General features: G+C 41.8%; 4 protein-coding genes and 2 long non-coding RNA genes across 16 annotated transcripts; 4 read left to right on the top strand and 2 right to left on the bottom strand.

Moving 5' to 3' along the window:
* The first annotated feature begins 15,268 nt into the window (after positions 1-15,268).
* On the top strand, positions 15,269-16,139 carry LOC129659327 (histone H2A.Z-like). Its single transcript, XM_055590554.1, has one exon. It carries the CDS (start codon positions 15,376-15,378, stop codon positions 15,760-15,762), a length of 387 nt encoding a protein of 128 aa, XP_055446529.1. The 5' UTR covers positions 15,269-15,375; the 3' UTR covers positions 15,763-16,139.
* Positions 16,140-52,968: 36,829 nt separating this feature from the next.
* On the top strand, positions 52,969-76,661 carry LOC129659325 (uncharacterized). 3 transcript variants are annotated; one of them, XR_008717979.1, is made up of 5 exons: positions 52,969-53,567; positions 66,921-66,958; positions 70,246-70,325; positions 75,907-76,042; positions 76,225-76,661. It is a non-coding gene; the product is annotated as an uncharacterized LOC129659325 (long non-coding RNA). The 3 variants fall into 3 exon arrangements; XR_008717980.1 differs by lacking the exon at positions 70,246-70,325; XR_008717978.1 differs by lacking the exons at positions 66,921-66,958; positions 70,246-70,325 and having other exon boundaries at positions 52,970-53,567.
* Positions 59,496-62,691, bottom strand: LOC129659326 (uncharacterized). The gene is made up of 2 exons (XR_008717982.1): positions 61,838-62,691; positions 59,496-60,540 (listed from the first exon to the last, which is right to left on the bottom strand). It is a non-coding gene; the product is annotated as an uncharacterized LOC129659326 (long non-coding RNA).
* Positions 76,662-79,858: 3,197 nt separating the features above from the next.
* NFE2L3 (NFE2 like bZIP transcription factor 3) lies at positions 79,859-113,294 on the top strand. Its single transcript, XM_055590549.1, has 4 exons — positions 79,859-80,726; positions 102,057-102,224; positions 110,929-111,012; positions 111,632-113,294. The coding sequence occupies exons 1-4, from the start codon at positions 80,142-80,144 to the stop codon at positions 112,877-112,879; spliced, it is 2,085 nt and encodes a 694-aa protein (XP_055446524.1). The 5' UTR covers positions 79,859-80,141; the 3' UTR covers positions 112,880-113,294.
* Positions 113,295-116,457: 3,163 nt separating this feature from the next.
* HNRNPA2B1 (heterogeneous nuclear ribonucleoprotein A2/B1) lies at positions 116,458-126,428 on the bottom strand. Of its 7 annotated transcripts, XR_008717971.1 has the most exons (14): positions 126,033-126,426; positions 123,280-123,315; positions 123,072-123,182; positions 122,759-122,905; positions 122,334-122,544; positions 122,107-122,208; positions 121,951-122,031; positions 121,400-121,462; positions 120,119-120,238; positions 119,754-119,876; positions 119,076-119,158; positions 117,997-118,918; positions 117,555-117,690; positions 116,458-117,008 (listed from the first exon to the last, which is right to left on the bottom strand). XR_008717971.1 is itself a non-coding variant. In XM_055590550.1 (12 exons), exons 1-11 carry the CDS (start codon positions 126,036-126,038, stop codon positions 119,097-119,099), a joined length of 1,062 nt encoding a protein of 353 aa, XP_055446525.1. In that variant the 5' UTR covers positions 126,039-126,427; the 3' UTR covers positions 116,458-117,008; positions 119,076-119,096. The 7 variants fall into 7 exon arrangements, 1 of the variants encoding a protein (XP_055446525.1); XR_008717973.1 differs by lacking the exon at positions 117,997-118,918 and having other exon boundaries at positions 117,618-117,690; positions 126,033-126,428; XR_008717972.1 differs by lacking the exon at positions 117,997-118,918 and having other exon boundaries at positions 126,033-126,427.
* On the top strand, positions 126,389-138,292 carry CBX3 (chromobox 3). 3 transcript variants are annotated; one of them, XM_055590552.1, is made up of 6 exons: positions 126,389-126,473; positions 128,474-128,525; positions 131,339-131,481; positions 134,081-134,243; positions 136,308-136,402; positions 136,992-138,292. In XM_055590552.1, exons 2-6 carry the CDS (start codon positions 128,502-128,504, stop codon positions 137,116-137,118), a joined length of 552 nt encoding a protein of 183 aa, XP_055446527.1. In that variant the 5' UTR covers positions 126,389-126,473; positions 128,474-128,501; the 3' UTR covers positions 137,119-138,292. The 3 variants fall into 3 exon arrangements, with proteins under 3 accessions (XP_055446527.1, XP_055446526.1, XP_055446528.1); XM_055590551.1 differs by lacking the exon at positions 126,389-126,473 and adding an exon at positions 127,182-127,325; XM_055590553.1 differs by lacking the exons at positions 126,389-126,473; positions 128,474-128,525 and adding an exon at positions 127,186-127,325.
* The last annotated feature ends 5,887 nt before the right edge of the window (positions 138,293-144,179 follow it).

Raw genomic sequence — 144,179 nt, 5'->3', positions numbered from 1 at the left:
TATAGTCAATAAAGCAGAAATAGATGTTTTTCTGGAACTCTCTTGCTTTTTCCATGATCCAGCGGATGTTGGCAATTTGATCTCTGTTCCTCTGCCTTTCCTAAAACCAGCTTGAACATCTGGAAGTTCATGGTTCACATACTGTTGAAGCCTGGCTTGGAGAATTTTGAGCATTACTTTACTAGCGTGTGAGATGAGTGCAATTGTGTGGTAGTTTGAGCATTCTTTGGCATTGCCTTTCTTAGGGATTGGAATGAAAACTGACCTTTTCCAGTCCTGTGGCCACTGCTGAGTTTTCCAAATTTGCTGGCATATTGAGTGCAGCACTTTCACAGCATCATCGTTCAGGATTTGAAATAGCTCAACCGGAATTCCATCACCTCCACTAGCTTTGTTCGTAGTGATGCTTCCTAAGGCCCACTTGACTTCACATTCCAGGATGTCTGGCTCTAGGTGAGTGATCACACCATTGTAATTATCTATTTTAAGTGTATTTTACCACAATTAAAAATCTTAAATTTTTTTTTCAGTGCACTGAAATTGTACAAATGTGTTATTGCCACTATCGACTATAGAATCTACATTTTTTAAAACAGTCACATTAACCACATGGCTTTCCAAAGAACATGTTCCCTGGTGTGTCACAAAGTGTGAAAATAAATATGGCATAGAAAGGCTCCCGTGAAGACAGTTGTTGTTGTTGTTCAGTTGCAAAGTGAAAGTGAAAGTGAAGTCTCTCAGTCATGTCCAACTTTTTGCGACCCCATGGACAGTAGCCTGCATCAGGCTCCTCCGTCCATGTTTAGTTGCAAAGTCATGTTCAAATCTTTGCGACCCCGTGGACTGCAACATGCCAGGCTTCTCTGTCATCCACTGTCGCCCAGAGTTTGCTCAAATTCACGTCCATTGAGTTGGTGATGCTAACCATCTCACCCTCTGCTGCCCCTTAGGTATCTCTAATTAGAATTGCTACTTTTAAAAGTATTTCCATATTCTGAGAATATCAACAAACTGATTACAAACTTTATATGAAGAAGGAAAAACTCCAAAATAGCTACCATGATATTGACAGTGAAGAACACGATATCAAAGGACTGACAGCACCCGACCTCAAGACTTACTATGCACTCTGGTTGCTTAGTCGCTCAGTCATGTCCGACTTTTTGTGACGCCCGTGGACTGTAGCCCACCAGGCTTCTCTGTCCAATAAAAATTAATTATTTTTTAAAATTACATATTGCATGATTCCAGCTATATCATATACTGTAAAGGCAAAACTCTAGAGACAGAATAAAGAGATTAGTAATTGTCAGGTGTTCCAAAGGGATGGGAAGGGATGAACAGCTGGAGTACAGAAGATTTTGGGGGTGTGATTCTATTCTGTATGATACTGTAACGGTGGGTACAAAACATCATGCTTTTGTGAGAATCCATAGAGCTGTGCCACACAGAGTGAACCTTTAGGTGAACTATCCACTTTAGTTAATAGTAATATATCAATATTGATTCATTAGTTGTATGCACCACACTAATGCATGATGTTAATAAGAGGGGAAACTAGTGGGGGGTACTATATGGGGTCTTTCTGTACTATCTCCTCCTATCTTTTCCTTGTAACTTACACTGTTCTGAAAAATAAAGTCTAGGGAATTCCCTGGAGGTCCAGTGGTTAGGATTTGGTGCTTTTGCTCTCAGGACTTGGGTTCAGTCCCTCATTGGAGAACTAAGATCCCACAAGGCACATGGCATGGCAAAAAAAATAAATAAACTCTATTAACAAAAACTATTTCTATCTTGAAAGTATTCCAGCATAAGCCTACAGCTGCTAACCTGCTGCCAGCACTCTAAGTCCTTCCTAAGAGTGGGGAAGGACAAAGGCTGCTCCTTCTAATCAGGAACAGGGAAACAGGATTATCTCTTTCCAAGAAGTAATGGACAGCTGCCTTCCCTTTGGGGAACTATCCTCTCCCCCATCCCATGTGGCCTTGGTGGGATGACCAATCATGGTGCCTCTTTTCACCCAAAGGGTGAGCATTTGACCCAGAGAGGCCAAGCACTCACCCTCCCAGACATAAAGGAGCACAGAGGTGGAAGTGAAGGGAGTGAGTTACTCTAATGAAGGTGCTGCAGAGAAAATGCCCATTCATTCCTGCTCCCTAGTTCTTCCCTTGTTCTGATTATTGAGCTATATGTACAAGGTTCACCAATATCTTTGGGCTTCCCAGGTGGCGCTAGTGGTGAAGAGTTCAGTTCAGTTCAGTCGCTCAGTCGTGTCCGACTCTTTGCGACCCCATGAATCGCAGCACGCCAGGCCTCCCTGTCCATCACCAACTCCTGGAGTTCACCCAGACTCACATCCATCGAGTCAGTGATGCCATCCAGCCATCTCATCCTCTGTTGTCCCCTTCTCCTCCTGCCCCCAATCCCTCCCAGCATCAGAGTCTTTTCCAATAAGTCAACTCTTCGCATGAGGTGGCCAAAGTACTGGAGTTTCAGCTTTAGCATCATTCCTTCCAAAGAAATCCCAGGGCTGATCTCCTTCAGAATGGACTGGTTGGATCTCCTTGCAGTCCAAGGGACTCTCAAGAGTCTTCTCCAACACCACAGTTCAAAAGTATCAATTCTTCAGCGCTCAGCCTTCTTCACAGTCCAACTCTCACATCCATACATGACCACAGGAAAATCCATAGCCTTGACTAGCTGGACCTTTGTTGGCAAAGTAATGTCTCTGCTTTTGAATATGCTATCTAGGTTGGTCATAACTTTCCTTCCAAGGGTAAGCGTCTTTTAATTTCATGGCTGCAGTCACCATCTGCAGTGATTCTGGAGCCCAGAAAAATAAAGTGGTGAAGAACCTGCCTGCAAATGCAGGAGACATAAGAGATGTTGGTTCGGTCACTGGGTCAGGAAGATCTCCTGGAGGAGGGCATGGCAACCCACTCCAGTACCCTTCCCTGGAGAATCCCATGGACAGAGGAGCCTGGCAGGCCACAGTTCATAGGGTCACACGGAGTCAGACGTGACTGAGATGACTTAGCAAGCACACGTGCACTCAGTGTCTTTCCCAAAAAAAGGTCTGTTTTCTTGTGACAGCCAGATGAATAGCTTAAACCAGAATTCTAGTCACTACATCTGTGCCTCATTTGTCCGATTTCTAACCAGGTGAAATGGTTAGAATTAGCTAGAAGAAAGAAAGAGGGATAAGGAAGCAGCACATTACTAATATTTAAGAAATGCTTACAATGTGCCAGACTCTAGGCTGAGCATGAAGGTGCAGAGATGAATACAATATAGGTTGTACTTCTGTTAGAATGTATAGAATATGGGGTTGGGACAGATCCGGATTCACCTCCCCATCCTGCCCTTACATCTATGGACTCTTGCTCAAGTCAGCTATCCCCAGTGTGGTTTAGTTTTATCACCTGAAAGGAATTTTTAAAAATACTTTCATTTCATTCTTATTGCCAAAATTAAAAATAATATCCACAGCTCCTACCATGGTATTTGGCACAAAACAGATGATAAACAGGTGATAGTAAGAGATGGATAACAATTTTTTTATTCTTTAAAAAAATCTCTTTATAAACAATATCAAGCATACACAAAACAATCTAAAGGTAAGTAGATGATAAATAGATATACATACATACACAAACATAAACAGCATACGTATAAACTCTGATGGCCCTGTGCCTGTTTTTGTATGACTCACAGGCTAATGGCTTTACATTTTTTAATGGTTGAAAAAAAATCTAAAGAACGATATTTCATAACATGTAAAAATTATAATTCAAGTTTATGTCCTTAAAGTTTTATTGGAACACAGTCATGCTCATTCTTTATCCATTATCTATGGCTACAGTGGTAATTGTGATAGGGATTGATTATACAGCCCTCAAAGTCTAAAATAGCTGCTCTGTGGCCATGGAAAATTGGAAGTTTGTACCTCTGACTTAAGAAATGGAAAGATACTGTTAAATTTGAAGGTTTGGGGTATCCAACCCTCCTGATTGCTTCTCCTTCCCTCCTTCCTTCCCCACAAAGAGGTCACCTTTATCCTGAATCATGTCTTAATGTTTTATTTTCATTTTCAGCTTTAATGTGTTTGCTAAACAAAATACACTCGATTTTGCCTGTTTTTGACCTTTTCATGAAAGAATTCATGCTTGCTTTTCTTCTCTCTTGCTGTGACTTTCCTTTTCGCACTCAGTACTATGTTTCTGAGATGCATCCATGTTAGCTGCAGTCCAGTCATTCTCTATTGTATAAGTATACCACAGTTGAGGTATTTATCCATTCTCTTATTGGTGGTCATTTGAATTGTTTCCAGATCTTTGCTGTGAACATTCCTTTGCATGGCTTCTGGTGCACACGTGCAAGAGTTTCTCAGGATTTATCTGAGAGTAGAATTCCTGGGTATGCACACTCAGGTAATGGAAATGTGTTTTCCGAAGTGGTTGTATCAATCTGTGCTCCCATCCTTATATCAGAATTCCCATTGTGCTACCATGCTAAACATTATGAGACTTTCAGATTTTTGCTAACTTGGTGGATGTAAATAGTATCTCACTGTGGCTGTAATTTCCATCTCACTGATTATTAAGAAGGTTAAACATTGGTTTATACTTCTTTTGGAGAATTCCTGTTGGTGTCCTGTACCTATTTTTCTACTGAAATTTATCTTTTTCTGTTCTTCCTCTAAAGCAAACAATGTATATTCTAAATGCTAACCTTTTGTCAGTAGTATGTGTACAAATATCTTCTCCTGAGTTGTATTTCTAATCTTTTTATAGAATTTTTGATGAATATCAGTTCTTAATTTCACTGGAGTAAAATAAATTCATCTTTTCCATTTAGGGATGCTTTTTTAGCTTAAGCTCCTGATGCATCTTTCTTAATGGGTAAGCCATTTCTTTTCCTGCAGCCTGCGTACCATCAAGGCTAAGGCATGAGGCTTAGCCTGTCCCTAGTGTCCCTGCTGCTAGTGTCCCAGGGAAGAAAAAGTCAACTCTCACTTAGTAAAGAAGGAAAGCAGAAGGAAATTGTATGAGGGAGCATTCCCACCAGGCAGAATGAGGAGCCTGAAGTTCTTCCAGAAGTGATTATCATAGAGAGGGATTTGGAAAGAAGCAGGTAAAAAGACAACTACTTGAATCGCGTAGAAACTCAGCACTGCCTCTTCCTTGGACCTCACACGGGCCATAATATTATTGTACAGAGTAAGAGGGAAACTGAAAGTAGGCAGGGCTTATGCCACTCCTTCTATAGAACTTTGGGAGAAAGTCACTTCATAGGGTATCCCTTTGCCAAGATGAGGCAGAGAACATCCTAAGCCTCTCCGTGCTCCCTTGCAGCGTAAAAGGAATTCACATGATACAGTGGGCTCTCTAAGGACTGACACAGATGTTAGCTGACCACTGAGAGGCAACCGGACTACCACAGTGCTGGCACGCCCGATGTCAAAGCGATCCACAGTGGAGACCACAGAATAAACACTCCAGGCCAGTACTGGATGGAGAACAAAGAAGAGAACCAGAGTACCTGCAGAGCCAGCTAGGGTTGATGTGAAGCTTGGTCAACAAACACGTCTACCAGCCTGTGATCAAACTGAGATTGGCCATGACTCTTGTTAGCCGCAGACTTCAGCATCCTGAAGATGCCAGCAAGGTGTCTGGTGACAAGGTGGACAATGCACGATTCTGAGGAGCCCAGTGCAGGTGCAGGCAGCATATAGGACCATCATGTGAAATAGCCGTTTTCCCTAAAGGGCACTAAGAACACAGACACCTTCCCTATACTTCACAGTCTGGGAGAGGGAAGGAAGGAAAGCTTCGAAAGGAGAGAAACAGCCCTCATAAGGGAATCAGTTCCTGAATTTTACTGACTAAAGACCAAGCCAACATAAAGAGTTATGTTTCATTAGCAGGTTTAAGGAACTCCTCCTCCCCTGTATACACAGCCATCAACAGCATAGGGCCTTGAGACTGAAATGAGAGCAGTTAGAGAAAACAATAGAAAGTTGCTTTTTCTTTTCTACCCATTTGAGAGCTACAGTGTTCAATTCTACTCTGCTTCAGTGATTATTATTGTGGTCCCTATTGTATATGGGGAAGCCAGATATGGAAAAAAAGATTACAGTGCAATCTAAATATAGTAAGCTATGTACCATATACACAGAGTCCAAAGAGGAGGGGGAAATTAGCTACATATATTACTTTTCTATTGTCCTGCAATGATATTACCACAAACTAAGCAGGTTAAAACGCACATTTATTATCTTACAGGTTCTGTAGGTCAGGAGTCAGGGCATGGCTTAATTGGGTCTTCTATAAGGCTTCACGGCTTCCCTGGTGGCTCAGTGGTAAAGAATCTGCCTGCCAATGCAGGAAACACATGTTCGATCACTGGGTCAGGAAGATTGCCTGGAGAAGGAAATGGCTTCACTGGATGTATTGGTCAGGGATGAATCCTCATTCAAATGCTCGACTGGGGAAGGATCTGTGTCTAAGCTGATGTGGTCTCTGACAGCATCTCAAAACCTGAGATGTCTATAGGAAGTCTCTCAGGGAAGCTGACACCCATGCTGGGATGCTTAGTGGTTCAACACCTTGTTGGGTATTGGACTGAGGGCTTCAAATCCTTTTTGATTGTCATGCAGAGGCCACCCTCAGTTCCACCACACATAACTCCCCAACATAGCTGCTTTCTTCCTCAATGCCAGCAAAGGGAAAGACCTCCCAGGAGGACAGATATCACAGTCTTACAGAATGTCAGGCAAATGACTCCCCATCACCTTTGCTGTATCTTATTTGGTTAATCAAGTCATAGGGTCTTCCTACACTCAAGGAGAAGGAATTCCAGAAGGGTATAAATACCAGAAGACAGGATCATGGGCACTATCTTAGAGTCTGTCTGCCATACTACAAGGTGAATGGGTAGGAGAGACATGCCAGATGTAATCTCTCAGAGGACACGCAATCTGACGTGGCTTTTGAAGAAGGTGAAGGGCCCAGAATTCGCTTGACAGCCCTACAACCTAGCAGTATCTAGCACCAGAGGAGGAAACAGTAAATGCTTGTGAATGAATTTTGACATCAGGAGAAAAGTTTGATCACCCTGTTAAGAAAGAATATAGTGTTCTGCATAGGAGAAAAGCAAGAAAAATACTTATCAATTCTCATCTCTGTAACAATAAGTAACATAAAGACTTTCCATAGGTACTAAAACAGGAGAGGCCACTGCATTAATGTCTCAGCAAGCCTCACCAGGAAAGTGCAATGAACATCAAGGGCACTATAAGGACGGGAGATGATCTAATGCAGGAAGCTCCCCCAAATACTGTATTTATAGAAATGAAAAATAGGTTTCAAGAAAGAAGAAACCAACTAATGTTGATGACTAGAGAAATAAATAATATTAGAACTTCCCACTGCAGTAGCATCTTTCATCTGGGATCCTAAAAAGCTTTAACAATAAATTTGGGTGCTGCATAAAAGTAGATCCATTTTTAAAACAAAAATACGGATTTTATGCCCTTAATCAGAATTAGCACATAATGCTCTCATAGATAACAAAGTTCAGTCTGGATGGCAATTTATTTTAAAGAATGTTTTGTAATTGTTTCCAAGTTTCTAAATTCGTAATTAGCTGACTCTAAAGAAATACAGGGTGTAACCACATTTTTTGCTACACATCCACAAAGAGGCAGTCAGTTTTAGCTCAGGCAGAGGGTGGAAGAATTGATGGTTAGAAATAATCCTGATGGAAAACTGCCATGGGTGACAGCAAGCAGCCTGCTGGTGGAGAGGAGGCAGAGAAAGAATTTCAGCAAAGCCACAAAGAAGTAGCAGTTACAGGTTTACCAAGGGGTGAACCCAAGTTGGTCTGTAACTCTACACCTAGGAAGCACGTTTTAGAAGAATTCAGGTGTGATAGTGAGTCATGGCATCACAGCTGATGGATAATGAAAGTGAGTGGGTATTCTCATAAATGTAGAAATAATCATAGAATTATGCAGTAGTCAGGTTGTTTGGTGGTATCTGAAATCTACTGGCAGTCAGAAGAGCTGGCTGTCTCTGTTTTCCATCAAATAGCTTAGAAAGATTCTGCAGGGATTCCAAATACATTAAATGGGTACAAAACCATATGGCTTTGGGAACAGCTGAGTTAGTGTTCTTTTGAAGTGTGTGGTCACAGCTGGATTTATTTGAAAATGCCAGTCATTGAAGGGCATCTGTCAGTAGGTAGACAGTAGCCTCAAGCTCATTCTAAAGTCGTGCTTTCCATTGGAAGATGACACTAAAGGCATTTGTAAAGTATCTGGTATGTGTCTAGCTCTTCTTGGCTTTGAAGTATTACTATTTGAGTGCTTCTGCAACTTAAAAGCTCTATGTTTATCATGTCATTTCTATATCCAGGACATGTAATTCCATTTTTAGTTGTGTTGAAGCAAGCCCTATTCCTGGTTGGTGATCTCAGTGTGCTTCAGTATTTTGCCAACTTGCCATTTTATATAAAATGAGGTTCCCATGGCAATGTTGAATCCACTCAAAATCTGAAGTGTCTGTGGGAGGTCTCTCAGGGAAGCTGACACCTGCGCTCGGTGCTTAGTGGTTCAGCAGAAGTTTCATTCCCCCAAATCCCAGTATCATTCATTCCCTTCCATTTTCTACTTTTCTTTCAAGAATCGGTTTTACTATTTAGGCAACAGAAGGTGGGGGCAGCTTTCAGTCCCCAGTTTTCTACATGAGAGCGCAGGACCATCATGTATACAAGTGGTACAAAAGAGAGCAGCTTGACAATCATTCTGTCCAGAGCAAGGCTGTACTATATCTACCAAAAAGCCCATCATCTTACGAGCTTAAGGGACAACTGTCTTTGTATATGAAGAGGAAATGAAAGGATCAGGAAGATAAACACCATTTATTTGTTCATTCCTACTGGAAGAAATGTCTTCTTAGAGTGACTAAAATAATCTGAAGAAATACTATTGAAGATTAGCAAGGAAAAGATTATGACTGGGGGAAGACACTGAGTGAAGTGTCAGTCATGTCCCAGGTTTGATTGATCAGTGTGGAGTTCTGGATGGGCATCTGATACAGAAGGACAGAGAACCAAAGCTTCAGAACCTGTTACCAGTCCAGACTTAGCCCTTGGGCCGGCCAGTCTCCAAAGTGTTCAAGTCCTATTTGTTATGTAATCCACCTGCCATTGACACCTTCATCAGGTTTCTCATCTATGAGTAGTCACCTTCCTCTGAACTCCCTCAGTACTTTGTATGTACCTCCCTTGAGACACTCATCTCTATGTTCATTTTAACAATTTATACACAAGTCATATCTTCTTTCCAATCATAAATAACTTGAGGTCCCAAGCACTGTGCCTTACACACAGTAGGTGCTCATTAAATACCTTGGAATGAATAAACTTTTAAATACTGATTAAAATACACTGAACTTTCACCCCAACCACCTCCAGATCTGACTTAAGAGGTGATGCTTTTGTGCTCGGGAGAGCTGCCACACTGCTAAAATACTTTACGGATATATTGTGATGTGTTTTCCAGAGACCAGATATACTCAGACTTCAGCCCAATTTCAGTTTTTTTAAAATGGGATGAAGACGACACTTTCTGGAAAAAGATGAGTCTGGGTCACAGCCATTAATACCCTGCTTCATAATGTCTTGATCCTCTTCCGGGTGTGTCTTTTCTATATGTACAGTTTCATAAACTCTAAGGGTATGACTGTATCTATTTCGTTGGTATAATTGTTGCTCACACATACGACCTGCCTGGTAAGGATCTCTGCCCACACTGGGCAAATACTATCGATTGACAAAGCATATGATTTTAACATACATATGAAGCACTTCATTCCAAGAAATCTCTTTAAACAATAGCTGCTGAGTTAGGTCATCATACTCAACACACACACACACATCTTTACCTGCTACCTCAGTCCATACGAGTCTTGGTGTTCATTTCCCCCTGCCTAGAGTCAACAGTTTCAATCATTTTTTGCCAGAAAGAAAAAAAATGATACACACACACACACACACACACACCCCTAAATTGGTTTGCCTTTTGGAAGCTGATACAGTGAGGGGATTTCTTTGTTAAAAATAACCTAATCGGCAGCTTTCTCCATTGAGGTAAGCTGTCCATTGCCATGAGTTCTTCTTTACTCCTTCCTCTACAAGAACCCATTTATTCTGGTTCATTTATAGAAGGTTGCTGTGGTTTTTCCAAGAAACTACTGCCTCGCAAGAGAGGTGAATTTTCTTGTGTACAAAATTTAGGACAGTTTTTACAGAAACAGACATGAGTAAGAGTCTGTTAGCCATATTAATATCTTTATGATTCCTGGGCTTGCCCAACAACAGTTAAGTGTTGCCAAACTAGCTTTACTTTGTGTTGGCAGAGCATACACCATAATATATAGTTCTTCTTGTCTTGGCAATGAAGCGGGCGCTCTCCTGCCAGAATCGACTCTAAAGGAAATGGGCAAGAGACAATAAGCCCATTCAAGTGCATTAGCAGTGTTGTCCAGTGGGGATTTTTCAATTTTTAAATTGACACAAACTTAAAAACCACCCTATTTTAAGTAGGGGAAGATTTATTTTCCCAAAGAAGATGTTATATTTACCGATATATTTCTGACATCTGTTCTCAACAAGATGTATTGTCAGGTTATTGGAGAGAAGGTGGTTAAAGAAGACAGAGAGAGGCATCTCCCTTTCAAAAGGATATAAATGCACATCATAATTGATTGGCTCCGTTCAGTCAGCAGTTTAACCTGTGGGGCTTAAGCACTTACATAAACTCACATCACTGCTGCACCGTTGTCCCCTTGGTTGCACACATTTTGTTTATAACAACAACGTGTCTTTGTGAGTGAATTTTAAAAGTGGAATTTCTAGCAGCAAACCTAACACCCTTCAAACACCAAAACCAAAAAATCCTTGAAAAACCACCTATAAAAAACAAAATTCTGTTTGCTAACGCAAAGTTCAATATTTGCCTGGGTTGGAAAAATCCTAGTTGGCGGGGTCGGGGGGAGGGGCAGGGACAGAAAGGAGGAGGTTAGTATTTCTGGTTTCAGGAAGCTGTAGAATTTCAGGTACTCTCACAAGGTACTTGTAGAGGATACTGAATTCTAAAGAAGTAGAAGAGCCCCCTGCTGGCTGAAATAAGAAGAGCCAAAATGGGCACGTTTTTGAGAATAGGCAGTCATTTTGCGATAGCCAGTATTACTATTTCATTCATGTAGCAAAATATGTGTTGAGGCTTGCTATGTGCCAGACACTGTTCTAGGCTGTCGGCACAGACATTAAACAAGACAGACAAAGTCTTTGCCTTCTTGGAGCTCTGACAATATAAAAGAAGAAATAAAACATACATATACATATATATGTTTTATTTATAATATATAATATAATGTCAAGTAGGGATCGATACTATCAGAAGTGCTATGAATTACAACAGAGCAGCAGGAGGAAGCTGAGAGTGATGGGAGGAGGATGCTATTTTAGACAGAAGACTAAACATTTGAACTGAATGAAGCTAAGGGGGAAGTGGGAGGGACATATATGGGAGGAGCATTCCAGGCCAGGCACAGAGGGAGGTGCTCAGAGGGAGGTGGGCTGCATAGGATCTGTTAGCAGTCCAGCCAGAAGGCCACGTGGCTAGAGAGAGGGAGGCAGCAAAGGTTTGGAGATGAGCCCAATGATACAGAACCTTGCATAGCAGGAAATTTAGATATCACAGGACTTCACTGCAGTGTTGAACAGAGAATTAAGTAATTCTACTTCTCACTTTAAATAGGTCATTCTGTGTGCAACAAGGAGAATTAACTTGAGAGGCCCATTATGATGCTACTAACATAGTATTTCAAACAATTCAACTGGGGAATTCTACCAGATTCCTGCTATTTACAGTGATGTTCAAAGAATCAGATATGACCTCTGCTCTCAGATTTCAGCCAACTCAGAGAAATAAGACATACATTAAATTTATAAGGGCTAGGAGTGATTGCTCCATGGTGAGTGATTGCTAAGCAGTGTAGGCAAGAATGATGATGACGAAGATGATGAAGCTGATACTGTCAGTGGCCAAGCAAGAGCTTGAGGTGATTTCGCCTAATGGTTAAGAGCACAAGCCCTGGAGGGAGTTCTTAATTCTGACATTCCCACTTCCTAGCTGTGTGACCTCACGCATGTTACTAACCTCTCTGTTCTTCAGTTTTCTTATCTGTAGAATGGGTCTAATAATAGCTTATTAGGATTGTTATGAGAAATAAATATCTTAATGTTATGTACAAAGTGCTTAGATCAATGCTAGACACTTTATAAATACTGCATAGATGGAAGAAATGTCTCTAAAATCACTCTTTTATTGTCTTTATTGATGCAGTAGTCCAGCTGTGATATGATGACTTGAACAAATAGCAGCTGTGCCACTGGAATAAACCGGGTAGCTAGTATGATCACAATAGGATGGTAAACGAGCCGGATGAAGGGGTTCAAAACGAGTGAAGATATCAAGCATAATGGTTATGAAAACTGTAACATGGGAAGAAAATGAGAAGTCAGGAAGGGGAATTGGTTTGAGAGACAGGCACACTTGATTTGAGGCATGCTATGTTTGAAGTGGGGGCAATTAGGGGCTGCCAGATTGGTGCTTAGGAGAGAGAGAGAGAAGATGGGTTTGGAAGCCCCTCCTACGAGGACTGTCCTTGAAGCCATGACTGACATAACCTAGAGGAGGAACTGAAAGAAGAGCTCTAAGAAGGAATCTCAGGAGACATGAACATAGTTATGGATTAGGAAAGAGGCCAGTGAAAGAGATGGAGGAATTATAAGGTTAGCAAGAGAAGCAAATTATTGAGAAAGATGGAGCAGCTACTGCCAAATGCTACTACAAGATAAAGAATGACGAAAATGCCTTTGGATGCAGTAACAATGAGGTGACTGATGGCGTCAGGGAAGTTTCCAAGTCACAGGTCATCCTGAAGGCATCCATTAAGTGTCAGTCAAGAACGCTGTGCCATGCAGTTTCAGGTCCTTCAGGACCCAAGGTTTTACTCCCCAGGGAAAGTTGTTGGCTGACAGCTCCCAGCTGCTTCCCTGAGGAAAGCCATCTTGGCTCAGCCATGCCCCTTCCTGGGACAGCTGGCATCAGTGACGGGTTGACCTGGGGCTATGAAGACACAGTTCTTTCCCAGAAATACCCACAACTCAGAAGAGTCATCCCAGCTTCAGAGCTTGCTGTGAAATCAACTGACGCCCAGCCTTGTGACTGCCTTGTGGCCCAACCTCCACCCCATCCTTCCCCACACAGATGCTGTTGCTGGGAGCGCCCCCTAGTAAACCTCCCACAAGCTGATCTCCATCTCACAGTCTGCTTCCCTGGGAACCCAGTAAAAATGAAAAAGAGAAGAGTTGGACACAAGGAGATTGATATATAAATAAAATTTAACAGATGAATGAAGATGAATAGAAATTTATATTTCTTATACATAGAAATTCTGAACTTTAGAGCAAAAGCTAAGGAAAGTTAGTAGGAATGGGCTTTTCTCCAGAACCCCAGACCCATCCAACTTCCAAAAGTGAGAAGGTGAGAACAAAGTGCTGGGTGTCATAACCCGATTGATGGTTTTGTCAGCTGTCCAACGTCACAATCTCTTTTAATCTCTACACCCTTGTCACTTTGCTGCCATCTGGAGAGAGGATTAATTTCATTTGTCCCCCTGGGAGATTAATGCATCACATTGGATTCCAGCACACAGATGGATGCCACTCTCCAACCCAACAGCACTAATCTGGCTTTGGAAGCTGCAGAGAGATTTCCCTGCCCTCATCCACCAGCAGGAATGCAGTGGTCTTCAAAAGTCACCCTCATTCTCTTCATAGCTGGGGAACACAGATGGGGTACAAGAGCCCTTCCTGCTGCTCCCAAGAAGGAAGAACTTCTAAGGATCCTGAGACACTGTCAATGACATGCCTGGCAGAGTTCCATCTCATATCAGGCTGTCTCACTAGACTTCCCAGGGCTGAGCGATCTCTCTATAAGCCCAGTAGGCCTTCCCATAAAACAATTGGAATTACTTTCTATATTTATGGGAATTGTTTCCCATAAAACAATTGGGAGGTGTGGGGGGCAGTGAATTACTCTTCTTACCTAGGAGAATGTGCTTTCACATAACTCGTTACAGTATCTGACCTATCTGACACTGAGCAAGGTTGGGATCAAGCCTGTTTGCTCCCCACTGTACCCCCAAGAACCCAGTGAGAGGCCGAGACACATAGTATGTTTTGATTGAATGAATGAAAAACTGATACAAGGAGGGTTACAAATGAAGTAAACAAAATAACCAGCAAGTATGATTATTAAGATGGCTAAACACAGTTTGAGGGCCTATAAAGCCCGACTAAACTGGACCACCCAACCCCATCCCCTCAATGTGTGCTAGTCCCTATAGCTCTCTCAGTGATCCAGTTGCCCTTGGTAGGTAAATACTTAATAAAAGTCCTTTGGATTGAGTTCAGTTACAATGAAGCCTTATTAGTGGGGTCCCAAATGCATAGGCTCTTATAAAAAAGCATTTATACATCAGAAGAAGGAAAATTACTTGGCGCAGAGGATATGAGAATTACAGGAAAAGGGACATTTTCTTATAATGAGAAGCAGGAATCCGAAGGGTAAGATTTTAAGAAACACAAGCAGTGTTCAACGTTAATGGAACTAGTCTGTTTAACGCTTTAAGACATGACCTGAGGGACCTCCATGAAATTTTGCTAACCCAGTTAATTTCATGAAGTGAAATGTTACCAGTTCTCACCATTCTGAGAACTTTACATGTATTATCATTTAATCTTCTTGATAGCCCCATGGATTAGGTTTACTAAGTATTACTATTTCCATTTTTCAGGTGACGAAACTACGTTGGAGAAGTTAAGTAATTTGCCCAAGGTGATACAGCTGGTAAGTCGTATCTCAGATATTTGGACCTAGACAGTTCAACTCTGGGGTCCATGCTCTTAACGTCTGCACAGTACTGCATCCTGGAAGGACAGGTGTTCCACTTTCTTCCCATTTTACACACAGGTATTCCAGTGTTATCTGTTTTTTATAGTCTTTAGAGAGAACGCTCTTGGAAAAAACGATAAGACACATTTTTAAGTGATATTGGTGTCTAGGACTGCACCTCAGCATTGAGGTTCTAAGGAACAGTGTTGTTAACATGGTGGGTATTTAAAACCAAAAATCCGGCAGTTTGAATCGCGGTGCGACGAAGGAGTAGGCGGCGGGTTCTCGCTGGGTGTCTGACTAGTCCTTTCTCTGCCTTGCTTGTTTGAGCTTCAGCAGAATTCGAAATGGCTGGCGGTAAGGCTGGGAAGGACTCCGGAAAGGCCAAGACAAAGGCGGTTTCCCGCTCGCAGAGAGCCGGTTTGCAGTTCCCGGTGGGCCGTGTTCATCGACACCTGAAATCGAGGACGACTAGCCATGGACGTGTGGGCGCGACTGCCGCTGTGTACAGCGCAGCCATCCTGGAGTACCTCACCGCAGAGGTACTTGAATTGGCAGGAAATGCATCGAAAGACTTGAAGGTAAAGCGTATTACCCCTCGTCACTTGCAACTTGCTATTCGTGGAGATGAAGAATTGGACTCTCTCATCAAGGCTACAATTGCTGGTGGTGGTGTCATTCCACACATCCACAAATCTCTGATTGGAAAGAAAGGACAACAGAAGACTGTCTAAAGGATGCCTGGATTCCTTATTATCTCAGGACTCTAAATACTCTAACAGCTGTCCAGTGTTGGTGATTCCAGTGGACTGTATCTCTGTGAAAAACACAATTTTGCCTTTTTGTAATTCTATTTGAGAAAGTTGGAAGTTTAATTAGCTTTCCAACCAACCAAATTTCTGCATTTGAGTCTTAACCATATTTAAGTGTTACTGTGGCTTCAAAGAAGCTATTGATTCTGAAGTAGTGGGTTTTGATTGAGTTGACTGTTTTTAAAAAACTGTTTGGATTTTAATTGTGATGCAGAAGTTATAGTAACAAACATTTGGTTTTGTACAGACATTATTTCCACTCTGGTGGATAAGCTCAATAAAGGTCATATCCCAAACTAGTTGTGTATAAAATTTGCTTGATTATAGTAGGAACAGCTTTGTTTTGAATAGGTATCTTACCTAGCAATAACTTAAGCACATTTCTTCCCTTGAAATTACTGTTAATTCTGTCTGTAGATCAACAAAGTTAAAAGGCCCAAGTATTTTTTTTTAAATACTGTGTAATGAACTATTAAAAGATTTTAAAACTTCAAAAAAAAAAAACAAAAAACCAAAAATCCCATTGACAAACAGGGCAGCAGTTTTTGTCAGTTTAGTTCACAGCTAAACTGCAAGAGCCTAGAACAGCGCCTGGCACATGGCAAGCACTCAGAAATAATGTGTTGAACTTGTGGTTGAATTGAGATATGTAGCATCTTCTATACAGATGCCACAGAAATGTTTTGACATGGTTAAGATCCAGCTAGGGGGATATAGTTTCTTGGAAGAATTCAAATTGCTAAGTCCAACTTCCTATTTGTCTTATATTTTATATTAGAATCAGTCTGTAAGATGATCAAGGCAGTTTTATGATGTTAAGGAATGTCTCCAAAATCATACAATTTGCTAGAGGAGGAATAAGTAGCACTGGAACCGAGGTCTTCTCAGTTGACCTGATGCGGGTGTAATTGATGTCTGCTTAGCCCCATGAGCCCAAGTTCTAGTTGTTATGTTAATCACTTGATGACTTTTCATTTGTACATTGAGGCAGGACTTTCTCTCGGTTAAGTCACATGGACTGAATGACCAGACTTAGGTACTGATATGTCTCTTTTTTTTTTTTTTTTTTATTTTATTTTTAAACTTTACATAACTGTATTAGTTTTGCCAAATATCAAAATGAATCCGCCACAGGTATACATGTGTTCCCCATCCTGAACCCTCCTCCCTCCTCCCTCCCCATTCCATCCCTCTGGGTCGTCCCAGTGCACCAGCCCCAAGCATCCAGTATCGTGCTTCGAACCTGGACTGGCAACTCGTTTCATACATGATATTTTACATGTTTCAATGCCATTCTCCCAAATCTTCCCACCCTCTCCCTCTCCCACAGAGTCCATAAGACTGTTCTATACATCAGTGTCTCTTTTGCTGTCTCGTACACAGGGTTATTGTTACCATCTTTCTAAATTCCATATATATGCGTTAGTATACTGTATTGGTGTTTTTCTTTCTGGCTTACTTCACTCTGTATAATAGGCTCCAGTTTCATCCACCTCATTAGAACTGATTCAAATGTATTCTTTTTAATGGCTGAATAATACTCCATTGTGTCTCTTAATGCCTCTGAGTCTTAGTTTCCTCATATGGAGAAAGTGGGTAGTATGGTACTTGCCTCTGTCAGTCAGGTCCCGGTCAGGAGAGAAAATCACTCCAGACACTTATAAGAGAGGGCACTTTATATGGAGAATTGATTACCTGGGTGATGGAAAGGCTGTCAAGCCAAATAGGAGGGGGAGGCAAACCAGAAATTAGCTGCATTGGGAAGCCACTACCACCCCTTGTAGATGTCGGAGCAGGTAGAGGTACCAGCTCAGAAGCCAGGGTTGGTGGGAGCTGGACCCATGGAGAAGACCCAACTGCTCCTGGAGCCACTAATGCGTCAGAGCAAGAAAGGAGAAATTCCCCTTGATTCAACCCACTTCCTGCCCATCAGCCTTTACCACTGTCTCTTACTGGCTAAACCCAACTAGAAGCCCAGGAGTCTAAGAAACATGGCACAGAGCAGAGCAGGAAAAGGGTAGAGACTGGATCTGGAAGAGCAAACAGACTAGCAATCAGCTCAGGACCTCACGGAGCTGCTGTGAGATTTAAACGAGAGGTACGTAAAGTGTGTAGCACCGTGCCTGGCATGGAGCAGCACCTAATGGAAGTTATCAATGTCATTATATATAATAATATATATTACAGGCTTGAACTAGGCATGAATAAAAAAAAAAAGACGTGGATTCTGCCACCAGCAGCAAGCAGTCTAGCAAGTAGCCCATTTTATAAGCCATGACAAATTCTCTGGGCCTCCAGAGTAAAATTTTGTATAGAGCATTATCCCACCATGATGGTTCAAGTGTCAACATCAGAGCCTGAATATTATCACCTCATGCACCAAGAATTATGGAGAAAAACAGGCTGATTCAGGCCTATAAATGTTTCCTTTCTTAGAATGCAAAGGCTTATTAAAATGCAAAATATTCTTATTGAGACACAAAATGATCTGTCAATAAAATAGGCATTGGCTCAGTAATCTTCGCTGATTAGAGAGTAAGTCAGTGAATGGACTGTTTACACAGCTGGCTGCTTGTCTGATTTAAAAGTATTTGATACTTTCCTAAAAAGGCAACGATGTTACTGTTAGAAGTTTATTTGAAAGAAGAGTTTTCTCAAATAGCACATGCTCCCCATACCGCTGACATGGAACCTTGAATGAAGGGGTTCATGTCCTTGGTGATGAGCAGAGCCCATGGATGGTGCAATTTAGAGGCCAAGGAATCTTGTCTGTCCATCTCTTCCTCTTTATTCCAGGCCTTGGAGTCACAGAGTATCAGTGTTGGAACTCAGAAAACACATTAGCATGTTTCACAAAGGTGTAGAAAGCACTCTAAGAGCCTCAGTGCCAAGTACTGCCAATATTCATTGCTAGTAGAAAGATAAAGCAGAGGTTGAGATAGTGACGACCATTGCAAGGGGGCCCAACGCCACCAAGAAAGCATCTGATACTCCCTGCCTTCTCGTCCTGACTGCGTCTACTGGCAGACACGTAGAAAATAGGCTACGGGGAGATTTATACTCTGTGTTTGAAGTAATAATGCCACCTTAAATATAAGGCATCCTGGGGCATTTTCATTAGGGGGGAAGGCACCAGAACGCATGATCTGGGTCTTCCATACAATGACTAAATGAAATAACTGAGAGCTTTAAATTCATTTCTCAGTTCAGTTCAGTTCAGTCACTTAGTCGTGTCCGACTCTTTGTGACCCCATGAATTGCAGCACGCCAGGCCTCCCTGTCCATCACCAACTCCCGGAGTTCACTCAAACTAATGTCCATCGAGTCGGTGATGCCATCGAGCCATCTCATCCTCTGTCGTCCCCTTCTCCTCCTGCCCCCAATCCTTCCCAGCATCAGAGTCTTTTCCAATGAGCCAACTCTTCGCATGAGGTGGCCAAAGTACTGGAGTTTCAGCTTTACCATCAATCCTTCCAAAGAACACCCAGGACTGATCTCCTTTAGAATGGACTGGTTTCATTTCTAAAAGAGCACAAATGAAAATACTGTTTTATACAGAGAAACAAAAGGAAAGCTGTAGTGATGTTCCCAAAATTACAGGTAAAATTGAGCTAGATTAATCACCTCTTTCCTGTACAGAGTGAATCGGCTCGACAACTAATGACCCAGAAGTCACCACAGGTTTAAGACAATGGAATGGCTTTACCATTCTCAGTGCTAATCAAAAACCTTTCAAAAAGGAGAGTTCCTGAACACAACAGATTTCATTCTGATATTGTTTCCTGGTTCTGTCTTTTTGGTCCCCAGTATAAATGATATCACCATTCCCATTAGTTAGGCATGAGGTACTGCCAATCCATAATTACAAATCCCCACCACCACTGCCAAGCCCCTCAGCCAGCACTCTGTTACACTGAGCTGTCAGGGAGTTTCATCTTCAAATTGTAATGGCATTATTTGCTTTATTTAGGCTTGGGTGATACAGGATGGATGCCCTTCTAGAAAAGTGTGTGCATTTAAGGTGGCAGAGCAAGAATGATTTATATGGGGAATAAGTCCTTAGTCTGTCAAAGACTTGGCAGAATCTTTCTGGGAAAACTAATTGCAGCCAGTTCCTTCCAGTGCTTGGAGATGAACTATCGGCAGTTCTGCCAGCCATCATAAGATAAAATCTGCCAGCCATAAGAGGAGAGGAAGCCAGATTCCTCACCCTCAGCATTTGTACATGCGTGATAATCCTAAGTTTCTCATGAACCAATTATTCAAATTTGAAAGTCCCCTTGACAAACATTCACCATTTTCCTTTGATCGCTATGAAATCACATGACCTTTCTGAACCATGTAAGTTGCATACAAAAATCATTTGTACCCCACAGCCATGCTGAGAGAGCTGCTGTGAGTGTCAGGGCTGTGATGCCCTTGAGTTCTCATAAAGGGTGGAGATGCAGGCTGCTAATTCAATGGGAAAGGTGAGGAAAGGTCTGCCCCTAACATGAGAGATGTTGTGCCTGAGTTCAGAGAGTTGACCTGTTCAGTGAATGTTCTCCCTGCTCTCCTTGTGGTTCCTTCTCCCCTGCCCCTCTCCCTGTTACCACCTCCATAATCAGAGAATTGTAGTGGACTCACTGCTCACCCAAAAGTGAGCAGCACTGATGTTACAGAAAGTGGTGCCATGTGGAGCACATCTGTCTATGAAACCCAGAGTCATCAGAACATCCTGGGTTCTCCCTGCAAGAGGCCCCAGTTCAATCCTGTTGGATCATTGAGGCCAGTAGTTTTCAATAGGGATAATTTTTCCTGCAAGGGAGATTTGACAATGGAGAAATTTTTGATCATCACAACTTGGGGTAGGGGACAGGGACCAGGGATGCCCTTAAACATCCTACTATTCATAGGACAGGCTCCCACAAGACACACTTTCCTGACACAAAGTGTCAGTAGTGTCAGGGTTGAAAAATTCTGATCTAGATCTTAATTGAGGTGTGTAGATGAGAGTTCAGGCAAGTGTCCCTCTCTTCCAATTGGCACAAGCCCCGCACAGGAGCTACACACTATTCAGGAGCTCTGTTTAGGCCCTGCATTTGCCTGATTCAGCAGATCACACTTTAATAATGTAATTCAATTCTTCCTCATTTTTTTAATGTTATTTGGGCCCTTTAATATAATTTGGCAAGCTATTATAGTTGTTACAGCTGCTAGTTTTGCCCTCAATACTGATTTCACTTATGACCTCAGCTGGAATAAGATTTAAAGTTTGAGATGATGTAAGTGAATAAGGATTATTAGATTTATTCGTACGGCAATTTAAATAAGAAACTGCCTGGCTTAGAATAAGTGGTAAATGAAAAATGCTAGTGATTTATAGACCTGTCCATTTTAAAGATTTATATGATGTGTGGGATGATTAAGTAAGAGACAGGCCTGATTATATGAAATATGTAATTTTTGTAAATGCAATATTGGAAGCAAGCTGCTAAACAGTGCTGCATAGCAACTCTCAGCTAAGCAATTTTTATGACACATTTATTGTAAACTGGGATGCAGAGTCATGTGCAATTTATCCACAGAGTCCTTGGTCTAACTCTTTTTAGCTAGATAGAATTGTGTTCATAGGGAATGCATCTAACTTCAACCCTGAAACACCAGTCACATCAGTTCAGTTCAGTTCAGTCACTCAGTCATGTCTGACTCTTTGTGACCCCATAGGTACCCCCAAATGGCAAGGCAGGCTAGCGAATTCAGACCTGACTCAGTGACTGCCTGGCCTGGGTGATTCTCTCTTTTGTAAGGAACTCGGCTACTCTGTTCCAGTAGAAGAAGTCAAACTTATGAAATGGAGTTTGTCACATTTTAGTGACACACTTCAGTGGAAATACTCATGACTCCAAAGTACTACAATCAGAAAGAGAAATGCAAGAGACTGTGGTATAGTTTCCTTTCGCCACTGTGACTCCTACTCTTAAACACAGTAACACCCAGAACTCAGAGGTGATTCACCCACATCTCAGGTCACTTCCCCTTCCAGGAGCCCCGGGAGTCCATGGAGAGAGTTGAGGCCCAGTGCTTTGTACACAGCTTCAAAGTCAGCCACAGGGTTGATGTGGAGCAATCAACAATGGATCGAGTCTTATCTCTCAGAAGTGGGGAATATGTAAGAAATATTACTAATATTTAAATTATTTTTACTGCTGCTTGGTACAAACAAAAAGCAAAATAAAGTCATCCACCTAGCCTAGGAGAACATAGGGTTCTGAGTAGCAGTCATATTTCTCCCACAGATTGACACTGGACCTTGGGTAAACTGTCTGCCTCTGTACACTCAGGGCTACAGCTTCTGTATCCACCACTCAGGGTGGGTATGAGGTGCTAAAGGGTTAATTGAAAGGAAACCACCACCACCACCCCACCCCCACCCCCGAGAAGCAAAGGGCACCCTACAAATGCAAATAGAGAAGGCGCTCAGAAGACAAAATGGAGGCCTAAGGGAAACAGGAAACACCTTCATTCAATAAACATCCATGGGGGCCCTTTGAGTAACCAAGAGCAACCCGGTGAGACCTGGGGGGAGTTCAGACCTGAGTTTGCCGGTTATCTAAACTCTGCAGTGTTTACACAGCAGATTAAGTCCTGAGGAGGAGTATAAATCATCTGGGGAGGTGGGAGGTGTGTGGTAGCAAAGTAGAAAACTTCACAGAAGAAGTAACATTGAAACTGGCTCTTGCGGAATCTAAAGGAATTAGATAAACAGAGAAGGGAGACTCCTGGTCCACACAGATGTGTGACCACGCTGGCTCTGAGACCACTGTAAGGAGGCGGAGAAAACGACCAACAGGCATTTGATTTGCTATCAGGAACTAGGAGCACATGGGTAATCAAGATTTGAAAAGGAGAGTGAAACAGTGTTCTACAGAAACTTCTAAAGCTGTCAGGGATCAGAAACTCTTCAATTCCAACCTCATACTGAAATTTAACATCCTTCATTAAATATGTGGAATTTAAAATAAATGTTAACTATATTCACACCATTCTTTCTCTGATATAATGTTTGTATCATTTACTTATCCTTTCAACTTTAAATGCAGCCACGGATTTTTTAAAGCTAATCAGAATTCCCTAATATGGTGATTTTAATAAGTATTTTTCTTTCATTTAAACACTAAATGTTTTGGTCCAGAATTCTGATAAACTGCTTATTATTTCTGAAAAACTTATGTTGCCCGTCTTGATAAAATGTGATGGCATAAAGAAAGACAGGATCTTATTTACGCCAAATGAATTGATAATTAAAAAAAAATTTTTTTTAATGTATCTAATCTTTTAGCTCTGGATTTCTCCAAGATAGGAAAATAACAACAAAAGGAACCCAGGCTATCAAATTATGGCTATCTTCACTCAGATAAGAGAAGTGTTCTTAGTTGCTATCTGGAGAGACTGTCACAGAGGAAAAAGTATAGGTCAAGAGAAAGAAAAGCAAATTAAATAGTAAGATGCATTTGTTTGTTGGAACTTTATCACCACCCCTTTTTCAAAGCCTATTTATTCAACAAAGGTAGGTTTTAGATTTATTTCCTAATTACCACATTAACAGATTCCTGCACATTTTCCTGATCAGTTTTATGAGTTGATGAATAAGGCAATCATGGTTTGGGAAAGCTTTCTTATACCACTTGATATTGATGTCGTCTATAAAAAGACGGCCAACTGAGCACCTGATATCCAGTAAAGTCAGATTCAAAAATTGCAGTCTTGGGAAGATAATGGAATGACCGTGACCTTAAGTACTAGAGCCAAATAGCAACTGTCAACTCCTGATAGCAGTATTTGACCTCAGAGGCAGGTGACAGAAACTAACCTGAAACAGCCATTTTCTCAAATTCTGTTAAGGGTAATAAACCATGTTGGGGGGAAAATCACCCACCTGAGTAGTGAAGCCTCTTATAATCAATGACTTAGAAACAGGTACCATGATGTGGATGGAAAATATCAGGTGCTAAGGCATTCTGGGAGTTTGCTGCTTCAGATCAAGTGCTTACTAAATTTTGGCAGAGTTTTTGCCTTTGGTGGTTAAGAATGTTTTGCATTCTTTTGTTTTAGTTTTTCTCAAGGAAAATGTCAGCATGCATTAAAGTAAAGAAGACAGGATTAAATATCCCTCCCTCCCCATCATGGAGCTTCAGTAATTACTAACTCAGAGCTATTTTATTTCATCTATAGTCAGACATCATATCATTTCATCAACAAATTTTAAATAAATATTATACTTATGTGCATATCTCTAAAATATTTAAGTACACATTTCTAAAAATAAACTTAAAAAAACCCACAAATCCAAAACCATTATCACCACTAAAACATTAACAGTAGTTATTTAATTTCATCAAATATCCACTCAGTGTTCATTTTTCCCAGTTGTCTCCTAAATGCTTTTTACAGTTTGTTTGAATTGTCCAAATAAGGTCCATATGTTGCAGTTGGTTGTCATGACTCGTATCTTCTTTAGTCTATAAGTCCTTGTCTCCCCACTTTAATTTTCCTGGCCATTCACTTCTTGAAGACACAGAGTCATCTGTCCTAGAGTTTCCCACATTCTGGTTTTGCCCTCTGTACCCTATTATTTTCTGAGCAGTGGTGGTAGATTGAGCCTGATTAGATTCAGGTTTGATTTTTTGACAAGACCACTTTATTAGAGGTGTCATGCACTTCCATCAGAATCGTCATGGTATCTGGTTGTCTTTTTCTGTGATATTAGTGGCCACTGATGATCGATGGTCTCTGTTAATATAGTGTGTTTAGAGCAGGGGTCCCCAACCTCTGAGATCTAATGCCTGATGATCTGAGGTGGAGCTGATGTAATACTAATAGAAATAAAGTGCACAATAAATGTAATACATTTGAATCATCTGGAAACCATCCCCACCCCCCAACCCCAGCCTGTGGAAAATTTGTCTTCCATGAAACTGGTCCCTGGTGGCAAAAAGGTTGGGGACCACTGGTCTAGAGAAAAGTACTGAACCAAAATACTCAGAAAGTTTTGTTTAAAAAATAATAATAATAATTGTACTCTGTGCCAGACACTGTGTTTTGCAGCAGGTGCTGGGGGAGAATTTGAACCTCATCAGTCTTCCTCCAAAGCCCATTCTCTTAGCTACCACAGAAACAAATCACATGAGCTACAAAAGGAGAAGCCCTTGCACCTTAGGTGGTATAAATAATTGAAAGAAATGGAGGTGAAACTGCAGCCAAAAATTGGTTGAATCTTTAAAAATGCAGTATACATTTATTCCTTTAAAAACAGATCAAAGTACCAAGTAACTTTATTAACTGGCAAGCACAATCATTGAAAGGGTATATCATCAGATAGTGGATGAGAGTTCAGCTACAGTCACAGTGTCATCTTGGTACCACCACAAAAGAGGCAGAGAGGTTTTGGGCAGCCTGCCTTGAATAGGGCTGAAATAGCAGTTTGAATGTCACCAAGATGACTAGATACTATGATACGCTTTTTAAAGTCAGCTCCACCCTTTACACAAATCAACTTAGAGTTATGTTACCCACTCTCAGTGTGCAAGGATTGCCAAAATTAGAGTCATTTCATTAATCTCCCATGCCAGGGAGAGGTGGCTATATATCACTCCAGGTTACACTGACAGGAAGACAATAACATTACATTTCCATGGTGCATCAAATAGCATTTCTCTCAATTCATTTGCTATCCCAGTCTCTATAAAAAAGCCTTATAACTAAGATCTGTCTCTGTCTTAGTCTTCAACAAGACTGGCTTCAGGATAAACATTTTATTTTTTAATATAAAGGAAGAAAAGTATGGAAGCTAAACTTCAAATAACATCTATAAACAAATAAATATATTAATATATATTTCAAGTTCTTGTCTCATTCCCACTAGGGAGAAAGAAGGGGGTGGGGGGAAGGAAGGAAGAGGAGGTGAGGGAGGGAGGAAGGCTTAAACTTACAATAACTAGGATTCTGGCTTTTTTTTTTTTTTTTGCAGTATTTAGGAAATGTAAATAAGTAAAAGCAAAGCTAGGTAACACGATACAAAGCCTTGCTTTATCATTTCAATGCATTTTTGAAAATAAAATGACCAAGCAAATTCAAAATTCCTTCCTATGTTTTCATTTCTTACAGCTTACATGAAGTCAGCAGTACTCTTGTTAACGATTCTAATTCTAGACCTGGTAATTTACAAACTATAATGGAGTGCCCCCAAATTCCCCAATATATTAACAAGAAACTATCATGGTAGAGATTTCTGTAAACTGTTCCCTGAAACAGTATTCCTAAAAACAGTTATTCTTAAAAGCAATTTTAAATCAATCATATTTGATAGAAGGATCGTTTTTTAATAGAGTAAGGCATGATTACAAATAGGAACGGTATCTCAAAGAATGCATCCTAAAAAAAAAAAAAATCAGAACAAGAGATCAATGTCACGGGCTTGTGCTATCCCCATTTTACTGTTGTTTCTACAGCCCAGAAGTCCACATATTTGGTTCTCTCATCTCACGTAACTCATTATGCTACCAGGTGTTTCTGTAACAACCTGTTAAATGTTACTCCTTGCCAACAGTTCTGCTGCTCTGTTAGCCGACTTTTGTGTCTGAACCCCAAGAATCATTTTATCTCACAAGATTGTGAACATACATTTCGGTAACATTAAATATCTCTTAATTGTGCGCTGAAGAAACCATTCAGGGAGTAAAGGGCTTGCAAACAACACAACACACAAGAAAACAAAGCCCAGCTGCTTCAGGACCTGGAGCCGACACCAGCCCGGGCAGACAAAGGAAGAAAGAAGCTCCCCAGGCGCAGGGCGGGCCTAGCGCATGCGCTGTGCTAGCGGGATCAGGCGGCGCCCGGCAACGAAGCTGAAACAGCACCGCCCGGACGCAGTCAGCCCGACCGGGGTATGAGTGCTGTCCTGCTACTCACTAACCGTAATTTGGAGCAAGTGCCATAATTTCTCTTAGTCTCAGAATCCACCGGTAGAGTTATTGTGAGACTAAAGAGAAACACGTGCATAGCTTCTTGGTATGTGGTAGATGCTCAATAAATGGTATTCGTTATTACCACACACCTTCATAGCTCTAATCATCATTCCAAATATGTAAGGGACATCACCGTGCAACATCGTGTCCCTAGACTGATCATGTAGAAACGTAAATTGAAAGACAAGTTTAAATAATACCCATCCCTCTTTTAGAATTTAGGACGTCTGAAAATGAACTTGTCTGAGTGGGTTGCCTCCTCTTGTGCTTTATCTTGCCTGTGTTCACTGCTCCTCTCTTCTGTTCAAACAGGAACAGAAATTCAAACCTGTGGGTGTGCTAAAAGAGCATAGGTCTTTAAAAAGCAGCATGAAGTGAATGGAATCACCAAACTGTTTAGCAGCCAAAAAAAAGTCTATATATAGAGCCCGGAACTCAGAGCTTCCCAGTATTTCATTCTAGCCTTAACATTCTGAATTAATCAAATCATCTTCAATCCACACTTCAGAGGCAGACACAGAAGCCAAAGATAATGCTTCCCACATATCATCCACTTTGCAATGTTGTTCAAATATTGATGAGTGTCCAACTCACTGTGTCAATATAACGATATTTATTATAGGCCACCTCTGAAAGCTAAATTTGACCCCAGGGTGAGGGGTGGGGAGAGGAAGGGTCAAAGACAGATATTTTCTGTACACATTTCCTTTCTGAAGCTATATGGGACAATCAAATAATAACACAGATTATTCATTTTACTTTTTTTCCTCCCCAGAAAAGGAAATGTCTGGGCTTATAGAAGCCTATCTACAAATTGACCTAACCCGAAGACAGAAAAAAAAACCAAAACCTAAGAAAATTAAAATACAACAGTACATTCCATTGCTTCTCCAGATCCAAAAATACACACACACATTTAGCTAGCCCCCAAAAAAAGAAAGGAAAAAAAAAAAAAAACTTAACCTATAGCAAAGAAAGGTATTTTGCTGGGAAAATTCTACCTCAATGAGGATAATGGTCAGGCATTTTCTCTATCTTGCTATTCCTTAAATATGAGCCTGCCAAATTCTATCCTTACCCAGTTGCAGTTACTCCAAGAATACCACACTCACACACACACACACACACACACACACACACACACCTCCCTGGACAGGTCTAGTCTTAGCTGGATCCTTAATAGAAGGAGTCATGTATCCTACAACCTTCACAGGAAGACTGACAACAAGGACCTGTATTTATGCTTGGTGAGGCTGGCATGGGATAAAAGAGGAAACAGCTAGGTGCAGATGATCTGGTAGGCTCAGAAACATATTTGTAATTAACACAAGATTAAGTGTTAGTAGTTTACATTTGGAGAGGAGGTGGGTAGCGGGGTGAAAGTGATCACAAGACATCGGAAAGTTCAGGAAACGTAAAACAGACCGGGAAGCACAGGCCCCTTTCAAAATACTAGCATTCTCCTCCTCTGCTCTGTCCAGGGGTTCAACCAGCCTCCACCGCATACAGTACTTAAGAACCACCGGATGTAGCTAAAAGAACCACAGGGATGTTGCAGCATCTTCCCATGGGCTCTTCGGTTGCTGAGGTAAGTGCCTGGAGTGGTTGTTACCTCAGGGAAATCTACCTAAGTGGGCCTAGGAGGTAAGTCACCACCTCCTGCACCCAGCCCTAAGCTCATCGATCCTTTAGCTGTTAGTTCTGAACCAAGTTGGCCTCTTCAGCCTTTCTGTAAAGAGCCCCTGAAGGTTCTCACAGCACATCCCCAATAGCCCATCACTTGCCACATCCAAGCTTAGTCCAGGGGCCTTAGGAAGCCCTGGGTCCTCTGGTCAGGACCAGCCTCACTAGACATCTGTCCAAGTATGATTTTAAGACAGTGTGAGTAGTTTCTTCCCCAACCTTCAGTGCACCTCACTCATCTTCCCAGGCTAAATGCTTCAGAAAGTCTTACCTTTGAATTGCTCTGTCCAAAAGCTTCCTTTAAAAATGCAAATACATTAAGGCAAATTTTTATAAAGCACTTTAGCTAAGTTGGTTCTCTGAAGGAATGGGAAGATGGGGGAGAAGGAAGAAGAAAAACTACTTAGAGAAGGGTGATCTAAGTGGGGCACCCAAAAGAGGCTCCAGGCAACCCAGGAGCACAGGGAGCTTTGGGAGCTCAAAGAGTGAATTCAGGTGAAAAGTGATAAATAGGAAATGCAAGTGTCAGAATCAGGGCAGACAGGGACGGTCACATTTCTCCTCATCTCTTTGTTTTGTTGTTGTTTAGTCGCTGAGTCGTGTAAACTTAGTGACTAAAGACTGTAGCCTGCCAAGCTCCTCTATCCATGGGATTTCCCGGGCAAGAATACTGGAATACCGGAATACTGCAGTGGGTTGCTATTTCCTTCTCCAGGAGATCTTCCCGACCCAGGGATAGAACCCACATCAACTGCATTGGCAGGTGGATTCTTTACCGCTGAGTCACCAGGGAAGCCTGTCTTCCTTTTGCTACTGCTACTGCTAAGTCGCTTCAGTCGTGTCCGACTCTGTGCGAACCCATAGACGGCAGCCCACCAGGCTCCCCCGTCCCTGGGATTCTCCAGGCAAGAACACTGGAGTGGGTTGCCATTTCCTTCTCCAATGCATGAAAGGGAAAAGTGAAAGGGAAGTCGCTCAGTCGTGTCTGACTCTTTGCGACCCCATGGTCTGCAGCCTACCAGGCTCCTCCGTCCATGGGATTTTCCAGGCAAGAGTACTGGAGTAGGGTGCCATTGCCTTCTCCATTGGGGTGCCATTGTCTTCCTTTTAGGCCTTAGCTAAAGTCCAGAAGGTTCTGGGATAGGCTGAGCAAACCTCTAATAGAAAGTCTCCTTTTCCCCACAAACTGGTCTGTTTGTGGGAAAACTTTCACTATTCATAAATTAAGTTTTATTGGAATATAGTCTAATTTTTTTTACATATTGTCTATGGTGATTTTCTGTTCTCAAAACCTAAAATATTTACTGTCTAGCCCTTTAAAGGGTTTTGGATCCCTGATCTATTTCGTGTTGATCTATGTCGTGCTTCAGGGCATGAGCTCTGAGGCCAAGTGGTCCAGGTGGATGCACTGGCACTGATTAATTTCTCAGGTGAGTCATTTACTTTCCATAGCTGAAAAATGGGGACCAGTTCTTCTAGAGTGAGGGTAAGAACTAAACTAAGTGCTTAGCTCAGGGTCTGGTGTATAGTAAAAAATTCAATAAATGTTAGCTATTTTTGTTTTAATGTGATTCGACAGTGGCACATTATAGTATTCTTCCCTGACCTCCATTTCAGGTTAGAATATATATCTTGTTCTGGAAAAATACTGTGGAAAGTCATCCAACTCGATATAGCACCACTACCAAAAGATTTCAGGAAAAGCAATCGAATAGCAGGAGTTAACAATCGCTTTGCACCAACAACTAGCCCCTGGAAATTCAACCTTCTACTTATTTCCCATGACTTAAGTAAAAGCAAGTAAATCATCCTGTAACCACTTTAACAGATAAAGTTAATGCAGAGAAGTAATATGACTCACGATAATTCTAACAAAGTTACACCAACTCAGGCAACATGAGCTGAAGTGAATCATTGCTTAAAGAGCTCTCTCCTTTTGGCAAAAGCAACCAGCTGGAAGTTAAGGACCTCAGGGTAGAAGCTCATTGCTTCAATTCAAGAATTTCCAGTTTTTTAAGATGCTCATTAGTGTCATCTGAGCCATATATGAAGGATTAAATGAAAAAACAAACATTGGAAGGAACATAGTTGAGAGTTCTTGCAGGTAACAAGGAAGCAGGAGAATTGTTGAGGGGGTGAAACCAAGAGTCAGACCCTGGTGCGGGCGGCTGGGTTACACTGCCCTTGCCAGACACTGACCTTGTTCAGTTCAGTTCAGTCGCTCAGTCGTGTCCGACTCTTTGCGACCCCATGAATCGCAGCACGCCAGGCCTCCCTGTCCATCACCAACTTCCAGAGTTCACTCAGACTCACATCCATCGAGTCAGTGATGCCATCCAGCCATCTCACCCTCTGTCGTCCCCTTCTCCTCCTGCCCCCAATCCCTCCCAGCATCAGAGTCTTCTCCAATGAGTCAGCTCTTCGCATGAGGTGGCCAAAGTACTGGAGTTTCAGCTTTAGCATCATTCCTTCCAAAGAAATCCCAGGGCTGATCTCACTGACCTTGTTAAGAACCGCTGAACACAGCAATGGAAATGAAATGGCCTTAAGTTTCTAGGATTCTAAGCTTTGGGTTAAAACAGGAGAGCATGGGACAGAATTCCAAGGACTTGGGTCAGTTAACCATTTTGTGAATTCTTCCAAGAAATGTGTTTAGCCTTCTGCTAAGTATTTTGTATATATTATTATATTTAACCCATGCAGTCCACGCAGGTGGGCTTCTCAGGTGGCGCTAGTGGTAAAGAACCCACCTACCACTGAAGGTAGACGTTTGATCCCTGGGTCAGGAATATTCCCCTAAAGGAGGGCATGGCAACCCGCTCCAGTATTCTTGCCTGGAGAATCCCATGGACAGAGGAGCCTGGCGGGCCGCAGTCCATAGAGTCTCGCAGAGTCAGACATGACTGAAACAACTTTAGCATGTATCCATTCAGGTAGGCTTTCTTAGCTACATTTTACAGATGAAGAAACTGAAGATCAGGAAAATCAAACAATTTTCTAAAAATCACACCCCTAGGAAGCAACAAAACTGGAAATTTTTTAATTTAAACTTTTCAACTTAACAATACATGCATGGGTAACTATAAGCTTTACAGTGAAAAATAATCAAATCTCCTGCCCTTTCCTCCCCCAGTGGAGGAAAGTGCTACTGCTTAATTTCTTTTGGATTCATCCAAAGAAATTTCAAACATTAACAAACATGTGAGCACAGGATCTCTCACTCATACATGGTAGCAGAGTAAACTCACTGCCCTATACCTTGCTTCTCCCATGTTTTTTAGAGAATTTTCTATGTCCAGCTGAAACTGGAACCAGGCTACCCATAACCCAAATCTGTTCCGATGACCATTTCGCCACATTGCCTCTGGGCACCAATTAGGAGGGTAAGCTAAGGCCTGTGTGCCAGCCTCAGTGTCTGGACTTGTAGAAGGAAATGCTCATTGAGCATTTGCTTTTCTAGGGCATGGTGGTAATTAAAAAAAAAAAAAAAAAGAGCAAGACCTATTCCTTTCATCCATTCATTTGAAGTTAAGAAGTATATATCTGCTATCAATCACATAAGCAGGGAGTTACCCAGCACAGACAGAAAGTGTCATTGAGGTTCAAACAGAGAAATCTTGGAAGGTAAGAACCATTCAGAAAGACAGGGAGGAAGCACTGTAGGAGAAGGAATGGCATGTGGAAAGGGGAGGCCAGTGTCTGGAAGGCCCCCGGGGAAGGTATAGTCAGGTCAAGCAGAACCGGCTTTTCGGCCATGGTGTGACCACGCACTATTGGTTGTGGGATATACTGCAAGTACTTTGTTATTAATAGTGGAAAGATTCCCAGCTTTGTCTCCGCTTTGAAAATACTAAACTGGCTTCCAACTGCAGTGAATTTTCAAAGGGCTGATGTCCTGCCCCCAGGACGGTTGAGGAGAGTAGAAATCATCTGAGAAGATTTTCAACTATTTTTCCCAAGATGGAGAGCCCCTGCCTTGCCATGGATATTCTGAAAGTGCATTGCAGGAGCGGCATACTTTAAAATGAATTCTGCATCTAGCTCAGAGAAGCCTAACCCAGTGTTACCCTGCTTCATAAGCAGTGTGGCATGCTTCCTTAAATGCAAGCAAGAAACTGCATCGCCTAAAATCTGTAGATGATTTGGGGAGATTGTGGACCCCAATATCATTTACAAATAATGAAGGTTAGAGTTGCAGCTTCCATCAGATTTTCAACACAGATTCTAGATCTGCCTGGATTTTGCTCCTAATGACCATCTACTTGATGAAATAGAATAGAAAATGTCACAGGGCTCTCTGCTCAATGCTATGTGGCAGCCTGGATCAGAGGAGAGTTTGGGGGAGAATGCATACATGTATATGTATGTCTGAGTCTCTTTGCTGTCCACCTGAAACTATCACAACATTGTTAATCAGCTATACTCCAATAAAAAATAAACAGTTTTTTAAAAAGATAGACACTGGGAAAAAAAAGAAAATATCAAAGGGCAAAGATATGATGGATGTATTTATCTGTTCACTGGGCATATTTATACAGGTGTATGTTTGTATGGGGGCTTCCCAGGTAGCACTAGTGTTAAAGAATGTGCCTGTCAATGCATGAGACATGAGACACGGGTTCAATTGCTGGGTCAAGAAGATCCCCTGGAGGAGTAAATGGCTACCCACTCCAGTATTCTTGCCTAGAGAATACCATGAACAGAAGAGCCTGGTGGGCTCCACTGGGTTGCAGAGTCAGATTCGACTAAAGAGACTTAGCATGCATGCATGTTTGTATGAACCCTGAGTTTCCATATAAAATGGGTTTCTCATATTGAGTCATGGTCCAAAATCTAGAATCTGCTCTAGAAACTGCTACTTTCCAGAATGCAGCAACCTATTCCTGAGAAATCCAAGCACCCAAATCATGCCCAGGTTGCAGATCTCACCTTCAAAGGAGTTTAACCTCCTTAAGGGAGCCATGCATCATGAAGGCCAAGCATAGAAGAAAAAGCCCCATTGGTGACTAAGACCACTGAGAGAGTGCATGGGGACACCGTACTTGAGGATTGGGTGACAGGGAGATGGCATGTAACAAGGCAGCATTGGTAATCCAGGCCATCCGACAACCAGAACTGAATGGGGCCCTCATCCACATCTAGCTTCTGTGCAGCTATAGTTGGTTTGAACTGGATATGTGTGGACCAGACTCCATGAACTGTCAACTTTAATGTGCAGGGGAGTCACCTGGGTGCTTGTCAAATGCACGGGTTCCTGAGCCCTATCTCCAGAAACTCTGACTCAGACAGGGAAGGGAGAGAGGGAAGTGGTGGAGTTCATGGCTCACCCATACCTGCAAGCCACTGGAAAACAAAAGCATTCCTTTTCCAAGATGGCAGTTAGAGCAATTGCCCTTTGTTGGTAAGTATGCATTAAACAATGGTAAGGAAGTAGGAGGGTGCTGGCACTGAGAGTTTTTTAAAAATATACCATAGGGCCTTGTGTTAAAGAGCTGTAAATGAACTCTGTGTGTGTGTGTGTGTGTGTGTGAGAGAGAGAGAGAGAGAGAGAGGGGCACTATCTGCCTGAAAACATCTGACTTAAACCATAGTTGGTTCTTTTGACAGATCATGATTAGAAAGACTTTAGAATTCATTTTACATAGAGGAACTAAAGATCAGGGTCAGATGTAGTAAATTATTTGTTCATGGCCACATACTTTTCACTTTCATGCATCGGAGAAGAAAATGGCAACCCACTCCAGTGTTCTTGCCTGGAGAATCCCAGGGACGGGGGAGCCTGGTGGGCTGCCGTCTATGGGGTCGCACGGAGTCGAACACGACTGAAGCGACTTAGCAGCAGTAGCAGCCCATGGGTGGAGGAGCCTAGACTTGAACTCAAATCCTCTATGATGAATATATTTGATCTATACTGTTCATTCCAGGTGTGAATAGCTGGCTGGCCACATATGTAAAAATAAACAAAGACTGGCACTGACAACAGTACAGTGTGTACCTGGAGCGTGGTAGGTGCTCCATAAATATTTGTCAAGTGCATTACTGTCTTCTTTAAAAGATACGCAATGTTGGATCAGATAGACATTGAAGGGCCCAAGTCTAGCACCTGATGGCTTCTTGGTAATACACAGCTGGCAATCAAATAAGCAGTATTGATCCCTTATTCATGTGTCCAGAAAAATAATAACTAACACTTATCGAACACTTTCTAGGTGCTGAGCACTGGCTTTGCATACATTAATTTAATCATTGCAACAGTCCTGTGAGGCGGGAACTGTCATTATCACCATTTTACAGAGGAGGAAAACTGAGGCACAGAGAGGTGAATTAACACAGGCCCTTCACTGAACTTGTAATAAAACTTTGAGAATAAGTAACTTCTAATTTATGGCTATTGGGTAGGATTTTTTAGTGCAATAGGAATTTAGGATTATTAGGGTAATAGGCAATGGCACCCCACTCCAGTACTCTTGCCTGGAAAATCCCATGGACGGAGGAGCCTGGTGGGCTGCAGTCCATGGGGTCGCTAAGAGTTGGACATGACTGAGCGACTTCACTTTCACTTTTCACTTTCATGCATTTGAGAAGGAAATGGCAACCCACTCAAGTGTTCTTGCCTGGAGAATCCCAGGGATGGGGGAGCCTGGTGGGCTGCCGTCTATGGGGTCGGACACGACTGAAGCGACTTAGCAGCAGCAGCAGCAGGGTAATAGGAGTTAGTCCTTAGGCAAAATCATTATAAGCTGCAGAGCTGGAGGAAAACTCACTGTGGAGGTGAGATTTGAGCTGCATCTTAAAATTCAGGCAAGGTTAAAAGATGGGAGAAGGGAGCATAAAGAGCAAAGGAAACAGCATAAAAGAAGGGACCAGGATACAGAGGGAATGGTCAAGGTGTGTTACTGCCTGGGGTGGAGTCTGTACATCAGGATTAGTGAGAAGCTTGGATAATAGAAGGTGGAGCCAGGTTTAAAGGACTTACATCAGGAGAGGGAGTTTGGCTGATTACTTAAGAAGTCTGTCTGTTTTCCTGAGTAGGAACTAGCCCTGCAAGGGCTATAAAGGACATTAGCTTGGTGACAGTCTATAAGAAGAGAGTAGCAGCTTGAATGCTGGGAGGTCAAGATGGCAAAGGCTGCATTAAGCCGGGCCTGGAGGCAATAGAAATGGGGAAAAGAGGAAGCATCTGTGAGACCATGTTATTAAAAAGTGAGTAACCGTGCTGAGTCTTCCCGTCGGCCAGACTCTGTGCTAAGAAACCGTGAGTCCATCTTGTGGCACCATCTCAGCAGCCCTGGCAGGGGGTGTTATTGTCCCCATCAAAGGAAGAGAAAACCAAGGTCATGACTCCAGAGCTTGTGCTCATAGTGACACGAACAGGCTCTGGCAACAAACAGATGCCTCAACTTCTTAGCACGGATGATGGCTTTAACGGCTTCAAAGCCTGGAGAGGGCAGGGAGGCTCTTGGAGGTAATGCATTCTGTTTGGGGTTAGTTGGGTCTGAGCTTACACTGCTTTTGTGCAGGGAGTTTAAAACACCAGGTGAAGAACAGAGCTCATCTCTGAGCTTGGAGGCCAGTTGAAAGACGGTGACTGTGCCTAGGAGGGCCCCTGAGAGCCTTTCTAGACCATGCTTAACCTTTGCATCCAAAAAGCTCATCTAATCTATATGACAGTCCTAGAAGTGAGTGTTGCTTAGTCCCCCCAGAAATCCACCCTGAGACTTAAGAAGCCTCCCGCCCGGCAGAGATGCTGGCTTAGACCCAGGTCAAGCACTTCCTGTTCCAGAAGCTGCTGGCTCAACTAGAAATGAGCAACCCCTTCTCATGGAGCTGCTTCCTTCTGGGGATTTTCACTGCAGGCTGCTGATTAAAAGGAGGCAAAAAACAAGAGTAGACAAAAGCACACCTTTTCTATCCTGATATAGTCAAGAGAAAGTCTTACGAAAGCAACATAGCTCGGTACACTGTATGTGTAAATTTTATTGAACATTCTGATTCCATGATGACACAACAGCTCTTTAAAAACAGAGACAGCATAAACAGTGACAGATCTGTTGCCAGCTCGCAAGTATTACCCGTACCCAGCCTTTGGATCATCTGGAAAAGTAAGTCTGCCAATCTACCAGCAGATGGCTCTGTTTTTCCTGAAAGACTAGCTGTCCCTTCTCAGCCACTGCATCTCAGAAGCAATGAAATAAAAACCAGTTCTCAGTTTGTCCCCATAGATCCCAACACACTTTTGTCTAAAAGCAGAGAACTTCCCTTCCTCTTTAATTTTTAAATAAGAAATACAGTGAGTTAGGGTCTATGTGTCCTAAAAATCAGCATTCAAGTCTCATATACCCATTTCTAGTAAATCTTATGAAACCAAGCCTATACTAGGATATGCTATCCTCAACTTTAGTCCTTACCATAAATCCTACTCATTGGCAAATTTTGCTACAACTGGCAGAAGTAGCTTAAGGAATGTAGAGTCATCCCAAGGATAAAAGTTGAAATTCTAGGCGCTCAAAGCAAAAGTTTCTGAATGGACCACCTTTTGTTAATACTTTAAAAAGCCCAGCTTGAGTAGAGATGGAAGAGCTGCCAGAAAAGAACTGAACCTTATGATGGAAGTAATTTTTCATTTAAAATATTCCCAAAGTGCAGTTCAGAGGTTCTATTACTTCCTTCCTGCTATGCCTTCCCCCCCCTTAAGAAATCTGAATTTTAAAATTAAGTAAAAATAATAATATTTGCTGAGGTTTTTCTCTCTATAGGGGCCCCAAGTTTAATACATCCATGAGAAACGGCTTCCCCTGTATCAAAGCAGGCCAGTCCTGCTGGAACTCTTCAGTAAACAGAACCCTCGTGAGATAGGAAAACTTCATCCAGAACCTCCGAATGTCAAGTGCCAAATACTCAAAACATGCCCCAGGCAAACTGTTCCCTTCAAGATTCAGGTTTCTATGGTGACACCTTCTTACATCCTGACCACTAAGCCAAACTCATCAATTCCTATTTCATCACTTAAAAACACACATCTACATAAAAAGGAGCACATTAGGGTCAGTACGAATGGAAATACAGCCTCAAGGACTTTCAATAATTATTCAGAAGATCTCAAAATTCCACTTAAAATTCTAATTTAATTCAATGAGTCAACTTAAATTGAAAAACACATTTTTAAAATGAAAGGCACATCAGCCCACACACAGCTATCTTTTTGCAGCAGGATCTTGGCCCAGCCTCTCAGTACTTACCTCTCCAGGATGTAGAAGGGAGAGTCATCCTTGGATGCAGCATTGATCCAATTAGCCTATGCTAAGCAGTCTAAATTTCACTTTTTCACAATGTACCATTCTCCTTTGTATAAACGAGATGCAGAACACCCTCTTTCTGGCTCAAACTGTACTAATGAGTGACCAGAATTTACAGCCATGTTGGATGACAGGGCCAACTGTGCGTTAGGTATTTCCTTTCACTTGAAATAACAATGAGAATATGTCAATCAGCTGGTAATATGCCACCAATGGCATCTCACTATCACCTCCCCTTTTTTTATTTTTAGCTTTTATGTGACAGGTGAATACCATCCGTCTGTTTCAAATGCTGCTCCCCTTATTGAATCTTTTAGGGGAATTGAGAGCTGGTAAAAGGTGCTAGCAATAGAGAGGGCCACACTCACACCACGGAGCTGGTCACAATGTCAGGACAGGCCTCAGAAGACTAGGCCCCACAGAGCCTCCTGGACTCTTGGAGGAAGTGGGCTGGAAAGCCTTCTAGCTCTATAGCTGTTGTACAAAAGGAACAATTTTCTCCATAGAAATCTTCACTCATGGCCAAAGTGGGAGGGGGGCTGAAAACTTGGCAGGGAGGAACCGGGGGAAAGGCTGTGCAGTTGTGGTCCTGGGGGCCAGGCAGGTCCCCTTAAAGCCTGACTCTGTAACTTGTAACTGTGTGGCCTTCAACAAGGCACTTAAACCCTTCAAGCTGTTTCTTCAATTGTAAAATGAGAATAAATCTATCTTGCAAATATAACAGGAACACTGTTCTGCAGATAGTAAATGGATGCATTTTTTAGTAAACATTTTAATGAAGTCTAGTGTACATAGAAAAGTTGCACAGGTTATAAATGCAGTGAATTTTTTCAAATCACCACCTTTTTATAAAGAAATTTATTTTTTATGCAATTTTTTTTAAAACTCATTCACCACTTCGTCTGAATTCTTTTTTTGTTAATATTTATTTATTTAGCTGCACCAAGTCAGTTACAGCATGCAGGATCTTCTGATCTTTGTTGTGACACACATGTTCTGTTTTAGTTGAGGTGTGTGGGATCTAGTTCCCTGAATAGGAAACGAACCTGAGCCCCCCTGCATTGGGAACTCAGAGTCTTAGCCACTGGGCCACCAAGGAAGTCCCTTAATACAATTTTAAAGGTTGCTTTCCATTTATAGTTATTACAAAATAGTAGCTCTGTTCCCCTTGTAGTACAATACATCCTTGAGCCTGTCTTAACACTCAGTGTTTTGTACTCTCCACTCCCGCATTGCCCCCACACACACTGGTAAACACTGGTTTGTTCTCTATATCCGTGAGTCTGCCTCTTTTTTTGTTTTTTTCACTAGTTTTGTATTTTTTTAGATTCTACATATAAGCGATATCATACTGTATTTGTCTTTCTCTGACTTATTTCACTAAGCATAATGCCTTCCAAGTCCATCTATGTCGCTTCAGGTGGCAGAATTTCATTCTTCTTTATGGCTAAGCAGTATCCCATTGCATATACATATACCGCATCTTCATTCATTCATCTGTTGATAGACACTTAGGTTGTTTCCATATTTTGGCTATTATAAATAATGCTGCTGTGAACTTTGGGGTACATGCATCTTTAAGAATTAGTGTTTTTGTTTTGTTCAGATATACACCCTCAAGTTTGATTGCTGGGTCATATGGTAGTTCTACATTTAGTTTCTTGAGAAACCTGCATACTGTTTTTCCCAGTGACTGTGCCAATTAACAGTCCTCCCAGTCATGGATAAGGGGAATAACCACTATCTTGACAAATAACCCCCTAGATTAACTTTGCCTGATATAAATGGAATCATACAGTACTAGCCCACTTTGTGAACCCAGCTAGTCAGAAAAGCAAACCAAGAAACCAAAGCATTTAATTTGCTGAGCCGTGTACTGTGCTTTTTGGTTACCCGAAGACAGAGCCGGACTCAGCAAACAAGGCATCATGCCTCACTAGAGACTCCTCTGTAAGCAATGGAATCTTGCACCACCTCACTTTTCTTCTCCATCAAATGGAGCCAACAAGGGTGTTATAAGACATAATTGCTGTTTATAGAAAACCTCAGTGTGTTAGATGAAAGGTACCAGAGGTGGGTAAAGCTTGTTCAAGACAAGCTAACACTTTGATTAGTGGAGCCCAAGGAAAAAAAATATACCCCGTGTCATCTGAGAATTATCCTGCCTGCCAGGAGAAGCAAAGTTTCACTTTACAGAGGACTTTGGGGTGGGGGTGGCTGTTTTTGTTCTCATTTGAATAGCATTTTTAATCCTTGAATTTCACTCCAGGTCTGGGGTTAGAGGAAGTCCTCAAACACAAAGGGAAATTCAACTCATTAGAAGCATAAGGCATTCAAATCATTCCTTCTGTGTAGCCAAGCGCAAAGTAAGTGCTCAGTAAATATTTACTATATGGCCCAATAAATTACTTTATTTACTCAAATCTGTCCTGATGTCCACGAAACAGGTCCCAAGGACCAGGTTGGCATAACAGTTTCAAATCACAAAAAGATGAAGAATCCTATGAAATTATGATTATTTTGAGTTATAGAAAATGTTCATGCTCCATTAGGAATAATTTAGAAAGCCATACTCATATTCCTTCAGGCTGAAGACAGCATGTAAGCAACAGCAAGCTGTTGCATGGTTCAGATGTCATTTGCATCTAGAGAGACACTAAGTACTGTGACAGATGTTTAAACAAATGCATCCAAACTCACACAGCTTCATGAGTGCAAACCTGAGAAGTCTGCCCTCTAAGGTTCCTGTTTAGGACTTTATACAGAGCTTGAGGCCTAGTCTTTTTAATATGTTACTGTGGCAAATCTTCATATTTGGAAGGTAAATTTGATTCTTTTAGAGAGGTCAAAAACATTAGGAACAGATAGGTGATTGAGTATTCTAGGTTAAAGCCAAAGGTGGGTTGTGATGGTGATGTAGTAAGACTTAGAATTTTCTAACATAGCTGATAAACTGGCCCTGAAGCAAATCCCAAGAAGCTGGTCCAGAAATGGTCTTTGAGAGGTTGATTTGGTCAGTCTCCTCACTCCCAGACTGGGGACAAAGCCAGAACAAAGAACACATCATAAGCATCATTACTCTGGGAATATATGCCCAGGAGTGAGTGCTGGATCATTTGGCAACTCTTTTTTTAGATTTTTGAGGAACCTCCATACTGTTTTCCATAGTAGCTGTACCAATTTATAATCCCACTAACGTTATAAGATGGTTCCCTTTTCTCCACTCCTTCTCCAGCATTTGTTATTTGCAGATTTTTTAATGATGGCCATCTGACTGGTATGAGTTAGTACCTTACTGTAATTTCAATTTGCATTTTTCTAATAATTAGTGTTTTGAACACCTTTTTGTGTGCCTATTGCCCACCTGTATGTCTTCTTTGGAGAAATGTCTATTTAGGTCTTTTGCTCATTTTTCAATTGGGTTGTTTGCTTTTTTGTGTTGAGGTGTATGAGCTATTTGCGTATTTTGGAAATTAAGCCTTTGTTGGCCGCATCATTTGCAAATATTTTCTCCCATTCTGAGGGTTGACTTTTCATTTTGTTTATGATTTCCTTTGCTGTGCAAAAGCTTGTAAGTTTGTAGGTTCCATTTGTTAATTTTTGTTTTTATTTCTATTGTCTTGGGAGACTGACCTAAGAACACATTAGCTTGTGTCAGAGAATGTTTTACTATGATCTCTTCTAGGAGTTTTATTACAAACAGGATTTTTAATTAATGAAATAAAATAGATCAAAACAAGCAGAAAATATTAGAGGACATTGCACGCGACAAGGAAGTGTGTGTAAAGCGTGTTGCAATTACATATGTATGTCCTTGTGTCCGTGTGCCTGCATGCTAAGTCTCTGCAGTCGTGTCCACCTCCGTGCGACCCAATGGACTGCAACCCACCAGGCTTCTCTCTCCATGGGATTTTCCAGGCAAGAATACCTGAATGGGCTGCCATGCCATCCTCTAGGGGATCTTCCCAATCCAGAGATAGAACCCACACCTCTTAAGTCTCCTGCATTGGCAGGCAGGTTCTTTACCACTAGCACCACCTGGGAAGCCCATGTCCATGTGTACTGGGTCTCAATGTTAAATTTATTGCTTGGTGTGGGTTTAAGGCAAACATTTAAACCAACAGATTAGATCATCTCCTAGTTTCCTGCTGGCTCTAGAATTTTGCAGTCCTAAAGAAGTCATTTTTGTAAACCATTTTTCTCTTTTATTATTGTAGAAGATCCTAGAATAAAAGTTACTGTTGCCCTACTTATAGCCCCCAGCATGGGGCCTTACAGTTAGTTCAGCCCCACTAAGTATTTCTTACATTCCAACACACCCTCAAGAACACACTCCAACATTGGTGCCATCATTGGTGCCAGCTTTCAGCACCAACAAAAGCGGAAGTCCCAGGTCTGAGTGATGGTCCCAACCAGCAGGAAAACATCTTCCTGAATATCATTGCTTTTCAGCTTGAGAGAATTCCAAGAGCTCAGTAAATGCCACAACCATGCTGACTGCAGCCTCTCAGATATAAACTTTGACAGTGAGATACAGTCCTGATTTTAGGAACAATCTGATTCAGTTTCTAGAGAGATGAGCACTCTAGTGCTAAAGAGAAAAGAACAGGAGAGGAGAAAGGGAACAGATATATTCCAGAATTAAAAACAGGCACACACTAACTACACATCAGCAATGACTTCTAGGAGCATGAAACATCACAGGTCCTGGGAAACTGCTAAGGAAAAACAGGAATAATCTTATGGATTGTTGCTTTGTGAAAGCAGGATATAGAAAGCATGAAAGTTAGCAACTTTTACATCAGAAATCACAACTAGGGAACCCTTTTGCCACAATTGTGGAACTCTAAAGCCCCCTCTACCAAAAAAAAAGAAGAAGAAGAAGAAAGCTGTGCCAGAATTTTTATATAATCAAGGATTCAAGTAAAAATTTCAGCATCCTGCAAAATAAATGTTGCTGCTGCTGCTAAGTCACTTCAGTCGTGTCCGACTCTGTGCAACCCCATAGACGGCAGCCCACCAGGCTCCCCCATCCCTGGGATTCTCCAGGCAAGAATACTGGAGTGGGTTGCCATTTCCTTCTCCAATGCATGAAAGTGAAAAGTGAAAGTGAAGTCGCTCAGTTGTGCCCGGCTCATAGCGACCCCATGGACTGCAGCCTACCAGGCTCCTCCATCCATGGGATTTTCCAGGCAAGAGTACTGGAGTGGGGTGCCATTGCCTTCCTTCCTAAATCACACTTCTTTCCTCAGATAATTCTGATATTAGCTGAAAAGATGGAAATAGAGAAGGCCCAATCTTTCAAAAATCAGGAAGTGGTATTTCTTTTCCAAAATATAAGAGTGGATCAGAAATGAAAACAGCATTTACTCTGAAGTCTAAATGTGGGCTACGACTGGTCACAGGATAGGCTCGTCCCCAAATGAGGCACCTGAGACCCTGGGGCCACACCCCACACGGGGATGAGCAGTAAGAGTAGTAAAGTAAGACTGTGCTGACTGGGGTTGGGGGTTGTCTGGGCATGTAGGGAGGGACATGGAGAGCAGACACAGGCTCAGGGCAGCAGGCAGATGGACTGTACTAGTCAGGGCTTGCCCTGTCCGCAGCAGAGTATACAGACAGGACTTGCATGCCCAGGGTGGGTTAGGCAGCCAGGTCTCTCAGGAAGGCTGGGATTGCCACAGCTAACTGGCCACACTTCTTTCTACTGTCTGTTGTTTTTATTATGTTCCTCAACTCTAGGTATAAATTAAACAACTTCAAAATTAATCCAAAAAATTTACAAAACTGGCACCTAATTTCCTCATAGTCTGTGATGACACTAGACTCCAAATTCCCAAGGAAAGAACCAGCTTGTCTAGCAAAATATACCTCCAGCCCGACCCGGATGGCTGTCCTTGATTCTCTTATCCCATGGGCCATGGCTGATGAGGGAGCAGCGCCCTGGGACTGGCGTGGCTCCTTAGCTGATGGGACTCAGGGCAGGCAAGCTCCACAAACCTGGTGACTCCAGCAGCTTCAGGAAGTTGGATCCCAGGGGAACAAAGAGGCAAATGCCAGCATGGATTCTGACTCAGGGGAACAATACAGGTAGCCAGTGAATAAAACCAGGGCACCAGAGGGAGGCTTAATTACAGGAAAAAGATAGCAGTCGCCCAGTGTGGGGCATACAGTGAGGAGAGGACAGGGGACACAGTTGTACAATCGCCTCTTGCAGAGAGATCCAGCCCCAGAGCCCTATGCAGTGTAGCAAATCAATACTGACTGACTCAGCAGCGTATTTAGCTAAAACAGATCTGCTGTGCCTTCAAGGAAACGGCCCTCGCACATCTGAATCACGTGGGAGCATGTTTCAAATGCAGATATACCAGGCTCCAAAGAACCCAGAAGGAATCCTGAGCTCCAGGGCTGGACCCAGGAATCTGTACCCTGCTGTGGGCTGCGGTGCTACAGATGTGGGCCATCTGGATCCACTCAAGAAACTGCTGCATCCTGAATCCTATTTACTGGGAACTTCAGGTTAAAAGTAATTCTTCTAGGGTTGAACAAAATAGAAGCACTGATGGGCTTCATATAGAGGCATCTGATGTGACTGGTCCACTGTTCAGGGGGATGTGGTCCAAGGTGGAGGTTCTCTCACTCAACCTGCACCCTGGACCGGTTTTCCCAGACTCTGTCTTACACACAGGCCCCAGCTGCAGGGCGGGCAGTCCTAGTTTCTGCCCTAATCCCAAGAGCAGGATCTCAGCCCCACCCTCTACCCACGGCCGCTGATAATTAGGTCATCCTTTCAAGACCTGATGTCGTGGGCCCAGTTAGCCCAGCTCCTAATTGTTCCCAACCCAGAGGGCCAGAAGTGAGCCCTGTGGGTCCACAGACCTCTACATCCCAGTATCTTACCCGCCTCTCCATAATGCCCAGACCACAGAAATGGCTATTGCCTTCTTTTCCCTTACTAGTTTCTTTTCCTCTTGGAGACCCAAATATTTATTGAGCACCCACTGTATATCAGGCACTGAGTAACCAAAGGGAAAGAGTTCTAAATTCCCTAGAGTCTTCAATTCTCCAAAAGAGTATAGGTTGTGATTTGTTCTTTTTTTCCCTCCAATTTTCTATCTTCATTTTGATGATAATCTTTTTTAAATTGATATTCTCCCATATAATTCAGAGCTCATATTTATATTTGTAAACATAATCTTATCAAGTGAATGCCCAATGATGCCATCTTATGATGAACAATGAAGATCCAAAATAAATTAAATAATCTAAGTAGTTGGAAGACTCTGATGCTGGGAGGGATTGGGGGCAGGAGGAGAAGGGGACGACAGAGGATGAGATGGCTGGATGGCATCAGTGACTCGATGGACGTGAGTCTGGGTGAACTCCGGGAGTTGGTGATGGACAGGGAGGCCTGGCGTGCTGCGATTCATGGGGTCACAAAGAGTCAGACACGACTGAGCGACTGAACTGAACTGAAGTAGTTGGAATGCCAAGTGTTTTGGTGTCCAAACTGAAGGAAACCTTGTAGTAAGCAGAACTACTTTCTCATTCTGTTTGCAGAGTCTGTGTTGCACCTGGCAGCTTATAAAAGTTCATTTATTGTGAACATAGCAGTAAATAAACAATGAGGAGCTTTTCTGTTCCTCACTTTTGCACTCATGCTACTAGACGCTCACTTAATGCAGACTTCCAGGATATGTCAGGGCTAACCTTACTTACGAATGAACAAGACAGTTCCACAGAGTTATCAAGTGGCATTTCATTAGAACTGGCATTTCAGAAATGCTCAAGGGTAGACTTTTAATTAACTATGAAGTCTAATTATTCTGCACTAGCAAACAAGACCAGGTTAACTGGTATTCTCTCCTTTAGCATTGAACCCCAGGGCCAAAATAAATACAGAACTGAACCTCAGACCACATCTTCCTACTGTTAAACCCAACATGACCAATTAGTTTCAGAACAATAGCATCATCTGTTATATTAAATGACTGTGACCTACTTGAATAATATTGGTTTTGCAGATGTGTTTGTGCTTCACTCATACATGGTTTGTGCTTCACTCTGTTTTAAAGATAACGTAATAGCTAGTACTTACGGAGAGCTTCCTGCAGCCCAGGCACTGTGCTGCATACTTTACATGGTTTAGCTCATTTAATTCTCATAACAACTCTGAGAGAGGTCCTATTACCCTCATGTTACCAGTGAGCTAACTGAGGCACAGAGAGATCAACTTGCCTAAGATTACATACCAAGTAAATGGTGACTCTAGAATTTGAATCCAAGTGGGTGTGGCTCCAGAGCCTGTGTTCTTAACCACAGCACTGTACTGTTTTATAATTGTATCACAGTGGGACTGGCATGGCATGGAATATACAGCTGCCCCTTGAAGGCATCAACCCCCTACAGAGTCAAAAACCCACTTATAATTTTACAGTCAACCCTCTGCAGATTCAACCAACCAATGATTATGTACTGAGGAATACTAGGGTAGATAATTATTGAAAAATATCTTCATAGTGGACTTGCGCGGTTCAAACTCATGTTGTTCAAGGATCATCCACATATATTTCTTACATAAATATAAATATGGAATTATGTAAACACTATGGACAAAAATTTACATAGCTTTGTATTTTTACATACTTAAGTAGTTACAGTAAAAACCATTTGATCCAATACCCAACTGAGAAGTTCTTTTTTCCTTGAGGAATAATTGACATGTAACATTATACTGTTTTCAGGTGTACAACATAATAATTCCTTATTTATATATATTGTGACAACCACAATAAGTCTAGCTAACACAAAATTTTTCTTGATTAAAAAAAAAAAGTCTATAGTCTATCCAAGTGAAAGAAATTCCGATCTCGCGGTTTCTGCTCAGGGTAACTAGCACCCAGCCTAAATCTCAATGATGACTTTGCAAGAGGAAGGGGCTCTGATACCCAGCTTAGCTCTGCAAGTCCCCTGTTCCCACCTCTCCCTCTCCTCATACTCCAGCCCTTGCTCCCCCACCCCCAGGGAGGTCCTGCTATGTAAAGACCCCTGAACTCAGCTACTTCACCAAATTTCTGAACATTGCAGTGTCTAGACGTGAAGGATTCTGCTGTTAGGTCAGACTTCCTGGTGTAAATGGATACTGGAATCACAGCTGAATTTAGAGCCTTTGAACCCAAGGTGTTGCTCAGCCCAGCCCACCACCACCTCCAGCCCCTTCTACAGGGCAGGTGGGTTCCCCCACTCTCCCCAACAGTTGACGCCTGTGAGTTTTCTATCACAATCAGCTTCCCCACCCTTTTTCTCTCCTCCTTCCTGCCAGACTCACAATGCTGCAGTCCAGGTGCTTCTCTGACTCAGTCAAAGCTCCAACCACATGTTACCGCACTACTGAAGTCTCCAGTTCACCAGGCTGCTCTATAAAAAGTGAATTATGCTGCTAAAACTGCATTTCAAGGGAGTCAGAAAGATGCAAGAAATAAATGCTTCCATTCTGCTGGAGGGATTGTGAATTACCGTCCTTCTTCTTTGCAATACAGAAGATATGACACATAATTATAAGTTAATGAAACTGATTTTTACATGTGACTAGAGAATTATGAAATTATAGAGCTGAAAGAGTCCTCAAAGTTAGATCATTCAGCTGTAAGTTACTGCTTGTTTACAAATGCAAACACTTTTACTAGCAGCCATGGCTTCAAACTTAAAAACGGAAACTCAGTGATCCTGATGCCCTTGGATAGAGTCCTGTCCATTGTCTGATCCTCAGCTTCCTGAATGATGAGAAGTGGGCACAGTAACAGCCAAGTGGCTCCCTGGTCCCTGGGTCACAGCTATGGCGCTGTGTTCCTGAAGTCAGGCGTTCCTGTCACAGTCCAGTGTCACCTTCCTGATGGGGGCACACAAGGCAACTCTCCAGCAGGCCGGTTTGGAACTGTGTTCCCTAAACCATTCCTGCAGCCAGGAGCCTACTGCTCTAGCCTTTCATTGATTTCCATGTTCCTGATTTCATGCATCAAATTCCTTTTCTGCTTCAGATACTCAGAGTGGTTCTTATTTCCTGACAAGAGCTCTGCCTGATACACTTGCACTGATTCATGTAACAACCCTACTGTTAGAGGGGGCAGAATTATTATTCCCTGCTTACAATCTGAGGAAACTGAGGCATAGAAAGCTCATTATGTTTGAAAGCAGCAGAACTGGGTTTCCAACTCAGTCTAGCTCCAAAAACGCTGCTCTGAAGGGAACACTGCCTCCTCCATCTGCTGGTTTAAGTAGCAGGACTTAATGGTGCCTCACTGGACTTGAATCAATCTCCTAAGCTGATGCTATTTCACTTGTGATTCAAATTTGCAGAAGAGTCTGATTGGCCCACTTGGGTCTCAGATCCTGCCTCCCCTATCATCCGTGATTGACAGTTCCACCAAGACTGTGCATTTCCAGCGAGAGGGAGTCTGGTGGTGAGACAGATCACTTGAAGTGATGAATGAGCAGCAGGACCAGTCACTCTGGGGTGAACTATAACCATGGGGGCAACCACTCATTAGGAAGCACCAAAGAGGAATCCAGCCTTGCCATGGCAGAAGCTCAATTCATTTGTTTGAAAGTACCAAAGGAAGGCCTGCCTGACTTGCTGTCTAAAATTTCTTAGCTATGTGTGACCTTGAGCCTGGGCACTTCCCTTCTCCGTATTGGGCCATAAAGGGAAACAAGAAAATATATTTCCTCTTTTCATATCAAGATTTCAAGAACAATTTATTTTGTTACCTCTTTTTAATTTTTAAATAAAATATTCTAATGTAATGTGAATACTAAAAAGATACTTGGGGAAAACCCATCACTGTATCAAATTGCTCTACGCAAGCTACCTTATCCCTCCTTTAGTTTTGCCCAAGTTAAAACCATAGTGGCTATGTGCACTGTTTGTCTGCTCTCTTTACTTATCATTTGTTGTGGTTGTCTAGTCACTCAGTCATGTCCAGCTCTTTTGCAACCCCATGGACTGTAGCCCACCAGGCTCCTCTGTTTCCCAGGCAAAAATACTGGAGTGGGTTGCCATTTCCTTCTCCAGGGGATCTTCCCAACCCAGGGATTGAACCCATGTCTCCTGCTTGGCAGTCAGATTCTTTACCACTGAGCTACCTGGGAAGCCCTTACGTATCATTATGGCAGGCATTTTCCCCTGTTTCAAGTGTCATAATCATTATTTTTACAAAAGCATACATCACCATATTGTTGACCCTAACTTAGTAATTCATTTTCCTATTACTAATTCATGTTGAAAGAGTCCGTATTAGTACAAAGCCAAAGGAGCTTCCGTTTGCTGTTAAGAATGGAATTGGGAATTCTATTTGGAGAACATTAACTATATAAGCTCTACGTGACTCCTCGAGAGTAAGGCCAACTCAGTCGGAACAAGTGCCCATTGCAGAAGGCTTAAGGGCTTGTGGAAAATTCCAGAAGCTGAGGCTCCATACTAGAATTGGGACTAGGGTAACAGGAGAGAGGTGCCCACCTCATGTGCAAAAAGAACAACAAAAAACACAAAACCAAAAACCTCTACGTGACAAATTTGACCCATAATGAGTTGTATTTAATATTTCTTATCTTTCACCTCTAGTTACTAGCATTTAAACCTTTAACATGAATTAAAGGAAAATTTTTTGTGTGTGGCCACACTACATGACTAGCTCCCCGAGCTGGGATTGAACCCAAGCCACTGCAGTGAAAGCTCTGATTCCTAACCACTAGACTACCAAGGAACTCGCTTTTTTTCTTTTGAAATAACTTTAATCATGACTTTTTTGTTAGTTTTTTATTTCATTGAAAAAGGAATAATGCATGTGGCTTTCTTTTCACTGAAGCACAGAGTAGATTATCTCTTATCTCCAGACAAGTATCCTTTATCAAGAAGCAGACATTTCTAATAGCTCCTCTGCATCCTTCCAGAAATTTCCTTTATATATACATGCACACTGATATATGCATGTCCCTTTTTATAAGGACACACGCTGTATTGTGTGTACTGTTTTGACTTGACTTCAGATGGCAGACTGATCCATCTTGGCATATCTAATCTACTTCATTATTTTTTAAAGTGCTGAATCGTTTTCCACTATATGAAAGTGTTATAATTTATTTAACCATTTCCCCATTGAGAGGCATTTTCACAGTTTCTAGATTTTTGTTTTTGTTTTGTATGACAAGTAATGTTGTCACCATAATGTTTTTTGATAGATTCAGGGCAACCAGAAGTCTTAGACCTCCTGGGCAATTTCAATTTAATATAAACAATTATTACTTATTTATTTATTTGTCTGCACCAGGTCTTAGTTTTGCATGTGGGATCTAGTTTCCTGACCAGGGATTGAACTCAAGAACCCTGCATTGGGAGTGCAGAGTGCCAGCCACTGGACTACCAGGAAAGTCCCTAAAAAATTATTTTCAATAAAATTATATAGATTCCAGAAAGGCATTTGATAAAACCTAAAATTTTATCTCCAATTTAAAAATTCTCAGTAAAGCAAATAAAGTTTTTACAATTTCACATTTAATAAGGAAATAATAGAAATTTTCCTATTAGAGTTACAAAACAAAGATACCCACTCTCCCCACTATGGTTTAGTATTGCTCTAGAATTACTAGTCACTGCAAAAGTAAGAAATAGAGGTTTTAAAACTGGAAATAAGGAGGTAAAATTATCCTTATCTATGATGATGAATTATATAACTGGAAAAACACAGAAACAGAAAATTAACAGAAAAACTCTTAGAGCATTCTATAAGAGGACTCTCGTATGTTCTCAGTGACTGGTAAACTGGCACAACCCTTGGTGGGGACTGAGGGTGAAATTTGGATCGTTTCTAATGGATACATTTCTTTTCACGAAATCCTTGATCAGATGGACAACCTTTGTTCAATAAAGAAAAACCTATTGATTGACAAGAGAGGGAAAGAAACAACACTTTAGGTTTTTTAGTGTTTCAGGTCATTGTTGTGCTTGCTCTTGTTGTGTTTTATTTTTTTTGATTGAAACATAATTGAGGCTTTTAAGTCTTGAGAGTTTTGAAATGTTCTGACTGTGTCTTTACTCACCAAGTGACTTTACAGGTCAATATTCTTCACCCTTATGGCAGAAAGTGAAGAGGAACTCAAAAGCCTCTTGGTGAAAGTGAAAGTGGAGAGTGAAAAAGTTGGCTTAAAGCTCAACATTCAGAAAACGAAGATCATGGTGTCTGGTCCCACCACTTCATGGGAAATAGATGGGGAAACAGTGGAAACAGTGTCAGACTTTAGTTTTCTGGGCTCCAAAATCACTACAGATGGTGACTGCAGCCATGAAATTAAAAGACGCTTACTCCTTGGAAGGAAAGTTATGACCAACCTAGATAGCATATTCAAAAGCAGAGACATTACTTTGCCAACAAAGGTTCGTCTAGTCGAGGCTATGGTTTTTCCTGTGATCATGTATGGATGTGAGAGTTGGACTGTGAAGAAGGCTGAGCACTGAAGAATTGATGCTTTTGAACTGTGGTGTTGGAGAAGACTCTTGAGAGTCCCTTGGACTGCAAGGAGATCCAACCAGTCCATTCTGAGGGAGATCAGCCCTGGGATTTCTTTGGAAGGAATGATGCTAAAGCTGAAACTCCAGTACTTTGGCCACCTCATGCGAAGAGTTGACTCATTGGAAAAGACTCTGATGCTGGGAGGGATTGGGGACAGGAGGAGAAGGAGATGACAGAGGATGAGATGGCTGGATGGCATCACTGACTCGATGGACGTGAGTCTGAGTGAACTCCGGGAGTTGGTGATGGACAGGGAGGCCTGGTGTGCTGCAATTCATGGGGTCGCAAAGAGTCGGACACGACTGAGCGACTGATCTGATCTGATCTGATTCTTCAAGTGCTACATCCAGGTACCAATTCATATCACTGAACATGGTGAACTCCTCTGGCTGCTGCTGCTTCTAAGTTACGTCAGTCGTGTCCGACTCTGTGCAACCCCATAGACGGCAGCCCAACAGGCTCCTCTGTCCCTGAGATTCTCCAGGCAGGAACACTGGAGTGGGTTGCCATTTCCTTCTCCAGTGCATGAAAGTGAAAACTGAAAGTGAAGTCGCTCAGTCGTGTCCGACTCTTAGTGACCCCATGGACTATAGCCTACCAGGCTCCTCTGTCCAGATAGTCCAAAACTGACATAGCTTTCCCAGGGATCTTTAGGGGTTCAGTCAAGTGGAGTGACACTGACCCAAAGAGTCTAGTCTAGCAGGAGAGAGAGAGAAAAGCCATCATGTGGCTGTTCCGCTTGCTCAGGCTGCCTCCTCCACCCACAGTGACCACTCCCAGTGACAACACAGTTGTACTCTGAACCCATTCACCTCCTCTGAAGTTCACTGCTAATACATGAGGGGTGCTTTGGTAATTTGAGTAAATGGTATGACACAAAGAAATAAGGACATATGGTGTTACCAGCAGAAAATTCTACATTTAACATCAATAATATTTTAGCCTTAAAATTACCCAAGACTAAACTATATTGGGAGAAGGCAATGGCACCCCACTCCAGTACTCCTGCCTGGAAAATCCCATGGACGGAGCGGCCTGGTGGGCTGCAGTCCATGGGGTCGCTAAGAGTCGGACACAACTGAGCGACTTCACTTTCACTTTTCACTTTCATGCATTGGAGAAGGAAATGGCAACCCACTCCAGTGTTCTTGCCTGGAGAATCCCAGGTTCGGGGGAGCCTGGTGGGCTGCCGTCTATGGGGTCGCACAGAGTCGGACACGACTGAAGCGACTTAGCAGCAGCAAACTATATTGATTAGTTTCCAAACCCTAGACCATCAAGAGGGGCCTGGCTACTGCCCCAAAATCACTGAGGAACACCTTTAAATGGAAGAATGTCCCAGCTGCACCTCCAGAGATTTTGCTTCATTGGGTCTAGGGTGAGATCTGGGAATCTGTATTTTTAAGATTTTCCCCAAGATAATTCTAATGATCAGCCAGACTTAGCAAACACAGGCGTAAATTATTCAGTTATACCCAGATTATTGTGAACCATGTAGCAGTCTAATAAATTTGGATGTGACCCTTTGGGGGAAAAAAGTCCCAGGAAAAATTGCTATCATAAAAGAATTAAATTCATCCTCAAGAGTGAGTAAATTAATCCCAGTAAACACATTATAGTCACTGCATTAAGTAAAAATTTTGTCTGCCTAATCAATAATGAAATAAGCAGAGAGAGGACATTTTAAAGCCTGCAGGAGACATTATAATTCAAATACTAGCCTAGATGTGCTAAATATTTTATTGACAATCAATTTTATTTCACTCTACTTGAGAAATGAATAAGGGCGAATGTTGCTATTTGGCAGCATCAGGTTTTTGACTTGAACTGGAAGCATACAAGGTTGGTTAAACTAATGTGAATTTCTCCCTCAAGGTGAGTATTAGCAACCTCTTAACTAAGAACACCTGGGCACGTTTTTTCCCCAGGGTAGGCCACTTCATGTGGTCTTCAGACGCTGGCTCCCAAGCGCAGTGCGTATGTGCAAGCCTCTTACAGAGTCATGGGCCTGTGAAATGTCCGGCTCCTCCAAGAAGGCCACTCCTGTGGACCACAGATGCAGATAGGGCAGGATTCTGGTCCTTCTCAATGTCCTCCTGAAGAGGACCTTGCAGAACCTCCAGTTCTTTTTCATTCATCAACTTATCAAGACCACAGCAACTAACTGCAGGCAGTAGGTAGGTTTATGGGAACGTATCCACACAGGGCGGATGTTTTTCCATGGTTTTTTTTTTTTTCCTCTCTCTCATCTTTTTTTCTCTCATCTTAAATTAAGCTGTTTCATAAAGGGTAAAATTAAGTCGACCTCGAAAACCTGGGTTTGACAAACTTACGAAGAGACTCCCTCATACAAACAAGGAATCTAGACTGAAAATTAGGCATTCGGGGGTCTCAGATACCGCCAAAAAATTTGGGACAGGGTAGACCAGCTTCACATGAAAATGTACTAAAGAAACTGGAGTTGTCCAGAGAAAGTGACCGTCAGACTTTAGGCTAAGATTATTTTTCTAAGAGAAACAGCGACTTTAAAACGTTTCCCTGCCACTTCACTGCGGGTTGCTTAGGTTATTTCATTTGTTGTCAAGGCGGAAGAGAACCTCCGCGGGATTTAACTGGCATGGCTCAGCCGGCCTCTAGAGGGCGCATTGCATTAATGACCTTGGGCTTCCCGGGAGAAAAGGGAAGGGAGTTGTAAATCAAACATCAAGCCCCCAGGCTCCAAGTTCCGCCTTTAAAGCTGCTCTTTTGGAGACAGTGACTCCAGAAGACAGAAAACTAAGGTACAGGAAATCGGAAAGCTGTATGCTGTATTTCAAGACAAAAGAGAAAGACACATGCGTGGAATCAGATTTAGTGCCAACTCTCTGCTGCTGTCTGAGAGAACTGTTGCTTGAAGAGAATGTAGCTCCGTTTTGCGGTGGAAAGAGAGGGGTCTCTGAGCAGGCTCTGTCTGTCTAGCAGAGGAGCCGCAGGGCGGCAGTGACACGGAGATGCCACCTGACCTACCCAGGAAACTGTGCTTGAGACCCTCAGCTGCTGGGGGTGGGGGGAGCGAGAATGGAAAAGAAAGAGCAATTCTTGAGACTTTTCTGAAGAAGAATTTGCAGTCAGAGACGAAAAAAGATCGGGGGACAGTTGAAAATGCTTAATCTACAAGGTTCTTTCAAAGAGTGTTCTGGAACATCAGAGTCTTCTCTGGAGGTTGTTAAAAATACGGAGCCCAGGACCCTGAGAACACCTACCTAGGCCTTGGGAACAGCCAGGGTGTCAAAATTATTTTTTACAGCCCCCAAAAGTTTATTAGAAGTGTTTTTATTCAGTTATTGTTTATAGATTGTGTCACAAATGGAGCTAACACCTGCTGATCCTTTCTCCTCACAATATTATTGTTGATTTATAATATTGTGTTAGCTTCAGGTGTACAGCAAAATAATTCAGTAATAACCTATAATGATGATATTCCATTATAGGTTATTACACAATATCGAATATTTCCCGTGCTATAAAGTAAATGCTTGTTGCTTATCTATTTTATATATGGTAGTGTGTATCTGTTAATCCCATACTTCTAATTTGTCTTTCTGCCCCTTCCCTCTCCAAAGGGGTGATCATGTTTGTTTTCTATACCTGTGAGTCTTTCTGTTTTGTATATAGATTCATTTGTATTTTTTTTTAGATTCCATATATAAGTGATATATCATTTGTCCTTCTTTTTCTGACCTACTTCATTAAGTACGGTATTCTCTAGTTCTATCTGTGTTGCTCAGTTCAGTACAGTCACATCCAACTCTTTGTGACGCCATGGACTGCAGCACACCAGGCCTCCCTGTCCGTCACCAACTCCCGGAGCTTGCTCAAACTCATCTCTACCGAGTCGGTGATGCCATCCAACCATCTCATCCTTTATCGTCCCCTTCTTCTCCCACCTTCAATCTTTCCCTGCATCAGGGTCTTTTCAAATGAATCAATTCTTCCCATCAGGTGGCCAAACTATTGGAGCTTCAGCATCAGTCCTTCCAATAAATATTCAGGACTGATCTTTAGGATGGACTGGTTGGATCTCCTTGCAGTCCAAGGGACTCAAGAGTCTTCTGCAACACCACAGTTCAAAAGCATCAATTCTTCGGCGCTCAGCTTTCTTTATAGTCCAACTCTCACATCCATACATGACTACTGGAAAAACCATAGCTTTGACTAGATGGACCTTTGTTGGCAAAGTAATGTCTCTGCTTTTTAATATGCTGTGTAGGTTGGTCATAGCTTTTCTTCCAAGGAGTAAGTGTCTTTTAATTTCATGGCTGCAGTCACCATCTGCAGTGATTTTGGAGCCCAAGAAAATAAAGTCTCACTGTTTCCATTGTTTCCCCATTTATTTGCCATGAAGTGATGGGACCAGATGCCTCTATCTTCATTTTTTGAACGTTGAGTTTTAAACCAGCTTTTTCAATCTCCTCTTTCACTTTCATCAAGAGGCTCTTTAGTTCCTCTTTGCTTTCTGCCATAAGGGTGGTGTCATCTTCATATCTGAGGTTATTGATATTTCTCCCAGCCATCTGGATTCACTTCTCCAGGGGATCTTCCAGGGGATTGAATCCAGGTCTCCTGCATTGCAGGCAGCTTCTTTACTGTCTGAGCCACCAGAGAAGCCCATGTATATGTATATATGTGGGCTTCTATATATATAACACATTTTCTTAAGGCAGTCATCTGTTGATAGATCCTGGGTTGTTTTCATGTCTTGTCTATTATAAATAGTGCTACATCGGGGTGCATTATGTTTTCAAATTAGAGTTTTTACTCTTTCCAGATATATACTTAGGAGTCGGATTACTGGATCATATGGTAGGTCTATTTTTAGGTTTCTTAAGGAACCTCAATACTGCTTTTCATAGTGGCTGCATCAATTTATATTCCCACCAATGGTGTATGAGAATTCCCTTTTCTCCACATCCTCTCCAGTATTTATCTTCTGTAGACTTTTTGATGATAGCCTTTCCGACTGGTGTGAATTAACAGCTCATTGTAGTTTTGATGTATATTTCTCTGATGATTATCAATGTTGAGCATCTTTTCATGTGCCTATTCACCATTGTATATCTTCTTTGGAAAAATGTCTATTTAAGTTTTCTACCCATTTTTCAATTTTTTTTTAATTGAGTTGTATGAGCTATTTGTATATTTTAGACATTAACCCCTTGTTGGTCATATCATTTGCAAATATTTTCTCCCATTCTGTAGGTTGTTGTTTTATTTGGAGTTGATTTCCTTTGCTGTGCAAAAGTTTTTAACTTTGATAAGGGGTCATTTGTTTATTTTTGCTTTTATTTCTTTTGCCTTGGGAGACTGATCTAAGAAAATTTTGCTATGGTTTATATCATAGAGTGTCTTGCCTATGTTCTCTTCCTGGAGTTTTATAGTGTCATGTCCTATATTTAGGTTTTTAAGCCATTCTGAATTTAGTCTTGAATTTAGTGTGAGGGAATATTCTAATTACGTTGATTTACATGCAGCTTTCCCTATACCACTTGCTGAAGAGATCATCTTTCATACTGTATGTTCTTGCCTCCTTCATCATAGATTAATCAATCCTAGGTATATGGGGTTTATTTATAATAAACAAGGTTTATTTTGGGGTCTCTGTTCTGTTCCATTGATGCATGTCTGTTTTTGTGCCAATACCATGCTGTTTTCAGTACTGTATTTTGTAGTATTGTCTGAAGTCTGGAAGATTTGTACTTTCAGCTTTGTTCTTTTTCCTCAGGATTGCTTTGGCAATTCTGGGTCTTTTGTAGTCTTCTGTGATTTTTCTTGTTTCCTTAGGAAGGTATATATCACTGTGAACTTCCATCTTAGAATTCCTTTTGCTGCAACTCATAGATTTTGTAAGGTGGTGTTTTCATTTTCATTTGTCTTGGGATATTTTCTCACTTCTTTGATTTCCTTGTTGACCCATTGGTTTCCTTAGTAGCATGTTGTTTAATCTTCATATGGTCATTCATTTCCTGTTTTTCTTTCTGTGGTTGACTTCTGGTTTCATTCCATTGTGGTCAGAAAAGATGTTTGAAATAATTTCTATCTTGTTGAGGCTTATTTCATGACCTAGCATGTGGTCTAACCTAGAGAATGTGTATTCTGGGTTTTTTGGGTGTAGTGTTTTGTAGCTATCAATTAACTCCAATTGGACTGTTATTTAGGACCTCTGTTGCCTTGTTGATTTTCTGTATGTTAATCTGTCTATTGATGTCAGTGGGGTGTCATAGTCTCCTACTGTTATTGTACGATTGTCAGTTTCTCCCTTTATGTCTGTCAGTATTTGTTTCATATATTTAGGTGCCCTTATATTGGGTGCATTCTCTTCTAATATTGATCTCTTTATCATTATATAGTGCCTTCTTTGTCTTTCTTCATGGCCTTCATTTTAAATTTTATTTTAAAACCTCTATTTTGTATGATATGAGTTTTGCTACCCTCGCTTTCTTGCCATTTCTACTTGCATGAAGTATATTTTTATCCCCTTATTTTCAGTCTGTTTGTATCTTTTGCCCTGAAGTGAGTCTCTTCTGGGGAACATATTGTAGGTGCTTAGTTGTTTTTTTATCTAGTCTGCCACTCTATGTCTTCTGATCAGAGCATTTAGTCCATTGACATTTAAAATAATAGATAGGTATATACCTATTGCCATTTTAATCCTTGTTTTCCAATTGTTTTTGTATTTCTTCTTTGTTCATTTCTTTTTCCTTTGTTTTTCTTTTTTGGGTTTAATTTTCCCAACAAATTTCTGAGGTATTATTATCTCTGTTGAATAGATAAGATAATTTCTGAGGTATTATTATCTCTGTTGAATAGATAAGATAATTTCTGAGGTATTATTATCTCTGTTGAATAGATAAGGAAGTTGAGGTTCAACCCTGAGAATTGTCAGAGTCACACAGCTAATAAGTGTGGACACTTGGATTCAATATTAAATTTGTCTAACCCTAGACCTCAGCTCTCAACTATGACACCATACACTTGCTATTTGGAATGCTATTTGCTTCTGTTACCCTCTTGGATACCCAAATACTGGAATTAGTTGTTTCCTTCATTGTGATTCCTCATATCACTTCAGCTATTCCTGTATTACCACACTTACCACATTGCATCATCAGGACTTAAATATGTGTGTTCATATTTAAATATATGAGCTCTATGAGTGCATGCACTTTAATCAACCAGTAGGCCAATTCCAACCACTTCGTCCATACCCAGCTGCAGTTACAACACCGGACAATAAAGTACCCAAGTGTTCGGCATCGGTCTCTCTCAATACCTCATTGTTATCTCCTAATAAATAAAACAGATGCCAATAATGAAGGTGGACAAATTAACCAAGTGAACAAAAAGCTCAGAGGCAGATCAACTATATATGGGAACTTGATATATGAGATAATGGTAATGGGAAGAGGATGGAGTCAGGATATTTGGTTATCATGTTAAAAGGAACAAAATTAGACCTCTATCATACATCATACAAAAATTAATTCTTAATGGATTAAAGACTTCCATGTGAAAACAAAACTTTCACATATATAAAATGAGTAACTGCAATGGTAATTATGGAAATAAAAATTAAGTCCATGATAAAATGATAATTTTAAGAATACTAAATTGGCCAAAGTTAAGAAATCTGGTAATGGTGTTGGAAAGGTTTGGGTCACCAGAAACTCTAAATACACTTCAGATATGGAAATAGATATAGAGATATTTCTATAGATATACATAGAGATACCTCTATAAAAATGTAGATATAATACATGTAGATATATCTATATAAATAAAATCTTAGGAAAAAGTTTGGCAATATCTAATAAGTAGTTATACTATAATATATGCAGTTAAAAAAAAAAAAAGAGTGATCAGGTGTAGTTCCGGTGGAAAACAGCATAACAATTCCTCAAAACATGGAATTGGCTTTCAGCAATTTGACTTTCAGGTATATACTGCATGGAAATGAAAACAGGGACTTGAGCAAATATTTGTAGAGCCATGTTCATAGCAGCATTATTCACAAGAGCCAAAGCTGGGAGCAATCCAAGCATCTGTCTATGGATGAATGGATAACAAAATGTGCTATGTATAAATATACAGTGGAATATTACTAAGCTTTAAAAAGGAGTAAAACTCCAATACATGATAACAACATGGATTAACTTTGAAAACATTATTCTAAGTAAAATAAATCAGTAACACAAGACAAACACTGTACAATTCCACTTACATGAGGTACTTAGAACAGTCAAATTCATAGAGACAGGAAGCAGAATAGTTTGCCAGAGGCTGAGGGAAATGGGACATGGGGAGCTAATGTTTAATGGATACTGAGTTTCAGTTTGGGAAGATGAAAATTTCTGCTGATGGTGGTGGTGATGGTTGCATAACAATGTGAATGTACTTAATTCCACAAAACTTTGCACTTTAACATAGTTAAAATGGTACATTATATGTTATGTACATTTTACCACAATAATAAAAAGAATGTACAATGTATCTACTCATCCAACGGGCAGTGGACATTTGACATATTTCCAGTTTTGTTTGTTCGTTTGTTTTTGTTGCTTTCGTAGACAGTGTTACTATGTACATTCTTTTACATGTGTATTTGCAAGAGATTCTATAGAGAATATACCTGAAAATGGAATTGCTGGGTCAACTTTACTACACCAAATTGTTTTCCAAAGTGGTTGTACTATTTTACATAATTTACATCATGAAAATAATAATGTGCAAAAGATGTTCAGGAAATGTTAAAGTATAGTTAGGAGATAGGTGAGTGTCTCGACATCCAACCATCCAGAAGTACACTGCCCAGAAAAGGGCACCCTACCAGACCATACCTCCCATATTCCTTTCTTTGCTAGGCATCCCTTTTAAGACCATTGGCTAATGCTGGACCTCAGGATGGTAAAACATCTGGAAACTCTGAGAGGGAGGAAAGGCTGAATGAGATGGGATGCTGGTCTAGAAAATGTTCATGGGCTCTTTGGAGAGTCTAGTTTAGAAGCACAGCTACTGTTCTTTGCTTGGCTGCAGCACTGTCCTCTTGTCTCTGGCAAGTTCATTCTCTTTGATTAACTAAGCCACCTCAGAAGGATCTGGATCTACAGAATCATCCTCAAAAAGGAAAAGGCAAGTTAGAGGACACATACAACCTAACTTCAGATGTTAGAAAACCTGTCTTATAAAATTGCATTCATTCTGGGACATTCAGAGAGCAGGCTGGGTGGTTAAAGGCCACAGGGAAACTGTATAAGCTTAGATCTGGGCAGGCACCCATGAAGTAGGCTGCCTGTGAAGTCCTGGGCAAGGTCAACCATCTAGCTTGTCACAGATTCCAGGACTGGAGGCTGGGGAAGCTGGAGACAATAATGGCCAAGGTCCTCTCCCAATCTGTGACGATAGTTCAAATCCACCAAATGGTTGACACCCCACCTGCCAGTAACAATGCTTTAGTCCTAGAACCACTGCGTTGACATTTGAGTTGGGTTTTCTCTCATAACCCATTCTGATCTTACCACGAACCACATAAGCCATTTGAACGGAATCTGTGCTCCCCAGAGAGTTAAAACTGCTGCCAGGCCTTAGGTTTTACTATCTATTAAGCAGGCCATGCACTCCACTAATAAAAAGCCACTTAAAGCAGATGCATACACTTTTTTATGTTTCAGAAAAGTCATAATTTGCTAGCTCTTCTATAAACGAGTCTACCATCTTTTCAAGATTTTTCTCCCACTTGCATTTTAAAACACTTCCATAGTCTGCCAACAAAGGTTCTGGAAGCTCACAAGGTACTGAACTTAAAGATTTAGTAAATGGCCCCAGACAGGTCTCTTTTGATACTGTTCAAGGCACAGCCATGAAGAAGGGGCCACAAATAAGCCAACTAATTACATGTCACTTTAAAACCACTGGGTGGAAACTACAGGCCACTGAAAGGTTTTGATCAATACTGACTCTGACTCGAACACCAGGAAGAATGTGAGGCATGATGCCGATGTCTTTTCCATCTGGCAATTTCTTTTCTAAGCAGTAATTAAATCAGTGAAAACTGAATATAGTCATGCGAGTTGCTCACATTTATTTTAGCAGCAACCATGAAACCCAAACCCCATTGACACTCTAAAAATCTACAACTGGTAAAATTTTAAATGTCAGGTCCTGCTAATTTATTTGTAAGCTACTCCAGGGAAGCCAAGCAGCAGCCCAAGTCCTCCCTGTGGGTGGGAGGAAGGCTTCTCCACACAGCTGAAGGCAGACTCCATGGGCTCTGTGTCCCTTCCCTGGCACCAGGTGGGTGGTATCACTGTGAAATTTTCCGCATCCACTACCAGCACTGGCAACCTGTCAAAATCCTAGTTCAGCACTTCTACTTGGTGCTAAGTCAGAACAGGTGTAGGAATTAAGCAACTACCTTGTGCCTTCATTTGCATACTGCAGCTCGAGAGCAAGCTGGCTCAGGTGTGCTTCCTTCTTTCTTTGGTCATTGGTTTCCACAGCCCGCGACAGGTTGGCTGCTGGCATGACCTGGAGGGTTGCTTCATGGCTGATGTTTGATGCGTTTCTGCCAGCATGTTTGAAGTTGTCCTTTCATTCTTGTGAGGCAACTTCTTTCTGTTGTGGAATCAGTTCTCCCCTCAGAACACACCAGCAGTTTGGGGCACTGCCTAGACGTGCCCTGAGCCCAGGGCTGGAGACCCTCAGGAAAGGGAAGCAGTCATGACTTTCATCTTAGGAGCATCTCACTACCTTTCTCCTCACCCAGAGTGTGAATCTGGGAAAAGAACCACAGGCCACCTTTAGAGACAGGGTAGTGACGGCTTCCCTGGTGGCTCAGCTGGTAAAGAATCCACCTACAGTGCGGGAGACCTGGGTTTGATCCCTGGGGTGGGAAGATCCTCTAGAGAAGGGAACAGCTACCCACCCCAGTATTCTGGCCTGGAGAATCCCTTGGACTGTATAGTCCGTGCGGTCGCAAAGAGTCAGACATAACTGAGCAACTTTCTCAGGGACAGGGAAAAGACCCTGATGCTGGGAAAGACTGAAGGCAAAAGGAGGAGAGGGTGGCAGAGGATGAGATGTTTGGATAGCATCACCGACTCAATGGACATGAACCTGAGCAAACTCTGAGAGATAGTGAAGGACAGGGAGGTCTGGCATGCTGCAGTCCAAGGGGTTGCAAAGAATCAGATACAACAGGTGAAAGAAAGTTACAGGGCTCAAAATAGCCTGGAGTTAAAACTCCCCTCCAGGTCCTCCCCACCATTCTATGCAAAACAAAGAACTCTCTCACCCAAAGAAAAAAAAGCGGACATTAAGGTTGATTACGCCCAGCTCCCAGCTGGTCCAGCTTCTCCAGAATTCCTTGCCCCAGCCATTTAAGAGAAAACAACTCCGAACAATCTTGGAGAAGAACAGGCCCCCTTAAGACAGTAGATTTCCACATATATGCCTATATATACTTACTCTTTTCTTGGGTTAGTGCAGCAGCTCACTAATCTGACTGCTGCCCCTTCTCTACTCATTAAAGGTGTTACAGATGTTCCTGTAAAGTGCCAGTCCTATTCTTTTTCCGAACCTCGCCTTCTCTGACTCCCTTACCCTACAACAGGGACAATAAGGAGCTGACTCAGATTCACAAAGAGCTTAGCCTTGAATAGTTTAGACTTAGCATCTCATGCTTTCTGAATGAGCAATGTCAATTACGGACCTAACGTTTTTGGGGTTTTTTTTTAACATGTATTTGGCTGCTCTGGGTCATAGTTGTGGAGTGCAGGATCTTTAGCTGCAGCATCTGGGATCTAGTTCCCTGAACTAGGGATCCAACCTGGGCCCCCTGCATTGACAGCAGCGGGTCTTAATCACTGGACCACCAGGAAAGTCCCTCGACTTACTTTTTAAGGTTAATGGTGATTATGAATTGGGGGTTGGCTCTCACTCTGACCCAGGGACTGAGGCTGCTGCTGGTGTGGGAACAGGAAAGTAGTGGATGGGAAACCATCAAAGCTTCCTATATGCCAGTGAAGTTTGTCCTAAATATACCAAGCTGCTGTATGATCCCACAACAGTAAAGTGTGAACCCAGGGCTGGGATCCGCCAAATTGGTCCAGAGGTGGTGCTGATAGAGGGCAGAGGGACACAGAACAGGCAAGAGGCGGGAAGACATAGATGCCCAATATCCAGGATGCTTTCCTACCCAAGCACAGGGCTGAGGACACAGCCTAGAGAGGACATGGCAAATATGAGAAAAAGAGGCAGGAAGGTGCCGGCAGAGTGGAGAGGAAGGCAGTTAGTTGCATTGACATCCTTAAACAATTTTTAAACATAAACCAAATATATATTTTTTCAGCCCAAAGTGGAAAGGACTAGATTTTTCCAAAATCAAATGGGAGTAGGTAGGCTTAGGACACAAAAGGCCTGGTAAAAGCAGTGACTTGGTCTAGTTTTAGCTAATTATGTAATGAGATGAAACAGGTCCCATGCCACCATGGAGGGATGGAGCTGGAGTACCCCACCGGGCTGGCTGGTGAGAGGCTGGTTGTGAAAACTGGGCCACTGAGCACGCAGAGCCCCCAAGCTGACAGGCCAGGCAGCAGGGGCAAGGGGACACAGAAGCCTCTGGACACTGTGATGGGCGGACACTGGATTCTACTCACCTGGCAGTTTCCAGGCAGTTCCCCCACCCCACCTTCACCAGGCTCTTGCCAAGAGAAAGGAAAGCTGTGGTTAATGATCCCAGGGAAGGTTTTCTCTCCTCTCGTGTGTGCTTAGTCACTTAGTCATGTCCGACTCTTCGCGACCCCATTAGCTGTAGCCCACCAGATTCCTCTGTCCATGGGTTTTTCCAGGCAAAAATACTGAAGTGGGTTGCCATTTCCTTCTCCATTTCTCATGTAGAAAATAAAGAGGAAAACAAGCTGAGTCATCATGAAAAAATTGTAACCTGATAGTAGAGAGAAGAGACGAGAGATATATGGGAACCACTGGAGAGAAGGCCAGGAGGAGAGCCCTAGGCAACCTAGGGACATGGATGTGAGCGTGGCCATGACCCCCCTTTTTCAGGAAAAAGGAGCAAACTGTGGTCTGGGCCCACTGGAGTGGAGGGGGCACTGAAGCCTTCCTTGTTCCAACACCAGGGATGTCTGCTGAGTCCAGGATCCAGCTCTCCCTTCACCAACTCGCCCATGTGCAAAGTCTTTCCCCTCCCTCCTTTGCTCACCTGCCCTGGAGCGACCCTGCCCTGCCTCCTTACCCAGCACCCCAGCAGCTCTCAGAGCCAGCAGCCTGAAATCACTGATCTGTCCTCTAGGCCCACAATTTAATCATAACAGGTAACTCTCAGCACCTTCCTGTGGCCAGGCACTGGTGCTTTTGCATATCTTAACTCCTTTAATCCTTGTAAAAGACCCTATGAGATAGGTGTTGCTTTTATCCCCTCCATGGAGAGAGAGATCAAGGCACAGAGAGGTGGAGCAACTTGCCCAAGGTCACACAGCTATTGAGCAGCAGAGATAGGATTTGAGCCATAGAAATCTAGCACTGACATCTGTGCTCTCAACCACTCCATTATCCTGCCTCTCAATGCCACCTGTCTGAGGATGCTTGATGCTAGGTCACGTGAGTTTTCAGGCCCTACTGGTTTAGCAAAACAGGATTTTTGACTGCACAACTTCCTGGGAGCTTACCACATGAGCGGACAGTGCAGTCTGCAGCAAGAGCATCTATCATATCAGCTTTTCCCACACTTTTCGGTCACTACCCCTTTTCTTCCCCTTGGAGGAATGCATGAGCTTCGTTGCCCAGAACAGTGCTGCTTTAATGTTAACTGAGGTTTCCATGTAAAGTAAAGTGGTTAGGCCACCTTGACCTTTATGCTTGCCTCTATGAGAATTGTGCTGTTGGATCCCTACTGGAATAGGCAGTGGTTATCAGTGGTGGCTGAAATCAATAGATGAAAGGCCCACAGGGAACATTATCTTATATGAATCAAGCTGAAGCCAACTGAACCCACTCATGAGTCCTAGCACCACAAAAAGAGAGGCATTTCTAGGGACTAAAACAGGCATGCCAGCAAAACAGTACACAATTGTTCACAGCATCATTATTCACAGAAGTCAGAAGGTGGAAACAACCTAAATGTCCATTAGTAGAGAAACGCATAAATAAAATATCCACAATAGAGTAGTATTCAGCCATAAAAAGAATGCAGTACTGCTACATGCTATAACTTGCATGAACCTTGAAAACATTATACTAGGTGAAAGAAGCAAGTCGCAGAAGGACATGTGTCCTATGATTCCATTCATATGAAAAATCGAGAGAGACCAAACGCAGATTCATGGCTGCCAGGGGCTGGCGGGTGGGAGATGGGACATGACTACTTAATGGGTACAGGATTTCTTTTTGAGGTGACCTAAGAGTTCTGAAATTAGATAGTGGTGATGGTTGTACAACATTGTGAATGTACTAAATACTACTGAGTTGTATTCTTTAATGTGGCTAAAATGCTAATTTGATATTATGTGTATTACAAATGAAAGAGAAAGAGAGGCAGGGCATATCTCCTGATGGGGTGTAACAGGAAGTTCAGAAACTTCTCACGAGGTCTAGGCAAAAAACCCAATTTGGTTACGCCCCTAGAACTAACTACCAGTTTAAAGGAGAAACAAAGGGAAAGAGGAACATGTTCACAGCTCTATGGGGAGGTAGTCAGCAAAATCCCAAATGAGGGACATCTAAGGAACAGAAGACCAAGTTTCTTCACAAATAAATGACAAGAAAAAAGAACAACAGGGGGTGAATAGTCAGATCTTAAAAGATTTACAAGACCTAACACCCAAATGCAAAGTGCATGTTTGGATCCCAATTTAAACAAATCAGCTGTTTTACGTTTTGTTCTATCCCATCCTATTCTATTCTAACCAGGGACGGAACCCTTGCCCCCTGCGTTGGTAGTGCTGAGTCTTAACTACTGGACCACCTGGGAGGTCCCCAAATCAACTATTTTTAAACAGCATTAAGGAGACAACCAGGAAAATTTGATGACTGACTGGATTTTTTTATGCTCTCAAGGAATTATCATTAAATTTGTAGGTGTGATAATGGTAATGTGGTAAAGCAAAAAAGAAAGATTTTATTTTCAGAGGTATATACTGAGGCATTCACAGATGAAGATGTGTCTGAGATTTGTAAAGTAATTCAGTGTGAGGAGGGGAAAGAATATAGACACTAATATAGGAGAAACAAGATTAGCCATGAATTGATAATTACTTGAAGCTGGGTGGTTCTAGCTTAATTTTGTTTTAAGATTGAAAATACTCATAATAAGAAGTTTTTTAGAAAATAAATCATCGAACAGCAAAGGTAAAGAACCCAGTCTTGAATATGGGATAATTTTCTAATCACCAATCCTCTTTGTAGATGGAGGATGTTAATATTGGACCTAAAGTTGTACAACCAGGATTTTTTCAATATTAATGAAGTTTTTTTTCTTCCAGTTTTATTGAGGTATAATTGACATACAGCACTTACACAGGTAAGTTTACAATACATAACATAATGATTTGACTTACATACATCATGAAGTGATTATTACTTCATGTATTTAAGTATTTAACAAACATCCATTATCTCATATGGGTACAGAACTGAAGAAATAGAAAAAATTTTTCTTCTTGTGATTTTCTTCTTAGGATTTATTCTGTTAACAACTTTCATACATGACGAGCGTGCATACTCTCTCAGTTGTGTCTGACTCTACAACCCTATGGAATGTAGCCCACCAGGTTCCTCTGTCCATGGGATTTTTCGGGCAAGAGTACTAGAGTGGGTTGCCATTTCCTCCTCTAGGAGATCTTCCTGAACCAGGGATCAAACCCATTTCTCCTGTGTCTTCTGCATCGGCAGGTGGATTCTTTACCACTGAGCCACCTGGGAAGCCCAGTGGTGTTAACTGTATTTATCATGTGGTACATTACATCCCTAGTGCTTAAGTTGTTTTATAACTGGAAGTTTATGTCTTTTGACACCCCCCGCCCTCCAAACCCCACTCCCCTCACCCCTTGCCACTGGCAACCACAAATCTGATCTCTAAGATCAGGATTTCTATCCTTTCTGCCATATTTTAGAATAAAAATGATCATTCTCATAAAGCAGAATGGAGGTTACCTTTAGAGTCAAGGAAAGTAAAAATCTAGAATTTGGAGTACTTACTGTGCATGGTGTTTTAAGTGTCTTGTGTGCATGCTGAGTCACTTCAATTTTGTCCGACTCTGCAACCCCATGGACTGTAGTCTGCCAGGCTCCTCTGTCCATGGGATTCTCCAGGCTAGAATACAGGAGTGGGTTGCCATGCCCTCCTCCAGGGGATCTTCCTGACCCAGGGATTGAACCCACATCTCTAATGTCTCCTGCATTGGCAGGCAAGTTCTTTACCACTAACGCCTCCTGGCAAGCCTTAAGTGTCTTACATGTATTAATCTCTTGTTACAGTTTCTATTGGCTTTCCATCCCACTCAGAGCAAAATACAAAACCTTCACGATGGTGTGATGTCCAGCGTGAGTTGGTACCTGACACTGCTCTCCCTTCATACCGCACAGCCTCCCCCTTATTCCTTGAACATAGCTGGTGCTCTCCTGCCTCAGAGCCTGTGAACTTACTATTCTGCCTTCCTGACGTTCTCCTTCCCCCAACTGAACTCCCTCACCTCCTGCAGGTCAGACTTTCCATATCTACCTCCTTATGTAATGTGCACCTGCACACCCAATTTGCTCCCTGCAGCCTTTCCTCCCTGTTTTATTTATTTATCTTTAGCATATATCACCCCCTGACAAACTATTTGTTTATTGTCTGTTTGCTCCCAATGGATGAAAAGTGAAAGTGCTGGTCATTCAGTCGTGTCTGACTCTGAGCTGAATGGCGTGTTTGGGGATCACGAGAATGTTGTGGACTTGGGCTCTACAGATGGTTCAAGATTCCCAAATGAATGTATTCTCTTGGGGAGAGCTGGACAACACACAGATGGACTGACATTCGGAGTGGCAAACATCCCACCGAGCACTAGTCTGGAGGAGGAGGACCGGGCCCTGAAAGCCATCTAATGTATTTTGAAGGATTTCACTCAGACCCAAGATGATGTCTTGAATTACTCTTCAGGTTCCTGCTCATGGGAATCTGGGTTTTCTCCAAGGGAAGTCAGGTAGCCACGTTCCCTATGGAACCTAAGTCAGGCAACCAACGGTACTTCAGAAGCAGGGCTCTGTGTCTTACGCCTCCCCTCTAAAACTGTAACAGAACTGAGCTTCCATATGTCATAGAAGAAAGTAGGAGGCTTATTTGCTTAGGAAACAGCATGGTTGAAATAATCGGACTGTAAGAAGGAAACTGTGTCTCATCTTACCAGATGCTCGTGTCCTGAAAAACTATACAAGAAAATGACATGTTCACGATCTGAATGTTTCAGTCAGCTAGGTGATCCTGCTGATTCAAAGATTCCTATGGGAAATATTTTGGTAAACAACCCTTAGTTTAGAGTTTCAAACATGAACCCCATTTCTATACTTTCCAGTTTACCCATAGCAAAGCCTTTCTTTACATCAGCCAGTCTCAGCTCTGAAAGCCACCTTGCGGAATTTCAGTGTCAGTTATGCCAAGTAACCATCTCTTGGCTGTGAAATGGTTTTCTGGCAGGCTTTCAAAGACAAGGACAGATGGCATTCCATGGGGGTACTCCCAGCTCGTTGTTTTAGCAAATATTGACACTTCTGTAGGAAACAGATCCAGATACTGTTTCTTCCTAACTCATCTTGGCAATCCTGAAGGTTTGGAGAGATATAGGGCAGCAGAATTGGGAAAGTGCACTTGCCACTGAATTAAGAAAGACATACATCAGGGAGAGTCATGTTCACAGTTAACTGATGCTTGTAAAAGGCACCGAGTAGTAAACAACACACTGATCACAAAGCACTTTCAAACAGAAATAAGACAGAGAGGGAAAGAGGAGACAACTGAAGGAAAACAATTACTGTATGAAACTCTTTTTTTTTTTTTAAGGTTCTTTCTAATCTAGATGTCAGTAACAGCAAGGCTATGATAGTTTTACTGAGAAAATCAGGGGATATTTGCTGTAATTCAAAATTAGGATATACTGGTAAAAAGCACTGAAAATCCATCATACACTGTCCTTCCTAGAGGGCAATTGGCAGAATATGTCTAATTCCTCCAAAAGTTTATATTCTTTCACTCAAAAATTTGGGAGAATTTATGCTATGCAAATAATCTGATGCATGCCCAAAATTATATATAAAAGAAGTCTATCATGAAGTAGTTTATAATAGAATATAACAACAACTAAGCAACCTATTAGTGGAAACTATTTAAATTAAGGTACATGTGTATTCTGAGATATTTTGCACCCTGTAAAGATGACCGTATAGAACTATATTTGTTTATATGGAAGATCAATAAGTGGTGTAAGCATTATAAGTGGTTTTTATAAAGCAGTTACCAAAAAAATTGTTACCAAAACAAATTATTTTTATAAAAATTGTTATATAACTTACATATGGTAAGTTATATAAATTATAAAAATTATTTTATAAAAACAATATAAATACAGGTGTGGGTATTACATTAAAAAGTAATTTTATCTTGGGTGGTGAAATTCTAGGTGATTTTAAGTTCCTATTGCCTTTCTGTATTATCTATTGGTGTTGTTTAACAAGGAACATAGATTGCTTTTATCAGCAGGAGAAAAACTAAAAAGTATTTCAAGTTGTAGAAAGGAAGTCACTGATAAGTTTTATCCACTTCTCTTACAAAAGCCCAACACTGTTTGGCTGGGACCCCCAGCGGGTGAGAAGTGGGGGACAGGACAAGAGTCAGTGCAGATGGAGCCTTGAAGGTAAGACATGAGGCACAGGGTTCAGGCGGCTTCCCAGACAAGCCCCCAACCTGTCTGCCCTTACCTGAGCAGGCCTCCAGAGTGCTGACATCATTGTTGTAACTCCTGTTCCACAACACTCCTTCCTTTACCTTGGCTCTGAGTTTGCCAGTAACTCGGCAGCACCCAGAGTATCGCAGTCTTTACTCAGGAAAAAATATCGTTCTTACATAATAACAAGAACAAAACAAAAACAGAAGGAAAATTGAAAAATATCTGATTACTTTCCTAGAAATGCCCTAACAAGTTACCACACAAAAACTTGGTGGCTTAAAACGACAGGTGTTTCTCTCACAGTTCCAGGGACCAGAAAGTCTGACATCAAAGGGCGGGCAGGGCCGTGCTCTCTGCAGGCTCAAGGGGAGAACCCTTCTGAGCTTCCTCCAGCTTCCAATGGCTCGTCACTCCAACCTCTGCCTCCATATTCACCTTGCCTTCTTCTCTGTAGGGCGGTGTGTGTCCCTGTCTGTTTTGTGGATTCAGCCCCACCCCGAATCCAGTGTGCTTTACCTCAGTCCTGACCTGCAAAGACCCTATTTCCAAAAAAGGTCACATTTTGAGGTCTGGTATGGTGACATCAATTAGGAGGGTCTATTGGCAACCCACTCCAGTACTCTTGCCCGGAGAATCCCATGGACAGAAGAGCCTGGCAGACTACAATCCAAAGGGTCACAAAGAGTTGGACGCAACTGAAGTGACTCAGCATGCATGCACATTCAACCCACTACAATATCATAAACAAGATTTGGTCAGCAAGCAGAAACTATGGCTAGTATTTATCTTTTAAAAAGATGAGTAAAGGGACTTAGCTGGTGGTCCAGTGGTTAAGAATCTGCCTTGCAAAACCAATACAATATTGTAAAGTAAAAAAAAAAAAAATCTGCCTTGCAATGCAGGGGACTTGGGGAACTAAGATCCCACATGCCATGGAGGTACCGAGCCTGTGTGCCACAGGGAAAGATCCCAAGTGACACAGAAAAGATTCCGTATGTCCCAACTAAGACCTGATGCAGTCAAATAAATAAATATTAAAATTATTTTATTTTAAAAAAGGTAGATGAAGGCAGTCAAAGTTTGGCGGGGGCTCAGAAGCAGATCTAGATGGCCCAGGAAGGCCTGCTTTCTGTTCTTGTAGTTTGGCAATCAGAAAGCTGCTGCTGAGTTAAGATCAGATAGAGATTCCAGAATTTGGGAAGATAAAGCTACTAATTAGAAAAAACCAGCAAGGACAAAGAAACAGGCAGGACTTGGTTAATGATGTGAATTAGTAAAGAGAATAGTATAGCTGCGATCAAAAATACAAGTATGCTTGAGAGATGATTAAACAAATGAGAATTCAGGTGCTAAACTAAACCTCTGTTAGATAATTAAAAAAACCATCAACCTTATTAAATAATGATCAGGGTTGTTGGCCTCAAAACGAGCTTCTTATTAACAAAGGAGCAGTAAATCGGTCCTCGGCAAACTGCACTTATATGAATTCTCAGTGCTGGTTGCTTGGGTTTCCTACTTTGTGGATGACCAGTGACTTTCCCTACAATCCACTTTATCTGCTGCTTCCCTCATCAAATAGTGTAAAGTTGGAGAGTGAAAACCAATGTGAGTGTTAGACTTTCAAAATGTCATCAGGCAGGGGCATGTGCAAAAAATAAGGAGGATGCATCACAAAGATGGAAAGCTGTCAGAGAGGATGCTGTTCAGATTCTTATTCCAGTTGGAGATTATTAAGAATTATTTTCTAAAGCTGTGTGGTGGTGTCATCGGACTGAAAGCCTCATAGTTAAGTAAGAACATGAATTTGGTTGTAATTTAACATAACTCCTCATTGGTCACCAAGACTTTGAGACACTCAAGGTGAGCAGGGAACTTAGAAACCTGTCCAGTTCAAGTTCTGACTGTGCTGGCAAGAGGCACAGGGTCCAGAGATGTAGGTACCCTTCCCAGGATGATTTGCTTGGGGCTGCTGCTGCTGCTGCTAAGTCGCTTCAGTCGTGTCCGACTCTTCCTGACCCCATGGACTGCAGCCTACCAGGCTCCTCCGCCCATGGGATTTTCCAGGCAAGAGTACTGGAGTGGGTTGCTATTGCCTTCTCCTTGCTTGGGGCAAGTTAGGATTAAACTGAAGAATCCCAAGCTCTCCCCACATATGTACCATAGGCTATGATCAATCTGATCAGGCAGCTCTTTTTTTCTTATTAGTTTTATTTTATTGATGTAAAGTCAATTTACAATGTTTTGTTAATTTCTGCTATACAACAAAGTGATTCAATTATATATGTACATTCTTTTTTATATTCTTTTCCATTATGGTTTATCCCAGGATATTGAATATAGTTTGCTATGCTGCACAGTAGGATCTTGTTTATCCATTCTATATATAATAGTTTGCATCTGCTAACTCCAAAGTCCCAATCCAATGCCAAGTTCCCAATAGTTTACATCTACTAATCCCAAACTCCCAATGCCAAGTTCCCCTTGGCAACTACAAGCCTGTTCTCCATGTCTGTGAGTCTGTTTCTGTTTCATAGATTGTCTGTTTCATAGTCTACTTCTGTGTCACATTTTAGATTCCACATGTAAGTGATATCATATAATATTTGTCTTTCTCAGTCTGACTGACTTCACTCAGTATGATCATGTCTAGGTCCATCCATATTGTTTAGGCAGCATTTCCTAAATACTCAGACTGTCAGTGTGAAGTGCTGCTCTACTTTGAACAAACCATTCTGGTTTTACATTTGTATGTTAATTTACTATGAGTGGCTAAAATAATATTTTTAGTCAAAAAGAACTAGATGCCCAGTAGTACTGAATAAATGGTTTCTGAATAAGTAGAATACAAAAATCAGACCAAGGGGCAGCAGCTCATTTGATGTGCCAAAGACAGATATCCACCCTCTCCACCCTGGTCTTGGGAAGACCATCAGCCCCATCTTCCAGCTTCCTTTGCACTTAGGTGAGGCCACATGGCTGAGTTCTGGACAATGACATGTGAGCGAAAGTCATGGGGGCCACTTCCAGGCTTGGCCCATAAAATCCTCCCAACCGGGCTTGATCTTCACTCTCTCCATCTGCCAGCTGAATGGAGAGAAGGCTGAGGACCTAAAGGAGGATACCAATGAGAAGAGGGCCTGTGTCCTCAAGTGACACCAAAGAGCACAGACTTCCTCTATTGTAAACCCCTTTCTGGACTGTGAAATAAAAAAGCAAACTTTCACTGGGTTAGGTCACTGAGTCTGGGGGTTGTTTATGATAGTGGTTAGCCACCCTGACTAGGTTTGTGTGACTGGTTAGACAGAACAGGCCCACAATAGTTTAGGGATCCACCATTCATAGACAGGACCAAGGCTGGTTACAGCTATTTCCCTTTACTCTCACGTGTCTCTATTGCAAACTGTTGTAGATTTGTCATTCGCTGCTGACTGGCCTCACTCCATTGTTTCCTAGACCTCTTTTCTTAATTCCCTTTGTGTCCCTGCAATTCCCTTACACACACACACACACACCCACCCACTGACCCACCTACCCACCTAACTGCAAACTCGGAAACCCTAACCTGACTTTTAAGAATTCCAATTCACATACAGAGACAAGGTGTCGGGGTGGGGATGGGGGCAGCAAAACTACTTAGCTTGTTGAGTTTCCCGGCATAAGCCTGGCCTTACACAAGCATACTTCTCACAGGAGGAGACTTAGGTGCCCAGATCAGTGGCAGCATTTTGCCCCGTTCACATCTTGCTTCCCTAATAGGACTGTAAGCTCTTGTCCTCCCCTACTTTGTATCCCAATGACTGTCACCAATGGGTGCCTACTGTGTTGCTGATAGTAATTGAGGCTGACATGGACAAATAGGAGTCAAAACAGTGTAGGGATCACCAAAGAGCCACACCACACAGGCTGCTGTAAAAACAGGGCTGGTTATTTTTGTGTAAGAGATCAAGAAGGATGGAGCAATGATGTACTAAGAGACAAAAACAGTACTTCATTTCCCTTTGCAGAGAAGATAAGATGTGAGCTAGTTTCGTAACAGGCAACAAAAGCCGTGGGAAGAACGAGGTGATTGAGAAAGGGCATCCTCTCCTGCAGGAAGAGGAGGATGAGTCAGGAGTAAACAAGGAACAGCACGGAGGCAGTGTGGACTGTGGTGGAAAGTGGAGAGATTGAATTCTGACTCTGGCATTGACCGAGGGCATGTCCACGATCACGACCCTGAAACTCAGGTTCCTTGTCTAGACAATACAAAACGGAGGTAGTACCTACTTCATAGAGTTGCTGTGAGGAGTAAATGAGATCCTGCCTGGAAAGGTCCCAAAAGAGTGGGGTTCAGTACATTGTAGCTCCTCTAATGAAAGCCGTATGTGACCATGGCTCACAGATGGTAATCATCACCATCCCAATGTCCAAAGCAACTTTCCGAAGATTACAGACTAACAAGAGAGCAAGAATAAAGTTCCTCTTCATGAAGTACCATTGATTCATCAAGACTGGTAGATATTAGACTGCAAATCAGGTCATTCATGAACGTATTTTGCAGAAGCCTTTGGCAAAATGTCTCACAATTGCAGATTCATTTAAATTCCTGTGACTATGCCTGTTACGAAACTAGCTATGCTTAATAGCTATCTTAATAGCGTAATAGAATAGCTATGTAATTCTTCATAGATAATATGATTTATATCTTAATTTATATCTTAGATTTTAAATATGCTATTAATCCTGGAAATTGTTTTGCTTAACCCTGGAATTTTTACCACAAATTTATATTTCTTGTGGCTCATATTAGCAGAAATTTTCTAAAAGAAGGATACAAGGTTTTGACCAGTTCTCTTTCCTACTAATTTCAGATAGATAAATTGTTATGAGAAAAAATACTTGTGTTTACCTCACACCAGAAGTGTTTCAGTGATCTCTTTCATGTCAAGTTGCAATCTTATATTTATAGGGGTAAGCCAGATTATTGCATGAAGGGCTCAGAATGTACTGTTGTAATGTTATTAATTCAGTCATTAATTATTCATGAAATATTTCACTAACCATACTACACAGCTGCAGTTGCATTTTTAGATTTTCCTTCCACTTGTCTGATGTTCTCTTCTGACACAGATTATGTTAGTTAATGAGACTGTGTAACAAATTACCCCACAACTTAGTGGCTTGAAACAATATTTATTATCTTAGAGTCATTTCTGAGTCAGAATCTATGTGCAGCTTACATACATCTTTAGACTTGGGGATCTTTTACAACGCTGTGATCAAGGAGTTGGCTAGGGCTATCATCATCTCAAACCTCAAGCATGGAAGGACCTGCTTTAAGCTTGTTCAAGTGGCTGTGGCAGGCCTCGGGTCCTCACTGGCTGTTGGCTGAAGATACCAGTGCCTTTCCATGTGAGCTGCTTCTTTTTTTTTTAATTTCTTAATAGGAGGATAATTGTTTTACAATGTTGAGTTGGTTTCCATCTCACAATGACACAAATCAGCAATAATTATATATATAACCCCTCTGTCTTGAGCCTCCCTAACCCCTCCCATCCTACCCCTCTAGGTCGTCAGAGAGCACCAGGCTGGGCTCCCCTGTGTTACACAGCAGCTTCCCACTAGCAATCAATTTTGCACAGCCACATGAGCTGCTATATAGGGCTACTCTCCAAGAGGGAGAGAGCAAGAGATGCATAGAGAAGGTAAGTGCTTTGATCTGAATGCTTGTGTTCCCCCCAAATCCATGTGTTGACACCTAGCCCCTAAGGTGATGGTATTTGAAAGTGGGGCCTTTGGAAGGTGATTAGGTGATGAGCCCCCTTAAGAAAGCTGTTGAGGGGTTTCCTTGGTGGTTCAGTGGTAATGAGTTCTCCTGCCAATGCAGTTAGATCCCCGGTCTGGGAAAATCCCACATGCCACAGAGCAGCTAAGCCCGCACACCATAACTACTGAACCTGTGCTTGAGCCCCAGGGAACCGCAACTACTAAGCCCCCAAGCCACAACTACTGAAGCCCAAGAGCACTCTGGCCCATGCTCTGCAACAAAAGAAGTCACCGCAATGAGAAACGAAAAGGAACCCCCAATCGCCACAACTAGAGAAGAGCCCACGAAGAAAGGAAGACCCAGCACAGCCAAAAATAAATAAATTAATTTTTAAAAAGCCACTGAGAAAGCTCCCTTGTCCTTTCCACTCTGTGAGGATATAAGAAGCCAGCTGTCTGCAACCCAGACGAGGCCTCTCACCAGACTAACCATGCCGGCACCTTGACCTTGTACTTTCAGCTTCCAGAACTGTAAGCAATAAACTTCTGCTGTTTATAAGTTACCCAGTTCTATAGTATTTTGTTATAGCAGCCTAAACAGACTAGGATAGTAAGCAAGATATAAGACACAGTCTTTTTATAACCCAATATTGGAAATGACATTACATCACTTTGGCCATACTCTATTTGTTAGAAGAGAGTAACCAGGATCAGCCCACACCCAAGAAAAGGGGAGGACAGGAAGTCATTTCAGAACATGTCTGCCTCACAAGATTGCATTTAAAGCAGTGCTTCTCAAGCTAATCCTGGCGATAGATCAGCTTTCTTTCCCCTGTTATAGGTCAGTACCTTTGTACAATAAAAAACACAGATGGCTTTTCAAGGCCTTTACAAGTCAGCAATTCGTACTTTTCACTTGGCTATTCCTGGGAAGAGGGATTCTAGAAAAAAATTTTTTAAAAACCTCAAACAAACAAACAAACCCATTCCCCACTCTCTCTGACTTCCTAAAAATGGGATCTTTTGTTATGTTGAAGGTCAAAGGCATGTAGGATTGATTATGAGTCCCCTGTTTAACATTTGGCTTCAAGGTCCTTTCTGTGCCCGCATTCTCACCAGTCTGTAAGCCACAGATTTGAATTGCATGGTCTGACTCAACATTAAAAAAACTAAGATCATGGCATCTGGCCCCATCACTTTATAGCAAATAGAAGGGGAAAAAGTGGAAGCAGTGACAGATTTTATTTTCTTGGGCTCAAAAATCACTGCAGACAGTGACTGCAGCCATGAAATTAAAAAACGCTTGATCCTTGGAAGGAAAGCTATGACAAATCTAGACAGTGTATTAAAAAGTAGAGATATCACTTTGCCAACAAAGGTCCATATAGTCAAAGCTATGGTTTTTCCAATAATCATGTATGGATGTGAGAACTGGACCATAAAGAAGGATGAGTGCTGAAGAATTAATGCTTTTGAATTGTGGTGCTAGAGAAGACTCTTGAGTGTCCCTTGGACCATGAGGAGATCAAACCTGTCAATCCTAAAGGAATTAACCCTGAATATTCATTGGAAGGACTGATGCTGAAGCTGAAACTCCAATATTTTGGCTACCTGATTCAAAGAGTCAACTCACTGGAAAAGACACAAATGCTGGGAAAGATGAAGGCAAAAGAAGGGGCAGCAAAGGATGAGATGGTTAATTGCATCACCTCAATGCATGCAACTCAATGGACACGAATCTGAGCAAACTCTGGAAGACAGTGAAGAACAGAGGAGCCTGATGTGCTGTACTCTGTGGGGTCTCAAAGATTCAGATACAACTTAGTGACTGAACAACAAGTCTGACAGATACTATGATTATCAGCTCACATTTTAAAGGTGAGGAGTCAGCCCCTTCTCCAACTATATCAGGAAGTTTGAAAGTCCTTCCTGTTGAGCATCTATTGGGATCCTTCAAAACACATCTCAAGTGTAAAAGATTCAATTCAACGGAAAAAAAAAAATGTTTTGAGTACTGACTGAGTGAAAGTTTCTGGGACATACTACCTTGAAGAAGGTATCAACTCTGTTCTCACCTGGTTTACGGCACTTACTTTATGGTCATTTACATCTCCAAAATATTTAGGCATTTGAGAACATTCTTTCGCTCCCCAATGAGACCATTAACTTACAGAGCAAAAGTACTTCATTTCCTATCCTTCACACCATCAGGCAGTTCAGTGGGTCCTCAGAAAACACTGAGCTAGATGTCTGAATTCAGCAATGTTAACCAAGCCCAGAACCTGAATCCCTGTCCAGGGACTAAGTGTCCCCAATCTCACCAATCTGGCAGAGCATCTCTCTTCCAGCCTCTTCACACCTGATAACCCACTCTCCAGGGCTTAAAGTAGAAGCCGACTTTTCAGAAGTCTGCTTCTGCTCCCCTGGTTCTCATACAGCAAACTGGCATCTGGTGTGGAGTTCTCATTACATTAGCCCCAAGACAGAGGAGAAAACCAGGTAGAGGAAGGGGCCTTTAAAAACAAGTCTTGCTCAATTTCTTACACAACTGCCAACCCTCAGCTGGGTATGCCCACCCTCTCCCTCCCTGCCCCCTCCCCAGGAAGGGAGTGAGTTAGCAAAACTTACAATGGCAAGGCCCAGTGCTGAGCACAAAGGTAAGCCAAACAGGTTTTTTTTTTTGCCCTCAAGAATGTATAATGGACAAATCAGGTCAATTTCAACTACAATGCAAAGTGAAATGTGCCAAGTGTTGCAATGTTGGCATATGGAGAAATCACTGTGGGAGAACAGATTGGGGAAGAGAATTCCAAATGGTGAAAATTCAAAGGATATATCTTTGGGTTAAGCCTTGGAGGATGGGTAATACAAATGATGGGTAACACTCAGAGACCACTTCCTATCTACCCAGTGCTGTGGTTGGTGGTATACACACCTCATTTAGGGGGTCACAACAGGTGTCCCAAAGGGGTGCTCTCATTAGTCCCACTTCACAGTGAGGAAACAGGTACTGAGAGTGACCGATTTGTCCAAGGTCCACGCTAGTAAGCAGTAGAGGGGGGATTTGGACGCATACAGGGTAACGATGGAGCACTAGCGCTCTTAACTCTCATTTAAGGAGCAAAGGAGATGGTGAGGGAAGGCCTAGCCTCTGGCAGGGCAAGCCGGAGGAAGCAGGAGGGAACAGATGACAGTTCTGTTTGATCCTTCTGGCAGCTTTGGAATCTATGTCAAACTCTCAGCTTTACAATACATTGCCTCTGATCTCCCCACATCCTATTGAACAGGTACTTCTATTCCCATTTTACAGATAAGAAAACTGAGCCACAGAGAAGTAACTTTTCAAGGTCACACGACTGGTAGTGGCGCTGGGATCTGAACCTACTGTGCCAGCTCAGTGTTCTCACGTGGGTGGAAGGCCTCTGCATGCCGCCCAGTGCCTCGACTTCCCGCCCCCCACCCCCACCTCAGTCTATACATCCTGTCCCTTCCTCTCCACCTTTACCCCGGACCCCCTACTCCCACCCCGCGGTTTCAGCCACAACCGCCCAGCCGACCACCACAGGGTTGAAAGCCACTTCGCGCCCAGAACTACTTCTGCTCCCAGGAAGCTTTGCGTTCCCCCGGAATAAAGAGCCTTTGAGCGCGGGGCCCCGCCCCGCGCGGGCCCCTCCCACGGGCGCCGGCCCGGGGCGACCGTGGGCGTGTCCCCGGCGGCGGCGCCCGCGGCCCGGGGCGGAGCCTGACTGCCGCTCGGGGCTGCGGGGCAGCCCGAGAGGGCGAGCTCTGGCGGCAGGTGGCTCCTCCTCCGCCACTCCGCAGCCGCAGGTACCCGGCCGGCTGCGGTGGAACCGCCTTTGTACCCTCCTCCGGGGGCCCGCGACGGCCGCTGCGCGCCCAGGTCCATTGTTTCGCCGCTCTGTCTCTTCCGGGCAGGTGCTGGCGGCGCACGGGGCCAGCACGTGCCAGAGCCGCGGCCTGAGCGCCCCTAGGGATCCGCGGGCGCCCGGTGGGGCGTCCTCGGGCGCGCGGCGGGGGATGAAGTACTTGAAGCCGTGGTGGTCGAACGGTGGTAGCCTTTTTCACCTCACCATCCTGCTGAGCTTGGCGGAGCTCCGCCTGGATCTGGACCTAGACCTAGACCTCTACCTGCTGTTCCCGCCGCGCACTCTGCTTGGAGATGAGCTGCTGCTCCGGAACGGCCAGACGAGCCACATCTCCGCGCTCAGTCCTTTCCCGGCCTCGGGAGGGTGGGAGCGCGCCGAACTGCTGCACCCCAAGTGCTGGGAGCGGGACCCCGCGGCGCCGCCAGAGGGCCGACTGCTCCGGGAGGTGCGCACGCTGGGGGTCCCCTTTATCCCCAGCATCCGAGTGGACGCGTGGCTGGTGCACAGCGTGGCTGCAGGCGACGCCGACGGGGCGCACGCGCTGCTCGGCGCCGCAGCCGCCTCGTCTGCCGGGGGAGTGGGTGCCGGCGTGGACGGCGTTAGCCAGGCTGCGCCGGGTGGCGGCGGGGGTCCGCGAGCGGTTCAGAGTAGCTCGTTGGCCGCCGGGGAGGAGGAGGAGAAGGCACCCGCGGAACCGACGGCTCAAGTGTCGGACGCCGACGGACACGCGAGCGAGGTAACAGGAGAGCGGGACGCGAGCGGGTACTGGGGGACCTGGCAGGGAGTCCTGGTTGTGGCGGGCGGGGGTGGCGGTGGGGGCGGCACGCCTGCGTACCTCCACCCGTCGCCCCCGGGCAGGTGGGGTTTGCAGGTTTGAGGACAACTGTGAGCCTCTCCTTTTTGTGAATTCGACCGAGGAAGGCTTAGTGCTGTCGCTATGGCTCTTAGGCTTTGGGGAACCAAGTAGGTGAAGTCATCAGTTAGCTTATGAGGGAGGACGGTATGCTGGAAATTTTCTGGCCCACTATCTTCGTTTAGTACCTCGTGTAAAATGACTTATCTTTTTCCGGAACCGAAGGCGGCCTTGGGCTCCGGGAGGATACACGTTTCTCTTAACCGCGCTCCCAGCCCAACGCGCTCACCTCCTTCGGATATGAACCCATTGCAGTTCGTTTTTAGATGCTTCTCTGGATTGAGGGGCTATGGTCAGTGTCCACTCCGAGGCCCGCGCACAGACCGGTCTGCTCTTACCTAACGATTCTCCACACCTAACAATCCACCTCCCCCCAGAACTTGTGTAACCCCTTAGCATAAAGAACACGGGTACCCTGACGGTCACCTAGTGACTAACGAGTTGCCTTTGGTTCGTAGGTTCAAACCTTTCAGTTTAACTTCCTTTTAAAACAAAGTTCACCAGAATCTGTTGACTGAAGTGTCTGGTGCTCCCAACGGCGAGTTGGTGTCTACAGACACAGCATAGCAATTTCCAAAAAATCGCCTTATACAAAGTTCCTCCAAAGGGACCTCTGTAATTCGCCCAAACCTCAGTGTTAGCAATTGGTATTGATCCGCAAGAGTTCCTTGGACGTTGTTTTTGTGGAGTGCAATCTTATGCAAAATGGGGTCAGACTGGTTTGTTTGCTGCTCTTCAGAATTGGCCTGTTTGTGTAGGCAGTTGCCAGACGAGCTTCTCCGCCCTCTCCTAGAGGGGTCATTGTGCCCAAGTGCCGGGTGATTCAGTGTTAAACGTATCCGATCCCTGCCTCTTCCTGGGGCCGGAACTAATGGGATGGGGGTGGGGGAGTCTCGGTGGGCTCCGAACAAACGGAGGGTAGGGGTGGGTAGGTCCTTTCTGCTCGCTCCTCCAGCCTCCACCCTGGGGGGTGGTCTCACCTGAATCCATCCCCGTGCAGGGGTGGAGCGTTCTGTGCCACTCCCCTTCCCGATTCCGTGCCACCCAGGGATGAAACCCAGTGTTGGATGCTGTCCCAGATAGCACCCTGCCCCCATCACCGCTCAGTGCCAACCGGCCTGTGAAGTGTGCGAGGACCTGGAGGCACAGGAGGCTGCTCTTCAAGGACTTCGCTCCCCTGCCCAGGCTCTCCTGGTTGATATCTCTTTAGACCAGCAAGGCTGCCATGGGGGAAAGCTCTGGGGACCTAGGCAGAGCCAGACCTTGGATGCCCTGAGCCCAGATTTCTTAAGGAAGAGGGCAAGGTTCACCCCAGGCCATTCTCCTGGTATCACCTCCTCCAGCTGACATGTGCGGACCTGCGGGACTGTGGTAGCTGTTGGGATGACCTGGTTTTGTTCATTCTGGCAATAATTAGCTGTCGAGCACCTTACAGTTTTCACAGCCAGTTCACCTGTATTAGTAACACCTTTTACATGCCCCGTGTGAGGTCCACGGGCCAGGCATCCTTATATCCAATTCATACTTGGAAAATAGAGATCCAGTGAGTTTGAGGGGCTTGGCTAAACCAGCACAGTTAATTAGTACCAGAAGTGGATCTAGACCCTGAGCCCCCCTGACTCCCAGGCTGGCACATTAAGCATCTCCACTGCACTTCTCTGTGCAAGCGTGCAGCTGGAATGGGGATTACCCCCATTCCTGACCCCAGCACCACTGCTCTCCACTGCTGGATTGACTTTAAGAAGCAAATTGTACCATCAGTAATGCCGAAGTTAGACTTGGAAACCATGACTCTGGAGAAAATGGGCTGAAAAAACAAAACAGCTCTGGTTTTTGCAATCAGCAAACCTGGGTGTGGGGGCATCACATAATAATGTGCCCTCATATGGACTACCTTATCCCGTCCAGGCCTCAGTGTCTCATCTGTTGAGTGGGAGAGTGATGCTTCCCTCGGGTGCCGTGCCCATTAAGTGGGAAAAGCATGTATGAAGTGCCAGCCTGGTGCCTGGGATATGATTGTTTTCTTTTGCCCCCATCCTCAACACACCCTCCTTAACCGGTCCCCACTCAACATTTTGTCTTGTTTGTCTCTGTGTCTAGCTTGATTGGTTGTCTGTTAAGGAGGTGGGGTGGGTTGGAGCCAGACTGCCTGGTTTGGGATCCCAGTTACACCATGCATTGTTCTGTGACCTTGGGCCATTTCTGAATCTATCTGTGCTTTATTATCACCTGCACAATAGGAATAATATAGGTGCCTACTGCAGGGGGTTGTTGTGAGAATTAAACGATTCATACCATGGAATAGGCTTAGAACTGTGCCTGTCCCGTCTTAAATGCTCAAGGTTAACTTCAAAGAGAGGGAGTGCTGTGACATAAGAACATCTTAAGTTTGTTACAGATAATTCTGGTGGCTTACATTTGAGTTGTAGGAGATTCTGGTTTTATAGTATAACTGTCCATAATTTTTGTACATGTGCAAAAATATTTTGGAGTAGGGGATTTTCCAAGTATCAAAAGAAGTACAGTTTTGGTTTCATTTCTTAGTGAGGCTAATCATTAGTTGCACACAGTATGTGGAATTCCCCAGGGCAGACAAGCTTCCCTTCCTGACCACAGCCATTCACTCACAACTTATGAGGCACATGTTCTTCAAAGTCATGTACTGGTTAAACAAAGAAATCAACGGTAGTTGCAGAATTGAATGTGTGAGCATATTTGAAGATGGGGTGACTACTTAACAGCCAGCAGCCGTATTTCAGAGAGCTGTTGCCACTTTAAAATTGAGAGGGCTTGTGGTCATCTTGATGTGGTTTCATGCCGTGGGACAGATGGGGACCTTCTGCTGGGTGAGGGGTCCAGCAGGACCTCTGACCTTTGGAGTTGGTTTCTTGAGGTCACAGGAAGAATCTGATACAGTCAATATTTGCTTTTAAGAGTATATAAAGGGAAGAGAAAGCAGGTTGTTAAAGTGATTGTTAAAGTGAAAGTTGGTTTTTGTTTCAAAATCAAAGATAGTCCCTGATGCCTGGGCAGTTGGAGATAGATGAAATTTCAAACACTTGCTTGTTTTCAACTTACAACCATGGTACAGAAATAGTCTTTTCTGTAATGATATGCATTGCAGTACAACGTTTCACAGTAGGCTTTTTACTTACTAAAATACGCAATGAAGATGCACCTATGATCTTCTCATGGGAAAGAATAGCATGGGTCACTGTATTAGTGTTGTTGCTGTTTAGTTGCTCAGTCGTGTCCGACTCTTTGCTGCCCTGTGGACTGTAGCCCGCCAGGCTCCTGTGTCCATGGGATTTCCTAGAATACTGGAGTAGGTTGCCATTTCCTTCTTCAGGGGATCTTCCTGACCCAGGGATCGAGCTCGTGTCTCCTGCATTGGCAGAGGGCTTCTTTGCCACTGAGCCACCTGGGAAGCCTATTAGTGTCCTAGGCTGCTGCGACACAGTAACATGAACCAGGCGACTTAACAGAAATTTACTGTCTCACAGTTCTGGAGGGAAAAAGGTGGAGAGAGGGTCTCAGCAGTTCTGAGGTTCCAGGCTGTGATGGTGAGGCTGAAGGTTGTGAGGGAGAGGTTGCAGGAGTTTCCAGGCCTCGCTCCTGGTTTCTGGTCATTTGCTGGCAGTCTTCGATGGCCCTTGCTTTTTACTGCATCAGCCCAGTCTCTGCCTTCTTCACATGGCACTGTCCCTGTACGCATGCCTGTACCCAGATTTCCCTCTTGAAAGGACACCAGTCATAAAGGATTAGGGGCCCACCTTCTCATCCTAAGCAATTACATCAGCAGTGGCTCAGTTTCCAAATGAGCTCACATTCTGGGGTACCGAGGGTTATGACTTTGAACACATCAATTTTGAGGGACTCAGTTCAATCCGTTATGCTGTCACCATCTCCCCTTTCTGGGAACTCTTGGGGGTGTTCCACTTGCTCACCAGTTGTTGAAAGTCTGCGGTGTCTAGAAGCAGCTGGACTACGTGTGGGACCATTTGCAGCACGACTTGGTGTAAGCTCTTGAGCCAAAAAGCTCTTGAGCCAAAAGCTCTTGAGCATACTGGTTTTTGGCTGGCTTGTTGTGCCACAACCCCAAGGAACCCCAGACTTCTTCCAGTCAGCCTTTGACCTAAAGTGGTAGGTTACAGAGACACCATCTCTCCAGGGTCTGAGTCTCCCCTCGCTCGCCCTACTTCTCGGCTTCACTCAGAATTGGAGCGCAGGGCCCAATCTGTGGGCAGACTCAGGCAGGCGGCTCTCGTGGTCAATGTGCTGGCCCTGGAGCTTCACTGCTGACTGGTTATATGATCCGCAGCACACTTGTTAACCTCCCTGTGCCTTGGTTCCCTTATCTGAAATGGGTTGGTAAGAGTCCCTTCAGGAGGATTAAAGAGATCACATGCGTTCTTTGGGGTTGGCACTTGGTAAGCCCTCCATGTTAGCAGCTGCTGTTAACTCAGCGGGGGCAGGAGGCGCTCCAGTGCCCCTTCCTAACTTATTCCTCTGTGCTTTGTTGCCACATACAGGTCTCCAGAGCATGCCTTGTTCTTTCCCGTTTTCATCTGGGAAGCCCCCCAGGGGTCCTCATTGCCTACCGGTTTGCTATTTTGTTGTTCAAGGCTCCCCATCTGATGCAGCTCCCTGTTCTGAGTTCATCTCTCCAGCTGGCCCACACCTGTAGCCTACTTGGCTACTTCGACTTTCTCCCTTCCTCTTCCCCAAATAGCCGGTTCTTTCCTACCTTTGACTCGGTTACCTTTGCCCAGAATGTGTCCTTTCATTTCTTTCAAGTCTTTTGCTGTTAAGTTCTCACTCCTCTCCACTATTACCTCAAGCATTTCCTGTTCTTTCCTTTGTGCCCTACTGCATTTTGTGACATTTCTTCTATGGGACTTGTGTTCTCTACTTTGAACTGCAGCGCCTTAAGTGTGGAAACTGGGTCTTCACTCTAATGTGCAAGTGGCACCCAGGGACAGGATTAGAAGCAGAAGCCCGTTCAATCAGCCTGTGTTGAGCTCCTCATTCATCCTCCACGTTGACTCTGCAGAGCTTCTCGGGTGCGGAGAGCTCACGTGTCTTGAGACCTTCCAGGCCAAAGTTCCAACTACAAATATACGAAATATATGAAATCCTGATGGGCTCTCTGACTGCTTAATGCCGATTTGAGTGGATGGGGCAATGGAAAGCAGACTTTCAGGTTGGCATATAATTCATCAGGAGCTGAAACTCAGGATTGCTTAAAGTATGATCTTGCCCAGAATAGACAGGTTACTGTTCTTAAGTGCTGAGGTAGACTCGGCCGCCCCCCACCCACTAAAAAATTGAAACATAAAAACAAGCTTCTCGCATTTTTGGTAGCCTTTCGATATGAATAGTTTGTTCTCAAAATCTAATTAAAGATGTACAGTAATATTCAAATACACTTCTGGGCAGCTGAAGCAGGCTGAGGCTCCGGTACATACCTGGGTAGTTTTTGGTTGAGTTGCAGGTGGTGGTTGGCAGATCATGGTCAGTGTTGTAGAGGCAAGGAAGGCATGGCCTTTTGTGATTGGGTGCAACTGGATTCCCTGGCATTAGCCAGGGTTCTCCAGAGAACAGTCAGAGTGTGTGTGTGTGTGTGGGTGTGTGTGTGCGCGCACGCACACGTGCATGCATGTGTGCTAAGTAGCTCCAGTCGTGACCAACTCTTTGTGACCCCATGGACTGTAGCCCATCAGGCTCCTCTGTCCATGGGATCTTCAGGCAAGAATACTGGAGTGGGTTAATATGTCCTCCTCCAAGCGATCTTCCCAACCAAGGGATCAAACCCATGTTTCCTGATGCAGGTTTGAGGCAAAATTTCTTCCCCAAGGAGACCTTAGTTTTGTTCCATTTTGCCCTGAAAGACTTTCAGTTGATTGGATGAGGCCCACTTGGATTATCAAAGACACTCTTTTTTACTCAGTCACCTGGTTGGGGGCCACTGTTACCCACATCTGCACAGTACCTCAGTACCTTCACAGCAACACTAGGTTAGCATCTGATGGAATTCTGAGTCCTGTAGCCTGGCCACACTGACATGTAAAACCAGTCATCACCCCATCCCAGCTCCATCTCTTCCCGGGCAACCTCCATGAGGCTTGGTGTCCAAATTGTAAAAGGTGAATATTAACTTCTTTCTGGGAAAGTTCCTTCAGCATTAAATCATACTGTATATTAAAGGGCTAGTGCAGGTTTTGGCATAGTAATAGATATTCAGCGAGTGATTTGCTCTCATTGCTCCAGAGCTGGGGAATGTCGAACTCCCAGGAAACCCCTGACATATGGAGGAAATGGCAGATGACTACGAGGTCTTGCAGGAGGCCTTGGGCTTGTTGAGGAGGCCGAACCCTTAAGGCTCATCTGAAAAAAGAGCTGCTTAGCTTTACTTTAGAGCTGGGTTTCTCATCCCAGTGACTGTGTCAAATTACCCGGTTGCTTGATACAATGTAAATTTCAGGGCCCACCTGAGACTGGCTGAATCAGAGCCTCTCAGATGGGGCTTGGGATGGGTCTGCAGTTTCTCAGACTTGCACATGATTCTTCTGCCACCCCAGTTACTGCCTCAGGACTTGTCGATGCCCAGCAATGTAGGAATGGAGGGCAGAGGGGGGTGGGCGGGGGACGGTGCCTGGATGAAAACTATCCTTCTGAATTTAAAGCCCAAAAGAGCTCGTAGACTGAGCCAAAGTTACCTGCTTGAGCAGCAGGACCTGGGCTAGAGCCCTGGTTTGCCAGGTGTTGTTTTAAAGTTAAAGCCTGACCTGTCTAGTTCCTTGCTGGGGATGAGGAACTAACTTGCAAAAATAACTAATAATGAATGCAGAACTAACTTGCAAATAAATGCAGTTCAAAATTAACTCATGCTTAAGTTCTAGAATAGGTGAAGCTAGGGTACAAATATGAGAACTTTCTGGGAGTGTCTGAGAACTTGAAATGTTCTCTTTCACAGTTAAGGTACAAGTTAAATGAATGCCTGCATTTGTCAGAATTGTGCAGTTAAGGTTTATACAGTTCTGGCCAGGTATACCCTACCTAAAAACTATGAGAGAATGATTGAGTAGTGTGGAGGGGAAGGGTGGTGGGATTAGTGATGTAAGAACAACAGGTAAGGGACTTGCCTGGTGGCCCAGTGGTTAAGACTGTGCTTCCAACGCAGGGGGCTTGGGTTCGATCCCCAGTCTCTTCCTGGTCTCAATCCCTGGTTGGGAATTAAGATCCCATACCTCAGGGTGTAGCCAAAAAACAAAAGCAAAAAGGAATAGCAGGAGATTGTTGATAATTTTTGAAACTGGATGATGGGTTCATGGAGGGCTTGCTATATTGTATTCTGTTTATTTTGTGTTTGAAATTTTCCAGTGTGAAGAAAATACAAAAACATCATGCATGTTGAAGGCCACTTGGCCTGTCCTGCCTGCTGGAGTAATGTAGCATTACATGAATCTCTCCTGCTCCCCCCTCCCCCCCTCCCCTCTGCTCTGCCCTGCCCTCTCCTGGTCCCTCTGCTCCCCCTCCCCCACTCCCCTCTGCCCTCCCCTCTCCCAGGCTCTCAGCCTACACCTGGGGATTACTTGTGGGAGAAGCAGCTCCTTTTAAAATCAAAGCCTGCAGGTTGGAGTTCAACCTGCCCTTGTGTCCCAGGTGTTGAGTCTCCTGTTTGGAAACACTGGCTGTTTTCATACCCAGCTTCTCCTGGTGGGCTGTCACACTGAATGGCTTAGTTTCAACCTCGTGGAGGATGCTTGCCAATTTTTTTAGCTGCTTCCTCTAGGAGCCTTCAGAAGTGAGTTTAGTCTATAGCACATTTTAGGGTGAGCAGTTTCCAGCACATAATAGCAAATGGAGAGAATGGAGATTGGATAATGGAGTCCTGTCCCCCATCCCTGTCACCAGCATGACAATCACCAGCGCAGGGCCAGTCTTGGCTCATCTGTTACTCCCCATGTCCCGCCCCCCATTAGTTTGAAACAAATTCCGGACATCATTTCTTGTGATTCTTGTGCCAGCTCTTTGCAGAGACTTAGTCAAGAGGAGAAAAAAGCCTGGATTTGTTCCTTTCCTGTTCTTCCCACTACATTCATCAACTCAGAAAATCTTCTATAAATATTTTAGGGTATATATCCCTAAAGGACCCTTCTAAACATCAACACAATGCCAAGACCACACCTAAAAAAAAAATCAGCAAAAATTTGTTACCACTGAAGGTCTAGTTCGTATTCAACCCCAGTTATGTCATGATAAATTTTTTCACAGTTGGTTTGTTGGACTTGCAATCCAAATAAGATCAGTACCATGCACTGTAGCCAGCTGTTCTGCTTGATATTCAGAGACGGACTTGCTTCATTCGTATGGAGCGAACTCTTCCCATGTCTGCAGTTCTTATCTGTGTGAAGCAAGTGGGAGCCATCATGGGTGGTGGTGCAGTTGGCTTTCCTGTAGGAAGAAGGCACCCTTCTTCCTACAGAAGAGGAAATGAAGAGTCTTCAGCGAATGACTTCTCACAGCAGCAGACAGGGGTGTTGGGACACCCAGTGACTACCAGTGAAAGGCGGAGCCCCGGGTAGGGGGAGAAATGTCCAGGCCTCTCCTGTTTCCCCCATCACCCTCTCCAGCCTCCTCCTGTACCCTCCCACCAGTGAATCCTGCTGGGAGCCCCAGAGTGTGCAGGGCTCAGCTTCTGGGGGACACATGGGGACCTGGGGGGGCTAACAAGAACCAGGACAGTGTCCACGAGCAGGCTGTCAAGTAAAAACGCCTGCGGCCACACCCTGTTAAGTCACCAGGTCTGTGACTTAACAGCAAGTTGCTTAACCTCCCTGTGCCTCAGTTTCCCCCTTTGTAAGAGGAGAAAAGAGCAGTACCTGGGATGCCAGGCAACTTCAGTGAGATCATGATTGTGGTGCCTGGCCCAGAGTGAGTGCTCAATCAGTGTGAGCTATAATTATTATAAACTGCTGCAGCAAACCACCCAGGCTAGACAGGACACAGTCTCTCTTTATCTGGCTCCTCGTTTCTCTCTAGACCTGATGACTCCAGCTTGCCTCCAGCCTAGAGCCAGCGCCTCAGAATTCTTTGGCCTTCATCCCTCTCCCTCTGATATCATCCTTCTCGTAGGCCTCACACTGTTCTTTGTCTTTGAAGGTTCTTCCAACCCTGAAGGTCACACCAGGTCTTAGTCTCTCCTCCCCCAGATCACTAAATGAAAGGCCTAGCCAGTGAAGCCAGCCGGAACTGTTCACAAAGAGTGTTTTCAGTGTCAAACTCTCCATCGTCCTCTTCCGGTCTCAGCACAGGATAGTAAGTACCGAGTCAGAAATCATGCTGCCAGATACCAGAACTTCTAAGACTCAGCAAAGAGAAGAGTCCAGCTTTGCTTCTTTCTCTCCTCTCCACTATCCTTCGTTGTCTCTGAAACCTTCCTTTGAGGCTCAGCTCTGCTCCCTAACTCATCTGTGGTGGCAAAGATGAGTTAACAGCTGGAGGACAGGTGTCAGAAGGATACAGCCCTCGGTACCAGCAGGGAAGGATGTGGGAGAGGGGTGGTTAGGAATGGGGATTGATACGTTCACACTGCTGTAGTTGAAACAGATAGCACAAGGACATTGTTTAGTTGCTCAATATTCTGTAATAACATAAATGGGAAAAGAATCTGAGAATGAATAGATACATGTATAGAAAAAGGGAAAGTGTTAGTTGCTCAGTCATGTCTGACCCTCTGCAACCCTCCAGACTGTGTAGCCCTCCAGGCTTTCTGTCCATCGGATCCTCGAGGCAAAAATACTGGAGTGGGTTGTCATGCCCTTCTCCAGGGAATCTTCCTGACCCAGGGAGATACATGTATATGTCTTGCTGCCACCTGAAACTAAGACAACATTGTTAATCAACTAAACTCGAGTATAAAATAAAAATTAAAAAAAGTTATTTACAGCCCAGTAGGAAAGAAAAGACTCATATAATTGTAATTTTACATAGAATAGAAGGCATGTCATAGGAGAAACCCTACAGGCCATGGGATTTTTGAGACAGAAGAACCCAGTTTTAACTAAGGGGCCCAAACTGAGAAGGTCTGGATCCATGCGGAGGATGGGGTGGCTAGGCTCCCAGTAGTCAGGGCTGTGTTGGGAGGGCCTGCCTTTTCACCAGCTGCCAGTTCAGTGCAAGTCCCTGGGTGGTGTTGAGCACCCCAGCGCACAAGTTTACGATGGCTTCCTGTGATGAGCATGGAAACTTTCTTCTTTTTTTTTTTTTAAATTGAGTCCCAGCCTGAGAGTAAAAATCACCTACCTACACACAAATAAAAAGTAACTTAATGATGGGTTTTGCTTACCCATTCTTTAAGAGCATGGACCATAAATCACCAGTATATACAACAGTGCTTGTAAAACACTTGTACTGTCTCTTTCAGCTCCTTGTCATTGAGTTGAGGAAAACAGGAAAAGAAGAAAGCAAAGAGATAGTAATTACTGGCTACTAGGGGCTGGGGTCGCTTTCTCTTGGGGTTCTGATTGAGTTGTCAGCAGTTAGTCATTAATTACAACTCTTCAGAATCAAAAAGCAGTAGAAAGTATTGATTAATGTTTGCATAGGATCTTAAAATGTATAAAGTGCTTTTCCTCAACCACTTCCTTAAAATATGAATTAGAACTATTACCCTTCATGTCACAGACAAGGAGACTGAGAGTCAGAGTGGCCCAAGGTCACAGCTGGTAGGATTAGGAGTGGCCTCTTTTACTCAGCTGTTTTTGGACATGAACCTTCCTAGCCAGGAGGCTTTTATGGAACCTTGTAGACTGTGCAGAGTATACAAGTGCAATAGCCCTTTTTCACTTTCTAAATAGAAATAATATTGGACCTTCCTCTCCTCCTCGTCTTGTGTTCCTGGTGTCTCCACCCCGCCTCCACCCCACCCCATCCCAAGATAGAATTGCTTAACTGTCACAAATTGGTCCCTGGGAAGAGGACTCTCTCTGAGCCCAAGTTGAGTGGGCAGGATGTTTCTAAGGGAGTACATTTCGAATTTACAGCTGTGGAAGGGAATACAAGAAAGCAAATTTGGACAGAAGCAGGAGTCAAACTGGAGCAGGGCAGTGCCAGGAGCTCTGGGGCTTAAGTGGCCCTTCACAGGTGTCCCAGGATGGGTGAGGTGGCCAGGTCTTTGTGCTCTCTCTGCTCAGTCCTGGGATGTAGGTGCCCCAGGAACGGTGTGACCTTAGGTGAGGGGGCCCTAGGTAGGTGAGGCATTCTGTAAAGGCCCAGCTGGAGGCTCTTTGCTCCCAGGTCAAGGAGAATTCTTTCAAACTTTCCAGTGAGGAGTTCTGATGTTCCATAAAGCTTCCCAATTCTTTTTTCTTCAAAACTAGCATGACAATGATACCAAAAAAAAAAAAAAAAGAAAGAATCCAGGAATTACTTTTATGCATATTCCTGTAAAACATTAAATAAAATGTTCACAAGTCATACAGAAATATAGGTGCATAAAGCATTTTTAAAAATGGATGTATTAGTTATCTGTTGCTGCAGAGGAGATTGTTCCAAAACTTAATGACTTAATACCACATTTATTATCCCGTTTATTATGTGAGTCAGAAATTCTGGAGTGGCTTAGCTGGGTGGTTCTCCTTCCTGGTTTCAAGAGGTTGTAGTGAAGATGGTGATTGGAGTGCATTTATCCGAAGGCTGAACTGGAGCTGAGAGATCCAGTTCCAAGGCAGACCACCGACAGCTGTGTGGTCAGGAGGCCGCGACTCGACTCCAAGTAGAGTTGGAAAGGCCAAGGCCTCTCTGTAGAAAGCTTGAATGTCCCTGCAATGCGAGCGCTCGCTTTCACCAGGACAAGTGATCCGAGGGAGAGCAAAGAGGAAGCCACGGGGCTGAACCATTACGCCCACATAATAATACTCCTTTTGTTAAAAACAACTCATTAAGTTTGGCCCCAACTTAGTAAGGGGGTTTATCTTCTTGAAGAAGAAGAAAAGAGTGTTATATATAATTTGTGGATATTTTTGAAACACCTAAATATTCAATATCCATTTCTACTTTTAAAAATGCCCTTCAAAAATAAGGATAGAGCTTCATACTACCAAATCCTCAGATACAGTCTTGTATCCACTTTCTACTCCTTATCCTGAAATGAAGGCTTTATTTTTCTTTCTTTCAAACTCAGTCCTGCCATTTGTCCTTTGGAGTCTTTATCTACAGCTTTCTGAATGTTATCCTTTCTCCTCAGTCATTGCCTTACAAACATATTCCAGCATCTCATCTTTAAAATATTGCTCTGACCCACTTCCCCAGTCACTTCATAGCCAAAATTCTTGAAAGAATGGTCTGTATACTGTTCCCAATTTGTTATCTCCCATTTACTCTTCAACACCATATCACTGGGCTCCTACCCTAAGTTTTTTGAAGGCCACCCACCAACCGCTTTCTTATTGCCAAATCCATTGGATACTTTTCTGTCCTTACTGTGTGCAACCTCCAAGCAGCATTCAACACAATCAACCACTCCATTCTTATTGAAACAGTTTTGGATTCTGAGACACTGCTATTCTGTCTTCCCCTGCAACTCATTTCTTGTCTTCAGTCTTTTCTCACCAGCTTTTCTGCTTGACTTCTGAATGTTTCAGTTCCGCAGGACCCTGTCCTGAGCCCCTTCTTGCTTTGTGCTCACTTGTTGGAATCTCGTTAGTTCCTGTGTGTGTGTTTATGTTGATGTGTTCCCAGTTTTTACTTTCAGTTCAGACCTTTGCTCTAAATTCCAGATTCTCATCTCAGTAATGTAATAGATATTTCTGCTTGACTTTTTACGTCTCAAATTTGACATTTCCAAAATGGAAGATCTCTCAGTTTCCCTTTTTAATGGTTCTGTTTGTAACTATCCACCATCTTTATTCAAGCCGGAAATCTAGGAGTCATTCTAAATTTTCTTCCCTTTCCTTGATCTCCCATTTCCAGTCCATCAACAAGCCCTGTCTCATTTTACACAGTGTATCATGGATTCTTCCGCTTCTCTGTCACCACCACCTTTTTCCAGACTCTTATTTCTGTGTGCGTGTGTGTGTGTGTGCGCGCGCACTAAAGTCACTTCAGTCATGTCCGACTCTGTGCAACCCCATGGACTATAGCCCTCCAGGCTCCTCTGACCATGGGATTGTCCAGGCAAGAATACCGGAGTGGGTTGCCATGCCTTCCTCCAGGGAATCTTCCCAACCCACGGATCGAACCCCAGTCTCTTATGTCTCCTGCACTGGCCAGCAGATTCTTTACCACTAGGCCATCTGAGAAGACTGTTACCTACTGTCAACTAATTATTGTAGTAACCTCCTAACTGGTCTCCCCACTTCCACGCTTGGGTTTTCTCTGTAGTTGCAGAGGAAGAAGAAATAACTGTAGCTCAGATTCCTACTCTAACTGTAACTTTTCCTGTCTTGGCCCTTCTGCTGCGCATGCTTCCGTCCTTAGGAGAACTCAGGCTTTCTCTCGTGTCTCGAGTCTCTCCCCTACTCCTGTCTAGGACTCTTCCCTTACTGTCTTCATAGTCGCCACTTGTTTCATACATACATTGATCGGAGACTGAATGGGAGACAGGTGAGTAAAAATGCTACTACTGTAGTAGACCCCAGTAGAAGAGACCCCAGAAGAAAAATGGACAGAGACCACACAGAGGTCACAGAAAAGGAAATACACATGCTTTTAAACTTGTGAAAGATGTTCAACTTCACTCATAATAAGAGAAATAGAAATTAAAACTACAGCGAGATGCCAGTTTTCATCTATCACATTGGCACGTTTACTGGTAGGAGTGTAAGTTAATTACCACAAACATTTTCAGAGGCCATTGGGTAGAATCCATCAAATAAAAAAATGCATGTATGTGTTGACGTAGGGAAATAGATGGGGAAACAGTGGAAACAGTGTCAGACTTTATTTTTTTGGGCTCCAAAATCACTGCAGATGGTGATTGCAGCCATGAAATTAAAAGACGCTTACTCCTTGGAAGGAAAGTTACGACCAACCTACATAGCATATTAAAAAGCAGAGACATTACTTTGCCAACAAAGGTCTGTCTAGTCAAGGCTATGGTTTTTCCAGCGGTCATGTATGGATGTGAGAGTTGGACTGTGAAGAAAGCTGAGCACCGAAGAATTGATGCTTTTGAACTGTGGTGTTGGAGAAGACTCTTGAGAGTCCCTTGGACTGCAAGGAGATCCAACCAGTCCATTCTGAAGGAGATCAGTCCTGGGTGTTCTTTGGAAGGACTGATGCTAAAGCTGAAACTCCAGTACTTTGGCCACCTCATGCGAAGAGTTGACTCATTGGAAAAGACTCTGCTGGGAGGGATTGGGGGCAGGAGGAGAAGGGGACGACAGAGGATGAGATGGCTGGATGGCATCAGTGACTCGATGGACGTGAGTCTGGGTGAACTCCGGGAGTTGGTGATGGACAGGGAGGCCTGGCGTGCTGCGATTCATGGGGTTGCAAAGAGTCAGACACGACTGAGTGACTGAACTGAACTGAGCATACATTCTAGGAATTTATTTTACTTAACACATGTGTGCAAAGAAGTATGCATAAGGACATTTTAATTCTTTTTTAAGAAATGATTGAAGACAAATATCCATCATTAAGAAACTAATCAAATCCATTGTGGTGACAGAAATGTATTGGTTGCTCTTCTCTGTACACAGCTCTTTCTGTTTTTAGATCTTTGCTAAAATATCACTCCCTTGAGAGGTCTTCCCTAACCAGTCTTTCTAAAGGTGGGTCCCCCCTTCTTCTCTTTCACTTGCCATAACTTGCAGTAATTTTCTTAGTTCACTTGTATTTTGGGCTTCCTCTCCTTTCAAATCTAAGCTCTGAAGAGGCAGTCTAGACTTTTTTTCACTGTTGTATCCCCAGCATCCAGTATTCTATTTGGGATTTAATATGTATTGATTGAATGAGTGAATGAATAAGGAAAGCTGCATGATATCCTTATTGATGGAACATTATGAGTAAAAAATAAGAATGGCAGGTGTGATAATGTGATGTAATAAGTGTTTAGTCCTCATCTGCCCCCACCCCCACCCCTATGTGGCAGAGTTCCCAAAGACCTTGGAATTTCCTAAGCATGAGAGCGATGGGAGCATCTTTTGTTATAATATTTGGTCTCTCAGTCCTCAGTTCCTGAAATAGTTCCAAAGCCCTGAAGGTGAAAGGAAGTTTTTCCTATTTATAACATGCCCCTTCTAACCACACCTGACTTACAGGGTTGTTTTTTGTTTTCTAATATTTATTTGGCTGTGTCAGGTCTTAATTGCAGCATGTGGAATCTAGTTCCCTGACCATAGATTGAACCTGAGCCCCTTGCATTGGGATTGTGGAGTATTAGCCACTGGACCACCAGGGAAGTCCCTTCATTCTGTTGATGAGGTAGCTTTGGGAGAGCCCCCTAAAGATGGGAGCTGGTTGCCAGGGGAACCAACCACATGATGAGAGGATTAGAACTTTAAACCCTTCCACCCACCCACCCACACCTCTGGGGAAGGGAGGGTGCTGTAGATTGAGTTTAGTCACTAACAGCCAATGATCGATCAACCATGCTTGTGTAGTGATACCTCCATAAAAAGCCAGAAGGAGGACTTTGGAGATCTTCCAGGTTGGTGACCACATGGAGGTGCTGGGAGAGTGGTGCAGAGCATGGCAGCTTGTGACCTTTCCACAGTCCTTGCTTTTAGGCATCTGTTTGTTTCTGAGTTGTGTCCTTTTGTAATAAAATAGTAATCTAGTGAGTAAAATGTTTTCCTGAGATCTGTGAGCCACTCTAGCAAACTAATCACACCAGAGAAGGAGGAGGGTTATGGGGACCTTTAATTTATAGGCACTTGGCGGGAAGCACAGGTAACCACCTGGACTTGGAACTGACCTCTGGAGGGGGAGAGAGCAGTTTTGAGACTGAGCCTTTAACCTGTGGGATCTGATGCTGCCTCTAGGTAGATAGTGTCAGAACTGAATTAAGTTATAGAACACGCAGGTGGTGTCACAGAACTGCTAGGTGTATGAACAGCCCACACATCTGTTGCCAGAAGTGAAGTAGCAGACCATTGAGAATGGAGGGACGACACAGTGTTTTCTTTTACATCAGATGTCATCATTATTATTGAGCAGTATTCTGAAAGCATGAGCAAAGCAATTAGACAAGAAAATGAAATAAATTTAAATCGTGAGAAGGAAGAGGTGAAAAATAATTAGTAAAGCAATTGACATGACTGTATATACTTTGGGGGAAAAAATAGAGATTAACAGGAATTATAATGGAAGAATAGTTTTTCTGAGACTACCTTCTGTGATTGCCTTGGACAAAATGAGTTTGCCATGTAGGAATTTTAGGGGATAACTTTAGTTAGATATAATTTCAAACTTTAAAAAAAGTTGTGAGAATAGTATATATCCTTTACTCAGATTTGCCTGTTTTTTACATTTGGCCCCATTTGAGTTACCTGTTTATAATTACATCTATATACACATACAGTTCTTTCATTCTGAAACACCTAAGAATGAATTGTAGCCATTACGTGTAGTACTTCCTAGTATGATCTATAACCAGTTAAACAGAATCAGGAAAATTTAACATGAATCTAAGACTATAATCTATTGTCCATACTCAAATTTTATCTATTGCCCCAGTAATATCCTATGTAACTACCTTTTCTCCTGGGTCTGCATCTAACCCAGGAGCACATGTTGCGTTTACTTGTCAAATCTCTTAAATCACCTTTAATATGGAAAAGTTCTTTCAGTTCCTGACCTTTAGATTTTGGAAGAATATCTTTATTTTGTAAAGTGGCTCCCAATTTTGATTTGTCTGATGTTTCCTCATTACACTGAGATTATGAACACCACAGAAATGGTATTGTATCCTTCATATTGTGTGAGGAGGCATCTTGCTTTATTGCCATATTGTGATGATAGATTTGATCACTGGTTTATTTTTCTTTTGAACTTATTTTGTGTTGGGGTGCAGCCAATTAACAACGTTGTGATAGTTTCAGATGAACAGCAAAGGGACTCAGCCATACATGTACATTCTTCCCCCAAACCCCCCGTGACTCCATCCAGGCTGCTGGATAACATTTGACCACTTGGTTTAGATGGTGTTTGCCAGGTTTCTCCTGAAGGGTTATTATTTTTCTCTTTGTAATTAAAAAGTAATCTGGGGTGATACTTTGAGGCTACTTAAATATTTTTATTTTTCATCAAGTTTTTATTCCCTGGTTTCAGCATTCATTCATGATTTTCTAACTCCATCATTCTTCTATATTTATTAGTTGCATTCTACTGTAAGGGAGATATTTCCCTTTTTCCTCATTTACTTGTTTATACTGAAATGAACTCGTTGGTCCTTTTATTTAACACATTTATTGAGTTATGATCCATTATTATATGATATAATAGGATTTTTAACCTATTCTCTGCTTCTTGCCATGTGATTTGTGGTCATACAGAATTTCTCTATCTTCCATTCTTCTCCCGAGTTTTAAGGCAGGCCATCTTACAGACTTTTGTTACCAAACTCTTAAACACTCTGAAAGTTTCCTTATGGGCTTGATCTAGTTAGGTGTTAGCCACTGGTTTCCTCTGTTATTGTTTATTTATATATTGTTATAGATAACATTCTCATGTTTGCAAGTTTATGTGTCTCTCTACATGTGTTGTATTAATTCTGATATTACAGACTAAGGAGACCTTGCTTCATGGTTCTAAAATAGATCTTGTGATTTAGAGGTTAGAAGCTTCTATGCCCACCAGCAGCAAATTTATTTGTAAACAAAGTTAACTGCCTCAGGAATTTAGAATTTTGAATTAGATTCTCTTAAAGTTATGACCAACCTAGATAGTATATTAAAAAGCAGAGACATTACTTTGCCAACAAAGGTCCGTCTAGCCAATGCTATGGTTTTTCCAGTAGTCATGTATGGATGTGAGAGTTGGACTGTGAAGAAAGCTGAGCACTGAAGAATTGATGCTTTTGAACTGTGGTGTTGGAGAAGACTCTTGAGAGTCCCTTGGACTGCAAGGAGATCCAACCAGCCCATTCTAAAGGAGATCAGTCCTGGGTGTTCTTTGGAAGGACTGATGCTAAAGCTGAAACTCCAGTACTTTGGCCACCTCATGTGAAGAGTTGACTCATTAGAAAAGACTCTGATGCTGGGAGAGATTGGGGGCAGGAGGAGAAGGGGACGACAGAGGATGAGATGGCTGGATGGCATCACTGACTCAATGGACATGGGTTTGGGTGAACTCCGGGAATTGGTGATGGACAGGGAGGCCTGGCATGCTGCGATTCATGGGGTCGCAAAGAGTTGGACACGACTGAGCAACTGAACTGAACTGAAGGCTTAACAAAAGAAACCTTCTCTTGGCAAAAGATTGAGGTTAAAAGAGTGATGATGAGTCTTATCTTTTCCCTTCTTCCCTGAATTTAGATGGGAATCAGAGTTTCAGTTGCAGAAAAGAGCAAGACTATGGAATCTCACTCATCAGAAATTGCATACAAACTCTTAGGGTGTTGTATCTAGGAGTTCATCTGTTCAGCAACTATTATTAAGGGTCTGCTGTGTGCCAGGCTGTGGTGTAGGCAGAGGGTATACAGCAGGAATCAAGCAGAGTCCCTGCCTTCAGGAAACTTGCATTCTAGTGGGACAGATTAGACAATAAACAAATAAAATAACATGTTCAATTCAGTCGCTCAGTCGTGTCCAACTCTTTGCAAGCCCATGGACTGCAGCATGCCAGGCCTCCCAGCCCATCGCCAACTCCCAGCGTTTACTCAAACTCATGTCCATTGAGTCAGTGATGCCATCCAACCATCTCATCCTCTGTTGTCCCCTTCTCCTCCTGCCTTCAGTCTTTCCCAGCATCAGGGTCTTTTCAAATGAGTCAGTTCTTCACATCAGGTGACCAAAGTATTGGAGTTTCAGCTTCAGCATCAGTCCCTCCGATGAATATTCAGGACTGATTTCCTTTAGGATGGACTGGTTGGATCTCCTTGGAGTCCAAGGGACTCTCAAGTGTTCTCCAACACCACAGTTCAAAAGCATCAATTCTTTGGTGCTCAGCCTTCCTCATAGTCCAACTCTCACATCCATACATGACTACTGGAAAAACCATAACTTTGACTGGATGGACCTTTGTTGGCAAAGTAATGTTTCTGCTTTTTAATATGCTGTCTAGGTTGGTCATAACTTTTCTTCCAAGGAGCAAGAGCCTTAATTTCATGGCTATAGTCACCATCTGCCGTGATTTTGGAGCCCCCAAAAGTAAAGCCAGCCAGTTTCCACTGTTTACCCATCTATTTGCCATGAAGTGATGGGACCAGATGCCATGATCTTAGTTTTCTGAATGCTGAGTTTTAAACCAGCTTTTTCACTCTCCTCTTTCACTTTCATCAAGAGGCTCTTTAGTTCTTTTTCACTTTCTGCCATAAGGGTGGTGTCATCTGTGTATCTGAGGTTATTGATATTTCTCCTGGCAATCTTTATTCCAGCTTGTGCTTCTTCCAGCCCAGCATTTCTCATGATGTACTCTGCATATAAGTTAAATAAGCAAGGTAACACTATATAGCCTTGATGTACTCCTTTCCCTATTTGGAACCAGTCTGCTGTTCCATGTCCCATTCTAACTGTTGCTTCCTGACCTGCATACAGATTTCTCAAGAGGCAGGTCAGGTGGTCTGGTATTCCCATCTCTTTCAGAATTTTCCAAAGTTTGTTGTGATCCACGCAGTGAAAGGCTTTGGCACAGTCAATAAAGCAGAAGTAGATTTTTTTTTCTGGAACTCTCTTTTTCAATGATTCCACGGATATAGGTGTTAGTTACTGTGTATTGGAAGGCTGATGGGAATTATCCAATAGACAAGGAAGTATTGTTGACACAGAAAAGAGGATAGGGTAGCAGAAGCAATGTCTTCGAGCACACGAGCTACTTGTGATGGAGGATGTGAACAAGAGATCATTGAGGTAAAAAGACCAACATCTACAGTGTCAAGAATTTGGTACAGAGAACAGAGAAGCAAGTAAAACCAGTGGGCCATCAGCACATTAGCCTCCTTTTCCTTTTGGTCTTGCTTTAATTTCTCTCCTTGTTTTAGCATCTGTGTATTTACATTTCTTTGACTTTTATTTTCTTTTTAAAGATTAACATTCCTATGGTTTAGAGTAGGGGGCAGTAATGCTGTCCTTGAGTTAGTCCAGTATGTTTTGTTGCTGGAAGAGAGAAATTAAAAACAGATCCTTGGAAAGAATTTAAGAGGCCTTGATGTTATGTTGAGCTTCCCTGTGGCTCAGATGGTAAAGCGTCTGCTTGCAATGTGGGGGACCCAGGTTCGATCCCTGGGTCGGGAAGATCCCCTGGAGAAGGAAATGGCAACCCACTCCAGTATTCTTGCCAGAGCCTGATAGGCGACAGTCCCTCAGGCGACAGTCCATGGAGTCGAACACGACTCAGAGTTGGACACGATTGAGCTTAGTGGGGAAACAGTATACAGAGAATTTTTAATATAATTGGAAGTATCAGAATATATATTATATGCTAAATGGCAACTGTTTGAATGTTCAGAAGAATTCTCTAGCCTTTTAATTATCTGTCTCCTTTTAATTATCTGTCTCCTAAGTTAAAGGTGAAGGACTCATCTGTATAAATAAGCATAGTTGAAAATATCAATGGAGATGTTAGTTTAAGCTTTTATCATTAAATTTTTTTCAAAATAAAAATTTATTTACATTTTTTCTGATTGTAAAAAAATACATGTTTGTGGTAAAACATTCAAACAGTACAGAAATGTATAAAATGAAGTCAACTCTCTTTACCCTCCCTGAAGTCAGGGGGTTTATAAATGCAAATAATTTACATTATCCAGATCAGAACAGCCTGTCTCACAGTGAGTTTTTGAAAAGGACAGGACACAAAAGTGACCTTTGTTTCAGAATTAAAATGTTTCTTTGATACCAAAATAATGAAATGTCAGTCTTAGCTTTCGACTTGTGGGTTTTCCTGATCACTGAGCAGTAAGTACAAAACAGTTTTAAAGATTTTACTTATTTGATGAAATGTGGATTTGTACTTAGCACATTTTGGGGTCTGTCCTTCTTATAGGAGAATGAGGTATTAAGAGGTGTGAGTCACAGTCCCCAGCATGAAGAAAATGAGCAAAGATCATCAACCCAGAAGGAAAAATCACTACAGCAGAAGAATGAAGATGAAAATAAAGTAGCAGATAAGCCTGCCTGGGAGGCAGAAAAAACCACTGAATCTAGAAGTGAGGTAAGCATGTCAGAATATTCCAACCATACTATTTTGGCTTTACGGTAGATTTTATGTCTTTTGACAATTTGTGTTGAGAATGGATTTTATATATGTGTGCCTTACTAGAAGTAAATTTGATATATGAAAATACATATTTTTTAAAATTGTGGATGTAGTTATTTTGTTTACAAAGGAATTAGCCATAGACCATTATATCTGGTTAAACCCACACACCCGTCCAGAAACCTGCTAGCAGGTTTCGTTGTGGTTTTGATTGAGGATTCCTGGGTTCAGGATGCCAGCCATCTCTGGCATCTGCAGCCAGAGATGGCTGGCATCCTGAACCCAGGAATCCTCAATCAAAACCAGCCACTTTCAGAAGTAGTAGACAGGTTGGCTAGGTCTGGGAAAGGAGAGGACCCTACAGGGACATCACTCTCAATCCGGTTGGAACTTGGGCTCACACCCTCGCTCAGTCTCCTGGTGCACCATGCTCACTGGGCATCCATGAGCCCACTTTGCATCTTTGGCCTAGGTGGAGTCAGATAGCCTCACTGACTCCTTGCAACTAATAACCACACTCATGAGTAGTGGAGAGAGTGGAGAAAGGTGAACTCCAGGAGCCATGCTGAACTCCTTCCTTCTTTAACATGGGACCTAATCTGGGTTCTGCTCAGCAGTGGTCCAGACAGGTGAGCATTCCACAGACATTTAACCACTTAGTACTTCCCCTGGCAGGTGGCACCCTTGCAGGTCTTGTCCTGATGGGGCTCCCAGCCCTGCACTGCCCCAGGTGGAATTTGGGGCTGTGCCTTGAACACCCATGGAGGGTAGAGTACTATGCCTTGGCCCTTCTCAGGCAGCCCATCATCACTGTAGCCTTGACTTTCTAACATCACCCTGAACATAACATGATTGACAGAATGAAGCCTGAAAGCAGTTCTGCTCCCTCTGCTCACTCGCCACTCCCCCGCCCCTCCAGCCTGTTCTAACCTGTTTTAGGGAACTAGTTCTTCCCTGCATGCTGGGTGAAATCTAGGACAGCCCTATGCTAAATAATCAGACCCAAAACCTCTCTGCTCATCCCAGTGCAGCAGTTGGTAGACAGAACCAGTGTAAATTCTCAACAAGTCTGTAGTTTTCCCACTCCTCTCCCTGCTGCAACCTCAAAGCCTGGCGGGGAGGAAAAGGGTGTGTGGCCAGCTTCTTGGCTTTCCCCAGTGCATCCTCCCTTGTTTGTTCAGCCATCTTCTCTGAAGCTGAGGGTGTGATGGGTGGTAAGAGCTCAGAAAAGGTGTTCCTTTACTGTTGGCCGGTCTGAAACTGGTTTCCCTGGACTGCAGAATGTATTTAAAACTACTTCTGTTGGTTAGGCACTTTCATTTTGCAGGTTCTTTGCAGGTTCTCCAGGAGTCCCCTACAGCTGGGAGTCTCTCACTGTCCTTCTCAAGGACACATGCACCTCCACCTCCAAGTGGCCTCTCAAGCACCTGCTGGTCCTGGAAACCTGCACCTCACCTCCTTTGTCAATCATTTCTCTAGCTGCAACCCATGCTTGCATCTAGAAATATGCCTCTTGGATTATTTTTCAGGCAAGCTCTGGATGCTCCTCTGTTCTGTTCCCTAAACACACCATGTTTCTAAGTGGTCTCTTTGAGTCCTTTTTTTGCTAGTCTTTAAAAGATGTGGAGTTCACCCCAAGGAACCCCTTCCCATTTTCACTTTACCTCAGGCTATTCAACCCTTTTATGAGCTAGTTAAATGAGACCCCACTGCAGCCTGGCATTTCACTGTAACCTGCAGAGGTATGCCCAGCTGCCTCTGCTTTTACCCACTGGTATTTTCCTCAGGCCTTGTGTTCCTTTGTAATTCGTGTACCTTGCTATGTGGCTTTACCACCTCCTTATGTGAACACGCGCGCACGCACACACAAATGCCAGAGAACTGCCACATCAGTGCCAGTGAGTACTGAAATAACCATGTCTGTTTTGGAGGAGACATTTCAGGCCACTTTACTGAGTGCCTCACAGACCATCTTTTCTGAGGTGAAAGATGTCCTTAAACCGGTCTTACTGCCACTTCCTTGTGTATAGATTTATGCTGTTGATTCATTTTTTTCCTGGGTATGTCTTTGCAATTATACCCCTTCACAAGGCTTCCCAGAAAAGTAGGACCTTATTTTCTCCTTTTTTGAACTGCCTATAGTAACTCACTCACTGCTAGGTAACAGGCACTCATTAAATAACAATGAAGTGATAGATAAGTAGATAGCTTCCTTGGAGAATTTAAAATATTTCACTGCAGACAGACATCAGTTTGGACAAAACTGTCTAGAAACACAATCAGTTAAGAGTGTGGCATTTGTGCCTTGGTTCTTAATTATCAGACTCAGCTCCTTTTTTGTAGGTCCATGTTTCTGTTTTGTGTCAGTGTTTAAATTACACTTCTTATAGGAACTTCTAATGATAAAGCAGAAAGGAGTTACTGTGACCACAGGGAATCACTGGCATTTGAGAATATTTAGGATGACTGACATAATTTACTCATTAACAGTGACTTCCTTCTAGCTGCAGTGCAAGCCTAGACTGCTATTAATGAAAACTAAATACACAAATATATACAGGTTAACTGGTCTGAAGACACATTTTTCTCACTAAAGACAAGTTGAATTTATGTATTGTTTCAGTTTTTTTTTTTACTTTTTAAACTTTACAATATTGTATTGGTTTTGTCATACATCAACATGCGTCCACCACAGGTATACACGTGTTCCCCATCCTGAACACCCCTCCCTCCTCCCTCCCCATACTATCCCTCTGGGTCGTCCCAGTGCACCAGCCCCAAGCATCCAGTATCGTGCATCAAACCTGGACTGGCGACTCATTTCATATATGATATTATACATGTTTCAATGCCATTCTCCCAAATCATCCCACCCTCTCCCTCAGAGTCCAAAAGACTGTTCTATACATCAGTGTCTCTTTTGCTGTCTCGTATACAGGGTTATTGTTACCATCTTTCTAAATTCCAAATATATGCGTTAGTATACTGTATTGGTGTTTTTCTTTCTGGCTTACTTCACTCTGTTTAATAGGCTCCAGTTTCATCCACCTCATTAGAACTGATTCAAGTGTATTCTTTTTAATGGCTGAGTAATACTCCATTGTGTATATGTAAAGGTAGAAAATGTGTCCATATTTTTAACATTCCTAGTGATCTCTGTTCAAAATGCAGTGAATTCTTGGCCAAAAACAGAACTGATTAGGAAGGAGGACTTTTATGTGAAGATGTAGGACCGCAGTCATGTAGTCCACAGTTTAGGCCCTCAAGTAAAAGGTACAGGCTCATGGGATTCTGAAGAGAAGTGAGGGGATTTTCTTTGTAATGGAAGTTAAGGGCAGGCTTAAGGGCAATACCAAGAAATAGGGAGACCCCCATAGACTAGCAACTACCTGAACCCAAAACCACCCTCAGAGCAGAAAGGAACCTGGGGAAAAATACAGCTCAGTGAGAGTGGACGTAAGAGGTGGTAATGTGGTAATAAAGAGTGAGATAATGGGTGTTTAAGGGACCCTGTCACTTCTTCCTTCCATCTTCCCATCTCCTGCGGAATCAACCAGAATGCTGGTTGTAAGGGGTTAGCTCCTCAAGCCTCCATTGATGGGCACTGAAGAGGAACAAACAGGTAAAAAAGATCTAATGAGACAGATATATCTTTGAATAGCCTGAAGGATCAGTCCATAATTCCCTTTAACAGAATGATCTTCATACCCATATTTCCATGTTCTAAATATTAAGGCTTTCTTTTCTGCAAACAAGGTTATTTACCCATAATTAAGGGTTGTTTTTTTGGGAATGAATATAGATTTGTGCTGATGTTACCCATTCTCACACGCTTGTGACCATCAGGCAAATTTTGGTCAATGGTTGGCCAGGACGGATGAATCAAGTTTCTAAAATTTCTTAGTATCTTTCTTAGTATCATTTAAAATATCATTTAAAATCTTCACCAATTGGTGAAGTTTGCTGCCCACTAAGGATGCATAATTTCCAATTAAAGAACAAGAAACACTATCCACCTGCTTATCTTAAGTATGTCTTACAACATCCAAAGAAAGAGACACAGAAACCTTGAAAACATGGCAAACCCAAGTATTTGTACCACATACACAAAATCATGAAATTAAAAGACACTTGCTCCTTGGAAGAAAAGCTACAACAAACCTAGACAACGTATTAAAGCAGAGACATTACTTTGCCAGCAAAGGTCTAGTCAGAGCTATGGTTTTTTCCAGTAGTCATGTATGGATGTGCGAGTTGGACCATAAAGGCTGAGTGATGAAAAATTGATGCTTTTGAACTGTGGTATTGGAGAAGAGTCTTGAGAGTCCCTTGGACTGCAAGGAGATCCAACCAGTCCATCCTAAAGGAAATCAATCCTGAATATTCATTGGAAGGACTGATGCTGAAGCTCCAATACTTTGGCCACCTGATGTGAAGAACTGACTCATTTGAAAAAAAGATTCTGATGCTGGGAAAGAGTAAAGGCGAGAGGGGGAGACAACAGAGGATGAATTGGTTGGATGACATCATAGATTCAATGGATAGGAGTTTGAGTAATCTCTGGGAGTTGGTGATGGGCTGGGAGGCGGTTGCAAAGGGTCGGACACGACTGAGTGACTGAACACCACCACCACAAAATCAGTCCAGCTGATCTGAATCTTCAAAAAAGAAAACCCTTGAGTAAAAAGTTATGGATGGGAGTTATACACAGCACAAGTCATGAATGTGAATTTACTAACATGTAAAGACACACCAGATACAGAATTGCTAGATGAGGCATAATGGATACTATCTTCAAATCAGGCACAAAAGCTGAAGATATCAGATGCCATGACAGAGGCTGGGGTTGAGTAGATCATAAGTCCATGCCTGTGGGTACCTGAGTTCCCTGCTTTAAAGCTCAATGTTTAAAGGCTCTTCTAGTTTAGGAAATGACAGCTAGGACACTTCTAGCCATGAGCTAGGAGGCAGAGCAAGGAAGCGGTCCATCCAACTTTTAGAAATCAGACCACCAAGTGTTGTGGATTCAGACTACCATCACAGTCGGGAATCCTGAGTCAAGAAAAGGTGTTGAGAGTGACAGAAAAACTGGTCCTTGAAGAGAAAAATATAAAACTGAGTTGGTAAACATTTTTTATGTGGCATTCCTACAGAAAACAGCTCTCAAATATGAACTTTTGCATTAAAAAGAAAAGACAATGATAGAATAAGAAAATCTAAATTACTTCTAATATAAGTCCTAGGACAGACTGGGAAGTATGAAGCAGCAGTATTCAAAGTTTATGCCAAAATATTTCCAAAATTAAAATGAACTTATGACTCAGATTAAAGGGATACACAGAATCCCAAGCAGAGTAAATAAAAAAAATTAAGTCCCAGACCTATCACAGTGAAATGACAGGGCAACAAAAACTAAGGAAATAAAACTACCCAAGGGGGGAAATGAGTGAATTTAACTCAGATGACCATTATATCTACTACTGTGGGCAAGAATACCTTAGAAGAAATGAGGTAGCCATCATAGTCAACAAGAGTCTGAAATGCAGTACATGGATGCAAGCTCCAAAATGACAGAATGATCTGTTCATTTCCAACGCAAACCATTCAATATCACAGTGATCCAAGTCTATGCTCCAACCAGTAATGCTGAAGAAGCTGAAGTTGAATGGTTCTATGAAGACCTACAAGACCTTCTAGAACTAACACCAAAAAAAGATGTCCTTTGCATTACTGGGGACTGGAATGCAGAAGTAGGAAGTCAGGAAACACCTGGAGTAATAGGCAAATTTGGCCTTGGAATACAGAATGAAGCAGGGCAAAGATTAATAGAGTTTTGCCAAGAAAATGCACTGGTCATAGCAAACACTCTCTTCCAACAACACAAGAGAAGACTCTACACGTGGACATCACCAGATGGTCAACACCGAAATCAAACTGATTATATTCTTTGCAGTCAAAGATGGAGAAGCTCTATACAGTAAGCAAAAACAAGACCGGGAGCTGACTGTGGCTCAGATCAAGGCTCCTTATTGCCAACTTCAGACTTTTGAAGAAAGGAAAACCACTAGACCATTCAGGTATGACCTAAATCAAATCCAATTATACAGTGGAAGTTGACAAATAGATTCAAGGGATTAGATCTGATAAGAGTGCCTGAAGAACTATGGATGGAGGTTCATGACATTGTGTAGGAGGCAGTGATCAAGACCATCCCCAAGAAAAGCAAAAAGGCAAAATGGTTGTCTGAGGAGGCCTTACAAATAGCTGAGAAAAGGAGAGACGAGAAAGGCAAAGGATAAAAGGAAGGATATACCCATTTGAATGCAGAGTTCCAAAGAATAGCAAGGAGAGATTAAAAAGCCTTCTGATCAATGCAAAGAAATAGAGGGAAACAATAGAATGGCAAAGACTAGAGATCTCTTCAAGAAAATCAGATACCAAGGGAACATTTCATGCAAAGATGGGCTCGATAAAGGACAGAAATGGTATGGACCTAACAGAAGCAGAAGATATTAAGATGGCAATAATACACAGGAGAACCATACAAAAAGACCGTCATGACCTAGATAACCACGATGGTGTTATCACTCATCTAAGGCCAGACATCCTGGAATATAGTCAAGCAGACCTTAGGAAGCATCACTATGAACAAAGTTAGTGGAGGTGATGTAATTCCAGCTGAGCTATTTCAAACCCTAAAAGATGATGCTGTGAAAGTGCTGCCCTCAATATGCCAGCAAATGTGGAAAACTCAGCAGTGGCCACAGAACTGGAAAAGGTCAGTTGTCATGCCAATCCCAAAGAAAGGCAATGCCAAAGAATGCTCAAACTACCGCACAATTGCACTCATCTCACACACTAGCAAAATCATGCTCAAAAATCTCCAAGCCAGGCTTCAGCAATACGTGAACCGTGAACTTCCAGATGTTCAAGCTGCTTTTAGAAAAAGCAGAACCAGAGATCAAATTGCCTACATTCCTTAGATCATCAAAAAAGCAAGAGAATTCCAGAAAAACATCTACTTCTGCTTTATTGATTGCATCAAAGCCTTTAACTGTGTGGATCACAAGAAACTGTGCAAAATTCTGAAAGCAATGGGAATACCAGACCGCCTGACCTGCCTCTTGAGAAATCTGTATGCAGGTCAGGAAGCAAGTTAGAACGGGACATGGAACAGCAGACTGGTTCCAAATAGGGAAAGGAGTATACGCCAAGGCTGTATATTGTCACCCTGCTTATTTAATTTACATGCAGAGTACATCATGAGAAATGCTGGGCTGGAAGCAGCACAAGCTGGAATCAAGATTGCCGGGAGAAATAGCAATAACCTCAGATACACAGATGACACCACCCTTATGGCAGAAAGTGAAAAAGAACTAAAGAGCCTCTTGATGAAAGTGAAAGAGGAGAGTGAAAAAGCTGGTTTAAAACTCAGCATTCAGAAAACTAAGATCATGGCATCTGGTCCCATCACTTCATGGCAAATAGATGGGTAAACAGTGGAAACTGGCTGGCTTTACTTTTGGGGGCTCCAAAATCACGGCAGATGGTGACTATAGCCATGAAATTAAGGCTCTTGCTCCTTGGAAGAAAAGTTATGACCAACCTAGACAGCATATTAAAAAGCAGAAACATTACTTTGCCAACAAAGGTCCATCCAGTCAAAGTTATGGTTTTTCCAGTAGTCATGTATGGATGTGAGAGTTGGACTATGAGGAAGGCTGAGCACCAAAGAATTGATGCTTTTGAACTGTGGTGTTGGAGAAGACTCCCGAGTCCCTTGGACTGCAAGGAGATCCAATCAGTCCATCCTAAAGGAAATCAATCACGAATATTCATTGGAAGGACTGATGTTTAAGCTGAAGCTCCAATACTTTGGCTACCTGATGCGAAAAACTGACTCACTGGAAAAGACTCTGATGCTGGGAAAGATTGAAGGCAGGAGGAGAAGAAGACAGAGGATGAGATGGCTGGATGGCCTCCCCAGCTCAATGGACATGATTTTGAGTAAACTCCAGAAGTTGGCGATGGGCTGGGAGGCCTGGTGTGCTGCAGTCCATGGGGTCGCAGAGTCGGACACGACTGAACAATTGAACTGAAGGGGGAGGGGGAAGATTAGTTTACTATAGGTTTGTCATTTTATAACTAAATGCCACAAGACCGTGCTGAGGGAAAATATTAAGCCTGATCTAAGCATGAAGGCAAAATAGTTGCAAGTTACAAAGACTAAAGATTTCATTCAGCCACTCTAGAAAACTATGAAATCATTTCAACAAGAAACTTAAACCCTTTAGGAAGGCAGGAGATGAAGCAATAGCGAATAAAGAGATTGATAAATCTTGGTAACTCTAAATACATGTTTGACTGAAAATTACAATATCCTCTCAATCACTCTGGAAGGTTGGCTGGGGAGGGACAAAATAATGTGGAACTAACAAGCCAAAAAAATTGATGGAAAATTATTAGGGCAGGAATGGAGGAAAAGTTGAGTTAAATGTTGAAAGCAGGATATTAAAATACTGAGTACTAAAAAAGGAACAATATAAAAATTCTAAAATAAAGATAAAAAATTCAGCTTAGATATGACTTGGTTATCCTTTCTAGATTAAGTCTAAAAGTCCCAGGCAACCACTTTAACCTTTTAAATGACTTTTTCTAGAGATATCAAAATGGAACAGATGCATTTTTCTCTCTGGAAGACTTATTTCAATTGCTTTCATCGCAGCCTGAAAATCTACTGGAGGTAATTAGAAACTTGGCTTTTATCCTTGCAGGAAAATATCTGCACTGACCTCTTTGTACGTTAACATTTTTACCTGGGATATACAGCTTTAATACTTAATGGTTCCTAGCGCATTACAACCCCATGGGTTGTAACCAGGCTCCTCTGTACATTGTTCCCCCCTTCCAAATATAACAAAGGTATAATCAGATTCATAAAATCCATGTTGAGTCAATAGACAGTACATACTTGACAAATTAAGGCACACCTTAGTCTTTCTGGTAGCACTGTACTTCCATGACAGTCCACAGGGTGGATTTAGCTTAGCTTATAAACAGCTAGGATAAGTAATAAAAATAACAGGAAGATAATATTAGATGTAAGACCAGCTTTTATATTGACAGTCTATTTAAAAATCTAATATGATGTTCAAAGACAGTCTTTCCCCCACTATACCATAGTCTCATTTGAGCTCACATTGTGTAGTTGGTTGCTTGCATTTAAGGGAAATTATTCATAGCCAACAGCATATCCTTATTTGTATAGAGGCGTTAACAAAGAGAACTAGAAGTACTGTGTATTAGAACTGGTGTTGAAATAGTTTTATGTATTTTACAGCATTTTTCCTCTCCTTTTTCAGGGAGTCTCACTGGGAGATATTGCTCCTCTCCCCAGAAGTATCAATGATGGCGTGAATTCCCCCACACATTATAATGTAAATTTTAGCGAAGCTGTAAGTCATGATGTAAGTCTCCACGAGGCTATGTTACTATGTTCTGACAGTACATTTAGAAGGGATCCAGTAGCAAGGACTTCACAGCCACAAGAACAAATTCTACAGTTAAGTTCTATTACCAATACTGAACAGACCCTTCCTGGAACTAATTTGACAGGATTTCTTCCATTTGTTGACAATCAGATGAGGAATCTAAGCCTAGACCATCTGTATGATCTTGATATAAACATACTTGAAGAGACAAACTTAATGTCTTTGGCCACAGAAGGTTTTGATCCCATGGAAGTTTCTGGGCTGCTTGAAGAACCAGGTTATGATTCTGGGCTTTCCTTAGACTCAAGTAACAATAGCACCTCTGTTATCAAGTCTAATTCTTCTCACTCTATATGTGAAGGTGCTACAGGTTCTAGCAGTGACCTTTCCCACCATGACCTAGAAGGAGCTGTAGGAGGATACTATCCAGAGCCCAGTAAGCTTTGTTACATGAATGACAGAAGTGATTGTCATTTTCATGGAGACCTTGCATTTCAACACGTATCACATAACCACACTTACCACTTGCAGCCAAGTGCACTAGAATCCACTTCAGAATCTTTCTCAATGCCTGGAAAGTCACAGAAAATAAGTAGATACCTGAATGACACAGACAGAAACTTAAGCCGTGATGAACGACGTGCTAAAGCTTTGCATATCCCTTTTTCTGTGGATGAAATTATCCGCATGCCTGTAGATTCTTTCAACAGCATGTTAAGCAGGCATTATCTAACCGATTTACAAGTGTCGCTCATCCGTGACATTAGACGAAGAGGGAAAAATAAAGTTGCTGCTCAGAACTGCCGAAAGCGTAAACTGGATGTAATTTTGAATCTGGAAGATGATGTATGTAGCTTGCAAGCAAAAAAGGAAACCCTTAAAAGAGAGCAATCCCAGTGTCACAAAGCTATAAACATAATGAAACAGAAACTGCACCACCTCTATCGTGATGTTTTTAGTAGGTTACGAGATGATCAAGGTAGACCAGTCAGTCCAAACCAGTATGCTCTTCAGTGCACCCACGATGGAAGTGTTGTGATTGTACCCAAGGAATTAATGATCCCAGGCCAGGAAAAGGAAAACCAAAAAGGAAAACGAAAAAATGAGAGAAAAAATTGAAGATGGATTACACCAATACACATAAAAACAGTCAGAAACTGATAAAGGCTCACAAATCTGCTTCCAAGTTTAGCTCATGTTAGCTTTTAAGTACTACAACTTCAAGCTTATGTGGACAAGTTTAGGTATCAGTATCATACCTGGGGCAGAAGCCACAACTTCAAGTCCTAACAGTATGTACAATGGGACATGAAAACAGCATTACTTTGGTAGCCATTTCTTAAGATGGTATTTTAAAAAGCAAACACTGGATGCAATTATTTCAAAGTATGTTTTTTGACTTAAAATGCAATTTAACCTTAAGGTTTTTTCACTTAGCACTGAAGTTTGGTGACTTTTCAAGAGCCTTTTAATTTTTATGAATCCTTAACTTATATAGCTTTTTCTGTGGAAATAAACTTTATATTTGACTTCATGAAGTGCTCACTTTTGCCTTTTATAGATGCTAAGCAAATTTACCTTATAGTTCTCCTCCAAAATACCCAGCAAATAGGACAGCAGTAGTATTAAATTACAAATTGATCAGACTCTAGCCAAACTGAAGTCAGTATGCTGAACTGACAATATAGGCCTCCCCGACCCCTCCAAAATTAACACGTGACATGAAATAGACCAGGTTCTACTCTAGGATGCACCCCCCCACCAATTATCCAGGAGCTTTCAGAATCTGCACATTAATGTCTGAGGACAAAGAGCCTCCCCCCACGTAACTACCTGCATATGGGGAACTGGAACTCCCTGGCAGTAAAGCCAGCCTGTAGGGATTGGCTCCCTTATCTAGGAAATTGTTAAGTTCACACCAAAAAAAAAAACAAAAAAAAAAAAACCACCCCACCAACTTGCTTAAATGTGAAAACGTTATGGATCATACAAGAACTCAAGACTTACACTAAGGGATAAATCAGTAAATGAGTAGACTGAACAAATAAAAGCAAAATGAAATGATTTTGTAAAAACAAAGGAGACTTGAAAACTTGGTCATCTTAGAAATGGCAGCACTTGAAAACATTAACATGAGGACAGCTGTCCAAACTATCATGGTTTGAGAACAGTAGCACAAATGCCGTCCAGTCTGATAGGGCTCCCTGAATGGTGCTAGTGGTAAAGAATTCACCTGCCAATGCAAGAGATGCCAACTTTGATCCCTGGAACAAGCAGCTGCCCACTTCAGTCAGGTCAGGCACAACTGAACTCCTACACACACAGTATCTGATTAGAAAAACCTAAGGTTAGATATTAGAATCTTCACTACCCAGTATCACAAATCAGTTATTTTAGGTTACTGAAGTGCAGAGTAAGTTACAGAAAACTTCCATTTTAAACTGAACCTAGGAATCTGTTTCAAAGCAAAATGATTCCTGATCAAAGTTCAGTTCTTCTGACCAGTTCTGAACAATGCCCACTTCAGTGTTGACCCGCTTGCTTTTTGGAAGGCAACACAACTCATGTGTTCTGGCTTCTTAGGAGGCACAAATTATTTCAAGTTTGTAACAATGTCCACAAAACTAATTTACTTGTGAAAGTTTATGCAACTATCCTGGTTTGCTCAATTGAGTGTCCTTTTCAGGCTCAGCATCTTCCCCAATCCCTGAAAACGTCAAGATCACAAAGAACTAAACGTCAAACGAAGAAGGGGTACAATTTAAGAGCTGGAATTCAAAACATTCACAGTAAAATTTAAATATTGCAAGATATAAGGTATTTGGTGCATTGTCCCCAAAGATATATGAATGAAGCTATCACCAGCCAGTTCAATCTCACTTGCCATGGGCTTGTCTGGACAGTCACTTTGTACAAGACACACACTGGACTCTGGTACAGTACTGAAGCTGCTTACTCTCCAGGAGTTATCAGCAGTCAAAGCGTCATCCCAGCATTTTAGTTGAAGTTCCCTACTTATCAATTCATACCCCAAGACTGATCAGACTGTTCTAGTTCGGAGATCTTGAGTTCACAGATTGACCCAAACATTTCATTTTGAATTGTTCCCAACGTTAAAGTAGTCCCTTTCCTTTCCTATAGAACATTGTTGGTCCTGAAATCATTCCTTTGTGATAAAATTACATTCGTTGAAAATCAGGTGACCCTTAGGATACAGAAGCCATTGAAAGCCTAAATGCCAAAATTCCTACTCCAGAAAAAGACATCCTACGGAATATGTATCAGTGTTTTGACAATTTAAACATTTTTTCACTTAAATGTTAAAATACCTTCGTCTCCCTTCACCCATCATCTTCAAAGATCTGAATTTGCTTCTTTTATTACTTGCAGTAACAGCAGAGCAGCATTAAAATCATTGGGTATATACTACCTGAGAAAATGTTTCAAATTTTGAAGACATGTAAGTGAAACCAAGACAAAATTGTATACATGTACTTCAGGTATACTAAAATCAGTGATATTTTCTGCCTCCTGCAAAAGCACCATATACCCCACACTTGAACAGTAACTGAATATAATCAAAAGAATCTGAGACCAACTTTAACTTGTACTCATACACTTACTTGGGATAGTGAAAACCAAAGAATATCCAGTTTCAAAACATTTCACCAGACAGACAGACACCAGGGGTGGGAGCACCCCCCCAAGATGGCTCCCAGTTATGCGTGCTTTTTGTTTATCATGTGAGCAACTCCCCCTGACCCCTGATGTGATCACAACAAAACTTTCAAACATGTGTTGCATTTTTACGAGTCTGTTGCTTCACTACAGGTGAAGGAGCGAGCCAGCACCTACTTCAACTCTATCATTAGGCCATTTTTGATTCAAATTTTCAAGCCCCAATCATGTTTTCAAGCTCAGGTTTACAACCCTGAGCTTCAGCTAGAACCTCAGCTAGGGTGTTTCCAAACACTTTATGTATAAATACAGTGAAGTGAATACATTTAACAGAACTAATTCCCCTCTTTCAGGAAACTTCCTTAAACCTCATTTCTAAAAGAAAATTAGCAGCTCAACACGTAGGACACACCAACATTCCACATCACCTATTTCAAAATAAGTTAGTTCATTTCAGCCTGTTCATTCATATTAAAGTATCTTCCCCTATTTGTGCTGGTGTTAAATGCTGGGTGTTCCAAGATCATCTTATACCAACTTGATTTATCTTCAAAGTTTATCTTCTTCGCAGAGCTGGACATTTTTAACATCTTAATTTTTCCTAATAAATCCACAGCCAGATGTTAAGAAGTTCATAGTTAATAATGGATGGATTTTAAACAAACCTCATCTTCTGTTAGCCATCATTATTTTGACTTACCTGTGAGATACCTCATTAAGAACCAAAATAGTAAAAACGTCAACTTTACTTCGTCCCCTTTGGTTTTTCATTGTTTCAAGTTAACATCCAGGTATACCATCATGTTTAACCCTCAAGACAACCATGATACTAGTGTAACTAGTGTAATACAACAAAACAAACCTAATTCACAGATTTTATGTCTCTGTGCATTTGCATAGCCACCTCTTTTGGACCACTTTAGCTGGTTAAAATCTGTAATTATTTTAAAACCACCACCAGCAACGTTAAACATACAAGGCAAAGCCAGCAATCTATAGCATTATTCAAACGCTGAATATACAGTGTATAAAGAATGGCATTTTATTAGGGACAGCCAGTAATGTCCACAATGCTTTTCTCATTTGTCTATCAATATTGAAAGGAAAATGGCAATATGCATTTGCTTTGTGAAACTGCTTTAAAAATCTAGGGGATGGCAATCCTTTAGACAACTTAATGTTCATAGAACAAGATTCACATTTTATGTGTAAACATTACACCAAGTATTTGAATACAAAAGTATTTATTTTATAACTTTATATTTAAAATAGAATTTTAATCTGTCTACTCACAAAACCTAATTCAAAACATGATAACATTTATCTCTCTAGCTGACTTGATGTTTACTCATTTACAAACAATACTCAATTTGTAATTGTTTTATATTAAGACCCTGTAACTAAATGAAGTCTGTTTTATCAGAAAACATTTCCCTTTAATCTTAAAATAGTGCTTTTTTAAAATGAAGGCACCAACAAGAACTACTTTCAGATGGTACAGAATTTCTTATTTCTTGAAGACTCTGTGGTTGACCACTTCTTCATTAGTTACCTGCAGCAAGACACCTTCCTGCCAAAGGAAAAAAAAAGTATCTGAAGAAGTTTATCATGTTTGTCCAAAGAACCTAAATAACTTCAGTGGTGGTCTTAGGATCAAAGAAGACTCAGGTGCATACAGTAGACTATGCCCTGATTATTACATTCCTGAAAAGGCAATAAAGCCAGGCAATCAATCTCTGATGACATCTAAGAAATGAAATTTCAGCAGCCAAGCTATCTCTCTCCTATAGGGTAGGGATTGGGAAAGAATTACTGCATTTAAACCCAAGTATTTAGAATTGGATATGTACAGATTTATAATGTAGACACTTTATTCATAAATACACATTATCTGAAAGTAGATCCAACCATCTTGCCCTACCTTTTCCTTAGCCTGATCCTGATATGCATGTAAAGCTAGAACAGTATCAAAATAAAAAAAAAGGTCTTTATTTTTAATTTAAAAAAAAAAAAAGCCCTAGTTCACTCAAAATGCTTGATCCAAGAAATGTGAATACAGAAAGGTGTTAACGATAGGAAATTTCATGATTTAACTTGCAGCCTAACTTTTACCTACCATTTTACTACCAACACCACTGAAGGAACCAAGAAAAGCTTTATTAATGATCACTTGGCTTGCCTCAGCTGTTGAAATGAAGCACTTTACAGTCTTTGTGGCAGCAGAATATACTTGTCCATGGTTCATATCAATGCTAAAATTCCAGCAGGGAAAAAAATGATATGTTAAGCACCTGAATCTTCATAGAGGGGGAGGGGGTGGGAAAGAAGGAAAAAAAGGGAAAAAAAAAAAAAAAAAAACAACCAAAATAATATAAGTAAAATGACAGATTGGAAAACAGGGTTTATAAAATTATTCTCTTGAGTTTATAAAATTGTTAAACTCAATTTATAGCTATGTTATACTACATAAGAACCAACTATACTGAAAGACCATTGAAGAGTATTAGTTTATCTTTGGGGGAGGAAAATTAAGAAAGGAAAAGTAAATGAGATCTTACCTAAAGAAGTTTAACTGAAGCTTAGAACTATTTTGCTCTACACCCTCAGCTTTCGTTGGCATCCTTAAAAACTACTGTAGTTAAAGCTTTGTAGAAACAGCACAGTTTTTTAAGACTGGCTGACCTTAGTAGCCGTCAAAGAGTTCTCTTGTACTAGACCTGTATCCCTGAAGAGTACCTCGCTGGGGTTATTTTCCTTTCCTTGCATTGAAGCAGCAGCATCTAAAAGATCTAAAAAGGTGTTTCTCCTTGCAGAGATATCCCTTAAGTTATCTAGATAATTTAATCCTCATGAATTGCAGACAACACACTTACATCTGACCAGCATTTATCTTACACAAATATAACAACAGCTTTGCAATAGACCTTAATTATACTACCCACTCCTTAACTTATTTAAAATAAAAAGTCTATAATTACACAATTTCCTTTAGAATTATTTTATTAAATCATAAATGTACAACAGCTTCTTAACTCTACACACGCACTTAAATTTTTTTTAAAGGAAAAACGTTATGTCTTATTACACCATGATCCTGGCTAATAGCTTTTCAAAACTTTGAGAAAAATCTTAAAAAAGGTTTCACATGTCACCTGAAACTTACAAATTTAACATTATCAAAGAAGGAATGCTTCTACACTCTTACAAAGACCACTAGAAAGAAACAACAATTAAAAAGCTAAGAAACTGTCTCAAAGGCATTTTTTTTTTTACAATCCTTCCTCCACAGTAAGGTAATGTTATTAAATAATCCAATCCATTCACAAAATGGCTCTCTGCATCTGCTCTGGTGTCTTCTGCCATATCACTGCATATTTATGCATGACTGAGATAAGATTTTCCTTAACATTGTTATTTCGATAACCTGAAGCTGTTCTGTTACCTCTGGGCTCTCATCCTCTCCTATTTATACAGTGAAGCCTGTTTCAACAGAAGTAAAGAGTAAAAAAAAAATAGGTTATGAAATTATCCATCTAACCAGATTTTAAGGAAAGATAACATGATCCTAAAAAGCTTTTAACTCCTGGCAGCTAGGTCTCCCAAGACATTAACAATGTAAAACTTAAAAGCTACTTACCCATGGCAAATAGGAAGAAGCTCAGTATCTGCTTCTCCCTCCATAACCCCCACTTCCTCCACTGCCTCCTGGACCATAGTTTCCTAAAGTTAATGGAATAAGAGAAAACACACTTAATTTCCCAAATTATTTTATAACCAGTCTTTAAAACAAGCAGAGCACAGACCATTACTTGTTTCTACTTAACCTCTTTACTCAAGAGACAAATTATCCAGATTCACAGATTATCACTGCTATTCTTTTAGAGGGCTCTTTCCCATAATCATACAAGTTAAGAGATTTTAAAGTATACCCAGCTTAAGAAAATGTAAGAAATCTATCTCAATAACAACAATTTGAACTAAAAATTCAGATTTACTAAGCTAGCTTTCAAAGATACAAGTCATACAAAATTTATACCACTTGCAAAGTGCTCTCAGCAAATTTGGCTTTTTCTTAGTCAGCCAAAAGGAAAAATCCCACTGAAAACATGTAGTTCATTAATTTTACACTACTAGATACCCCAACCTCTACAATTTCCCAAAGTGATGTTGCATTCTTATTTTCCCACAACTTTAATCTCCACAACACTTTGTATTTGGTGGGACGTGTTACCCAAACATAAATAATGAACAACTGTCATCTTCAAGTCATGAAAAGTTCACAACATTTCATCACTAATCTGAAAAATCTAATTACCTCCACCATATGGTCCCCCCATGTTCCTGCTACCACCAAAATTTCCACTCTTCATTGGACCATAGTTAGAAGGTTGTTGGTTATAATTTCCAAAATCATTGTAATTTCCACTCCCGTAATTTCCTGTAAAAAAATTTGGAAATTTTTGCACAAGGAACCTCATACAATCAAGTATTAAACCGATGATACATGCTAGGTATTTTAGACAAATTTCCCACAAAAACAAAGCAGAATGCAAAACACCTATCTACAGTTCTACATTTTTAAAGACAACTATTGACAACAATGAAATGAAAAATCTTACGTGTTAAATCCATTAATTCCAATCCAAATTCCCACATAAAGGTTGCAGGTGAATTTATTACCTCCTCCATAGTTGTCATAACCACCTCCGTAGCCCCCACCCTGGTTGCCATATCCAGGTCCTCCACCACCATATCCTCCTCTTCCTCCTCCATAACCAGGGCTACCTCCAAAATTGCCACCTATTATAAAATAAGCCTTTAAGTAATTAGTATTTTCAACGCCATTTGAACTGTCTTATTACATCCATTTCCAGCTTTCCAAAACTCAATTTTGTAAGATTCTTTCCATAACATCTTCTCTAAAATAGCTTCACGGGCAGATTCTGAATATCCACCTTGGTGAACAGTTGCCAGTGAAGACGGCCTACCCACAAACCAACTGGGTAAAACCTTTACAAATACCTGTAATGCCACTGGTCTCCCCCAAAACTAAATAAAGATATTATGGATTCTCTTGACGGTATCTTGAAATAATTATATTTGTGTAAGTTTGTGGGGTAAGTTGGGGCAGACAAGACGTGTGGGCTAATGCGAATTACCTACCATTTCTCTTAAATAAAATGCCCACTATACCTTTCTCTTCAGTAGAAATGGGGGGAGGGGGGAAGAACCAGAAATTAGCAAACTCACACTGACTTAATAAAACTTCAATTGGTAGTTTCAGATTGCTTGCAGTTAACTGTAAAAACTCATCTTTCTCATAAAACCAAATCAATATTTGGATTTCAAAGCAAAGCTGGAAATAGTGACATGTAGGAGCGTAACTTAAGTCATGCCTAATCAGTGCAAAACCAGAATGAGGTCTATCCTGAGCTCAGTTTCAAACCTCTTCTTTCGACATTTGTCACTAAGTACCTGTCTTTTCTGTACTTCAATAAAAGACATGAACTAAAACTTAACAGTGGCTTAAAACCTTAGCTAGACACAGAAGCAGCACACTAGGTATGTTCTGGAAAAATTCTCTTGGGGACTTTTGGGACATTGTCCTGGTAGATTCATCTTGGTAAGAGATGAGACGACACAGTGCTCCTACAGACACTCCCCTGTCATAATGTTCATCTTGCTAATAACCACTTTTTAATACTTTTAAGGAAAACACTATACAAAATATCACTATCTCCAATTCTTTTGCTTGAGAAACAATTGGGCATCTTTTAAATTCTTATTTAAAATCTATCCAATTAATGTTGCAAAAGTATAACAACACCTGCAAGTAATTTTTTGGTAATTTTCAACAGCTAAGATGAAAATTTAGAAGAGACATTTAATGTTTATGTTTAAGATTTATGTTTATGATTAAGATTTTAGACGAGTATTATCAAAAAGTAGGAAAAAACTGACCTCCAGGTCCTCCTCCATACCCATTATAGCCATCCCCAAATCCACGGCCACTTCCATATCCATCTGGTTAAGGGCAGAAGAAAAGGAGGATTATTTTATTCTGGTTTATGTCACTCAATTTTTTAGCCTCTACTTCCTCCAGGTTGTCCACTTATAAAAAGCAGTTAACAATGGACAGTGGCAGTTTTTCTACTTATTACATAGTTAACTGAGATTAACCCATACATAAAGCCTAAAGCAAAGAAACTTTTAGATCTCTTCAAACCTCTCACTATTCATAAAATGTCTCCTAAATTTAAAATGGCTACAATGTCCTTTTAACTCTTCCAGAAAGTTTAGACCATAAAACAATCTCTGCCATTATCTGTCCATGATTAGAGCTATATAACTCTGATTTTAAATGTTACCTCTTGCCAACCAAATTAGAATATCCCATTAGGACAGATCTCACTTTAAGTCTTAGAGATAACAAGTAGGTTAGACTTCCTAGATTCCAATCAAAACTGTTTTTCAAGCACATTCACCCTCCTAAGCTTAGAAGGTGGACTTACCAGATCCTCCTCTAAAGTTACTTCCTGGTCCTGGTCCAAAATTTCCACCGCCACCACGAGAATCTCCAAAACCAAAGTTGCCTACAATAAACACCCTGGTTAGTAACGAACATTTATACAAATAAATCCTAAGAAAAATATGGAATTAAAAGTTACCTCCTCTTCCACTTCTAGAACTTTGGACTTCCTGCATTTCTTGTCTAGACAAAGCCTTTCTTACTTCTGCATTATGACCATTGATAGTATGGTATTTTTGCACTGGAATGAAAAGTTCAGAGTCCATTAAGTCAGCATCCTGTAATAACTAAGTTTCAAGCTCACTTTTTAACAAAGTTGTAGAACTTTGTTCAAGAACTACAATCCTAGCACTTATAAACACTTACACACAATCTTATCCACAGGATCATGGTCATCAAAAGTAACAAATCCAAAGCCTCTTTTCTTTCCAGACTGCCTGTCGGTAATAATCTCAATGGTATCAATTTTTCCATATTCCTCAAAGTAATCTCTAAGATGATGTTCCTCAGTATCTTCCTTAATTCCACCAACAAACAGCTTCTTCACAGTTACATGAGCCCCTGGCTTTCCAGATTCCTGAAATAAGAGGAAAAAAGTCATCCTGACAGAAGAAACCACAAACAGGAGTAAGAGCACACTATCTGGGTAATAAGCATGGCTTCTATTTTATGGCCAAATACTAAGTAAGTCACCCTTATGATAAAGAACCTTGTTCTTTGAAAAGCCACTAATTGTGAAACAATTTAGGCCCAAATTGTTTACTGAACAAACAAGTTGCCTATTTGCTCACCTCTCTTGCAACAGCACGTTTTGGCTCAACCACTCTCCCATCAATTGAATGAGGTCTTGCAGCCATGGCAGCATCAACTTCAGCCATGGAAGAAAAAGTCACAAAACCAAATCCTCTTGATCTTTTGCTTGCAGGATCCCTCATTACCTTGAAATACAAAGCAGTGATGTTACCATTTAATGTCATTACTTACAGCATTTAAAAATAATCAACATAAATTTAAATGAGTTTCTCTAAGCCACTTAACATCTTTAACAGACAAATCCAACAGTTGAAAGATTAGTACCCCTAAGCACTTCCACGATCAACGTACCACACAATCTGTAAGTTTTCCCCATTGCTCGTAGTAGTTCCTCAAACTTTCTTCTGTAGTTTCAAAGCTCAAGCCACCAATAAAGAGTTTACGGAATTGTTCCTTTTCTCTCTGCAAAGGAAAACAGCATTTCAATTTTTATTTACATTTTCTCTTTGTATGCTGGAAATAAAATTCTTAAATATGAGGTGACCTGCTGGCAGAGTACCTTTTTCCTCTCCAAAGGAACAGTTTCTAAAGTTTTCTGGGGGGAAAAAAAAAACTTACATCAAATTTAAACCATATGTTAAACTGCATATTAGTTGTGTTACACCAAAAAAAAAATTGCCTCAGCCAAACTACACGTTTCAAAATCATTATGCTTGACATAAATTTACTTGACATTAAATGAGTTTAAACAAATATAGCATCACTTAGTTTTAAAAAAAATCTTTCTGAAGAAAGAAGAGCAAATCTATTCCCTGGTGACTGTAAAGTTAAGAGTCTTATCAACATCTGCATTCGATCCTATAACTCAGAACAGAGAAGTTCACTTTTACATATTCAAACACAAATTCTTAAAATTTAACAACTTTTGCTTTATAACCCACAGTTCCCATTTATTTCTGGATTTAGCATTTAAAAAATGAGTTTCCTATCATCGCTCCCTCTGGTGGTGACTATAATGTAACTCAATTTTCAAAACCCTGGAAAACTTAGTATTGACTTTCTTTCTCATATACCAACTCTCCAGAGAAAATCTTAAACGTTCAATATATGTGGCAAAATAGCCTCAAAATTTATGTTTTCTGACCAAGATAAAATGACTTTTATGATTAACGGTGTCTAAAGCACATATTTTAACATAGCTGGTTTTGTTGACGGCACAATCAACTATTACTGAACCCAAAGACAAATACAGTAAAAGACACTGTAATCACTTCACTTTTCAAAAACCATAAAAGTATTTAAATGACCACTGTGACTATCCCCTCTAGTTACAAAATATCACTACTACGGATTTACACTTCACCATGTAGAACTCAGTGGTCTTCTGGCAAATTACACAGCATAAAACAACTTTCACATGAAGAGAGAGCCTGAGCTGAGATCTCAATCCTTACAAACCAGCACGCATATAAGCTACATTAATAGCTCTGTATTTTGGGCTATCAGTTAAGGAAGCTTGGACCACTGTATTTGGTTTTCAGTTGACTAGGTTAAATAACATAAAAACGAAAATTAGCCACCAAGTGCATGTAGTTAAATTTATTAAATAGAACTACAACACTCAACCCATAGTTCCATGAAGTTTCTCTCCATGCATGATGTTCTCCCACCAGTTCAGAAAACAGTTATAATTCAGAGATTTCTTTGCCTGTATAGCTACTTTTAAGATTCTGACATTTCTGAAAAGACAAATAAATTCTCAAAGTAGCTTACGAAACACTTAAAAAAACAATCTATTAAAACGATAACTTGGCATACTGTATTTGTACACTCAAGCATATTTTATTTATTCCAAACACCTGTCAGTAAACTGGCCTTTTAAAACCCAAATAGACTAAAATACATCTACAACATTACAAATCACTAACAAAAGGCAAAAACTCATTACTTACCTCATTTTCCAAACTTACCCGCTGTCCACTATCGATTACAAACAAAGTTATTTTATAAGCGTGCTTAGGGTCAATGAAAATACCCAGGCAGACCCCCTTCGCTTGAGACCTTATGCTTATCAATGTAATCATCAACCATGATTGCAAACATAAACGAGAAAAGCAAGTGACAAAGTTCAAAAACATAGTGGCTCAGCCTAATAAAAGTTTTGTATACAGCAGAACACGCATTGAGGGACCGAGCCATGTTTTAATTAGAGTACTACTAAACTCATAATTTCAAGTTTATCACTAAAAAAACACCCGTAGTTTTACCCAGTAAAGACTAAATTCCCCGGTAAAAATACTTAACATACAAATAAATTATACGATTAAAAAAGAATCCGTCAGGAAAATAAAGGATTCTGTACCTAACACCGCCCACCCCCAAAGACCACCTTCCCCACGGCCTCCCGCAAAAACGAAAATCTTCTCTAAAATTTTCATCTTATTTTCCTACGATTCAACTGCCTTTTCAATCACCGGAAACGCAGGTAAACCTGTTACTCAAACAAGGACTGAAAAACAAAATGTGAGGTCTTTATACCATGGCTCGCGTGAAACCGGGCCCAACACCCTAGAGGGTTTCACCTCCTAGGCCGAGCGAAACCGCCCAGGAGAACGCCGCCCCTCCCCCCGCCCTTCGGTGCGGCTCCTGAACGCAATGGCGCCATTTCATCGAGGGGAAGGGAGCGAGCCTCTAATGAGGTGCGCAGGACTTTAAAGCGCCAAGCTCCGTAAACACTCGGAATCCACCTCGAAATAGCTTGAAAACAGTCCGAAAAGAGAAATAAATAGTTACCCACTTCTAGTCCTTACTGAAAAAGTCAAGCTAGTCAAATTTAGCGAGTTAAAAAGAAATCGCTGCGAGGAAGGAGAGAAATGAAAATGGCGGCCGCCAAATCCGGTTCCCGGGAGGGGGGAGGGGAAGCTCCGCAGCCCGGTTCGCTAGGACCCAAAACCCGCCGAAACGCTCCAACGCGGGGACGCCGGGACCCCCAAACCACCCTTCCTTAAAAACGGTGTAGGAATTCCTGCCTCCACGCCCCACTTTCAGTAAAGTGGGGCTGCGTCCATGTGGAAGCTCCCCATCCCCCACCCCCAGCAAAGGGAAATGGCGCCGTGAGGCTGAGGGTGGGGAAGGTGCTGTACAATTAGGCCTCTGCTAACGACCCCTCTCCAAAAATACCGAGACCAACCGCTTCTGAAGTGGCCCAATTTCGCTGCCGCTCTCCCACGGAGGCGGATGGCCGACTTCCAATAAGGAGCCAACGGCCTCGCCATGCCCTTTCCAACAACTCATTGATTTCAAACCCGTTACCTCCATCGCGGACTCAGTCGCTTCAGCCCGATTTCCCGCAGCCGAGCGAGATGAGAGAGATCTCCGCGGACGAACACGAACCGGACTCGTCCTGGCGCTGTAGTGAGAACTGCCGCTGCTCGAGAAACAACACCGCTGGAGCACCTCCACTCCAGACCCGGCGCTGCTGCTACTGCCGCTACAGCCGCTGCCGCCGCTTTTCTAGAACCTTCCCCCCGACTAACGCGTCTTCCCCTACGTCAGGCCGTTGCGTAAACGTCCTAACCGCCGCCAATGGCGGGAACGCTCTACGACCTCCTAGCGCCAAGTACGTGCCCCTCCCCTCTTAAGGCCAGCACTGGTGCTGGACGTCAGTTGCGTAAAAGGGTTCTGTAAATTGCGGAAGGCTCGAGTCCTGCGTATTTCTGTCTCTCGGAATTGGGGCCTGCCCCCGCAAGGCAGGTGAGAAACGGTCGCGCAGTTTGAAATTAACGCTGTTGGGAGGAGCTTAATCCTCAACCCAAAGGTCCAGCCCCCTCAACCCGGGAGGTGGTCCTTACAGCAACGCTTCGATAGCTTTTCCCCGGCCCCCAGTTTTAAAAAAATCTTTGTAGCCTCTTCCACTGTGTTTTCCCTCCCCCACCTTCTCCTATCCTCCCCCGTCTGCGCGGAGAACCGACTGGCCCCTTCCGGAAATACCCGAAGCGACTTCTAGTCAACGAATTACACTTAACGATCCACCACCCTAACCCTGGCCAATGTTTTTGGGGTCCACATTTCAGGTAGTCGAAAGTGGTGCTCGTTCTTAGTTCCCGATTCCTCCCACCCACCCCCAGCGTTTGGAGGCACCCAACCCCAGGGGCGAGGAAGTGGGCGGAGTCCTGTTTTGGCGCCAGTCGCTAAGGCGGCAGCAAAGCAGGAAACACCTCCGCCGAGTACACTTAGGTCGAAGCCCTCAGCCCCCTCCTCGCCCTCTCCTCGCCCTCTCCTCGGGGGACCACCAGACGCCACGCCGCGAACTCTTTAAGAGCCGCCGTCACCGCCCCCCTCCTTTACCCCCCTCCCTCGGGCCCAGGCTCGGGCTCCCGGCGGGCACTGCGCGGCGCGCGGCCCCACCCCCCCCGGGGCGCGCGCCCACCCCGCCCCTCGCGGCTGCCTGGCGTGGGCGGTGCCACCTTCCCCTCCCCCCAGTGGCGGCCCCGCGCGCAGCGCTGCTCCCCAGCCCCCCTCCCCCTCGGATGTGACTGGAGCTTGAGACGCGCAGGGCCGGAGACGTCGCAGACCCGGGACCCGGAGCAGCTCAGAGGCGGTGAAGTCGGTGTCTTTTTTTTCTCTAGCTTTCACTCGGTGGTGTTGCTTAAGATACCACATAAGCCCCAGAGACCCCCATTTCCCCGCTTCCTATCCTTCCTCGCCGGACCCCGAGTCAGGACCTGGCGGGAAGGAAAGGAGAAGAGAACAGAGACCCCGTGGCGCTTCTGGCTCCGGGCCGGCGTCTGTAGTTGGTTTAGGGGATGAGACTCTTCACAAGGTTGAAAGCTGTGGCGGCAGCCGCCTTATTTCTAGACAAAGCGCATTTTCCCCTCCCCTCCCCCATCCCGGACGAGGTTGAGGGGGCCTTCCTTCCCGTCCCGTGCTTGGTCGGCGACTTGGGCCTCCAGGGAGGGCGGTGCATTCTCCCGCATCCGCGCAGCCGAGTGTCCGCAGACTGTGGCGGGTGCTCCGTTACGTGGCCGCCGCGAGTGGGGAGAGGCACGGGCCCCGTGGCGCAGTGCCCTTGAGCCCCCGCGCCGCGGCCTTTTGTTTCTCCACTCGGATGCGCTGACCACGAGGCCCGCGCTCTTCTTTGGCGGGGTTAGGGGCCGGGCGCTAAGGCCTCTTTAAGCCGGGTGGGGTAGGGGTTTAAGGGGAGCGGATGAAAGTGCAGAAATAGCTGATTTGTTTTCAAAAGTGGCACGAAATGTAACTGGAGCATCTCGGTATGTTTTAGTTTTTCAACTAGTGATTGGAAAGGTCTCTAAAAAGAAACCAAGTTAGAATTAAATTGCATAGACGACTCTTCAGATTGTTAATGTCTAGAGGAAAAATTCACACTAATTATTGTAATCGATTGGGCACTTGTCTGATTTTGAACCAAGTTATTTTCCTAGTTTTTAAAAAATGCTGACTATGGTTTAAATGGGATTTGGATTGGGGGGAAAAATTGGTCAAATTTTTACCCTGTAAAGCTTTCGCGGATACTAGGTTCTCAGTAAGGTTGTATAGATAAGTTACAGCACTTACAATACTCTCAGGCACGTATCACTAGTTTACGCACAATCTTAAAACTGCTTCTCTATGGACTAGTATATACGTTTGATGACATGAGCTTACCTAGGTGGGGGTTGGAATCCAAACAAAAACTTGTGTGTAGGTATCTTTTTATGTCTTACAAACTTCTTAACTGTCATGCATTTTTCTAGTAATAGCTCTTCAAGTCTGCAATAAAAAATGGCCTCCAATAAAACTACATTGGTAAGTTAATGAAAACCTAAAATATTTAAGGATCTAATTCAAACTTTTTTCCTCCCAAAATTATAACTGCATCTCTGGTTGGGAAATTACACCCATATATAGTTCCAAGTCCCCTCTCCCCCACAACTGTTATGGGAAGAAGTTAGGAGCAAAAAAGGAAATTATTATATTCACTTGACTTTGTAGTGTTTCGATTCATTTAAAGAAACCTAATTTGGGGAGGGTACCATAATGTGAATTTTACCAAGTATTTTTGTCTTGGAAGAAAGATACACAAATTTATGTGACATGGAAGACGGTTACAAGCATAGACAGACAAAGCAATAAAGCCTTGTTGATTGGTATATTGTTCTCTAAGTTACTCTATACTGAATTCTAGAGAAAGCAGGTATTTTCAGTATTGCCCTGTTTAAAGAATGGATATCTTGTACACTTAGATTGAGACGAAAGTCGTTGTGTCTTTCGAATTTGTTTTGGTCAGTCATATTTCAAGCGTGCTTATTCTGAACTACAGAGGGACTTTAAATCATTGCAGTGCAGTTTTTTAAAATACTCAGCATGAAAAACATCACACATGTCCAGAAAAGAGAGAAGACTAGATCTTCTGAGCAGTTTTTTTTCTCTCCAGCAGTTTCTTAAACCCACAGTTTGCATTCTTAGGTTTCATTAAAAGTTCTACAGATATGTTGACATATGTGTATTCAGCCATGTTAAGTTACAAATTTTAACATAAGCACTGAAATATTCACATAAAAATCACAAAATTCAAAGTTACAGTTCCCACAGGATGTACTTCTAATACATTGTGTTAATAATTGCAAGTATATGAAGGTTAGTGTTTTAACATCTAAATGAGCAAAACATTTCGTTTTGGTTTGTGAATTCTCCCCTTGGGTTTCACAACAAAAGGACAAGTTGGTGGGTTTTTTTGTTTGTTTGTTTCATCATTAGGTTGCGCTTTTAAGTCAAACATCCTGAGAAATGTTTAAATATGAAATATAAAGCCTGTCTGGTGGCATTATTTATTCCCGGTCATCAATGGGGAAAGCCCAAAGCATCTTCGAACACTTCTCAGGAATGAACTCTCTTTCAAATTTCATAATCAGTAAACCAAAATGTAGGTAATTAAATTGGCTTTACAATCACCAGTATCTATTAGTATTGGATGGGAAAGGAGCTACCTGTCCCTGAGACTGTGGGGATGGATATATAGATACAGAAGGCAAATAGATGGCTTCTGTTAAATTGCTCCTGCTTACAGTTTGATAGTCTTCAGTATCTACTTTTCATTTTAAAATAATTTTGTTAGTGTTGTGAGGTAATGTGTGCTTTAAGTGGGAAAGTGAGTGGATTTTCTGTTGAAAAAGATGAACATTTGAAACCAGCTTATGAGTGCTATAATATAAATATTTTGTTTCCTCTGCTAAATTTTTTTATCTTTTAATTTTCTGTGTTTATTTTTGTCTCTTTACTCCGTTAGCCTCTTAACTTTCTTGGACATAGTTTTTTCATTTAAGATCAGTATCTAGTAAGCTTTATGTCTGTTAATTTTTCTTCTTTCTTCCCACTACCACTACCTTTTTTGTACTGTACAGAGGCAGAAAGTTATTGGACTAAGTACAATATCCAAGTATCTTGACTAATGAAAGTTGTATGGCCTAACATGGAGAATGATATCCAACAAAATCAGATGCTTGCTGCATTATTTAAATTTCACAGGATTTTTATTTCTTTCATAGGATATTTATTTCGAAGTGTGTGTATACACTTCTAAATGATAACATTTTTTAATGTCCTTTGTAATCTTGAGGCATTGGTGTTAATTTTCCCTGCTTTCATGCAATGTGCAGGATGACTTTAGTAATTGGACAATTACGATTTTTCTTAAATAGCACCTGTTTTAAGGTGAAATGATTCCAAAATGAGCATAATGTGGGGTTTCCCCCCTTAGTCTCCATTTTGAGTTACCGGAAAGTAGATTGGGATGTTGGTGTCCTGCTTCTCTCAAATAGTGTTACACACACACTTAAAACCTTGTTTTAAGTGAATTTCATTGACCAGTTTAGAGTCTTTCTCTTGAGAAACCAAGAAAAAAAGGATTTTTTTTCTCATTAGAGAATTAAAGTGATCTAGCATTTTGGCCTCTTGAAGTAACAGTGTTACAGATTTGTTCCAAGTGGTCAGTAATATTTACCGAAATTATGGGGAAACGATTTTGTCCTTCTTAACCTACTTATGGTCTCCTTGGTTGACCCTGCAATTGATATCAGGGTTCTGAACCACATTTTCGTTCTGCAGCTGTCTTTTCTCTTGATTGTTCAGATTTTAACGTTGGTGTTTGAATTGAAAAGGGGGGTCTTACTTAGAGTTTGGTAGCTGTATTTTTAATGGGTGTATGGTTCACCTAATAAGACCTGTCGCTGTTATTCTCCTTTGTATTAGTCTCGAGTAGCTTCTAATAGTCGTTTTTTGCTGTCCTGTAGTTACAATGAGTGAAAACTCTACTATACTTGGTCTTGTAGATTATGTAGAAATAAAACTAGGAAAAGATAAAACAATTTTCAAGAGAAATGTCTTTGATTAAATTATTTTAGTGAAGGGTAGTGGGGGGTAGGTTTGAGCTAAACCCACAGAATCAACCATTCCTTGATTTTGCGGATTATCTGTTAACTTTTTCAGAAAGTGTTTGCCTTGGGATATAAAAGTGAAAGTTTAGGTGTTACATGTAATGATAATATCAGCAGTTTTAGCCTTTAAAATGTACTCAAAAACCAAACAAGAAAAAGACATCTCTTAAATCTCTCTTGTTTTAGCAAAAAATGGGAAAGAAGCAAAATGGAAAGAGTAAAAAAGTTGAAGAGGCAGAACCCGAAGAATTTGTAGTAGAAAAAGTGCTGGACCGCCGTGTAGTGAACGGGAAAGTGGAGTATTTCCTAAAGTGGAAGGGATTTACAGAGTAAGAAATCTCAGTGCTTTTATTATATGTTTAACTGTACTTAAGTAATGTTTAAAGTTTATTTTTAGCCTAAAATCTTTTTATCCATTTTCTCATAGGTTTCTTTGAATTTAAAGGCATCTTTAATCCAGGGTACCTTGTTTCAAGAGTCAAGTCTTTAGCCTACAATTGTAAACAAGTAGTTTTGAGACTAGTTGATTACCTTGGAGAGTCAAATTTATATAATTATATAGAGTACAGGTTGCTTTTTTTAATGTAGTTGGATACTGTGCTAATTAATTATATTGTTTCCCTACAGTGGACATTAAAAAATATTGAAGCTATATAAGATATACTAGTGGGTCTTAAACAGAAGTGCTCATCATAATTCCGATCCTACCCTAGGCTTACTATTCTCCTAATCTCTAAGTAGAGCCTGGGTATTTTTTAAGCAACCTGGTTCTTCATATTCCCTGTTACTAATTGCTATCAAAACCAGTCTTTGTAATGTTACTATTTTGTGAATAACTTACATGCAAAAATTATTTTCAAACTTTATCATGTACAGTTTACTTGAATTCTAATCTTACACCACAAAAACAGCAAGACTGAGCAGTGACTATTGAAAATGGATAAGTGGAGGTGGACAACAGTTTTCTGAGCTTGGTTGAAATGGGGAGTATGATGGTTCTCTTATCTACTGCTGCTTTTACCATTCACATTTAAAATCACCTCCACAGCAATTTGGGAATTATGATTTGAGTGGAAGATTTATGTTTCTCTGTTTTATTTTTGCAGTACCCTTAGTTGAGCTTAAATATATATATGTAAGTTTGTGATTTAGGCACTAGAAAAAAATTTCTTAAAATTAGAACCAAGTCTGCAGTATTTTAAGTAAGACTTAACCAATTTGCTAAAGAAGTGATTACCCTCATATGGCAGACAGTTTTGTGGGGTTTTGTTTGTTTTATCCTATGAGACATTAAAAGCTGTTTGTATCTTACCCATCAAAACATTGGAAAATTAATTCCTCCCTCTTTCTCTCCATGGTTGAGGCCACTAGTGTGACTAAGGACCTGTTATCTGCTGTATAATGTATTAGGTAATATTTGATTGAAATAACACTACAGAATGGAGGCTCCACTTCAGCTCTTTTGTCCTCCTCTACTCTTAAGTCTGCTAATTTTAGAGTCTCAGGACATCAACAGACCTTGTAACCAGAGGTTTAAAGCATCAAATTATTCATTTCATTGTGTGTAGTTCTGTAAAAGTTTTTTGGATCAAAGCACACAAAGTTGGCAATCTTGTCACAAATGTTGTAGGCTGATCTCACTTTCACATTTGGTAATTGATACTCATTTTCTTTCTAGCCCTTCTAAAAAACATGAAAATGGTCATCTTGGCCTTATATCAGGGATTGGCAAGCTTTTTCCCTAAAGAGCCCATACTAGAAGATAATCTGAGCTTTTGGGGCTTTGGCTTTCTGTCCCAGCTGCTTTGTGACTGTAGTACAAAAGCAATAATAGGCAATATAGTAAACAGTGTTCTAATAATTCTTTTGCTTATGGGTTCCAAAACATGATTTTTATTTTGAAGTTTTTTTCCCAACCAATTAAAAATGTAAAAAACATTCTTTCTTCATTTCCCACTGAGTAGAATTGAAATCAGATCAGATCAGATCAGTTGCTCAGTCGTGTCCGACTCTTGGCGACCCCATGAATCGCAGCACGCCAGGCCTCCCTGTCCATCACCAACTCCTGGAGTTCACTCAGATTCACATCCATCGAGTCAGTGATGCCATCCAGCCATCTCATCCTCTGTCATCCCCTTCTCCTCTTGCCCCCAATCCCTCCCAGCATCAGAGTCTTTTCCAGTGAGTCAACTCTTCACATGAGGTGGCCAAAGTACTGGAGTTTCAGCTTCAGCATCATTCCTTCCAAAGAAATCCCAGGGCTGATCTCCTTCAGAATGGACTGGTTGGATCTCCTTGCAGTCCAAGGGACTCTCAAGAGTCTTCTCCAACACCACAGTTCAAAAGCATCAATTCTTCGGCGCTCAGCCTTCCTCACAGTCCAACTCTTTCTCACTTTCTTTCAGAAAAGTGAATTCTGGATCCCACCCCAAATTACTTTATCAGATAGTGCCCAGGGTTAAGGCCTCCAATACTGTGTTTTAAAAAACGTAGTTCAGAAGCATTCTCAAACATGAGACAGTACAGCAGAAATTGAAAATACTGTCTCATGTTTGAGAATGCTTCTGAATTACGTTTTTTAAAACCTCAGTATTGGAGGCCTTAACCCTGGACACTATCTGATAAAGTAATTTGGGGTGGGATCCAGAATTCACTTTTCTGAAAGAAAGTGAGAAATTCCAAAGTGAGTTGTCCGTGTAACTTGGAAAAATATTAGCTGCATTTATTCTGCTAGTCAGGTTCAGTTACCTAGGAGGTAATACAACACATTACCCACTTAGCATGGACTGTGGAAGTAGACACAAAAAATGAAGTACAGATTCTTCATGTAGGGGGAAGTATCTGCAGTACAGATGGCTTTTTGTCAGGTATTATTAAATCTGGACGGTGGTTATTAACCAAGAACTTTTTTTTTTTTTAACAACACAGTGCAGACAATACTTGGGAACCTGAAGAAAATTTAGATTGTCCAGAGTTAATTGAAGCATTTCTTAATTCTCAAAAAGCTGGTAAAGAAAAAGATGGAACAAAAAGAAAATCTTTGTCTGACAGTGAATCTGATGATAGCAAATCAAAGAAGAAAAGAGATGCTGTAAGTATAAAACATTGGCCAGCAGACTGGCTTCTTTGTAAAAGGATGGCTTGATTTTTTAAAATACTTTTTAAGACACTAGTACTTCAAAAATATCATTAAAAAGGCTCTTTAAATACATAATATTTAGGATGAAAGGAGAGGCATGATTTAACCCTACATTGTGTAAATGTCCAGTAAGCACTTCAATTTCTTTAAATCATTGTGCTACTGTTATTTCGGGTACAGTGATAGATTTGGTGCCAGATGAGGTAATTTCCTCTGATCTAAACCAGCTGTGTTAAATAAAAACAATACAAAGTTAGATCATCGAAAATCACTTAGCATACAGTGAAAACAGTCTACATCGCACATTCTGATTATAAATCATTAGTGAGTGGTAGTGACCAAAACTTTGGCATATGATTCTTAGTATTCCCAAAAAATGCTTTGATTTTGAAGTATATAATCTTGCATAATAGTGTTTTTATTGGCATGAATTAAGAAAACTGGTTCATTCACTGCGTGTGTATTTTGAACCAACCTTTGCTTTATTGATTTCTCTGTGGCTTTGGGCAAATTACATCCTTGCTTCTACCCTCAACTTTAAAAAAGTACTTTACAGGTACTCCAATAACTTAATGGCAACTCTGTCAAGATCGTAGGTGTATTATCTTTGTTTTTATAGAAGGAAAACAGGTGTGGGCTACAGATTTGGTTCTGAATGCTTTAGCAACCAAAGCAAAAAGGTGGCAATGTTAAAGATCAGTTATAAGTAAATTGAAAGTCTACCACATGCTCCACAGGAGCACCATTTAATAACAGTGTTGTTTAGTTGCTAAGTCCTATGGTACTCTTTTGGAACCCCATGGACTGTGTAGCCTGCCAGGCTTTTCTGTCCATGGGATTTCCCATGGAAGAATACTGAAGTGGGTTGCCATTTACTTCTCCAGGGGATCTTCCTGACCCAGGAATCAGACCCGCATCTCCTGCATTTGCCAGTGAATTCTTTACCACTGAGCCACCAGGGAACAATGGTTATCCTGTATTGTGCCCATGTAATGTGCCAGGCAGTGTTCTGAATAACTAAATTTGTGTTTCAGGTACTTCGAAATGGCTATGAAACAGATAGTATTAATAGTATGTATTTTATGGAAAATGAACCTGAATCACAAGTTAACTTGCCCAAAGCCACAGAGGTTAGGCACATCATTATAACCTAGGCAGTCTGGCTCCAGAGCTTGAGGTAATGATGTAAAAGTCTCATGGGGGGAAAAAGGATTTGTTACAGTCTAGAAAACTCTCAAGGATCCCAAAAAACTTGTTTATATGGATTGTAACTATCAGTACTAACTGCATTTGAAATTAAAGTAGAAATTTATAAAATACCGTATTTTCAGTTACGAATAACAAGGCCTGGCATTTTACATTTTTGCAAATTTTGTCAGTGTTTGTCTTAGTAAGACTTTAGTTCAGCATTCAGTTTGCTGTGATATGTTGCTTGGTAGAAGTATGTGAAGATTATGTAAAGTCACAGATACATGAAAAAAGGAGATCATGAAGATAAATAGTCCAGAAGGTTTCCAGCATCCCTGAGGGTCCCTCAGACCACACTTTTGAGAGCCACGGGTTTATTTTTATAAGGTTTGTTATCATTCAGATTGATTACAGCACTGATTACTGTCAATTTTTTTAAACTTTTTACGATTTTGCTATTTATAGTTTGTGCTTTTAAAAATATGTAATTTAGACTGATTCCTAGAAGTAATTTGAAATACTACTTTCAAGAGTTTATAATCATTAATTAAAAATAAGAGATTTGGGGTTTTTCCTGCCTTGTGGTGTCTTTGAAAAAAATTCTGTTTTCTTGATTTATGATTCAGATATTTTTATAGACATCCAAATTTATTTTTTCTGCTTATAAGTTTAATGGAAATTAAAAGGTGTTTAGTATTCTTGCTCTAGTCATTTGTTTCACTATCAGAAGGCTGTATGTCTTGAAGACAAATTGGAAGTTAATATTAGTTTGCTCTATGATGAAATGTGTGGAAACATTTATATAATCATTTAACTTCTTCTGAACAGGCTGATAAACCGAGAGGTTTTGCCAGAGGTCTTGATCCAGAACGAATAATTGGTGCCACAGACAGCAGTGGAGAATTAATGTTCCTCATGAAATGGTGAGAGTGAATTGCTGTTATATTTTAAAGTAAGAATAGATATGTTTTTTATTAAAAAAAAAAAAAAAAAAAAACTTGTGAATTTTTTTTAAAACCTGTCTATCTAGGCTTTATAAATAGTTCACCATCATTAGGTAGCAAGTTGGTTTTAGTCCCTAAGTCGTGGCTGACTCTTTGCAACCCCAAGGACTATTGCCCACCAGGCTCCTCTATCCATGGTTTTCCAAGCAAGAATACTAGAGTGGGTTGCCATTTCCTTCTCCAAGGGATCTTCCTGACCCAGGGATTAGACCTTTGTCTCCTGCATTGGCAGGCAGATTCTTGGCATTGAGCCACCAGGGAAGCTCTAGGTAGAAAGTAGTTATCTGTTGAAAGAAGGATTCACGTTACTTAGCTAAAGCAGTGATTGGCAAACTGTGACCTGTCTTGCAAAATGCAATTTTATTGGAACACAGCCACAAGTAACTACATAACCCTCTTGAAGCACTTAAACGTGTTTTGATTGAATTACAATTTTTAAATGCATGGTTATCAGTTGACAAAAAAATGTTTAGGCTTTTTAACTGAATACTTTTTTCTCTCATGACAGGAAAGATTCCGATGAGGCAGACTTGGTACTGGCAAAAGAGGCAAATATGAAGTGTCCTCAAATTGTAATTGCTTTTTATGAAGAGAGACTAACTTGGCATTCTTGTCCGGAAGATGAGGCTCAATAATTGTTTGCATTGCCTTTTATATATATTTATATATATATATAAAACATGGGTCTTGGTTTTTTGATTTATTAGTGTGAAGAAATAACTACATTCTAATGAAAATCAGGTTTGATTTGTTTGTTTTGAAGTAATATTGGGAAAGTTACATTGGGTTTTTTGTTTTTTTTTCCATCTGTAGCACTGGTTACTTTGAACAAATAAAAACTTTCTGTAGTTGCCTCCTTCAGTAGGAAATAATTTGATACCATGGTATATTATTTCCTCAGCATTAGAGAACAGTTTTTCTAAATGTTGGAGGAAATCTCCATAGTCATTACTCAATCAGAATTTAGAATTTAACTCATATATGCCTGAGGACCATTCTAAGTTTTTTATATGTATACATAAAAGACATATGTAAATGGTTTGGGAGTTAATTTTTTTGTTGTGGTTTTTGTTTTGGTAAATATATTTAAATCACAGCCTTTCATAACCATGGATAAGCCCATGTTCTGGAATTACATCATTTTGAGCAATATAAGAAATAACTTCAACTTAGATTAAAAATTTAAGTCTTAATCTTTCAAATTAAATAATTTTGTAATTAATTAGACACATTAAGGAATTTAAATTGAGTAATTTTTTAAAGCATCCCTATCAGAATCTGCATATAAATGCAGTTTTATATGCAGAAACCCTGGAAGGAAAATTTTTATCGCTATCAACTACCTTCCCAATCAAATGAAAAAAGTAGAAAAATTCTGGTTTGTTTTAATATAGCAAAGTAAAACTTAACTAAATGGACACTTGATGATTCCTTCTGGTGAACCATTGTTTTACAAGAAATTGAAGTCTCTGTGCTATATTTAGGAAAGGTTGTGATACATGGGATGTCTCAGATTTGTTCATGGAAACCTAATCAGATAGTTTTTAAATATTGGCAGTTTACGATCTACAGGAATAAATGAGTGAACAAACTTTTCTAATCTACGCTTGACCTACATGTTTTTTCAGACTTGACTCCAATCCATTCCTTACATGAAGGCTCAATTTTCTCAGTATTTTGGGTTACTAGTTCAGCAGAAGCCAAGAAAAACAATAACTTTGTAGTAATCAGAATGTTATTCAACTGTATATTGTTTACTTTATTGTAAATACTGGTGAACAGTGGTCAATAAATAGTTTTATATTCCTTTATGTGATTAGACTTTCTTTTTTCTTTATCTGGTGACCTTTATGGTGGGAGTAGAGACATATTCGTTGAATTAATAACATCATGTTTATAAATATGATCAGTGGTATCACTGATAGCTTACTGTGAACGATGTCGGATTTGTGATCACTGAAGATTTAGCTTTGGGACCAGGGACCAGGGTTGATCACTCAAGAGCTTTTGTGTAGCAGTTTTATTAAAGTAAGAAAAGGGGCAGAGGAAGCTTCTGACACAGACATCAGAAGGGGGATGGGGTATGCCCCGCTAGCTAGTCTTATCAAGGCCTTATATGCTCTTTTCAGACCCACTCCCACCACATACATCTTAAATTAACAGGATTAGAATGAACAATAGATTTTACTAGACCCACTCCATAATATACATTTTAAGATGACAGGATTAGTCAGAAGGTTTTTGTTAAGGAGAAACATGTCCTCTAGCAAGATAACATTGTTATATTGACTAAGACAAAGCAACGTAGAAAAGAAATTGTCTTTTTCTCCTTGAGAGCCCCAGACCCCTTTCTCCTTTTCTAGGGCTCCAGACCTGTTTGTCCTCAGGAACCCTGGGCTTCTGATGAACCTACCTGGGAATTGACTCACCACTAAGGCATTAGAGTACCTGTTTTAGACCATTTGAGTTTAGTAGTTTCAACTGGAATATGTATTAACACGAAAAGATTTTCTTACTAAAATTGGTTTCCAGTGATGCTTAAGAGGAACTTTTTTCATCAAAGTGAAATTTTGATACTTAGAGTCTAGGCTGTTGAAACTGCCATCTTAAATCATAGGTATTCTGAGGACCTGTTGTGACAGACATATTTCTACTAATTTTGAAAGTTTATACAGAGAAAAGGAAAAATTATACTAAACTGTTTATTAACCTTTTTGTAGACCTACTGTTTGCTCTGAACAGTGGGTTTGTAAGCAATACAGAACCTTTTGTTTTGATCAGAAATTGATGACCCTGCGTTAAGCGTTAGAGCATTTCTGCAAACTGTTGTCCATGTATTTTAATATTCCTTATGTTGTATCTTTCTTGTGGGTGCTTTTAAAAGTCACAAACTTGAATGGCTTAAAACAACACATTTGTTCTAGTTCTGGAGGCCAGAATTCTGAAATACAGTGTGAGGGCTGGTTCCTTCTGGAGGCTCTGATGGCAAAATCTGCTTGTCTCTGTTCCTAGAGGTCATCTCTTCCTTGGTTCCCGGCCCCTTCTTCAAAACCAGCAGTGTAGTGTAGTGTCTCAAATTACTTGACCTCTCTGTACTTCAGTTTCCTCATCTGTGAAACACGATTCACGATGAAATAATAATTGTGTGAGACACTTAGTGTCCTGTAAGTGGTAATAAGAATTTTTTTATCTGATTTTAATAGGGACACTGTAAGCTGTTGTATGGAGGTTCCCCAACTGAATCAGTTACTGAGTGTGAACACTTAGGTTGTTTGTAGTTTTCTGCTTTTAGATGATTGTGAACAGTCTTTTACATAATGTATAGTAAGACTTGAGTAGATAGAGATGGATTCCCAGAAATTTTTGAAGTCAAGCTTGTACTGGTGTACTCTTCTATCAGTAGTCATTATCCCACATCTTCATCTGTACTGCAAATTAATACTGAGTCTGATTTTGTTGCCAGTCCAGTGGCATCTTGTTTTAATTTGCATATCTAATATTTTTGTTGAGCATCCTTTTCATACCGTTTGCATTTCCTTATCAAAAAATTGCTAGTTTTACAATTTTTTTTTGAATTTTTATTTTTAATTTTTTTAAATTTTATTTTATTTTTAAACTTTACAATATTGTATTAGTTTTGCCAAATATTGAAACGGATCCGCCACAGGTATACACGTGTTCCCCATCCTGAACCCCCCTCCCTCCTCCCTCCCCATACCATCCCTCTGGGTTGTCCCAGTGCACCAGCCCCAAGCATCCAGTATCGTGCATTGAACCTGGACTGGCAACTCATTTTATACATGATATTATACATGTTTCAATGCCGTTCTCCCAAATCTTCCCACCCTCTCCCTCTCCAACAGAGTCCATAAGACTGTTCTTTACATCAGTGTCTCTTTTGCTGTCTCGTACACAGGGTTATTGTTACCATCTTTCTAAATTCCATATATATGCGTTAGTATACTGTATTGGTGTTTTTCTTTCTGGCTTACTTCACTGTGTATATTACTTATGTAATATTTTTTGTGTTGCAAATAATTTTCCTGCCAATTTTTTGGACACGATTTATGAGATCCTTTTGTTGTAACAAATGTTATGTGGTAACTTTTTAAAAAAATATTTGCACCAGGTCTTAGTCACAGCACGAAGATCTTCCATCTTTGTTGTGACATGGGTTCTTTGGTTGTGGCATGCAGGATATAGTTCCCTGGTCAGGGTTCAAACTCTGGGCTCCCTGCATTAGGAGCACTGGATCTTATCCACTAGACCACCAGGGAAACTCTTGTCAGTCTTTGTCTTCTGGATTTCATGTCATGTTTGAAAATACCTCTCCCATTCTGAAGTTGAAGTTACATGGATAGTCTTAAAATTTCATCTATTTTCAGTTTCTTGATTGCATTTTTATAGTCAGGTGTTTAGTCAAAGGTTTTGTTCCATATTGTGAACATTTCTGATTTTTGTTTTCCAAGATGGACATCAATTCCTTTGAAGAAGTCAGATGTGTAGATAGCAGTTTCCCTGATCTCATAGATCAAAAAAAATAATGCCACTACAAAAAAAAACTTGCCCCATATATAAAACCGAAGTTTTTCATAAAAGGCCTGAAAAGTGTTCAAATACCTGGACAGATTGGCATCAAGGAAAAGATAAAAATCTCTATAAGTTGAATGTGAATATGTGTGTGTGTGTATGTACACTGTATGATGTACTTAGCTGCTCAGTTGTGTCCAACAAATTTGCAACTTCATGGACTCGGTGTCAGTCGGCCAGGTTCCTCTGTGGGGATTCTCCAGGCAAGAATACCGGAGTAGGTTACCCTGCCCTCCAGGGGATCTTCCCAACCCAGGGAACAAACCGGGGTCTTCTGCGTTGCAGACAGATTCTTGACTGGCTGAGCTACCAGGAAAGCCCAACCATATATGATACATTGACCCTTTTCTTCTGTTAAATAAATGAATTTGTACCTTTGAGCATTTGCTAAACAAGCGGAGCAATTTTAACAACTTAAAGCACCAGTAGGTGATTTGGTATAGCAAAGGAGGTTGGAGACGGCAATGGCACCCCACTCCAGTACCCTTGCCTGGAAAATCCCATGGACAGAGGAGCCTGGTAGGCTGCGGTCCATGGGGTTGCGAAGAGTCAGACACGACTGAGCGACTTCACTTTCACTTTTCCCTTTCATGCATTGGAGAAGGAAATGGCACCCCACTCCAGTGTTCTTGCCTGGAGAATCCCAGGGACGGGGGAGCCTGGTGGGCTGCCGTCTATGGGGTCGCACAGAGTCGGACATGACTGAAGCGACTTAGCAGCAACAGCAGCAGCAGCAAGGAGGTTGTAGTAGGTGCCAGCTATCCTGTTAATAATACTTCATAGCTCAGTTCTCCTCATGAATGTATTTCCTGTAAACGTGCTGCACTATTCAGGTACATAACAATCTTTAGCATATCTGCTAGTAGAGTATAAGGAGGGGGGATTTAGGGTTGTTGGGTTTTATGGTGGGGTTTTATGTGTGTGTTTTAAGAATTTATGTTAAAAGATTTCTGTAGGCAATCATGTTAACTGGAAAAGTACAAAAATATGAAATTATGTTCATGGAATCTTTACCATTACAACCCATGCTTTTACTGTAAAAGCAAGCAGTATGAAAATCTCCCTGATCACACATAAGAATGGTTTCATTCTTAGAAGAAATAACTCTGATAGTTGAATGACTACTGGTTTTTATACTTTACCACATTTAATTCTCAAAATAGCCTTCTGGAATAGGTGTGATTGACCCTAGATTACAGGTAAGGAAAAGGCACAAAAAGGCTGAAGGAAGGTCAAGGTAAATTTTATGAGCCAGAGTGTTAACTATGGGAATAAAGAGAAGGGGATTGGCTTAAAGGTAAGAGTTTTGTCCGTAGTAACTGCCCAGTATGTGCTTGTATAATAAAGTGGTTTTGCATATAAAATGAGGTGATGTGGAAGTTAGGAAGAAGGATCCAGAATGATTCCTAAGATGCCATTTTTTCTGTAATGGATGACAATGTCATTTAGTGAGAAAGGGAAGCTAGGAAAAACCTTGGGGAGAATATTAAAAGTGGCTTTGGACATATATTGAGATATTCCTTTGGTTAGTGTATTAGTACACATATTACATAATTTGGCCAAAAGTAGGAGATACCCAACTCAAACTTTGATAAGGGAAGTTACTTGCTGGCCTGGAGACAAAAGAACAGTGGTTCAGAGCATGTGTTCTGAAGCCTAACCTGTTTTTCAATATTCTCATCCATAAAACTAGGAGGATGATCATGACAGTTTTTATCTCATAGGATTTTTCAGTGTTCAGTGAAAAATACCTAGAGCTGAATCTCCAATACTTAATAAGAACCAGATAAATATTACTGTTCTCCACTGTAAACCTCAGGATGACTGCAACCCTGGACTGGTACAACCCCAAGACTCCCCATCTCTGGTTATTGGCTCTCTTCTTTGGAACTGATTTCTGCAAATCAAAAACAGAAGTGCTGACAGCTCCCAGATCTCCAAGTCTGCTTCTACAGAAACAATTTTTATTTCTCTGATGGCCAATTCAAAATCCTGTAAGAGATCTGCTTGGGTTAGATGCCCTCCCTGGAACTATCAACTATAACCAGAGGTGTGGAGAAACACAATTAGATCAATCACTGGAAGAGTGCTTTCCAAAAAAGCGGTAGATATTTTTTATGAACAAAATGTATAAGTATTGGGGGAAAATGGACCTGTGAGAGTAAGACAAGAACATTGATATTTAAAACTGCTTTTAGCTCTTTGCTACAGGAACTGGAAGTTCAAAGGAGAGCTCTCAGCATGGCCATGTGGTGCAGGGGTCTCACTCTCATGATCTAGGATTCTCTCAGTGATGTCTTATTCTTGAATGGTTCTAAGTTCTTGTCAGGGGGACCAAAGTTGGGAATGGACTATTCTGCCATCTTGGTGATGTCATTCCTCACTTCTTAAAACCATACATTCAATCTTTTATCATTATTCATAAATCCTGCATTTTAGCTTCTTAAAGGAGAAAATAATGACACTGAAACTAAAGTGACCTTTCATAGCAACCTTTTTCGTTACCATGATTCTCCAATATGACTATATATATCAGGTTCATTAGTATCCACCATCTCCTACCTCTTCCCCTGATGCCTTTACTGGATACTGATAGCACCGTAATACAATGTCCTGAAGTGGTTGTTGTGATATGTTGTGTTCTAGCTTATATTTTTCTCCAAGTTCACTTTTTAGTATCTCAAAGCTCTTAGCCATTGATGAGCAGTAGGAGAGAATCAAGTGGAATGAGAAACAAGAGGTAGATGTCTGGGTAGGGGCAGAATCTAGATGAGAATGGGCACTGAAAAATTTGAGAATGTGATTAATAAGCCAAAAAAGATACATATTTCATTCAGGATTCAGGCCTGCACTTAAGTCGCTCAGTCATGTCTGACTCTTTGCGACCCCATGAATTGCAGCATGCCAGGCCTCCCTGTCCATCACCAACTCCCGGAGTTCACTCAAAACTCACGTCCATCAAGTCGGTGATGCCATCCATCCATCTCATCCTCTTTTGTCCCCTTCTGCTCCTGCCCCCAATCCCTCCCAGCATTCACAAGGCCTTTTTGGTATTTCAGTAACTCTATCTTTGGATAGATCCCAGGGTGGACTCACTTTTAAGTGA

Source organism: Bubalus kerabau, chromosome 8 (assembly GCF_029407905.1).
Source record: "Bubalus kerabau isolate K-KA32 ecotype Philippines breed swamp buffalo chromosome 8, PCC_UOA_SB_1v2, whole genome shotgun sequence".
NCBI classification, from domain to species: domain Eukaryota; kingdom Metazoa; phylum Chordata; class Mammalia; order Artiodactyla; family Bovidae; genus Bubalus; species Bubalus kerabau.
The sequence above is the reverse complement of the archived record's forward strand: the minus strand, read 5'-3'. Positions and strand labels throughout refer to the sequence as shown.

Bases quoted from the DNA above. Each gene is read 5' to 3' on its own strand.
- NFE2L3 (XM_055590549.1), top strand. From the start codon at position 80,142: ATGAAGTACTTGAAGCCGTGGTGGTCGAACGGTGGTAGCCTTTTTCAC. The intron at 80,727-102,056 runs GTAACAGGAGAG...TCCTTCTTATAG, and splicing joins CCGACGGACACGCGAGCGAG to GAGAATGAGGTATTAAGAGG. The intron at 102,225-110,928 runs GTAAGCATGTCA...GACTTTTTCTAG, and splicing joins CCACTGAATCTAGAAGTGAG to AGATATCAAAATGGAACAGA.
- CBX3 (XM_055590552.1), top strand. From the start codon at position 128,502: ATGGCCTCCAATAAAACTACATTG. The intron at 134,244-136,307 runs GTAAGTATAAAA...TCTTCTGAACAG, and splicing joins CAAAGAAGAAAAGAGATGCT to GCTGATAAACCGAGAGGTTT. The intron at 136,403-136,991 runs GTGAGAGTGAAT...CTCTCATGACAG, and splicing joins TTAATGTTCCTCATGAAATG to GAAAGATTCCGATGAGGCAG.
- LOC129659327 (XM_055590554.1), top strand. From the start codon at position 15,376: ATGGCTGGCGGTAAGGCTGGGAAGGACTCCGGAAAGGCCAAGACAAAG.
- HNRNPA2B1 (XM_055590550.1), bottom strand. The intron at 122,906-123,071 runs GTACGTTGATCG...TTGTATTTCAAG, and splicing joins GAAAACTTACAGATTGTGTG to GTAATGAGGGATCCTGCAAG. The intron at 119,159-119,753 runs GTAATTAGATTT...CATTAACTTTAG, and splicing joins GGGGGGACCATATGGTGGAG to GAAACTATGGTCCAGGAGGC.